This window comes from Callionymus lyra, chromosome 14 (genome assembly GCF_982586985.1).
Source record: "Callionymus lyra chromosome 14, fCalLyr1.hap1.1, whole genome shotgun sequence".
NCBI lineage: Eukaryota > Metazoa > Chordata > Actinopteri > Syngnathiformes > Callionymidae > Callionymus > Callionymus lyra.
The window spans coordinates 8,738,994-8,883,172 of record NC_141831.1 but is presented as its reverse complement, the minus strand read 5'-3'; the positions used below and the strand labels follow the sequence as shown (position 1 = coordinate 8,883,172).

Genomic DNA, 144,179 nt, shown 5'->3' with positions numbered 1-144,179 from the left:
TCGCGAGCAGCCACGGCGGCCAGAGCCCGGCCAGGCGCCACGGGAGGACGGTCATGGCTGGAGCGGCGGTGCCCGGCCGCACATGGTGGACTTTCTAAGTAGACAAGCTCTCGCCCCGGGTGGATGTTGGCGACGTTGTACTTTTTTTTTAAAGTTTTTTTTTCCACGACTAGAAAGGAAGTCCTAAAACGTCGCCATCAGAACCCGCACGTCCTAAAGAATCCATAGTCGGTCCAGAAAAAAAAAAAACGCAGATAATTCCCAACAAGCTGAACTTTAGCCCGCTCTCGTTCATGTGTGTGTGTGTGTGTGTGTGTGTGTGTGTGTGTGTGTGCAAGAAGACTTGTGTGTTTGGAATCTCTCCGGAGAATGTTGTTGTTCCTCGTTAGGAGCGTGTTTCTCTCGCAGCGGGACGATCGTCATCCATTCATAATATTATTATTATGTCAATGCACGTTTAAAAAAAAACGAGTGGCCCCCGGTTAAACAAAAAAAAAGAAAAAATCCCCCCCGGGGGGCGGACTCCACAAGGCACCCCTGACACGTTGGGTAACAACTTCTTTTTTTTTGTCACGACCAAAAGTGAAAAAAGTTGCGAAAAATAACCTTTTTTTTCACTTTTTAACTTTTTTTTTTTCCAATATCACGGTTTTAAAAATTCAGCGACAACTTCATCCAGTGGAAGCCGCTCGTCGGGAGCTGGAGTCCGGCCACCGTCCCTCCAGAGAGCACCGGTGGTGGTGGTGGGGGGGTAGAAATCGGTGACGACGTTTTACGAGCGGAGCACAAGCGCGTGGGGGATAGTGGTCCTAAACTCCATGTAAAAAATCCAGGGTGGGATTCGTCAAAAAGTCGTTGAAGAGAGTCCAGAAAACGACGTCCGTCCCCGGCGTGAGTCACTCAAACCTCCCGGACTGGAGTCGCTCCCCTGAGAGCTCATTGACACTCTACCTGCCGAGGCGGATGCCTTCACGGACACTTGGGAATCGCGGCGCTTTAAAAAAAAAATCCCTTTAACCTTTTGATTTTTTTTTTTTTTTTGTGCTACCAACACATACAACACAACGCAGACAATTTAATGAATGCAAAACTTTTATGAATGATGTAAAGTCGTTTACAAATCACAAAACAAAAAAAACCTCAAGGAACAGTGTAGGGAGATACAAATCCGAGTTACACTTGAAGGCACCACGAGACTGTATCAGGGCGGAGCAGAGCGGGGCTGGATCTTAAGAGAAGGGCTCCCCCTAGTGGCACCACAGTGAAAACCTCACCATATCTCGTAATACATTAAATCAGGCTTGAATTAACTTTTAACAAAGCAACGTCTGCCAACAAAATGTTTAACACACGCTTTTTTCTTCGCAGTAAAAGTCTGTAAAAAAAAAAGAGGAATAAACATGAATTTACTATAAGAGTTAATGACACGTAATAATAATATGTTATTCCATACCTCACATATGGCTTTATAGCTCAAAGCTTGTGACGCCCTGGAATAGATCTTGAACAATGTTCACCTAAGGCAAGAAGAAACATTTATTTTATTTTAAAAAACAAAAAAACAATAGGTTCACGAAAGATTATTCACCTCGCTCATGTCGAGGGCCATCAATGGCTCATGTTGAGGGGTCTGAGGTTCATACATGCCCAGAAAAGCCACTTCGCCGGGCGTGGCGTTGTTGAAAGTGTTGACCGGTATGAACGGCACCTGTGAGCCGTAAGAAAGATAAATACCCTTTAAAAATACAGATAAAGAAAATGTAATTTCTACGTCTGCTTGATAAACATTTACCTGGAGGTTCGCTGGAAAGGGAGGATGCTGGTAATACCCGGAGAAGGTTGACATGTACTGGCCCTGGTGTGATAAAAAGTCACATGTTGGCATCAAAACAGATAAATACAATTTTTTAGTGAGTCAACAGTTATCTCATGATAAACACCCTTACCTGGTAATAGCACGAGTGAGGTGGGTTCAGCTGAGGGAAGCTGTTCTGTGTGTTTGGATAGCTGTGACACACGCCTGTAAAAAAAACACTTTTATTAGCTCACACAAACATAAACTAACAGCAACTCTGGTAGACTAGTATTTCTATCCATACATCCATCCATCCATCCATCCATCCATCCATCCATCCATCCATCCATCCATCCATCCATCCATCCATCCATCCATCCATCCATCCATCCATCCATCCATCCATCCATCCATCCATCCATCCATCCATCCATCCATCCATCCATCCATCCATCCATCCATCCATCCATCCATCCATCCATCCTCAGACAATCTGATTTTTATTTCAGACTTAAATTTAAATCCTTCAAGTATTTGTTTTAGTAAGTAATGGTTATTTGTAAAGATCTTTCTAGACTAGGGTCACAAAACGCTTTAAAAATCAAAAACAATACACAGTTAAATTATATACTTTAAAAGATCAAGACACAAAGCCTGCACAAATAAAAAGGTCAATCAGAGGGAGAGGAAGATCGTCAGAATTTTAAAAATTGATCCTGAAAGAAACTGGCAGCCAACGCAGAGTTTTAAGGATCGGGGAAATGTGAGTTCTCCTACTAGAGCAGCTCAGAATTCTCGCTGCAGAGTTTAAGTATTTACTGCAGGCGAGACAGATCCTTCTTGTTTAACTCTGCGTCAAAGTCCGAGTCGTCCCGTTGACTTTTATTTCTCTTAAAATTATTTTTAAATGTTTATGTAAACTTTATCAGCCGGTCCCAGCTCTCCAGGGACACCCCCCGAAGATCTTTTTCACACAAATCTATCCAAAAAAATTAAACACGTACCGCCTTAATATACACAATGTAGCACCTAAAGATTCAATATTTAGCATCCAGATATAAAAAAAAAAAAGTAGAACCTAATAATTCTAAATTTAGTAACTTAAAATTCAAGATTCCCCACAAAAAAAAATCATTTACCACCTAAATATACAACGGTAGCTCCTCAAATTGTTAATCCTAGCACCATAAAAATACAAAATTATGCATTTTAATGTTTAAAAAAATCGCAGCTAAATAGTATAACTTTGCATCTTCATTTTAAAATGAAGCACCTAGACCAGGGGTGGGCAATTATAATTCTTCAAGGGCCACATTCAATTATGGGGATGTTGTTAGGGGCCGTCAAGCAAAAAGAAAGATGAGAAAATCCCTCAAGAAAGGACATTTGTCATTAGGCCGTGACATTTATTAAGCTAAATAAGCTGCAATTTTATTCTTGTATATATATATATATATATATATATATATATATATATATATATATATATATATATATGAGTATTTTCTTCAGCTAACTTATAAAAAATGTTTTGAGGGATTAATATATACTCGAAAAATTACACACAAGAAGGGAGGGAAAAAGTGAATAAGTTTGAAGATGTAAATTAATAATAAATACAAAATCCTTTTGTTACTGCATTAGAACCATTTATACATGATCATACTTTGACATTATGAGTATAAATACAGTCAAAGGGCCGCATGTGGCCCCCGGGCTGCACTAGCTTCGATCACCATTTGGAATATATATATACAAAATGAAGCACCTAAACAATAAAAAAAATAATACATTAATATCCAATTAATTAATATTTAGGATCGAAATATTATATACAAACATTATATACATGTATTTTCTTAATTTATTATACTTTTAGTGTGAATTGAGGGACATTCTGAACTGAAAAGTGTATTTTCTAGTTTAGCTAGTTGTTAGCCTAACTTATATAATAGTTGTAAGCCTAGCTTATATAAGACCCAGGAACAAAAAACAATGCAGTACTTTTTCTGACACAACTGTGATGTTTGCTTGTTATCTACCTTTGATTGTCTCTTGTTTAAAAGGTATATTATATTTGTTCCGGACGAAATGTACCTGCGGCACTGATGCATCATAAGGCGACAAGGACACCTAACTTGCCTAATTGTAGTAGAGTTTAAGAGAGTTTGTACAGAAGTCGATGAGTCATTACCCGGAGTTCACTCTTAGTAATCCGAGTATCTGAACTGAGAGGATAGACTTGACTGGCTACTAGAAGAAACCTGTGGAAGAAGATGTCTTCAATTCAAACAGCAGCACAAGGTAGGAACTGAATTACTTCCATTCCCTGATAAATGTTTAGATAAAGTCCGTTATTATCATCATAGTTTCTGAATCAAGAACATTGTCACAACACAATGCTAACACGCTAACACTATAGTAAGTAAGTAAGTCTTTTTTATGTGCAATAAAGGGAAATAAATAATATAAAGAATACATTTGAAACCCAAATTTCCACGAAAGCAGAAGAGAGAGGGTGAATTAAATATTTGAAAGAATTCTTATTTTAAATGTTTTAAATATAGTTCAAATCATTATTAATATATTTATTAATTTAGTACAGATTGGGATCCTGTACTAGTTGAATTCCATATACTTGTCTAGGGGCGTTGAAGGGATCAGAATAGGTCAAGGGTAAGAAGTTGTAAACTGAGTGGTCCCTGGTGTTCTGTGGACCGACTGGTGTGACTGAGCCTGAAGCTCTGTTGAGGTGATGGCTGCAGTGTTAAGAAGTTCCAAGGGCCTTGAGAAATGCCTAAACACTGTGGTCGTCTCCTACTGGGTTTATCATCTGTGGGGCTATAGCTCAAGCTTGTTTCTCTGGACCTATATCAGGTGATAAATGTGGAATGGTCTGTCGAACCAGCATTTTTTCAACGTTGGCTTGCTGTCGGCCACCCCCAAATTCAAACAGTTTGTCAATGTTTGATCTGATGTCTTCATACAATGAGATGGTGGAAACTGCCAGATCTGATTACATCAGGAAGCTGGTAGCAGCAAATAAGAAAAACCCCAAGGTGTTGTTTGACACGATAAATCCTCTTGAATTCTCTCGTGTCTCCTGCTCCTCAAATCACGCCTGTCTTCTGTAAAGCTGACAGCAATGCACTGTTGAGATTTTTTATTGACAAAATTAAATTGATCAAAAATAAAATCTCCCCCCCTTTGTTTGGAACCCCTACTGTCTCTGAGCCCCTCTCCTCCTCTTGGTCTTCCTTCAGTGCTGTATCTCCGGGTGAAATTTTGGCACTGGTGAGGAAGATGAAACCCTCCTCTTGCTCAGACGACGTCGTTCCATGTAAGCTCTTTATCAAAGTTATTGATGTAATTGGCCCCTGGGTTACCAATATGGTGAACCTCTCACTTTCCACAGGGGTTTTTCACAATGCTTTTAAGCATGCCATTGTGGAGCCTCTGCTCAAAAAGCCAGCCTTAGACCCAACTGACCTCAGTAATTTCAGGCCTATTTCTAAGCTTCCATTCTTGTCCAAGATCTTGGAGAAGGTGGTGTCTGAGCAGCTGTCTTTGTTCCTGGATCAGAGAGGCATCCATGAGAAGTTTCAGTCTGGCTTCCGCAAACATCACTCCACGGAGACGGCCTTACTGAAAGTGTCGAGTGACATCACGATGTCGGCTGATTCGGGTCAATACACTGTTCTGGTTGCTAGAAATCTAACAATGGCTGAGTGAAAATGCGTTGCAGCTAAATGTGGACAAAACTGAAACTCTGGTTATTGCTCCTGATGATAAGATTCCAGGGTTGAGTCAGTACTTGGGTGACTTAGGTCCGTCTGTCAAACTGAGCCTGAGAAACCTGAGTGTTGTATTTGATAAAGACATGTCTCTAGTTCAACACTGCAGAAAACTGACCAGAAACTGTTTCCTTCAGCATAGAAAAATATCTAAACTTAGGAAAATGTTGTCACAACTTGATCTGGAGCTTGTAATCCATGCGTTTGTTTCTTCTCGTCTGGACTATTGCAACAGTTTATTTTCATGTCTTAACAAGAAGGATTTGTCTGACCTGCAGTTGATTCAAAACTCTGCAGCGAGAATTCTGAGCCGCTCTAGTAGAAGAACTCACATTTCTCCGATCCTTAAAACCCTTCACTGGCTTCCAGTTTCTTTCAGGATCAACTTTAAAATTCTGGTTCTTACTTTCAGATCTATTCATGGTCAGACCTTCCATCAGTGATCTGCAGAAACTACTGATGGTTCCTCGCACACAGTTCAGGACCAGAGGAGAGAAATCCTTCCAGACTGTTGCTCCTAAGCTTGCGGCATCCATGAGAAGTTTCAGTCTGGCTTCCGCAAACATCACTCCACGGAGACGGCCTTACTGAAAGTGTCGAGTGACATCATGATGTCGGCTGATTTGGGTCAATACACTGTTCTGGTTGCTAGAAATCAAACAATGGCTTTGCGTTGCAGCTAAATGTGGACAAAACTGGAACTCTGGTTATTGCTCCTGATGATAAGATTCCAGGGTTGAGTCAGTACTTGGGTGACTTAGGTCAGTCTGTCAAACTGAGCCTGAGAAACCTGGGTGTTGTATTTGATAAAGACATGTCTCTAGTTCAACACTGCAGAAAACTGACCAGAAACTGTTTCCTTCAACATAGAAAAATCTCTAAACTTGGGAAAATGTTGTCACAACTTGATCTGGAGCTTGTAATCCATGCGTTTGTGTCTTCTCGCCTGGATTATTGCAACAGTTTATTTTCATGTCTTAACAAGAAGGATTTGTCTGACCTGCAGTTGATTCAAAACTCTGCAGCGAGAATTCTGAGCCGCTCTAGTAGAAGAACTCACATTTCTCCGATCCTTAAAACCCTTCACTGGCTTCCAGTTTCTTTCAGGATCAACTTTAAAATTCTGGTTCTTACTTTCAGAGCTATTCATGGTCAGGCCTTCCATCAGTGATCTGCAGAAACTACTGATGGTTCCTCGCACACAGTTCAGGACCAGAGGAGAGAAATCCTTCCAGACTGTTGCTCCTAAGCTTGCGGCATCCATGAGAAGTTTCAGTCTGGCTTCCGCAAACATCACTCCATGGAGACGGCCTTACTGAAAGTGTCGAGTGACATCATGATGTCGGCTGATTTGGGTCAATACACTGTTCTGGTTGCTAGAAATCAAACAATGGCTTTGCGTTGCAGCTAAATGTGGACAAAACTGGAACTCTGGTTATTGCTCCTGATGATAAGATTCCAGGGTTGAGTCAGTACTTGGGTGACTTAGGTCAGTCTGTCAAACTGAGCCTGAGAAACCTGGGTGTTGTATTTGATAAAGACATGTCTCTTGTTCAACACTGCAGAAAACTGACCAGAAACTGTTTCCTTCAGCATAGAAAAATATCTAAACTTAGGAAAATGTTGTCACAACTTGATCTGGAGCTTGTAATCCATGCGTTTGTTTCTTCTCGTCTGGACTATTGCAACAGTTTATTTTCATGTCTTAACAAGAAGGATTTGTCTGACCTGCAGTTGATTCAAAACTCTGCAGCGAGAATTCTGAGCCGCTCTAGTAGAAGAACTCACATTTCTCCGATCCTTAAAACCCTTCACTGGCTTCCAGTTTCTTTCAGGATCAACTTTAAAATTCTGGTTCTTACTTTCAGATCTATTCATGGTCAGACCTTCCATCAGTGATCTGCAGAAACTACTGATGGTTCCTCGCACACAGTTCAGGACCAGAGGAGAGAAATCCTTCCAGACTGTTGCCCCTAAGCTTGCGGCATCCATGAGAAGTTTCAGTCTGGCTTCCGCAAACATCACTCCACGGAGACGGCCTTACTGAAAGTGTCGAGTGACATCATGATGTCGGCTGATTTGGGTCAATACACTGTTCTGGTTGCTAGAAATCAAACAATGGCTTTGCGTTGCAGCTAAATGTGGACAAAACTGGAACTCTGGTTATTGCTCCTGATGATAAGATTCCAGGGTTGAGTCAGTACTTGGGTGACTTAGGTCAGTCTGTCAAACTGAGCCTGAGAAACCTGGGTGTTGTATTTGATAAAGACATGTCTCTAGTTCAACACTGCAGAAAACTGACCAGAAACTGTTTCCTTCAACATAGAAAAATCTCTAAACTTGGGAAAATGTTGTCACAACTTGATCTGGAGCTTGTAATCCATGCGTTTGTGTCTTCTCGTCTGGACTATTGCAACAGTTTATTTTCATGTCTTAACAAGAAGGATTTGTCTGACCTGCAGTTGATTCAAAACTCTGCAGCGAGAATTCTGACCCGCTCTAGTAGAAGAACTCACATTTCTCCGATCCTTAAAACCCTTCACTGACTGCCAGTTTCTTTCAGGATCAACTTTAAAATTCTGGTTCTTACTTTCAGATCTATTCATGGTCAGATCTTCCATCGGTGATCTGCATTACTACTGATGGTTCCTCGCACACAGTTCAGGACCAGAGGAGAGAAATCCTTCCAGGCTGTAGCTTTGAAACGATCTTCCTCTGTGTTTGATGATCTACTGATTCCTTCATCTGAAGACATTTTTATTCGTGCAGGCTTTTCTTTGATTCTCTGAGACTCCTGTGTCTCATGTGTCTTAATCTTCTAAAGTATATATTTTATTGGGTATTGTTTTGATTGTTTAAGCGATTTGTGACCCTGGTCTGGAATAGCTCTCTACAAATATAAATTACTTACTTACTTACTTACTTACCCTCAAATTCGTACGGTTTTTCACCCTTGTCTTGCTGTCGGCTGTCGCCCAATATATACTGTGTCTTTGGTCGGCCGCGTCTAATGGGTTCGTTCAAAGCTGATGTCCTGGTGAGCCTGGTTAGTTTCTTCAACATCTCTGGGTGGCCACGTCTGAAGTTGGGGTGGGAGAATTGGTGATGACTTCCCTCCTCACGCCGTACTCGGCTGGCTCTGCTGAAGCCATAGAGGTTGAGCTGCCTGATGAAGCTGTTGAATTGCTTGGCTCTGAAGGTATCTGTGTCCTTGGACGTGCGGCTCTCACTGGCCAGGAACTGACTCTCAAAGATCAGCTGATCTATGAGGATGATCTCGCCGGAGTTTGACCAGTGGACGGCGTCGGATTTAGTATTGTTCACCATGCGCCAGAGTTTGGCAGGGAATCTGAATGGATTGATTTCAGAAGGTAGGGAACTTCCTGTATCCTCCATGTCTGAAAAAGGAAAACAAGAATTTGGATAAGATTACTCATCATTTATAACCACATTTATCCAAGGGCAACCTAAAGCAACACTACATAATGTTTGAGTCTGGCTCCCTCCACTGTTAGAACATTGTAATTGCATTATCGTGAAAACATCTCCATACATGCTCTAAATGACATGGAGAGATAAACATAGTACTAAGAGTAAGTAAGTAAGTAAGTAATTTTTATTTATGTAGCGCTTTTCCAGACCAGGGTCACAAAGCGCTTAAACAATCAAAACAATACTCAAAACAGTATATACTTTAAAGATCAAGATAAAACTGATAACACAACAGGAGTTCCAGAAAATAAAGGAAAAGCCTGAACAAATAGAAACGTCTTAAGATGTTTCTTAAATGAGTCAGTAGACTCCATTAAGCTACTTCTTCTTCCATATTTTATTTTTAACTATTTATTGTTAACTTATATTGGACTAAAAATCAGGTTCCTTTTTTGTCTGTGTTCTTCTGTGCCTTATTTATCTGTGAATATATGTATCCTGCTGCAAAACAAATTGTCCCTCGAGACACATGACTTTTAAAGTTGAAGCTAAAGGATTTTTCTATTTATGGTAGCAGTGAAAATCATCTAATAAGCCACCCCAGAAATGAATGCAAATGCCGTCTCCTACTCACTCAAGAGACTCAAGTCTCCCTGGAATACAAACATCACTGTAGTTTTATCTTGACCTTTAAAGTATATACTTTATTGAATATTGTTTTGATTGTTTAAGCGCTTTGTGACCCTGGTCTGGAAAAGCGCTATACAAATAAAAATTATTTACTTACTTACTTATGATTCATGAGACATTACGTTGGAACCTCCATTGAGTGTCTATGTTTTTGACGCTTGTCTTTGTACTTTATGACCCAAATATACTGTATTTAACGCACCTCTGTAACTTAAAGTAAACTTAAAATAGCATGTTTTTGTCTCTGGAAATTTCCTGTGAGAACAGTGAAATTGCATTGTCGTGAAAACAGATGTGTCTCCAGCCCCGCGGCCAATGGGGAACTTTCGTTTGCAAATGATAAGAAACGATCTTGTTACTTTTATTTTTTACTACGTCTACGTCTGTGTGAGTATAGTCAATATGACTCTCTAGTATAGGTTTGAGGCCAGAGAAACGACGTGGATGTGAAAGAGGTTGAAGACCTCAAGGAGGTCTACGGTAGCTGATTAGGTCCAAACCAGAGTCTGAGATTTAAACAATAACACAACATACTGGCACTAAAGCAATAAGACAGAAACATGGTTAAAACTCATTTGTCATGAAAAACAACGCAAATCTGAGAATAACTTGAAAAGAATATGTGTTTGTGGTATCCCTTGTGTTATATCTGGGTCACCTTGAACCAGATATAACTCAAATGTTTATCTCACCTACCCGACGTCTCTTATTTCAGTTGTAATTTTGCTGTCGCTCAAAAAAGGTGATAAAAAGAAGGATCTGACCTAGATACTAGCTGCTCTCCACACACCGTCTGTCACAGTGTGTTCTGAGAACTATCTGTTCTCTTGCCGGGTCATTAGGAAAAACAATAGCATCCTTTAATGTCTGTCATCACAATGTACAGTCGTCTGTGAGATTAAAGTAAAGAACTTTTCTTTAGTCTTTGTCTTTTGGAACTCTTTGCCCGTCGCTTTCAATCATATACAGGTTTTTAATTCTCAACAGAAACAAATGTAATCAAACAACTTTCAACTGTAATCAAACTATTTTCAACTATAATCGAACAATTTTCAACTATAATCCAATTTTTTTTTTTTTTACTGTTTTCAAACCATTTTCAACTATAATCAAACCATTTCAACTGTAATCAAACAATTTTCAACTTAAATCAAACAATTTTCAACTATAATCAAACTATTTTCAACTGTAATCAAACTATTTTCAACTTAAATCAAACAATTTTCAACTATAATCAAACTATTTTCAACTGTAATTAAACAATTTTCAACTATAATCAAACCATTTTAATCAATAATCCAACAATTTTCAACAATAATCCAACAATTTTCTACTGTAATCAAACTATTTTCAATTAAAATCAAACAATTTACATCTATAATCAAACAATTTTCAATTATAATCAAACAATTTTCAACTAAAATCCAATCGTTTTTTTATTAAACTATAATCAAACAATTTTCAATTATAATCAAACTATTTTCAACTTTAATCAAATTACTTTCAACTGTAAACAAACTATTTTCAATTATAATCAAACTATTTTCAACTATAATCCAATAGTTTCAGCTGAAATTAAACAAATTTCAACTATAATCAAACAATTTCAACTATAATCTAGTAGAAGAACTCACATTTCTCCGATCCTTAAATCTCTTCACTGGCTGCCATTTTAAAATTCTGATTCTTACTTTCAGATGTATTCATGGTCAGACCTTCCATCATGTGATCTGATCCAGCCTTACACCCCAGCTCGGGCTCTGAGGTCTGTGGATCAGAATCTACTGATAGTTCCTGAACACACTTCAGGACCAGAGGAGAGAAATCTTTCCAGACTGTTGCTCCTAAGCTTTGGAACGATCTCTGTGTTTGATGATCTACTGAGTCCTTCAAGAAACATCTTAAGACATTTTTATTTGTTCAGGCTTTTGCTTAATTTTCTGAGACTCCTGTGTTGTTCTCGGTGTTATCTTGACCTTTAAAGTATATATTTTATTGCGTATTGTATTGATTGTTTAGGCGCTTTGTGACCCTGGTCTGGAAAAGCGCTTTATAAATACAAATGACTTACTTACTTACTAAACTATAATCAAACAATATTCAAGTATAATCAAACCATTTTTCAACTATAATAAAAAACATTTCAACTATAATCAAACCATTTTTAACTTTTGCAGTATTCTAACATGTTCTCATCACAAGGTTCTTAAATGTCACACAGATTTTTATGGAACAGAAAACACATTTAATGGAAAATGTTTTTGGCAAATTAAACTGATTTTCCGAACCACGGGTTGTAAAAGTTTGTCATGTTGTTTGTCCATGGCTGGTCATCAGGGTTCTTCACTAACGCCTTCTATCATCGTATATTTATTTAAATAAAAGATTTAAAGATTTTAAACACACTCTTGGTTGTTTAAATAAAAAGAACCGCATGTACACGACACAACGTCTGGTGCTTTGATGAAGTCTTTACAGCAAAATTCGAAAATTACTCTTGTGTGCTTTAAAGGTCACAGCGGTGGTGAAAATAATGAATTCAAATTTACCGTCATTCGGAAAGCAGAGTCGTCGATGCATCGCGGTTGATGGTTTTCGGCGTTTGAAAGAAGACGATTCATCGACGGATCAACTCTTCCTTGTCCTGTAAACCAGTGTCTTTAGTAGCAAAGGGATATTTGACATTACAGAGTTTGATTGTGATCTTTGAAGATTTGTTTTTTAAATTACACCAAAGATGATTTGCATTGCTTTATCTCATTGGTGGGCAATGCCCTTGCTGGGAGTTAAGTGAAGTAAGTAAGTAATTTGTATTCATAGAGCGCTTTTCCAGACCAGGGTCACAAAGAAGCTTAAAACAATCAAAACAATACTCAATAAAATAAAGGTCAAGATTACACTGAGAACAACGTAGGAGTCTCAGAGAATAAAGGAAACGTCTGCACAAATAAAAAATGTCTTAAGATGTTTCTTGAAAGAGTCAGTAGATCGTCAGAGAGGGAGAGGAAGATCCTCGCACGCAGTCGTAGAACCCGGGTTACGTAGAAACTGTGTTTCTAATGGATACTGTTAAAAAAGACGGTAACTCATTCATCTATTTAGGTTATTATTTAATATTTTGTGCCATGTGTATTGATGGTTTGCACCAAAAGTAGATTGTCTTTCATTTAATAGGTGTCTAATCATTTTCAAATGGCAAGTTTAAGAAGCGAAATAATATAATATCATGACATTTGAATGTAGACAATGTATAAATAAATGAAAATAATCACACAAATAATAATTAGAGTGCAGAAAAATTATATAAATTGATTTTTAAAAATGTATTCATTGAAATTCAAATAAAAAAACAATTAAATTGTCATATTTTAACCATATTTTGGTCATCAAGGATGAGTTGATGAGACTTAAGCTGGCATGGAGGTGAGGATATAGTATTATTCATGGTATAAATAAAGATAAAAGAGATTTAGATTAAAACAAGATTCATAAACTATTGTTTAAAAAAAAAAAAAAAAAAATAGATCGACATTTTATTCAGGCGGGTCCGGGGCCGCTACGCCGGTTGTGACGTAGAGTACATTCGATGAAGAACAACTCGGTCCCTAACCTTTTATAATATCGTTCTTTTCTCTATTTTTAGACATTCTAGACCTTTGTATGGCGCTGGAAACGGTCCCGAAAGACCTCCGTCATCTGCGGGCGTGTCTTCTCTGTTCTTTAGTGAAGGTATATTAAAGACGGACTGAAAAAACGCTTTAGCTGCTAACTGTTGTTAGCCTTTAGCTGCTAGCTGTTGTTAGCCTTTAGCTGCTAACTGTCGTTAGCAGAGTTCAGTAACTGTTCATCGTTTTATTCTTTAACGTGTTCATATTCATCATTTAATGGCTGTAACTGCTTCCTTCTCGTTGTCCCGCAGACCATCGACCAGTTCGAATACGACGGCTGCGACAACTGCGAGTCGTTCCTGCAGATGAAGGGCAACAGAGAGATGGTGTACGAGTGCACGAGCTCCTCGTTTGACGGGTAACTTTCTCCTCTTGACAACATTCGCTCCGGTTTGGTCCCCGTCGAGCTTGATCACGTGTCTGTCCACAGAGTGATCGCACAGATGAGTCCAGAAGACAGCTGGGTGGCGAAATGGCAACGAATAGGTAAAATATTGAATTAAAAGTAACTGAGTACACACACCTCTAACTGGAGACATGTTTAAAGAAATGACTAGCAGAGTAATACTGCATTGACTTATGGAGTAATACTGCAGTGACTAGCGGAGTAATACTGCAGTGACCGGCGGAGTAATACTGCAGTGACCAGCGGAGTAATACTACAGTGACCAGCGGAGTAATACTACAGTGACCAGCGGAGTAATACTACAGTGACCAGCGGCGTAATACGGCAGTGACTAGCGGAGTAATACTACAGTGACTAGTGGAGTAATACTGCAGTGACTAGTGGAGTAATACTACAGTGACTAGTGGAGTAATACTGCAGTGACTAGTGGAGTAAGGTAAGGTAAGGTAAGGTAAAACTTTATTTAATACTACAGTGACTAGTGGAGTAATAATACAGTGACTAGTGGAGTAATACTGCAGTGACTAGTGGAGTAATACTACAGTGACTAGCGGAGTTATACTGCAGTGACCAGCGGAGTAATACTGCAGTGACCAGCGGAGTAATACTACAGTGACCAGCGGAGTAATACTGCAGTGACCAGCGGAGTAATACTGCAGTGACCAGCGGAGTAATACTACAGTGACCAGCGGAGTAATACTGCAGTGACCAGCGGAGTAATACTACAGTGACCAGCGGAGTAATACTGCATTGACTTATGGAGTAATATTACAGTGACTAGCGGTGTAATACTGCAGTGACTAGTGGAGTAATACTGCAGTCACTAGTGGTGAAATACTGCAGTGACTAGCGGAGTAATACTGCAGTGACTAGCGGAGTAATACTACTCTGACTCTTGGAATAATACCACGGTGACTTGCAGAGTAATACTACAGTCACTCATGGAGTAATACTACAATGACTAGCAGTGTCACACCATGGTGACTCGCAGAGTAATACTACGGTGACTCGCGGAGTAATACTACATTGACTCAGAGTAATACTACTCTGACTTTTTAAGTAATACTACTATGATATATGGAATAATACTACAGAGTATAGAGAATACTTGCAGAGTAATACTACAGTCACTCATGGAGTAATACTACAGTGACTAGCGGCTTTACACCATGGAGACTCGCAGAGTAATACTCCGATGACTCGTGAAGTAATACTTCGGTGATGAGCAAAATAATAGAACAGTGACTCGCGGAGTAATACCACATTACTCGTTGAGTAACACTACAGGCACTTGTGGGGTAATGCAGGGACTTGCGTAGTAATGCTACAGTGACTACGATTAATACTGCAGAGACTTGCGTAGTAATACAGGGATTTGCGTAGTAATACTACAGTGTCTAGCAGATTCATACTACAGTGACTTGCGTAGGTAATACTACAGTGACTTGACTCAAAGAGTAATACTACTCTGACTCTTGGAATAAAACTACGGTGACGGTGACCCATAACATTGGTTTGAGGTCAGTAAGTACATTAAATACTTTAAGCTGGAAAACAAAGATCTAGTCTCAACTTAAGCTTTAACTTTTTCTTGGGCCTTGATTCGACGTGCGTTGTGTAGACCATGTGAGAGTGAAACTCACCTGATCAAGGTGTCCTTGCTCCTGGGTAACTGGGACATGATCCAGAACCCAGGTGAAGCTTTAGAAGAAGATGTTGATGAAAGCTGACATTTTTTAATTAAACCTAAAAACATTTCCTTACATTTAAGTCCCAAAATGAAAGGGTTCTGATCACTTACGGAAAATTATATATAAATAATAGTATTTAAAAAAAATATTTTGATGTTTTCAGGGAACTTCAAACCTGGTGTGTACGCCGTGTCAGTGACGGGTCGACTACCTTCAGGTGAACCACACGTTTTAAGTCGCTCGTCAAGATCGTGGTTCTTCTAGTAACAGTTTCTCCTTCATGGTCCAGGTGTGGTGCGGGAGCTGAAGAGCCGAGGAGTCATCTACAAGTCCAGAGACACGGCGGTGAAGTCCTGAACCGCCTTCGTTCTGGTTCACGCCTGGAGTCCACGGCTGCTGGACTATGTTTATAACAACCGACTTTTTTTTATAATAAAACATTTGTGTTTGAATAACTTGTCATTTTACTTCAAATCTATGTAAACATTTTATTATTTATATTATCCATTACTACTCTTTGTGTAAAAGACAAGTGATTAAAAAAAACATTGGTTGAAAAAGTGCTTTTATATCAGGTTAAAAATAAAAGTTGTATATTAATTTAAGTATTTATATATATAGGTTGATTTTATTACTTAATTTCTTTTTCGACTTTTCACTCCTTGAGTATTTTTGACGAGCCGAACAACAACTGTATAAAATGTTCGATTCATATAGATTTACCGATGACAGCCGGAAGGGGGAGACAAATCCTAGTCTATGTTGCAACTACGTTCTAATATTTAAACTGATAAAGATCATTTTCGAAGTTGTTCGAATGAAGACAAATAGATCGGTTTTACCAGCGAAATATACGTTGAAAATAGTGGGTTTTTTTCACGCATATGATCGTCTGACGAGCGCGTTTTCGACGACCTTTGATATTTAGTGTAGTTGAGAAAGTGTAGAACACGAATCAACAAGATAAACAACAACGTATATAATAATTATAAATGTATTATAACAGAGGTGGGAAAATATGTTCCTATCCTCAGGGGCCACATTGTATTCAGTGGTTGTCGTGAGGGGACGTCAAGCAAAAAATAAACGACCGAAAATCATAAATTAACACTTAATTCAACCTGAATATGGTAAAAGTATTAATTTACTTCTATTTCATAAAAATCTGATTCAAATGCACTTTTTTAGACAAAAATAAACACACATAAACACACACAAAAAAGATTAGTAATACTACAGTGACCTGCGTTGTAATACTACAGTGACCTGCGTTGTAATACCACAGTGACAAGCGAAGTAATACTACAGTGACAAGCGGAGTTATACTATAGTGACAAGCGGAGTAATACTACAGTGACCTGTGTAGTAATAATACAGTGACAATCACACTAATACTACAGTAACTTGCGTAGTAATACTACAGTGACTTGCGTAGTAATGCTACAGTAACTTGCGTAGTAATAATAGAGTAACTTGCGTTGTAATACTACAGCGACTTGCATAGTAATATTACAGTAACTTGTTTAGTGATACTATAGTGACAAACTTAATAATACAGTAACTTGCGTAGTAATACTACAGTGACATGCGTAGTAATACTACAGTGTCTAGCGGATTAATACTACAGTGACTTGCGTAGGTAATACTACAGTGACTTGCGTAGGTAATACTACAGTGACTTGACTCAAAGAGTAATACTACTCTGACTCTTGGAATAATACTACGTTGTCGGTGACCCATAACATTGGTTTGAGGTCAGTAAGTACATTAAATACTTTAAGCTGGAAAACAAAGATCTAGTCTCAACTTAAGCTTTAACTTTTTCTTGGGCCTTGATTCGACGTGCGTTGTGTAGACCATGTGAGAGTGAAACTCACCTGATCAAGGTGTCCCTGCTCCTGGGTAACTGGGACATGATCCAGAACCCAGGTGAAGCTTTAGAAGAAGACGATGAGTAAAGCTGACATTTTTTAATTAAACCTAAAAACATTTCCTTACATTTGAGTCCCAAAATGAAAGGGTTCTGATCACTTACGGAAAATTATATATAAATAATAGTATTTAAAAAACATATTTTGATGTTTTCAGGGAACTTCAAACCTGGTGTGTACGCCGTGTCAGTGACGGGTCGACTCCCTTCAGGTGAACCACACGTTTTAAGTCGCTCGTCAAGGTCGTGGTTCTTCTCGTAACAGTTTCTCCTTCATGGTCCAGGTGTGGTGCGGGAGCTGAAGAGCCGAGGAGTCATCTACAAGTCCAGAGACACGGCGGTGAAGTCCTGAACCACCTTCGTTCTGGTTCACGCCTGGACTCCACGGCTGCTGGACTATGTTTATAACAACCGACTTTTTTTTATAATAAAACATTTGTGTTTGAATAACTTGTCATTTTACTTCAAATCTATGTAAACATTTTATTATTTATATTATCCATTACTACTCTTTGTGTAAAAGACAAGTGATTAAAAAAAACATTGGTTGAAAAAGTGCTTTTATATCAGGTTAAAAATAAAAGTTGTATATTAATTTAAGTATTTATATATAGGTTGATTTTATTACTTAATTTCTTTTTCGACGTTTCACTCCTTGAGTATTTTTGACGAGCCGAACAACAACCGTATAAAATGTTCGATTCATATAGATTTACCGATGACAGCCGGAAGGGGGAGACAAATCCTAGTCTATGTTGCAACTACGTTCTAATATTTAAACTGATAAAGATCATTTTCGAAGTTGTTCGAATGAAGACAAATAGATCGGTTTTACCAGCGAAATATACGTTGAAAATAGTGGGTTTTTTTCACGCATATGATCGTCTGACGAGCGCGTTTTCGACGACCTTTGATATTGAGTCTAGTTGAGAAAGTGTAGAACACGAATCAACAAGATAAACAACAACGTATATAATAATTATAAATGTATTATAACAGAGGTGGGAAAATATGTTCCTATCCTCAGGGGCCACATTGTATTCAGTGGTTGTCGTGAGGGGACGTCAAGCAAAAAATAAACGACCGAAAATCATAAATTAACACTTAATTCAACCTGAATATGGTAAAAGTATTACTTTACTTCTATTTCATAAAAATCTGATTCAAATGCACTTTTTTAAACAAAAATAAACACACATAAACACACACAAAAAAGCTTAGTAATACTACAGTGACCTGCGTTGTAATACTACAGTTACCTGCGTTGTAATACCACAGTGACAAGCGAAGTAATACTACAGTGACAAGCGGAGTTATACTATAGTGACAAGCGGAGTAATACTACAGTGACCTGTGTAGTAATACTACAGTGACAATCACACTAATACTACAGTAACTTGCGTAGTAATACTACAGTGACTTGCGTAGTAATGCTACAGTAACTTGCGTAGTAATAATACAGTAACTTGCGTTGTAATACTACAGCGACTTGCATAGTAATATTACAGTAACTTGTTTAGTAATACTATAGTGACAAACTTAATAATACAGTAACTTGCGTAGTAATACTACAGTGACAAGCAGAGTAAAACTACAGTGACTTGCGTAGTAATACTACAGTGACCTGCGTAGTAATACTACATTGACAATCGGACTAATACTACAGTGACTTGCTTAGTAATACTACAGTGACTTGCATAGTAATACTACAGTAGCTTGTAGAGTAATACTACAGTGACTTTTAAAGTATATACTTTATTGAATATTGTTTTGATTGTTTAAGCGCTTTGTGACCCTGGTCTAGAAAAGCGCTATACAAATAAAAATGATTTACTTACTTACTTACAAGCGGAGTAATACTACAGTAACTTGTATAGTAATATGTATAGTAATATAATGTATAGTAATACATGAGTTGCGTAGTAATACTACAGTGACTAGTGGATTTATTCTACAGTGACTTGCGTAGGGTATACTACATTGACTTGACTCACACAGTAATACTACTGTAACTCGCAGAGGAATACTACGTATCCTCAGGGGCCACATTATATACAGTGGCTGTTGTGAGGGGGGGGGGGCGAGCAAACATAAACTAGCGAAAATCATAAAATTAACTAAATTAATTTAATAAAAAGTAATTCAAGCTTAATCTGCACATAGTATTATTTAATTCTATTTCATAAAACTCTTAAATGCACTTAAGAAATTCATATTTGTTTTTTATGCACTTAAATCTTTTTGAGGATCAATACATGCAAAAAAAAGAGGAAACCCCTAAAATTCAGCGATGAGTAATGAGTATAGTATCTTCGTGATGTTTGAGGGTCACGTGAATAAAGTCTAATAAATGTTGCGACATCAGCGCGATGTGAGATCGGTTCAAGGTCAAGAAGCTGCTGTTAACAATCATAATCTACGAACATTGCATGTTTGATTCTTCACCACATCCTTCTGGAACATTCACACGTCTCGTTTGACTCATTTCAAGAGCTTCACGACAGCAATATTTAAACACGAGCTTTGAAACCACATTTATCACAAGTGATCGCAAGACGTTCACTTTATAATGTACCGACGATTTCTTTGTCTTCTCTGTTGATTCTGGATCTTTTATTTGATTTTACTGAATTTAATGTTGATCCAATAAAACACACACAAAAAACATCTAAAATAAAAATTACAATTTCCCTTAAAATGTTTTACAAACTGTGAAAATCTTTTTCTATTTACTAAAATAAATCTACAATCTCTGAAACACATTTACAATCTGTTAAACAAATGTACTTTCTTTCAGGAAGTTTTAAATTTGTTTCAGAATTTAATTGTCTTTTTTTCAGTTTGTTAATGTGTTTCAGAGGTTTTCTTTTGACATTATTTCAGTTTGTAAATGTGTTTAAGAGTTTGTAAATGTTTCACAATTGTTCATTTTTTTTTCAGTTTGTTAATGTGTTTTAGGTTGTTTTTTTTTTACATTCTTTCAGTTTGTAAATGTGTTTCAGTTTGTCATTTTTATAAGTTTGTAAATCTGTTTCAGAGTTTGTCATTTGTATCAGTTTGTAAATGTGTTTCACAGTTTGTAATTTCTTTCAGTTTGTAAATGTGTTTCACAGTTTGTTCATTTTTTTTAGTTTGTAAATGTGTTTACAGTTTGTAATTTCTTTTAGTTTGTAAATATGTTTCACAGTTTATTTTTTACATTCTTTCAGTTTGTAAATGTGTTTCAGAGTTAGTATATTTTTTTTTACCAGTTTTTAAATGTGTTTCAGAGTTAGTACATTTTTAACAGTTTGTTAATGTGTTTCAGAGTTTTTAATTTGTATTAGTTTGTTAATGTGTTTCAGAGTTTTTAATTTGTGTCAGTTTGTAAATGTGTTTCACAATTTGTAAGTTTTTCAGTTTGTAAATTTGTTTCACAGTTTGTAAATTTGTTTCACAGTTTGTAATTTCTTTCAGTTTGAAGATGTGTTTCACAGTTTATTTTTACATTATTTCAGTTTTTAAATGTGTTTCAGAGTTAGTACATTTTTACCAGTTTGTAAATTTGTTTCAGAGTTTGTAATTTGTATTAGTTTGTTAATGTGTTTCAGAGTTTGTATTTTTTATCAGTTTGTAAATGTGTTTCACAGTTTGTAATTTCTTTCAGTTTGAAAATGTGTTTCACAGTTTATTTTTACATTATTTCAGTTTTTAAATGTGTTTGAGAGTTTTTTTCATTGGTTTGTTAAATGTGTTTCAGAGTTTGTAATTTTTTATCAGTTTGTAAATGTGTCATTTAGTTCCACTGATGCGCTACAATCAACATATATTCATCTTATATGTCCTTGTCTTTGAATCTCCATGAGTCACAGAGAGTTCACACGTTTGGTTGCAAAGAAAAAAAACAATGTAACAAATGTAAAAAAAAAAAGGAAGTGAAGACGTGTCTCTTGTTCTCACATTCTTGTAGAAACACTTCAAATTGTTGTAAACTATGCATTTCCCATGAGCCACGTCACCAACATGTCTTTAAAATAAAACCCAAATTGTTCAAATTAACACAATAAAATGAACAAATCTACACAAATAGCCAATAGTTGCAGGTGATAAATAGATATTATTTTTCAGTTTGTAAATGCGTTTCACAGTTTGTCATTTTTTTCAGTTTGTGGTAAATGTGTTTTTGCAGTTTTTAATGTAAAAACACAATAAAATGAACACATTTACAAAAATAGCCAATAGTTGCAGTTGATAAATAGATATTATTTTTCAGTTTGTAAATGCGTTTCACAGTTTGTAATTTTTTTTCAGTTTGTGGTAAATGTGTTTTTGCAGTTTGTAATGTAAAAACACAATAAAATGAACACATTTACAAAAATAGCCAATAGTTGCAGGTGATAAATAGATATGATTTTTCAGTTTGTAAATGAGTTTCACAGTTTGTCATTTTATTCAGTTTGTAAATGAGTTTCACAGTTTGTCATTTTTTTTCAGTTCGTGGTAAATGTGTTCCACAGTTTGTAATATAAAAACACAATAAACTGAACACATTTACAAAAACAGCCAATAGTTGCAGGTGATAAATAGATACGATTTTTCAGTTTGTAAATGAGTTTCAAAGTTTGTCATTTTTTTCAGTTTGTAAAGGAGTTTCACAGTTTGTCATTTTTTTCAGTTTGTGGTAAATGTGTTTTTACAGTTTGTAACGTAAAAGCACAATAAAATGAACACATTTACAAAAATAGCCAATAGTTGCAGGTGATAAATAGATATGATTTTTCAGTTTGTAAATGCGTTTCACAGTTTGTAATTTTTTTAAGTTTGTGGTAAATGTGTTTTTACAGTTTGTAATGTAAAAACACAATAAAATGAACACATTTACAAAAATAGCCAATAGTTGCAGGTGATAAATAGATATGATTTTTCAGTTTGTAAATGCTTTTCACAGTTTGTAATTTTTTTAAGTTTGTGGTAAATGTGTTTTTACAGTTTGTAATGTAAAACACAATAAATGAACACATTTACAAAAATAGCCAATAGTTGCAGGTGATAAATATGATTTTTCAGTTTGTAAATGCGTTTCACAGTTTGTAATTTTTTTCAGTTTGTGGTAAATGTGTTTTTACAGTTTTTAATGTAAAAACACAATAAAATGAACACATTTACAAAAATAGCCAATAGTTGCAGGTGATAAATAGATATGATTTTTCAGTTTGTAAATGAGTTTCACAGTTTGTCATTTTTTTCAGTTTGTAAATGAGTTTCACAGTTTGTAATTTTTTTTTCAGTTCGTGGTAAATGTGTTCCACAGTTTGTAATATAAAAACACAATAAAATGAACACATTTACAAAAATAGCCAATCGTTGCAGGTGATAAATAGATATGATTTTTCAGTTTGTAAATGAATTTCACGGTTTGTCATTTTTTTCAGTTTGTAAACCAGTTTCATAGTTTGTCATTTTTTTCAGTTTGTGGTAAATGTGTTTTTACAGTTTGTAATGTAAAAACACAATAAAATGAACACATTTACAATAATAGCCAATAGTAGCATGTGATAAATAGATATTATTTTTCAGTTTGTAAATGCGTTTCACAGTTTGTAATTTTTTTTAAGTTTGTGGTAAATGTGTTTTTACAGTTTGTAATGTAAAAACACAATAAAATGAACACATTTACAAAAATAGCCAATAGTTGCAGGTGATAAATAGATATGATTTTTCAGTTTGTAAATGCGTTTCACAGTTTGTAATTTTTTTCAGTTTGTGGTAAATTTGTTTTTACAGTTTGTAATATAAAAACACAATAAAATGAACCCATTTACAAAAATAGCCAATAGTTGCAGGTGATAAATAGATATGATTTTTCAGTTTGTAAATGAGTTTCACAGTTTGTCATTTTTTTCAGTTTGTAAATTAGTTTCACAGTTTGTCATTTTTTTTTCAGTTCGTGGTCAATGTGTTCCACAGTTTGTAATATAAAAACACAATAAAATGAACACATTTACAAAAATAGCCAATAGTTGCAGGTGATAAATAGATACGATTTTTCAGTTTGTAAATGAGTTTCACAGTTTGTCATTTTTTTCAGTTTGTAAAGGAGTTTCACAGTTTGTCATTTTTTTCAGTTTGTGGTAAATGTGTTTTTACAGTTTGTAATGTAAAAACACAATAAAATGAACACATTTACAAAAATAGCCAATAGTAGCAGGTAATAAATAGATATGATTTTTCAGTTTGTAAATGCGTTTCATAGTTTCAAATTTTTTTCAGTTTGTGGTAAATGTGTTTTTGCAGTTTTTAAAATGAACACATTTACAATAATAGCCAATAGCTGCAGGTGATAAATATATATAATTTTTCAGTTTGTAAATGCGTTTCACAGTTTGTAATTTTTTTTCAGTTTGTGGTAAATGTGTTTTTGCAGTTTTTAATGTAAAAACACAATAAAATGAACACATTTACAAAAATAGCCAATAGTAGCAAGTAATAAATAGATATGATTTTTCAGTTTGTAAATATGTTTCACAGTTTGTAATATAAAAACACAATAACATGAACACATTTACAAAAATAGCCAATAGTTGCAGGTGATAAATAGATATGATTTTTCAGTTTGTAAATGAGTTTCACAGTTTGTCATTTTTTTCAGTTTGTAAATGAGTTTCACAGTTTGTCATTTTTTTTTCAGTTCGTGGTAAACGTGTTCCACAGTTTGTAATATAAAAACACAATAAAATGAACACATTTACAAAAATAGCCAATAGTTGCAGGTGATAAATAGATACGATTTTTCAGTTTGTAAATGAGTTTCACGGTTTGTCATTTTTTTCAGTTTGTAAACCAGTTTCATAGTTTGTCATTTTTTTCAGTTTGTGGTAAATGTGTTTTTACAGTTTGTAATGTAAAAACACAATAAAATGAACACATTTACAATAATAGCCAATAGTAGCATGTGATAAATAGATATTATTTTTCAGTTTGTAAATGCGTTTCACAGTTTGTAATTTTTTTTAAGTTTGTGGTAAATGTGTTTTTACAGTTTGTAATGTAAAAACACAATAAAATGAACACATTTACAAAAATAGCCAATAGTTGCAGGTGATAAATAGATATGATTTTTCAGTTTGTAAATGCGTTTCACAGTTTGTAATTTTTTTCAGTTTGTGGTAAATTTGTTTTTACAGTTTGTAATATAAAAACACAATAAAATGAACCCATTTACAAAAATAGCCAATAGTTGCAGGTGATAAATAGATATGATTTTTCAGTTTGTAAATGAGTTTCACAGTTTGTCATTTTTTCAGGTTTGTAAATTAGTTTCACAGTTTGTCTTTTTTTTTTCAGTTCGTGGTCAATGTGTTCCACAGTTTGTAATATAAAAACACAATAAAATGAACACATTTACAAAAATAGCCAATAGTTGCAGGTGATAAATAGATACGATTTTTCAGTTTGTAAATGAGTTTCACAGTTTGTCATTTTTTTCAGTTTGTAAAGGAGTTTCACAGTTTGTCATTTTTTTCAGTTTGTGGTAAATGTGTTTTTACAGTTTGTAATGTAAAAACACAATAAAATGAACACATTTACAAAAATAGCCAATAGTAGCAGGTAATAAATAGATATGATTTTTCAGTTTGTAAATGCGTTTCATAGTTTCTAATTTTTTTCAGTTTGTGGTAAATGTGTTTTTGCAGTTTTTAAAATGAACACATTTACAATAATAGCCAATAGCTGCAGGTGATAAATATATATAATTTTTCAGTTTGTAAATGCGTTTCACAGTTTGTAATTTTTTTTCAGTTTGTGGTAAATGTGTTTTTGCAGTTTTTAATGTAAAAACACAATAAAATGAACACATTTACAAAAATAGCCAATAGTAGCAAGTAATAAATAGATATGATTTTTCAGTTTGTAAATATGTTTCACAGTTTGTAATATAAAAACACAATAACATGAACACATTTACAAAAATAGCCAATAGTTGCAGGTGATAAATAGATATGATTTTTCAGTTTGTAAATGAGTTTCACAGTTTGTCATTTTTTTCAGTTTGTAAATGAGTTTCACAGTTTGTCATTTTTTTTTCAGTTCGTGGTAAACGTGTTCCACAGTTTGTAATATAAAAACACAATAAAATGAACACATTTACAAAAATAGCCAATAGTTGCAGGTGATAAATAGATACGATTTTTCAGTTTGTAAATGAGTTTCACAGTTTGTCATTTTTTTTCAGTTTGTGGTAAATGTGTTTTTACAGTTTGTAACGTAAAAACACAATAAAATTAACACATTTACAATAATAGCCAATAGTAGCATGTGATAAATAGATATGATTTTTCAGTTTGTAAATGAGTTTCACAGTTTGTATTTTTTTTCAGTTTGTGGTAAATGTGTTTTTACAGTTTGTTATGTAAAAACACAATAAAATGAACACATTTACAAAAATAGCCAATAGCTGCAGGTGATAAATATATATAATTTTTCAGTTTGTAAATGCGTTTCACAGTCTGTAATTTTTTTTCAGTTTGTGGTAAATGTGTTTTTACAGTTTGTAATATAAAAACACAATAAAATGAACACATTTACAAAAATAGCCAATAGTTGCAGGTGATAAATAGATATGATTTTTCAGTTTGACATGCGTTTCATAGTTTGTAATATAAAAACACAAATACATTTTACAACATTTACAAAAATAGCCAATAGTTGCAGGTGATAAATAGATATGATTTTTCAGTTTGTAAATGCGTTTCATAGTTTGTAATATAAAAACACAAATACATTTTACAACATTTACAAAAATAGCCAATAGTTGCAGGTGATAAATAGATATGAAGTTCGATTAAAAGGTTGAAAGACAATGTATGTCACAGATCAAGTCATTAAAAAATAAAAAACTCTTATTCTTCAATTTATTAATCAAAATTATTTTTAATTAATGGTTTAAATCCAGATTATCTTCAGTGGTAGAGTTTTTATGACAAAGCTGCTCAAAATGTATCTTTAAAAAAATTGTCTTTTTTTTCTCCCTTTTTTAAAGCTACATTAAACCCTTTTATTCATTTATTATAAAAGTTAATTTCAAGTCGTTTATCGATCTTGATATAAAAACTAGTAAAGTTTCAAAGGTGCACAAATGAAACTGTCGTTCGCGCGCACGTTGTCAGACAGGAAGTGGCGACACGGCGCGTGTTTGTCCTTATTTAGAAATGTGTCGCAGCAGGTGCAGCAGAAAACTCTCTTCCGGTCCAACTGATGCCCTGAAACCACTGATAAAAGTCCGACTGTGCAGGAGAACCAGGAAGTTAAAACTGATCCCCAAGATGCACCTCGTCGTCATCATCATCATCTTCATCATCATCTTCATTCTCGTGGGATCTCTTCACCACATCCTCTGCACACAAACTGTCGAAACCTTCTCGCTCTTCTTTGTTCTACTTCACACTAAAACCAAACTGAAAAATAACAGTTTCATCTGAAATCCATTCGTTTAATGTACATTTTAAATTAAAAAAAATCATGATAATAACGTGATTATTACTGTTATTTAATTTTAAATAAATATATTCCAAGTAATTAAATAGATGCAACTGTATATACTGTGAACATTGGATCACTAAATATAATAAATATTATATATTAGTTTAAATATTTTTTGGTTACTTCTAACTTAACAATTTTTTTTAAATAAATCATCAAAATGTTGTTTATTTTATTTTATTTTTAAATAAAACCAACCAGCTCGTAAATAGTACAATTTTTATTATTATAAAAATGTATAATATTATTGTTATTTAAAGGATCTGAGGAAATTAAATAAAAAGTGAAAAAAATATTTTTTTAGATCATCAACATCAGAAAATGATTAATTATAGAATTTAAATTAAATGATGATTTTCATTTTAAAAACAGTTTAATTTGATTAATTTTTAAGGAGATTTCTTCTAAATTCTAATAATAATATATTAAACATTAATATTCTGATCATATAAGGTACCTTTTTTTTTATTTAATATAGTATGCTTAGTATGTGTAATAATAATCATTTTATTCATCAATTCAATTACATTCATTAGTAAAATAACACACACACACACACACACACACACACACACACACACATTTTAAAAACCTCTTTTGTAATAATCAACAGAATTGTATCTTTGATTCATCGTAACACTCATTTTCAATAAATGTCTGGATTCATTGTGACACATAAAAGCTTATTTACGTTTAATATTTCTGACAAATGTATTTTGTTTATTTCAAGCATAATAATCATTATTACTCATTTGAGTAAAAGAATACTTTATACACAAAACCTTTGCTATTTTCTTTTATAAATAGCATGAAAATTGAATTAATGTCAAATATAACAGAAATAGTTCATATTCATTAATACATGTTTATTTATAACTAAATAATAGAGGTAGGAAAAGTATATAGCTTGTAAAAAATAAATAATTAAATACTTTCTATGATTAATACAAAAAAAGAAATTTTAAACTTATAAAATAAACATTTTACAGTTTAATAACCTTCTTAAATATATATATTTTATACTTCTGTTATTATTGAAACAAACATTTATGTATTTAAGTACATCGTCATCAACAATAATGCGGATGTTTATACGTCAAAATATTAGTTTCTTTCAAAATAGCCAAAAACGTTGAGCACGAGTGGAAAAGTGAAAGTTGAAAACATTCGAACCAGGATCTGAAAATTCAGAGCAAAGGTTGTTTCTTCTTACACAGAAAAACAAAAGGGAATCAGATGTTTCGTAAAAGTCTTGTTTGTGAAATCAGACAGAACTAGTCGATGGACGTCAGTTGAGATAACGTGAAGGCGGAAGACGAGGGCGCGACGGTTCAACCTCTTCCTGTGGTCACGTGACCTGATGCTTCATAAGGAGTCGCTTCTTCTTCTTCTTCTGCGACTCCACGGCGGCGGCGGCTCGACCAGGAGCGACTGGCTGGCGAAGGTGAAGTACTGACTTTCAAAGTATTTGTCGTTTACCGAGCGATTCTCTCCACAGGAACCTTTTATCTGCGACTAATATTCTCACAGGTTTTATTCATTTTAATGCTTTTGAGTTGATTGTTATCGTCGGTCGTCTTAAAAGAACTCGGACGATGAAGAAGAAGAAGAATAAGAAGAATAGTGCAGTCATCCATAAAGTAGAAAGCACTACTAAACATCTGGCCACAGTGTAGTGTTTCCTACTTTATGGATGAGTGTACTTGTCGGCTTCAGGGAGACAAGATGGCGGCAGGAAGTGAAGAAAGAGGAAGTCGGTCGCCGCGGAGCCGCGCGCGACGCCCACAGTGTTCCCTCTAAACTGCACATGGGCGGCGGGCGGCCGCGACCCGGCCTCCGCGACTTTATTACCGCGAAAAAAATAAAGTGACAATGTTTTGTTTGTTTTGTTTGTTTTGTTTGTTTTCTGTGAAAATAAAACACTTTATTATGGTACAAAGTCTGTGACAATCCTTTTTTGTGTGTCGCTCCGTCGACAAACGCACACTTTCAACGACAACAACGTCGCGGAAACATTCAAGTGAATAGAAAAAAGTTTTGGTTCGATGAAAGCGGGTCGAGAAAGGAAACCGTGTTCGTACGAAAATATTTGTAGCACAGTCGTTCCTCCAACCACCCCCCCCCCACACACACACACACCCCACCCCGCGTTTACATGTCGCACACTCGCTCGCTCGCACAACACACAACACTGCATCGGTCTAAGAACGTCAAGAGTGAGAGAAATAAGGCCAGATCCAGGCGTAAACACCAGATTAAGACTAAACAAGGTCTTGTAAGGCTAAATGTATCGAGCTACGCTACGAGCAGGAAGTGTGTGTGTGTGTGTGTGTGTCTGTGTGTGTGTCTTTGTGTGTGTGTGTGTGTGTCGAGAGGCGAGAGCGATGACTCTCAGGAAACTCGACGACGACGACGGACTCAAGTTCCTTTCTTGGCTTTACTGCAAAAACTAGCAAAGAAAATGTAGTTTGTGGACGAACAGATGTTTCTTCTTCACCGTAAACAAGTCAGGTGTGTGTTCTTGTGTGTCTGAATGTGTGTGTTTTTTTTTTTGTGTGTGTGTGTCTATGGAAGTATATCAGTGTCATCAGAACATTGACTGGTTAAACATTTGTTTCATTGAAATGTTGTTTAATTCAATTATTTTTTTGATCAATTAAATTAAATAATTTCTGTATTTAATTTTTTTTAATGAATAATTGAATTGAAAAAGGAAAATGGAATATTTTCAAAATTAAAGAATTATTTTTTACAGAGTTTATCATTTATTCCAATAATTAAAAAAGAAAATGTATAAAATGAATATTTTGTAATTCGCAGCCTTTTTGAATTCAATATAAAAATGTTGTCATATTTTATATTGAATTTAAAAGGGTACGAATAACAAAATGTTATATTTAGAAAATTCATTTTTTAAGCATTAGAATATCTAACTCTATGTGTAAAAAAAATGTAGATATAAAAATTAAATTATTAAACAAAAACGATTCATTTCAACTTTTCAATAATCAAAACAGAAACTATTGAATTTAATTATACGTTTTAAACCAATAAAAATGTTTAATTTCGTCCAAACTTTTTTTTCATCAAAGTGCATTTAAGTTTAACAACGATTAGTTACTCAATAGATAACAAAGATATATTTTCAAAACTTGTACATTTAGAATTATAATTGTAAAATTTAAAAGTATTATACTTTACTTTAACTAAGAATTACGATTAAAGTGATGTAATAAAAACTATGCATAGCTGTATTTTTGTTGTTTTAAATAAAAGTATAATTCCTCATTATTATATATAATAAACATTAATTTTAAACAATTATTTAATTAAATATTAAAAAAAATTAAATGTTTATATTTGGCACTGATTTACTTCCATACATTTCACTCTGGAAGTTTTTGGACTTAAAATGCTATTTCGGTGGCTTTTGAATCTTTTAAACAGACACAACATCACACAAAAAACTACACACACACACCCGAGCATGCACGAGCGCTCCACCCGTGTGTGTTGAAGATTGTGTAGTTATCAAGTGACGACAACAAAGACCAACATCTACCTCCGAAAAGGCCGTAAGGGCCCATTTTCACCGTTTCTCGTCTCCACAACAAACACACAACGCACACACACACACACTTATTGCCAAGATAAACCTCCCGCTACACAACAAACACGACACGTAGGTGGAGGAGGGAGTGTCGCACTCTCTCGCTCGCCGTCACTCGTCATCAAGAGTTCCAGGGTTTTTCAAAAGAAGGCATCTGTTGTCGTGGAAACTGTCCTCGCGCTCCCCAACCAGCGATAAATAACACGAGCAAACTCTGGCGCAGGAATATTAATCCATCCCAGATGGATAGTGCAATTTCTTTTTTACAGCCACATGGAGTAATGACAGCTGCGTCCACCAGTCTGCGCTCACGTTAGCGCGGCAGGACTTGTTAGTGTCTCTGAATGCTAATGCTAACCATTCGCTTTCAACCCATTTCTTAACGTAAAGAAAGATTTCTTGCTAATGCTAACCATTCACTTTTAACCTGTTCCTTAACATAAAGAAAGATTTATTGCTAATGCTAATGCTAACATTAGCTTTCAACTGGTTTCTTAACGTAAAGAAAGATTTCTTGCTAATATTAATGCTAACCATTCGCGTTTAACACATTTCTTAACGTAAAGAAAGAATTTCTTCTTCCTAAAACTCATTAATACTTTTATATTTTAACATAATAATAATAATAACATAATAAAACCTGGATGTTTTTTGAATTATAAAACTAGTTTAGATTTTCCTGCGTTCTTTAACATTTGTTCGACTGTTGACGTCACATTAATAACAAGGGTGATGACTGAGGATGAGAGGATACAGTGACTCCAGCAGTTTTTAAAGCTGAGGTTTGGACATATTTTGGTTTGAAAACAAATGAAAGCAGTAATGACTTTGTCAAGAGTCATGTGGTCTGTAAATACTGCAACACCAGAGTCAAGTACTGGACAATACTACACATGTATACTTGTTACTACACTATCACGATATATCGTATTGTTGTCCTTGTATTGTGATACATATCGTATCATCAGATTCTAACACTACTATTCATAATGTGTCAAGTTTCAAAATATCTATAAAAAAAATGCCATAACCATTTAAATGTATCAAAAAATATTGATTATTTAGGTTCAAAGTTTTTGTTCTTCTTAAGGTGTTTTGCTGAACAAATAATAACTAAATAAAAAACAACTTGTTACTTAATGGACGTCACCAAATAAGTAAATAGTACAAATAAATAACATTTAGAAGTTTTAAGTGAAGTCATCGCAGGAACATTTGTACACAGTGTTTTAGGGAAGGTTTTGTTTCTGTTTTTTTGATTTTGTAATTCACGTTTTTTGTTTGTCGACGCAGATTCTTTCCTGTGACGCTCGCCGTCAGTTATTCTAGCGACACACAGAAGGCTGAACGTGGTTCAACAATAAATAAATAACAAAAAAATAAACACTCAAATGTCTTTTTGGAACCAAATAGACAAACTTTCAAGTCAATCAGAATATTAAATATTTTAAATTTTTTCTTAAGCCTTGAATTATTATTATTTTAACAATTAAATTATTTGTATGTTGAAAAGTTGAGTTCGTTTTTGTTTAATAATTGAATTAAAAAACATTACAAATTATACAATATTTTTCTAAACGAAAACACTTTTGTTTTACGTAAGGATTTCGAAACTTTGTTTTTGTTTGTTTCCACGTTTAAAATATGAATTAACGTAAAGAAATAATTTCTTGCTAATGCTAACCATTCGCTTTCAACCTGTTCCTTAACATAAAGAAATATTTCTTGCTAATGCTAATGCTAACCATTAGCTTTCAACCTGTTCCTTAACATAAATAAAGATTTCTTGCTAATGCTAATGCTAACCATTAGCTTTCAATCTGCTTGTTAACGTAAAGAAAGATTTCTTGCTAATGCTAACCATTCGCTTTCAACCTGTTTGTTAACATAAAGAAATATTTCTTGATAATGCTAATGCTAACCATTAGCTTTCAACCTGTTTGTTAACGTAAAGAAAGATTTCTTGCTAATGCATCCACGTTTAAAATATTAAATTCAAACATTCAGTTTCGTACTTCCATAAACTTGTATTATTAACAAAGGACAGAATCAAATTTAAATAACTTAATGTTTCAGGTCAAATAATTTAATTATTGCGATTATTAATATTTGTTTTTATCTATTATTCTACTTGTGGTTCAATGTTTCAATGAAATAAAAAAATCATGATTTCAATATGAAATAAGAATCATTGTGATTTTTTTTGCCACAAAAATCTAAGCCTCGTAGGAAAATTAGGAATCGAACCAGCAACCTTTCCCAGCAGAACTGACTTTTCAAAATAAAAGCGGTAACGTGAGCGCAGACGCGTGAAGCTAAAGTGGCAGCAGTGTTGAGAGAATAAATAGAATCGATCTGCTGTCGCTGCCAGTGAACGTATGGTCGGGTTTTGAACTAGCAGTAGGTTTTCGAACATGCGGCCCGACATGCTCAAGGGCAGCAGAAGCCAGAGATACTGGGTGCAGGAATCGCACGTGCAGAGAAAAGTGCTTCTTCTTCTTTTTTTTTTGTTCGTTGTCGCGGCTCAAGAGAAGCTCATTCTTTCTTGCTGCCGCCCAGTCGTCTCAGGAGCTTCTTGCCTTTGGAGAAGAAGCTCTTCTTCTTCTTGGCCGGCGTGGAACCGTCGGAGCGGGTCGGGCTCTCGGCCGGAGGAGGTTCTGGGGGAGGAGAGCCGGGGGAGGTGGAGGAGGAAGAGGGGGACGGACCCGGGGTCGGGTTCCGAGAGGTCGCTGGTTCGGTTTTATCAGGAGGTTCGGTTTTGACGTCATCGTCCGGGGAGGCCGACGGTCCCGGTGCTGGAGACGACGTCTTCGTTTCCTGCGGGAGAAGAAAAATAGTCTCAGAGACGTTGGGACGTGTTTCAGCGTCATCGAGTTTTTGAATTTAACAAATAAAATATTGAAAACGTTTCATTAAAAACGTTTTGTGAATATTGAGCATTTTTAGATTGAATTTGAAAGGCCGTGAAAAGATTTAAAGTTTAATATTTGGGATTACAATATGAATCTCTATGTGTAAAAAAGATATATAATGAAAATATTTAATTTAAAATGTCATTATTTAAAAAAAAAAGTGAACTCCACCTTTAAATATGAAAGTTTTATCCAAACTATGTTTTATAATATTGAATTTATTATGTAAATTTACCTTTGTTTTTTAAATAGATATATATATGTTTTAATAATGCACTTATTTTATCAATATAAGAATATTTAGTTGCATTTTTTTTTATTTAAAAGGCTTAAAAATATATACATCATTCATAAAATTCCTTATTTAGTTATTGAAATTGTAGTTTCAAACTGTGTGTAATAGAAACCAACACATTTCTTATTTAGAAAAAACTCAATGTTTTAATATTTGTGATTAAAATATCAAAAAACTATGTTTAAAAAAAATATATATTGAATTGAAAAAAATTAAAATTATTTAAAAAAAAAAAACTTTTAACATGGAATTATTATTAAAATGTTTTTCTTTATAATATTGTATTTATTATGAAAAGTTGCATCTGTTTTTCTTTTTAAATACTTTAATAAAAGAAAAAACATTTAAAAAAATGCACTTTTTAATCAATATAAAAATTAAATAAATAAATATAAATAAATAAAAGGCTTAAAAAAAGGAGAATTTATCATTTTATTCCAAATGTAATTAATGCAATCACATTATTAATAATTTAATTATTAAAGACTGTCTAATCTTATCTTATCTAATCCATCAAAATGGTGGGAAAAAATATTATAATTGAATAAACAAATGATTGAATTCACTTGTTAAATCAACTAAAATGATGCTTCAAAACCAGCAACATTTCAATAAAATAAGTTTCAACATCGTAAATGTTAAATTCAACAATATCCTGACAACACCAACAAACTTTATCGACACAAGATAAACAAACACGGACACGAGGAAACTAAACTGTGAGTTCTGGAGGAGGAGGAGGGGGGGGTGGAGGGTCAGGATCTAACGCTGGAGGGGGGAGGGACGGGGGAGGAAGTGGACGTCACACCAGTGGACTCTAGGGCCGGTTCCGCTCAAATCAACTTACGCTCAAGTCTCAAAGTGAACGCTTCGCTTCTGCTTCTGCGAAAAGTCATGCAGGAAGTGACGAGTTTTTTTTTCAAAAGACAGAACAGAGTCAGACACGGACGAACCGACACCTGCCGGTACCGAGCGGGTTCTGTACCTGAGATTCCTTCTTGGGCTCCGGAGCCGGAGCGTTTTCAGGGACGGCCTGCAGGAAGTTGGAGGGTACGAGGCCTCGCTGACCGTTCAGGTCCCCCTGGAGGACGGAAGACGCCATGACAGTTAGAATCACAGGAATAAATAACTTCTCAAACTAATGTTTAAACATAGTTTCAAAGACAAACTTCTTCAGCCAAAATCATTATAGTTTGTTATATCAATATCTTCTGTGGTTTATGGTCGAGGGGGCAGCAGCCGGAACAAAAAGGTCCATAAATTCTCATCTCAGAAACCTCTTATAGCTCAGAGGAGTTGCCAGACCAGACATGTAGTATTGTTTTATTCTAACGTGTACTTGAAATTCTTTAATTCTCTGAGGAATAAGTCTTATGTAGTAATTCTGGTTTCACCTCGAACCCATTGTATGTTGTAGACTGACTCAAACTCTGCCAAAATCTTGGTATTAATACAAAATAATCTGTAATATAACTTAAAGGGAGTCTGAGGTATTACCTGAGGTATTATTCTGCATGAGTCAATGGTATTACTCCATGAGAGTCTGTGGTATTACTCCGCAAGATACTGTAGTATTACTCCATCATGAATCAATGGTATTACTCTGCGAAAGCCTGTGGTATTACTCCGCACAAATCAATGGTATTACTCTGTGAGAGTCTTTGGTATTACTCTGCAAAATACTGTTTTACTCTATCACGAATCAATGGTATTACTCCGCGAAAGCTTGTAGTATTACTCCGCACGAATCATTGGTATTACTCTGTGAGAGTCTGTGGTATTACTCTGCACGAATCAATGGCATTACTCCGCAAAAGCCTGTAGTATTACTCCGTTCCAATCATTGGTATTATTCTGTGAGAGTCTGTGGTATTACTCCGCAAAATACAGTAGAATTACTCTACATGAATCAATGGTATTAATCCGCAAAAGCCTGTAGTATTACTCCGCAAAAGCCTGTAGTATTACTCAGCACGAATCAATGGTATTACTCCGCAAAAGCCTGTAGTATTACTTTGCACGAAATCAATGGTATTACTCCGCAAAAGCCTGTAGTATTACTTTGCACGAAATCAATGGTATTACTCCGCGAGATTCCATGGTATTGCGCTCAGGGAATCCATCGTAACACTTCTCAATGCTCCGAGTATTATTCTGCAAGACTCCATGGTAATACTTTGCTAAAGTCCGTGGTATAGGCTCGTGACTTCGGAGTATACCTCCAAGGACCATACTCTATGTGGTTTTATAATCCGATGCAGTTATGGTAAAAAAAAAACTGTAGTATCTCCAGCATCTGAGGAGCAACTGATATACTTCGAGACTCTCACGAGTCACTGCATAAACACTCGTACACACTGACGGATGAATCCTGTAGAAACTCACGTAAAAGAATCCGTCTTCATCCATGTCACCGAACACATGTATGACGTCTCCGGCGCTGAAGGTCAGCTCCGCCTGGACACACAGACGGACCAATCAGACCCTTTCGTAGCGACAACATCTCGAATCCTTGAAAAAAAAAGAAAGCCTGACCTCGATGTCCGTGTTGGGCGAACTCTCACGCGGGTCGTAGTCGAAGATGGCGACCATCCTGCGAGACTTGGGAGGCGGGTTTCCTGTGGACGCCGCCACGGGTTGGCTCGGATCTGTCGGTGCGAGACGGCGAGAGATTTTAAACGATAATAATCCGAGCAGCAGCAACAACAACAACAACAACAACAACAACAACAACTCCGGGTCTTGAGACACTGATGGGAAAAGTGGTTAAACTGGTCAAAACAAGAGGGACGGGTTAGTTATTGATGAAGATGATGATGAAGATGGAAGTTAAAGTATGACACTTTTACTAAAACTTTTGAAATACATGTTAAGGCAGTAAATACCTTATTTTTAGTTTCATGAACTTAATGCCTTTTAAGATCCAGCTGTTTGTGAAAACAATATTTCAAAAAAAGTTCTTAAAATAATGATGACGAACTAGAAAAGAAACTACTCATCGCCTGTTCCACCCTGCCTGCACTCTCTTCTTCGCTTTTATAGACCGTCTTGAATTTTCCGCCATTAATAGAATTGACTCGGGGTGTAAGAAAATATTGCTACTGAAATATTGCGATATTTTCTTTTTCACAATACTGTATCAACGGCACTGTATAGTTGTTTTTTTTGCTTAAAAATAGTGTTTCATTTGTCGTCATATTTTTTGTATGATTTATATTTCAATAAAGTGTGTATAAATACAAATAATTCGATTTGTTTCTTTAAATATACAGTATATATTACATTTCCGGCCACCAGATGGCAGCAGCCGTTACGTCTTCCGCAGCTAATGGAAAAATGCAAACCCAGCGAGATCCCAGCGGTGACTGAGGATGAGAGGATGCAGTCTATTTAAATGTTGGTTTCGAACCAAATGAGAGTTGTAACGACTTCGTCAAGAGTCATGTGGTCTGTAAATTCTGCAACACCAGAGTTAAGTACTCCACAATACTCAAAATATATCCTTATTAGTACAGCACTACGATATATTGTACCGTTGTACGTTTATCGTATCGCATCGTCAGATTCTTGACAATTAACACCCCTAGTCATAACACATCAGTCAGGTTTAAAATGTCTTTAAAAATACTATATACAGTATATATACAGTGCCTTGCGAAAGTATTCGGCCCCCTTGAACCTTTCAACATTTCGCCACATTTCAGGCTTCAAACATAAAGATATAAAATTTTAATTTTTTGTCATGAATCAACAACAAGTGGGATGTGCAAAACTGATAGAGACATACCCCAAGAGACTTGCAGCTGTAATTGCAGCAAAAGGTGGCGCTACAAAGTATTAGCGCAAGGGGGCCGAATAATATTGCACGCCCCACTTTTCAGTTTTTTATTTGTTAAAAAAGTTTAAATTATCCAATAAATTTCGTTCCACTTCACGATTGTGTCCCACTTGTTGTTGATTCATGACAAAAAATTAAAATTTTATATCTTTATGTTTGAAGCCTGAAATGTGGCGAAATGTTGAAAGGTTCAAGGGGGCCGAATACTTTCGCAAGGCACTGTATATATATATAAATACAACAAATGTATATCGCTGTATCGCAATATACATATCGTATCAATCCCCTGTATCGTTATGTGTATCGTATCGACAGATTCGACATCCCTAAGATTGACATATCATTTCATCCATCGATCAAGTTTGCTTAAAGTGTTCAGAGAAACAAACCGAAATATCAAAAACTCATGCAGACGGAGGAAGGTCGTCAGTCCATGCAGGTTAGAAACAGGTCAGAAAAACTACAAACCTGTGCTGGAGGAGTCGGCACTCTCCTCCCAGAGTGCAGCTGACTCCACTGCAAAACATGATTCGGGGGAAGGAAAAACAACGTGAGTACGACCATAAGGAAAGTATCACGTGTCATCAGCATATAGAGTTGTTTTGGGCCAGATTTGGATGGAGATTGTGTTGATCGTGTGACATATGAACGTATTTTTTTTACATCTGCGATGATAGCATGAGTGGAGAAGATGGTGCAGACGTTCATGCATGAGTCTGGATCGAGATGAGAAGCGACAGAAGAAGTCGGCGAGCAGCAAAGCGTGGTTAAGATGAAACACTCGTATGACATTTACGTGCGAAACTGCCTGGTTTCGTTTACTGCAAAAAAAACTCTCGACAAGCGTGAGAGAGAAGAAGAAGAAGTAGAGATGCTGGAGTGAGAGAGAGAGAGAGAGACGCAAACCACAGAAGGAGACAAGAGAGTGGAAGGTCTGCAGCGAGACACACCTTCTTTCTTGGATCGCCTCGGTTTCGGTGGCGGTACGGGGCGACGTGGAAGCTGTGCGTGAGTGCGAGCGCCTTTAATGGAGTTTTCAAAGAAAACAATATGAAACACAAACAGAAGAAGTGCAGTTTTTGGAGAGAAGCGAGACCAGACGAGACCATGAGGAGCCGGTGAAGAGCATTTGACAAAAAACAAAATGACAAACCCAGTGAGCAGCAGTGACAACAACATGTGCAGCAAGTGAAAAACAAAAACTTTGTTTTTTGATAAACTTCTGCTAGAAAACAAGCGACAGGAATCACCTGGTGCGACTTCTGCCGGTTTGTCTTGTAGCAGCTGCACTGACGTACGTCTTATGTGGATGTTTATGACTTCATAGCAACACATGACATCATCAGTGACCAGTTTCTACTGATATTTGTGTGAATTCTGTTCATTTTAAACGCAACAAAAAGCATTTTTGCTGAATACACAACAATGTTCCTGGGTCATGTAATGTTGAAAAAGAAAATTTGCATCGCGGACCCGTTTAAGGTCAACAATATAAAATAAAATTGATCGGCAAAGAAAAATATTAGGAGTAAATCTTAACATAATGCTGAGTCGGCAGGAATTCTGGACTGGTTTGTCTTAAACTCATTTTTTACTTTTAATTTGACAAGTTTATTCTTGAGTGAACGCGGCTTGATGCGTCACGTTCAGACTAATGTTTTTCAAAATAAAATACTTTTAGTTGGTGCGTAAGAAAATACCAGAACACTTAAATGTTCAGATTTTTTTCTTTTGGCTTTAAAATCATACTTAAATTTTTATCAGTTGTTTTATATTTTCATTAAGTTGTGAATAAACTCAACTAATTGTATTTTTATTTGCAATTAACATGCAAATATTCACAGTGTTTCTGAATTGATTTTGTGTCGCAATTAAACTTCTGGCCGCTAGATGGCAGCAGTCATTACATCCTGATGACTGGGGATGAGAGGATACAGTGGACTCTAGCAGCTTTCAAAGCTGATGTTTGGACATATTTAGGTTTGAAAACAAATAAAAGCAGTTACGACTCTATAAAGAGTCATGTGGTCTGTAAATTCTGCAACACCAGAGTCAAGTACTCGACAATACTACAATATATCCTTATTACTATATACCAGAATATAGTTACTAATATAGTAACCTAATGTGTACCAGGAACTCTCACCCTTCTTTAAGAGTCACAGTGCAGTGGAGACACCGACACAAACATGAATCAACAGTTTTACTAAAGGAGACTCATCTTGAACTTTCCTTCAACCGTCGAGTAACATGTTGTGTAGCAGTTAAATCAGCTACTTCCTGTTTCACGCTCTCACAGAGGGAAATGTGCAAAATGAGAACTACCCGTCAGTCAAAAAAAGCAGCTTCAACTGAGCCTCAAGTGGTCGCAGTGAGTCCTTGTGTACGTTCAGTAGTAGAATCTTAAGTGCAGTTAAACAACTTTGACAACATGAACAAACATGTAACCCGTGATGATGCTTGTATTAATTGTAAAAATGTTCTTTGTTGAACCACCTAGATATCAAAAGAATTCACCTTTTAAATGGACCCAGAAATGTAGTGACCCAGTTAAATACTTGAAGAATATCAGTTCTATCAGAATATTGAATAAACTAATTTAACTTTTCAAATGTTTTATTCTTATGGTTTCGTTAAAAACAGTTTTTTGGAAACATTTTATTAAAAAAATTCTCATTAAATCGTTTATTTTTGAATGGAGTCAAATTAGCGATTATTTTTAAAATGATTAAAAAAAACAAAACATTTTTACACATAAATTTATATATACTCTAATCCCGATAATTAAAAATAATAATAAAACTTTAAATTTAATTAATTTAATTATAAAATTCTTTTCTTTTCTTTTTAAAACAAATTATTGAATTACAACTTTCAATCAAAACTAATTAAAATGTTAGATCTATTATTATTAATTATTAAATTTCTCAATCAAAACCAAATTCAATCTTTCAATAAAAAAAATATTGAATACAATTATTTATTTAAATAATAAAGAAATGCAAAAAAAACATTTGAAATGTTGAATTTAACCGTTCAAACACAATATTCTGAAGGAACTGAGATACTTCCATAACCATCGTCTCTTGGATTGTTACGGTTCAAGAGGTCACAAGCTTTTACCAGCTGCATCTTGAACATGTGGAACAACATACATGACAGACAACGTTTAATTAAGAGTTTGTGTCGAAAGTAAAGACATTTCAAGAGTAACATGGATGAATCACGTACCGATCTTTCCCAGGGAGGAGGAGGTGGTGCTGAGGAATCCTTGCTGCAGAAGCTGCTGCCGAGTCTCCTCGTCCTCCACCTGGATCTCAGACACCATGTTGCACGGAACGAAGCCCGTCCGACCCCTGGACTCCCCCCGGTAGAACCCGTCTGCGTCTTTATCCCCATAGACCTGCACAGGAGAGGTTGTTGTATTAAAATGAAACATTCGATTAATTGATATTAATGACATTATTACTATTTGTCTTCTTCTTGTTATCATTAAAACATGGAGTGACTCAAAGCACCGTTTTTGTCAAGAGAACAAAACTGAATAAAACACCTTTTTAGAAAATGTCCAACTGTTGTTACTTTCTAAACAACCGACTTAGAAACTTAGAAAGTATTGACCATTCAATTACTTGTTTGGATTAACAACATTATTCGAACTTCTAAACGCCACAATGCATTCGAGGTTCGAGGTATCATCCCTCTCAACAACCCTCTCAGTAAAGGTGACCTGAAAAAGCTCCCATAATGCTTTGCCGCCCAGCCAAACAGTCACAGCACTTTGGCATGGCAAAACAGACTTCGAGTCTAAATAAAAAATTAAAGCGACCAATCAGACGCCACGAAATTCGTCATTGTGAAGGATCCGGCAACACCGATGCGTTGAGCTCAGACAGCGACACCCGTGTCGTGTATCGTTTTAAGATAGTCATGTGACCTATTCCAGGAATCTTTCAAATTGACGTTGATGCGTCAAACTGTGTTTATGATGAAGCGTATCCGTCAACAATGACAGTGACAGCCTGTCAACCGCCTGTAGTGATTCTTGAGCTCCAGCAGGAGTCAGTATTGAGTGGCACAGTATCGACATAGTATCAATACGGTGTTGCAGTGTGTTGAAACGCTTCATGACGCCTCATCACTAGTGCCTCCAATTAAGATCTACTGTTGTGTCCCTTGATGCTTTGCCGCCCAGCCGATTTATCACAACTGCCGATCTCTTATGGCATTGAAGTAGAACTTGTTTACATTAAAACATGCCTAAAAGCACTATTTTTCTCAGTTCAATGTCAAAGTTATTTATGTGTTTTTTATTAAGAAAACATGGAAAATATCAAGATATCAGCTCTTAAATTAAAGTCTTATGTTGTATGTTTCTACTCTTTTGTCAAAACAAATGAACCTTTAGTTTTGACAGAAAGAAATTAAAGAAGAAATTGAAGAAACAAAAGGCTGGATTCTACTTGGATGTATATTATTTAAATATAAGTATACTATGTATATGGTCTGATACTGTTCACTTGTAGCGACTCCATCTCTTACTTTGATGATCTGTCCTTCGGTAAACGGCAGCTCCTCCTCAGCAGCATCAGGGTTCGGAGACATGGTGGTGGGATTGTACGGGAAGAGAGCCACGAAGACGCGGACGGTCGAAGGATCTACGCCTGCCCAACACAAAAATAATCACATATTCATAGATTTTTCAGTTTATTTTAATTGTGGAGTCACTTTCTTCGTTTTTCCCAAGACGAACACAGACGGTTGACACTGGTGTTGATATTAAGAGAAATAGATTTGTGCAGGAAAGATGGAATTTAACTAAACTTCTGACCCTGAGCAGACAAACATACACTTTTTGTTTCCTGCATGTAATAAACTGTCGGAAGTCATGTAAGTAAATAAGTAATTTGTATTTATATAGCGCTTTTCCAGACCAGGGTCACAAAGCGCTTAAACAATCAAAACAATACTCAATAAAATATATACTTTAAAGGTCAAGATAAAAATGAGAACAACACAAGAGTCTCAGAAAATCAAGGAAAAGTAAAAAAAACAACGATGTGGTGAACTGGAGAACTTTGAACACCAATTTAATTGCTTTTCTTTTAAAATTCTTGATTTGAATCATTTTCATATTGAGAGGTTAGTTGAAAACTAATAATAATAATAATTTAATATTTTCTTTTTTATTGAAAGGTTGAATTTATTATTGATAAGTAATTAAATAAAATATTTTCTTTTATATTAAAAGGTTGTTTTGAAAAAAAATGTTATAAGTAAATAAATAAAATATTTTCTATATTGAAAAGGTGGAATTTTTTGTATTGATAAGTAATTACATTTAATCTTTTTTTTTTATATTAAAAGGTGGACATTTATATTGATAAGAAGTTAAATACAATATTTTTTATATTGAAAGAGTTTTTTATTGATAAGTAATTAAATTCAATATTTTATATTATATATTATATTTTTATTAAATTGTATTGAATATTTCTTTATTGAATGATTGAATTCAATAATGTTATAATGAAAGGCTTTTTTAAATAATTTGAATTAAAAATGTCATCTTTTCAAACTAATCATAGAGTTTTATATGCTCATTACAATAACCCGAAAATAAATGTTCTGCATTGAATATTTTTAAATTGGTATGCTCTTAAATTCAACTTAAACATATATAACATTATAATAGTAGCAACCAGACATTACCAAAAGAGCTCCGAGGTACTTGATCAAACTTTCAACAAATCGATCGCATGTCGACGTAGAAGAACACGATCAACAGTGAACGTAGAATATTTATTTTGAAATTAGGAAACTTTACATCATTCATTTCGAAAATAATCAATATTAAAAGAAACCAATTCAACCTTTCACTATACCAACCATAATGAATTTCATTTATTCAATCAAACAGACTTTAAATCCACACATGACCTCCAACACTGACTCAAGTGTGAGCACAGGAAAAAGGCGGAGATTGTGTTTGACAGAGTGAGGCAGATTTGAAAAGCTGTAGTGAAACCTAAGCTGTGCTGAACCGAGCCGCGCTCTATCTCATTAGGGGGAATCAGCCCATCTGTGGCAAGAGTCACAGGCCACTTGAATACTTTCACGTCTTCTCTGGCCAAAACCCTTCGCCTTTCTTCACTGCAAACCATCACTCCATCCCATAATACCAGTGAGTGTGAACAGGAAGTGTGTGTGTGTGTGTGGCGTGTGGAGGGTCATAACTTAAAACGCTTCGCTGGCTAATCAATGTTACTATTTTAATGTCTGTCACTTCCTCCTGTCATGACAAGCCACTTTGGGTTTAAGCCGGTTCTCAGCTTAGCAAGGCTCTCCTCTCCAATGAAGCCAAAGAACCCCCCTCCTCCACCACCACCACCACCAGCCACAGCCCGCCCTCCCCCACAAGTCGTTAATCTGACTAGAGTCGCGTGTTGGAAGGAGGAAGAGGCGACGAAGGCCACAGGTGTGCGACAGTTTCGATGCAAGTTCAAGAGTAGAAGCGTATTATAAATACTTTGGAAAAACCGACCTGAATACTTGGTGTGTGACGGGGTCGGGTTCGAGGGGACCTCGGCATGAGAGGTTGATGCTGGACCAGCTTCGGATGGCATAAAGCTCGAGTCCTGCACATGAAACGGCAACATTTTTTTAATTAGTTTGCGTTCATTCCTTCAATCTCAAAATACTTGAACACGGATTTGGACGAATAAAGGATGTTTATGCTACAGGTAGCTTTGAGTTAGTAAAAGAAAACCAGTTGTTTAAAAACACAGTTAAACAAATGATCTACTAATTATCAGGATAAAGTTGTGGATTTTCAGTCCAGCGAGGAAAACCAACACAAAGACCAGGATGTAGGAAGAGGAGCAGGAAAGATTCAAGGAAAGTAGCGACAGGAGCTCCAAGGGGTTGGAAAGTCCAGGTCAGGACTGAGCGAAGGGATTCAAGGACAAGAGAATAAGGTTGTTCTCTACATATAGGTGGCGCTCTAAGAGATAAAAAGGAAAGAGCCATACTGCTGCAGGGGAAGGGACGGGATGGGGAAGATTTTCTAGCAGTTTACCAATGGATCAGACTTTGGCCTTCGTCGAAGGGAGGATCTGGAGCTCTCCAGTTGTCCCGTCTCCACCCACCACTCGGAGCTGATCTCGTCCACCACCACCTCCCCCTGACTGCACTCCGCAGGTTCACCGTTGTCGTTGGGGCCGTACTCCACGTCGATCTCTAGCCCTCGACCGGTCGGGGACTTCACAGTTCGCACCGTTTTGCTGACAAGGTAGGGTTTTGGCAGGGCGGGGCCATGGCCAGAGCTGACTGCTGTGGCAACAGCCTTCTGGTTCCGGAGCATGGCCTCCCTCCTAAGGCGATCCCCTAGCCCTCTGAGCAGCACTCTGTCTTTGGTAGGGGTCTGTTGGGGGGCGGATCGTGCCGGAACGGGTCTTATAGCAAGGTTTTCGTACACATTCGAGTTTCCGTCTTCGGGGTAACTAACGGTGTCTAACGGGACTGCATAGTGAACCCTGTGCTGCATCTTAGGCTTGACCTGCGAGGGTCCATGCCTTGTTGAAGGCTCTTTGGTGTGAGATCTGGGATCTCTGTTGAAGTGGGGAGGTGGGATATTCAGGTGGTGATCCGAATGAGGGACATGGTGCTGGGGCTCCTCCTTGATTCTGGGTCGTGTGGCGCTGCTTCTCAAACCTTGTTGTCTGAGATGTTGGAGACGCTCCTCCAGACTGACCTCCCCCTCCCCCATCCCTCCAGGAATACCAAACAGCTGTTGGCTGTGAGAAACCTGAGGGGGAATTTTTACGATTCTCTCAATCACCTCTTCCTCAACGTCTTCAGGATTTAATTTGAAAGACTATCAATGCCATGACGGCGAGTAAAGGTAAGGGTGTTAAGAGAAAGGAAATAGAGCAGAGAGAAAGATAATTACAAATGCAGAATATCATCTGGTGCTTCTTGGAATATATGACGGTTGTTACCTGGTTTGCTCTGACAAAGTAGGTCCTGGTCTGGGCGACGCCATGGGGATCAGAGTAAAGATCCTCCTCCGATTCTTCCAGGATGTCAGAGAGGTCCGAACGGCTGTTGTCTGCCAGGAATTCACTCGGAGGCTCTGCAAGCCGGTTGCTGTAATTCTATGTACAATAACACAAATACATTACATTCTGAAAACAAAACTTGATACACAATCAAGCGCCAGCTGAGTGGTTGGGGCCACCAAGAAAGTTGCAGGTTTGCTAACCGCTTGGGGCAACCTATGTGTTCCTTGTGCCTCGGATGTTTGGGAATACTCCCACAGTGCAAAAACGCAGAGGTAAATAATGAACTGCAAATTATCCTTAGGTATGATTGTTTGTGTAAATGGTTTCTCTCTTGGTGTCGCTAAGGCAGGGGTCTCCAAAGTGTTCAACAATGGGCCGCAGTGGGTGCAGGTTTTTTGTTCCAACCCATTAAGAGGACACCTTTTAACCCAATAAGGATTTTAGGATTCTAATCAGTTGATTGTAAGTCTAGTGTTGGTTAAACTGTAGATGCTTGATCGGTAGAACTAAAAACCAGCACCACCCCGACACTTGGTTTGGAGACCCCTGCTCTAAGGTATCCCTTCTTTATGCAGTTTCCAGCGGGGGAATTCTGACTGAACACAATTTCGATCACAATCTAAGCAACTGCACCCGTTAACTATCAAAAATTACTAGATGAAAAAAGAATCAGGTTTCCATTTACTTGGATGTACACAAGACAATTTGACATTTGTTGCTTCAACTGACCTGCTGGGTACTGCGGCATTCTGGATTCCGGTCCTGTTTCAAGAACTCGTCAATAGACACCAAACGAGTGTTCTCCGGTATCTCCCCAAACTCTGACTGCTGTGGTGAAGTGCTGGGCGGTCGGACGAATAGATGCTCCTGGGGGCTGTGTAGGTCAGTCAATGGGGTTTTGGGTGGTGTGGGTATTCTCTCTGGAGTTGAAAGTTTGGCACAGGGGTCCTCGATGAACTCGGTAAAGGACGGGTAGGGACGTAAGGTACAGGGGCTTTCTGCGTCTCTGGGCTGGTCTATATGTGCTGCTGGTGCCACGGCTGGTGCTGCCACAGAAGATTGTTGAGGGGCTGAAGTGAAGACCGGGCTCAGTCTTGCCGTTGGAGGGACGGCAGTAGTGTCGGGTAATATTGCATCGCACATGTTGAAGGCAGCAGCAGATGAGGGGTTGGCCCATGCTCTTATGTAAGCGGCAGGTGGAAAAGGAGGTTCAGCATGGAGAGGATTGGCGGAAGCCTCCACAGACCGGGCTGGGATGCTAGAATTCGATGGCAGCGTGGAGACTTTGGCAGCAGATTTCCCATACGATAGCGACGGAGGGATGAGACCAGAACTTGTGGGGGAGCAGGGCTGCGGTGGCACAGTAGGGACTACGGGACCAGCTATGATAGCAGCCAGCTTTGAGGGCACGTTGACCGGCATGGAGTCACAGGACTCCCCATGAGCAGAGGTGGTGCGGACGGTAAGCTCCTGGGCGGACTGCAGAGATTGGATCTGAGAGGGACCGAGCAGAGCACTTCCGGCTGTTGGCGAAGACACCTCCAGTACCTTTGAATAAGAACATTTTCGATTATGACACCACATGATGTTACCCAAGATCTTCATAGCTCACCTTTTTCTTGTCAGCATAAATCGTGTATCCCGTCACGCGGACTCCGTTAGATGTACCGGTGGCGTCGATGGTGACCGGTAGCCAGCTGATGAGGGCGATACCTGGGGAGGGGCCATGCTCTAGCTGTACATCCAGAGGAGCATCGGGGGGCCCTACAGGAAGAAATCCTTAATCAACACTTTACTGTTCACGGGTTGACGACAACATCGACCTCTATATACCGCTAGGAGTTAAACCATACAGTGGTCCCTCTCCATATCGAGGTTTACCTTCCACCGTCTTGCTGGTGTACTGATTCTTTTTTTGGACATGGTACTGCATGATTAAATATATTGTATCAAGCTGCAGTAAGGAATGGCACATGGGTGATTTATTTTAACAGTAGATAAAGCTAAATTTCAACTAATGTGTTGATATGTAAATGTGTCTTCAATAGATCTTGGACCTTTATTGTATATCAGTTTGTGTCTATTCGTACAAGCCATTATTACGTCATAATGGACTCCACTCTCATAACCTCTCGTTCGCCGAGATTTTATAATAGGGGAGAACTTTATAAAGCAATAACTTCAAATCAAAGTATCATTAGAGCATCGTGGAGATGAAGACTTCAACATTTGAAACATGTACGTCACTCAGGAAGGTTGGTGTTTGACATTATTTGCCAACCACAGAACTAAGTAGGGGGCACTACTTACTCTACATACCTTACTTATGGTGCTAACAAAATAGTGAAGTCCCATGATGCTTTTCTGCACACAGCTCTAGTGACGGCTGATTGGTCGCTACAATACTATATTTAAAATTACGCTCTGTCAAAAGTCATCGACAGATGTGATCGGTTGGCTTGGCGGCAAAGCATCGTGGAAGCTGTTCAGGTCCGAGAGGGTTGAAGCCTCATATTCAGTGTTGCGTTTGCAATAAACGTGAAATAAATGTCGTCAAATTAAACAAGCGAAAGATTAAATGGTCACTACTTTGCAGATTTCGTTCTATAAAGGATTTTTTTTCAGAACGTAACAGCAATAAACGAAGGACCACTGTACATTAATGCTATGATCTAATAATCTAGAAGGTCAAGAGAAGGCCTAGAGACCATATACCTGTGCTCCCAGAGCGAGGGCATGGAACTTAATGACATTCAAATAAGAATGTTAAAAAGGAAACTGATCACATTTGTAATAAAGTCAGACATGCAGCTGTTTAAGGGTCCAGTACTGTTTTTGATTATCTGTACTATACTTAAATCAAACATTTTGTTACATAAAGTTCAGTAAATTCTAGCGTTTAATAATGTGATACTTCACTACTACGATCATATACTTTTAATCTTAAAATCATACCTTCAATGCGCACATTTCCTTCCAACAGGTTAGAGATTGAAACAAAGTTCTTTACTTAACTCATCAGTTTCAGGGTGAAGGTTTATACTTATACTTTCGTTAAATTCACTCAAGTGATGAAGCTCAAGAGTAACATTAACTTCCAGGGCAACATTTTACAATGTACTTTCACCGGCTCTGACAAACCCAGCAACAAGGATTTAATAAAAATCAGCAAAATAACTTTAAGATCTACCAGGAAAGAGAAAATACCACTTTTTAATGCTGTTATGCGACTGATTATTTAATCAACTATGTATTAAGATAGCCCCATTACACTACCAAAATGCCTTTTTTCCTTCATAAAATTGATAATAATCTGTGGTACAACTTAGGTTACATTAGTTTGGATTAATATAAACGATAAAAAGAAAAATATCTGGTAATACTTTCATTTAAGAGCTGAATCTTTTTTTTTAACATTTTCTTAATAATCACCAGTTCTTATATCAATAGCTACGACTTTCTATTGACAAAAACCTTGCTTTAAAGCATTCAATGTTTTCTTGATCTAAAGACATTGCAGGGACCTAAAGACATTGCCGGGACCTAAAGACATTGCAGAGGCTTAAAGACATTGCAGGGACTTAAAGACATTGCCGGGACATAAAGACATTGCCGGGACCTAAAGACATTGCAGGGACCTAAAGACATTGCAGGGACCTAAAGACATTGCCGGGACCTAAAGACATTGCAGGGACCTAAAGACATTGCCGGGACCTAAAGACATTGCAGGGACCTAAAGACATTGCCGGGACCTAAAGACATTGCAGGGACCTAAAGACATTGCCGGGACCTAAAGACATTGCAGGGACCTAAAGACATTGCAGGGACTTAAAGACATTGCAGGGACCTAAAGACATTGCAGGGACTTAAAGACATTGCAGGGACCTAAAGACATTGCAGGGACCTAAAGACATTGCAGGGACCTAAAGACATTGCAGAGACTTAAAGACATTGCAGGGACTTAAAGACATTGCAGGGACCTAAAGACATTGCAGGGACTTAAAGACATTGCAGGGACCTACAGACGGTTGTAAATGGCGTGATTTTAAATCAGGACAAACGAATGAAGGTGATCCTGACCTGCCATCAGTGTGCTGAAAGTGATGGTGCTGCTCCTGTGTTCGCGCCGCTCCACAGGTAACTCCCACGGCGTGCGATGTGGTCGCGCCTCCACCTTGACGACGTACTGCTGGCTGGGCGAGAGGTTGCTGAGGCAGAGCGAGTAGCAGCCGGCCTTCACCAACTCGCACTCCTCCTCGTTCAAGGACACGATGTGCACATAGTTGCTGTTGCTGGGAAGCCAGGTCAGGTTGGCGGAGGTGGCGGAGATCCGCTCCACGCGAAGCTGCGTCGGGGCCACGCAAACGTCCCGGCCGACGAGCAGGCTGCAGCGCATCTGCTCCGAGACGCCCTTCTCCGTCAGGCTCTGCACGGACACGCGGTAGGCCTTGAGGTGTATGTCGAGCCGCTCCAGCACCGCTTTGGTCTGGGCACCGAATGGCACATTGAGCCGCAGCTCCTGATCCACGTACACGTTGTAGCTCCACACGTTGCCCCAGCCCGCCGGCACCAGCGGCGGGTCCCAGCCGATGATGATGCTCTTGGCAAGCTGTTTGATGAGGGTGAGCTTACGTGGGTAAGGCACGGTGTCCACTCCCACCTCCTCCAAATCCAAGTCCAGGCCATTGGTGAGGGGGGCTGGGACAGCCAAGGCTGATGCTGATGGCGAGGGGGCGGGAGCAGAGGCAGCTGGGGCCGTGGCCCCCGTGTGGAGGTGATGCTGGTGACTGGCACTGTGCAGGCTGCTGTCGAGCACGGAGTTGTGGGACATGTCCCCGGTGTCTGGGTGATGGGTACTCATCATGTCGTCGTCGGACACGCGCTCTACAAAGTTGGAGGGAACCAGCCCTCTGCGCCCGTCCATCAACTCCCCTGCAAGACAAAGAGTCACTCAATTCCAGGAATTTGAAAGAAACATACAAGAGGTGTGTATTTGTAAGAATCTGGGGATGCGTATTACGATACAGTGGCAAAGAAACGATATATTGCGATACATCATGATACTGTAGTAACACAAATATATTTGTATAGTATTGTCGAGTACTTGACTCTGGTGTTGCAGAATTTACAGACCACATGATTCTTGACTAGGTCGTAACTGTTTTAATTTGTTTTAAAACCAAAATATGTCCAAACATCAACTTTAAAAGGTGCTGGAGTCGCTGTATCCTCACGTCCTCAGTCATTGCTAGAATATTTTAATTTCTAGCATTTAAAGTTTCTTAATCTGGATCCAAAAGCATTTTTCTGGACCTACATTTATTTTGCCAAGAGAGTTTCTGTCTTATGAAGGTGTCGCAAAATATGGATATGTAGTATCTAGAATCTGGATCAGAATTTACAGACCACATGACTCTTGACGAAATTGTAACTGCTTTCATTTGTTTTCAAACCAAAATATGTCCAAACATCAGCTTTAAAAGTTTCTGGAGTCATTGTATCCTCTCATCCCCAGTCATTGCCTGAATCTCGCGGGATGTTCTTGTTCTTGAGGCAGATTTTAGAGGTTATTGATTTATTATTTTGAGAGAATTCAAGGAATTTAAGGGTGCCTGTAAGTCTGAAATGTATACGGTAAATATACAAATAATAATAATAAGAAAAAAAAAGAAAGGCTAAAGTGCTGTTCAATATCGAAAATGTATCCTGAAAAATAAAGTCGCGATAATTAAGTGTATGAATATTTCCTACACTTCCACGTACCCTCATAGAAGCCGTCATCGTCCATGTCTCCGTACACGTAGATGTATTCTCCGGCCGTGAGGGGCAGCTCCACCTCTGGGTTATCGTTGGGACCGTCATATGGATTATAGCTGCGTTTTTTTTTTTAAAACACACTATTACTTTTCTCTTCGTGAACCAACGATAAGTTCCATTCGTTCTCACCTGTATCTGGCGATAAATACTTGTAGTTTGGCAGCTCCTCGTACAGTGGAGAAGGGTGCGGGGGCCACGTCGATGTCTAGCTCGTCTACTTCACTAGCGGTGTCCACCTGGAAATTATACAAAGTTAGTTCTGATGAAAACCTGGAAAAATAAAAGAAAATGAAATACAGGCTGAACAAACCATTGCAATAGAAATAACTACTAGCATTGATCGATCAGACGGACTCTATTATTATCAATTTCCTTCCCTCTCTTTAGCACGATAGCTCTTTACAGGTTGACCTATCAAAGTTATCTACCATATTTTCCGCACTATTAGGCGCACCGGCTTATAAGGCGCATAGAATAAAAGATAGTCAAAAGTTTGACTGTGGTTGCGTTATGCATCCACTAGACAAAGCTTTGCTAAAGGGAATGTCAACAAAACAGTCAGCTAAAGTAAAACTTTATAAAGCATCTGAAAACTTTGTTCACTCCCATGGCAACGATGTTCAAATGATGTTTAAAAGGCTTCAAGCAACAGCGCGCGAGACTGGTGTTGTGAACTGTTGAGTGAGCAGCAGTGAAGTTGAGCGCGTGTATGACAACTAGAGCGCACGTGTATGACATGTTGAACGCACGTGTATGACTGGTTGAGCGCGCAGCAGAGTGATTTTGACAACAACCAAGACACATTCGCTCAAACCGGTGGCAGTAATATCACTCCATAGATTATTAGTATTAGAATTGAGAACAATTTTTTTTATACTTTACGGAAGTATATCAGTGCCATAGATTATTGAATGATTTTTATTATTATAAAACTTTTAATGTTTTTATTTAAAATAGATATTGTTTTAAGGAATTTCATTATTATTTTTTGAATGATCGAATTCAGAAATATCTATAATTGAATTTGTTTTTTTTATCTAAACAAATAATAAAATAATAATTAAAGTCAATATATTTTCAGCCAAACATGGTGGCACAACATTTTTAACATTGAATTTAAAATGCTACCAATAAAAAAACCTGGAATTATTGGATAATAATATCAAACTCCATGTATAAAAAATAAACCAGTCATTTTTAAAATACATACAAATATTTAAAACTGATGCCACTGATGTACGTAGTCGATCCGATATCGCGATGACGCTGATGTTCGTCTTCCTTCAAACATGTGACGCTACAACAAGTTCAAAAGCCAGTGTCACAAATCAAGAGAAAGCCACAACTAGAATAAGTCTAGTCGTGTATTTATAGCTTGAGGAAAATCTTTTTATAGCAATTACTAGTACCTCCATAATCCACAGTGGATTATCCCACTCAACGGAACCACACACTTGACGACGGACACGCGTCCATTATTCTTCGCTATCCAAACAAATGCACCAGGAAAATACATTTGCTTTCATCTCAACACAAGCTTGAGCAAATTCAAGCTGCAGCCTGGACTCGCGTGTGATGACTTTTAATCCATTAAATCCACACAATCGTTGTGTTTGTGTGCGTCCAAGTAATCTTGATGAGCCCGTCTATTTAGAAACAAGCATGACAGAGCCGCGACCTAATCCTACTCACAACGCCAGGCTTTTACAAACATTGTCATTTGCAAGAGAGGACAAAAAAAACTACTGGTTATGGTTAAATGGATTTATCTAGAGCAAGAGGTCAATTCTTTTTATGTGAGCTTTGACTTTTTAATGTTATATTCACCAGAAACTATTCAGATTTTAAACACGTATGTTAGAAATTTCGATACATTTTGAGTTAGATTTGTTTCTTATAATCAATGAAAGAATGTTGCTTTAATAAAAAATAAAAAACCTTTAAAACTTGTAGCACTTTAATCAAAAGAAAAACTTCTAGGATTTTATAATTTAAACACAAATTTCCTACCCAAAAAAGGGGTCAAACATCTTCGAACCAACTTTTGTATTAATTTGATGCAAATTTTTTGTACTGAAAATGTATTACATTTTTGATTGAAGCAACTTTTATGTTATTTTTAAGCAAGTTTTTTTTATTTTTTTATTTCTTATTATTAAAGCAACTTTTATTTTAATTTGAAGCAACGTTTTTTGATTAAAAATATTTTTCTTTTAATGGAAGCAACTTTTATGTTTATTTACAGCAAATTTTTATTTTTTAATGGAAAATGTTTGTTTTTTTTAATTGATGCAAATTTTTTATAAGTGACGTTTTAAATTAAAGCAACTTGTATATTCATTTGAAGCAATATTTAATTAAAATTTATTTTGGATTGAGGCAACTTTTATATTAAATAAAAAAAATTACAATTTTTGATTGAAGTAACTTTTACATTAATTTAAAGCAACCTTTTTTTAAACGGAAAACGTTTCTTTTGGATTGACACATATTTATATTATTTTTAAGCAACATTTTGAATAGAAATTGTTCTTTTTTATAAAAGCAACTTATATATTAATTTAAAGCAACATTTAATTAATTAAAATTTCCATTTGAATAAAAGCAACCTTTAAATTAATTTTAACCTTTTTCTGATTGAAAATAGATTTAAAAAAAAAGTTTTTATTTCAATGAAGCAACTTTTTGTTTAGATTAAACAATAAATAAACACTTCTACATATTAACAGTGTATTAATCTGCACATTAACCTTCATAAATGATGTTATAACATAATTATTTCTTGGAAAAAAACTAAGAAAATACGTTTTCAGGGGTTTAAGTCAAAATATATTTAGAACCTGAGACAAGATTTTAAAGAAATACATTAACATTTCATTGTAACTTGTTAATGATTCCCCTTTAAAATAAAATCCATTGGTTCCTATTTAAAAAAGTCGATGCTAAACCGCCGCTAGCGCTACCTCGTGGATGGGACTGGGCGACTTGCGAGGACTGAGGTGGGCGTCGGACTTGGGCGAGAGGTGGGTGGTCTCCGACTTGCCGGACGAGCCCGACTTGCTGATGCTGATGGTGGGCAGCTCCCGGTGCTTGGCCACCGGAGAACGTTCCACCCTGGACAGAACCGCGGCGTTGGGGGCGGAGCCTAAGCGTAGAGCCGCCGCCACATCTGTCGGGGCGAGAGAGAGAGAGAGAGGAAAACGTCAACCCCCGGGCGAGAGCAAGGTGGGCCGAGGTCACCGGGCTGACATGGCACTCAAGGTTGAACCTGGATGATTAATCCTGCCTCCATCTGTCTGAGGTCAGAGGTCGCGGCACCTAGTACCAGGATGTGTGGACGAGCTAAGGGGCTTAACTGGTTCACAATCACCGGACATTTCTCACCTCGACCCGCACATGACATCGTTTCACCGCAGATCGCGACACTATCAGTGGATCCGAACATATTTAAATATGGATTTAAATGTTGACACTTTTATTGAATTTTTTTATTTTATTCTATTTTCAAAATTAATAAAAAATATTTTACACATAGCGATTGATATTATAATTCCTCTCGTTCAAAAACAAACTTTCTAAATTCAGTTTTTTTTAATTCGTAGCCTTTTAAATTCAATATAAAAACGTCACCAGACATTACTAGAAGATTACCGAGCTATAGATCATGTGTTTCTACGTGGAGTTTTCGATCCATAGCTCTGTAATCGTTCAGTCATGTCTGGTGGAAGTTGTATGCCAACATTTTTAGATTGAATTTAAAAGGCTACGAATTAAAAAAGATTTAATTTATAAGTTTTATTTTTGAGTTATTGGAATTATAATAACTTAATCTATGTATAAAAAATATAATAATTTTTTTTTATAAATTCTTAAAAAAACTTCTGAATTATTGGGATTCAAAAATAAAAAATATGTGTAAAATTAAATAAAACAATTAATTTTGACAACATTTGAATTTCGTTACACAATTATTGAAAAAAAAACACACAAATTCAATCATTGAACACATAAATGATTGAAGAAAAGTCATCCAATGAAAAACCCACCAACAATTTCAATACATTTTTTTTTTAAAAGGTCAACATTTTAAATGTTAAATAAACTCAAAACAAATATTCCGATGTCAATCATTTCGTGAAACATTCACACACGTGACGACGTGATGAAAACATGCCATGCTCGATGGACATTCGCCAACAAAAGTCATGAAAGAGTTTTCGGGATCGGGTTTTACCCTCGGGGCCGGAGAGGGCGTCGCCCCCCTCTAGACTCCAGAAGGCTATTTCCCCCAGAGACGCCATGTCCCATGATGCATCAGTGCAGTCTAGGGCGCAGGGAAAGAAAGAACGTGGAGCAGATTTGACGTGGACCTTTGTTTTTAGAAAAGGCGGCCATTTTGAAAATTCCCGGCAGTGAAAATGTAGGAGCTCGTGAAAAAAGTCTCACCTCTGTCCGTGGTCAGACCCACGCCGTTGGTCAGAACCGAGAGGCCGGGATTGTTGAGGAGGCCGGTACCAGCCAGGTCCACCTTCGACGCCTGCAGTCGGAACTTCTCCAACTCCTGCGACAACAAGCCGAACTGTTCGCTCTGGCTTCGGCATTTGTCCTCCAGGTCCCGAACCTTCGACTGACACAAGCAACAACGTGGACAATTATTCAAAGTGTTTTACAACAAAACAGATTTTACTGAGCGACGATATTGAAAAGTATATCAGTGTCGACGGAATATTGAACGGTTGAATTCACTTTGAATTATTCCTGATTGAAATGGTTGTTTTTTTTAATAATAATTTAATTTTATATTTTCGACATTAATTGGTGAATTTAATTTGAGAGAATTACTGAATTCAATAATGTCTGTTTTGAAAGGTTGATTGAATGAAGAAATTGAATTAAAAATAAATAAATAAAATACATTTTAATTTCCAATTCCAAAATATGTATTTTTTCCACTTTTAAATTCAATATAAAAATGTATCGATATCGAATCTAAAAGGCTATAAAAATATACTTATTTAAGAACATTTATATTTTGAATTATTGTATTTAGAATATCAAACTCTACGTATGAAAAATAATTCACTTTGAATTTTTTTTAAATTACAATTATGTATATATAAAAATATCATGTAACCTTTCAATAGGAAACTTATTTAAATAAAATATTCAACAAAAAAACGTAAACATTTTTAAAACAAATAGTCAATAAAAACGAATTCAATCTTTCAATATTTTAATTATTTAAATTAAATATTCAAGGAAATTATTTAATTAGAATATTACAAAAAATCTTAATCTTTCGATATGCAAATTATTTGAATAAATAACAAAAAACCATTCAATATGCAAATTAATTAAATACAATATTCCCCCCAAAAAAACAAATATCTTTAAATATGCAAATTATTCAAATCAAATATTCCAAAAATGAATTAAATCTTTCAATATTAAAATTATTCATATTAAATATTCAATAATACCAAATTAAATCTTTCAATATGCAAAATATTTAATTCAATTATATATATATAAAAAAAGTTGTAAAAAACAGAATTAAATAATAAAAACAGAATTAAATAATAATAATAAAAAATAAAAATAAACATTTTTAACGTTTGTAAAGTTGCTTCAACGGTCAATATTCCGACGTCACTAAATACGTTCGACGCTCATCTGAGTAGAAAAAGCTCGTCTACGTGAATTCATCAACACTTACGTTGCACAAACGAGTTCGGTCCATTATAAACACAACGACATGTTAGATTTTTACATCCGATGTACGACACGACAAACATTCATGAACTTGGGTCGGTTTTGAAAATCAAAACATTTATTAATAAAGAGATTTTAATGAAAGCGTGTGATTATTAAACGTTCATAACTAGAAGATTTTAACTATATCACAAGTTATCTTCGTTCAACTCGACCCAACTCCATGTTCTTTTAACACATCGTCGCAGGAGAACAAGGTAAGACTCAGATGGAGGATGAGGTGAGAAGAACAACTTCGCTCGAAGTAGGTTAAACTACATGTGGTCTCGAGGGAGTTTCCAACCGACTTCCTGCTGACAGCGACGTACGAGACCTCGTGTTTCTTATCTGACGACACGAGCGAAACACGTCCGTCAAACTGCAGCAGCAGCAGCAGAAGACGACGACGACGACGACGACGACGACGACCTACTTCACCTTCACTTTAGCGTCTAAACGGAGGAAATTATACCAGATATTGCTTCATGGAAGTAAATCAGTGTCTTAATATTAACTGGTTGAAAATGTAGAAATCTTCATTGGAATACATTTTTTGAATTTTATTTTCCAATCCAAATAGTCCAGAAATATATATATATTTAAATGCAATATGTAAATTCATAGCCTTTTAAATTCAAAATAAAAATGTAACAACAAAAGGTATAAGAGTGCAACATTAGAAAATCTTTATACAAGAAAATAATTAGTTAATAAATAATTTTATTTTTTATTTTTTTTAAACATTTATGTAAATATATATATATAAAAGATTCCAGACCGTAACAAATGAGAAGCGAGCTACTTCATCTAACTTTCAAACAGGTTTTTTTTTTAATAATTTATTTCAAAGATTCTACATTAAGAGGGATTTGTTTCAGTGAATTATTAAATAAGGTTTTCTATTTTATTTTATAGAATCGAATTAAAATAAATAAATAAAATAAAAAGGGAATTTTATTTTCCAATCCAAATAGTCCAGCAATGTATACTTATTTTTTAAATTCAATACATAAATTCATAGCCTTTTAAATTCAAAATAAAAAAGTATAATAGTGCAACATTGAATTTAAAAAATACTATAAACTAAAATACATTTATTTTTTAGTTGTGGTATTTAGAATATCTAACTCTTTATACAAGAAAATAATTAGTTTACAAATATTCCAATTTTTTAATACAGATATATATATATATAGAGAGAGACTGGAGCCTATCCCAGAATCATAGGGTGAGAGGCAGGGGACACCCTGGACAGGACGCCAGTCTGTCACATATATATAAAAGATTCCAGACCGAACCAAACGAGCACCGAGCTACTTGATCAACAAATCATGGCGGCAAGTTTCAACCTTTCAAATGTTCAAATCAACCTCCCAATATTCCGAAGGCACTGATTCACTTCCATGTTGCTTCTACTGAATCTCTGGGGGAAGTTTATAGGGAAGGAAGGTCACTAATCCAGCAGCAAAGGTCAGGCCGGTCTACTGTACAAGTACCTGCATGCAGTCCAGTGTAGTCTGGTCCGAGCCAAACAAGGGAGACATTTAAAAATATACATTATCAATAAGAAACACTCCCTCAAACAGCTTTCGTTTACATCGTAAAATAATCATATTCGGCCAAAAAAAACACTTAAAAAAGGAGAGTTCCAGCAGAAAACAGAAAGAAAAAGAAGGTTTTATAATGTTAATAAAGTATTTTTACCAGTTCCCTCCACAAAACAAGCAGAATCAAATCCTAAAATAAAATACATTATTAATGGAGGACACAAAGAACATGATGTTGCAGCAAACAAAATGGAGCAGCCGGCCGGTCTCTCCCAGAAAACTGTTCAAACTTTACCACAAAAATACTTTTAACTTCATGTTTCCTCTACTCTGGAAGAATTGAGTCTTCATAGTGATGAATTGATGAATAAGACGAACAAGTCTATGATTAATTCCATGTTGATTGAGATGTACAAAGGAAAAGTGCTTTTATTTGTGTAGTATTTTTAATCAGGTACAAAGAATTTCGTGGATTCAGATCCAGAAAATGGTGCACGTACAAAATGTTTGAAAATGTACCATTTTCTGGATTTGAGCGTACGACCGTTTCTAGTAGAAAATCCACAAACGTCTTTGTACATGATGAAAAAAATACTTTAATATTTATTTAATTAAAAACATAATAATACATTATATAATATTAATATAATAATACATTTAATATTTAGCACTTTAATATTTATTTTGTTTCGAGTTCAACGTCATAGTGTGAAATATACATAATATATGTATGTGAAATATATTTACTAGCAAATTATTTTAAGTTTGACAGAAAAGAACTTACAATAAAAAATTATGAAATAAAAAAAAAGGCTTGATTTAATTAATTTAAAAAACAAGCGTATTTGATTAAAGTAGCAAAAACGGGTTTTGCAAAAAATGTATAATACAATAAACAGAATTAAAATGAGAGAATTTATCTTCTAGTGATTTTAAATAATGTAAAAAAAAGCTGTTTTTTAGTGTTTGTTGTCACTAACAAGGTCGTTCTCTCAGCATCGAAGGCCAACTCACCTCCAGCATCTGAACCACGCCCTCATGCTCCCTCTTGGCAAATAACTGAGCCTGACGAGTAAAAAAAACACACAAATTAGACACAAAAACAACACACAGTTGTGACCACATTCGTGCTCAAAGGTTGCCTCCTGCTGGCCTGAAGTCTTTCTCGGAGACAGGAAATAATGTGAGGTTCTCACCCGCTGTAGACGTTTGATTTCATCCTGCTTGAACTTGAGAATAGCCAACGCCTGCTCATGTTCCAATTCCAGCTGCTGCCTTCGCTCGGCGACCTCTCGCATGTGCTGAGGGATCATCCCGAGAAGATCCAGTCACTTCCAGACATTTAAACACTTGAGGAACCTTTACTTTTACTCTTGAATTTCAACCAAAATGAACTTTTGTATTGAGATTTTTCGAGTCTTACTAATATTGTTAAAATAAATGATGTAAATTAAATATTGTTAGTGTATTTTAATGGACTGGAATAAAGGGCAATGTAAATGTAATTAAAAAGAAAATAGATTAATACACTTAAATTAACAGGGGCCTCATGCACTAAAAGGTCGTATGCATAAAAAAACGCTGGGACATACTTTTCCACGTCAAAAGCTCAGAATATAAGACGACCATCATCATCATCATCACTACTCTTTTAGTTCCACATTCACAGTTTTATTCTCGTTAAACTCCATTTTAAGACGAAAAAATAAGTCCCTGATCGTCTCTGTAAATAAAGTATTTGCGTTAAAAACTGTGTGTATGTAAAATATAAAAATTTACACTGGAGCTCATCTGCACTCATTTAAAATTGAAGAATGTGATCCATGTCAGAAATGTTTTAAATAAATAAATATAAACTGTTAATCCAGTTTAAATTCATGTTTTTATTCATTTTTTGCTGATCACGAGAGAAAAATCATGGACTCATCATGGTTCATTTAAATATGATTTATATACGTAAATGAGGGCGTGGAAAGGGACGAGCAAGTCTGCGATTAATTCCACGTTGATCGAGATGTACAAAGGAAAAGTGCTTGTATTTGTGTGTACGTACAGATTCAAACATCTGAATATTTTTGTTCGTGCAGCATTTTCTGGATTTGAATGTCCAACTGTTTCTAGTAGAAAATCCTTCTTTGTCAATAGATCTGGAGACTCGTGTACAAACCACTTTTAAACCAGCTTTTAAATCAAATAACATGCAAAAAAAAATGGTAGAAAAATCTTCCTTAATGTCCTTTTTAAAAACTAACATGACCTTGAATGTGTTGTTGACGGGTCTCACCTTTAGGACCTGCTCTAGGTTCTCCAGTTTGGCTCGGAGTCTCTGGTTCTCCTCGAGAACTGACTTGTGTTGAGCAGTCACTTCAGAGAGATCCTCCCTCAGCTCCTCATTCTCAGCCCGAGTCTGTAACAGTCACACAACATCATCAGCGATGGTAACACAACGTTTACAAATGTCTGCAAATGTTCAACATTTTCTAAAGTCTAACAAATCTGAGGAACAATTAAAAAGATACATTTTGAAAAATTAACAAAATGTTAAATGTTTCATTGTTATGAAAATTAGATTTCTAAAAATACAACGAAAAAAATGTAAGGTAAGGTAGAACTTTATTGATCCTCAGGAGGTCTCCATCGGGAAATTGTTTATTTAGGAAAATGTGTGAAGAAATGTCCAAAATGTGTTTTTCTAAAATCTAAGAAACCTGTGGAAAATTTCTAAAAAATGTTATAATCTGGATCTGAAAATATCAAGAAAAAAAATGTATTAAACATTATCTGAAATATAAATTAAATGTTCTCCTTGATAAAATCTTAAAAACTCATAGAAAATAGAAAATAACATTTAAAAAATAGTATTAAAATGACACAAAACCCAAAGGTACAACACGAAAAAATATGCGGGAATGTGGGATATTTAATTTTCTGAAATCCGTAAAAAAAATAAAATGTGGAAAAAAATGTGATTAAAAAAAGAAATCTAAAAATACAAGAAATGTAAAAAAATTAAATTAAATTTCTGAAATGGATAAAAATGCCATAAAAATCCGTGAAAACACAAAAGAAATGTGTGAAAATGTTGAATATTACATTTCCTGAAATATCGCAACATTTTTGAATGAATTTAAAAAAAGAATGAAAAACCTCAAACTTGCAGTTTTCTAAAAATGGAGTGAACACAAAGGAATGTGTGGAGGTGTTGTCTCAAAAATCTGGAGAGAAAACTTAAATTCTCAAAAAGAAATTCTTAAAAATGTAAAAAAGATTAAATTGGAAAAATTGGAAAATATGCCACACAACCTAATGGACCAACTGAACACAAAGTAACGTCTGAAATCTCTCAATTTTGGAAAAGACATCTGAATAAAAATCTAATTTTTTTTTTAAATGGATACAAATGACACAGAACCCGGAGCCCCATGTGAACACCAAGAGTTGAACTTTTCTGAAACCTTGCAAATCAATGAAAACAAACGTAAAAAAAATGGGAATAACGCCACAAAACCCAGGGAAAGTGTGATTTTCTTAAACTGTTAAGAGAAGTTTAGGGAAAACCTTCAGATCTACACGAGGTTCCAGACGAGACACAGGGAAACACTGACCTGGTCGAGCAGCAGTGCCTTCCTCCTGAGGAGATCCGCCTCCTCTTTTATTTGCTCATGTTTTCCGCGCTCATCCTCAAGCTGGCTCTCCTGCGACGACACATCAGATTCAAACCTGAACGCACACCGGAGCTCGTCCATAAAACACTCACCAAATCCAGACATCGTTTCTGTCGCTTCGTTACTTCATGCTCAAGGTTCTCACATTCTTTTCGCTTCCGGCTCAGCTCACTTTCCTACACACGAGAGAGGACGCACAAATGTCTACACACTTATTGATACTTTTAACGCACAACTATTGTGATGCCGCGTCACCGGAGAAAATCCACCGCTGACCTCGGAGTCCAGCGTGGACGCGGTATTACATAGCTTAGTGTACATTAATTATTCTAAATGGAGATTACATAGAGGAACTGCATGGGAGAAATCAGCTTATTTCAGCGAGGATTCACTCAAGTATTATGTTCCGTGGGAGGCCGCGCAAGCTAGCTCTAGCATTTGACGTTTGTGAGGCTCACATCAATGGAAAAATGTCTATAGGTTAGGATTTTATTTCATGTGACATTGTTTTTAGCCTGACTGATCAAACGTACATGAACAAATAAAAGGTTCTGGTCTATATAAGTAAGTAAGTAAGTAAGTAATATTTATTTATATATCGCTTTTCCAGACCAAGGTCACAAAGCGCTTAAACAATCAAAACAATACTCGTTAATAGCCATTTAAAAAAAAGGTGTTTGTCTTTCAAATCATGTATTATTTTATTTTTTACTCACTGTATTGAAAAATAAACCATAAAATAACTAACATGCAAATATTCACACTGTTTTTTTCATTTTTGTGTTGCGATTTAACTTCAAGACTCTAGATGGCAGCAGTCATAACATCCTCCGCATCTAAAGTAACAACAAAAAACCAGTGATGACTCAGGACAAGAGGATACAGTGACTCCAGCAGCTTTTAAAGCTGATGTTTGGACATATTTTGGTTTGAAAACAAATGAAAGCAGTTACGACTTCGTCAAGAGTCATGTGGTCTGTAAATACTGCAACACCAGAGTCATTTTTTTTTCTTAAATACTGATACAGTGCTATTGAACATCAATATAGTATCGGGGATACAAATATTGTGATATATCTTTATATTGATATTTTCTCACAGCCTAAAACTGATGATTACCAATAACAATGGTGTTACTTAAGGATTTGTTAAAAATTAAAAAGGCAAATTAAATGTCGTCCACTGAGAAACTCGATCTGCAACACCAGAAAATGCATTTTATTTTTATCATGACTAAATCTTAAAACCATAAGAGGAAATCTTATCCTTCATCTTTTCCTGCAAAATTCCTGTGTGTTGATAGTTCATCTCTTAATATTTCACATTCGTATCAAAGAATCTTTAACAGAGTTCGACCAATTAAAGTGCAGCAAAAAGGCGACTAACACATTAAGCTACATTTCACAGTTAAACAGTTTTCTTTAATACTGTAATAACAAGGTATCTGAATTGGTAGTAAACATTCTTAATGATGACAAGATCATTAAGAATTTTAATCTTCATTTTAACAGGGTAAATTAGTGGTTACAATCGGACACAAGTAGATCGTCGGCGTATAATGAGATCTTTTGTTCATCAAAGAGACTCAAAGACGTCAAATACTGTAGACGTATTTCACTTATTCATCATCAATTCAAATCATATATTATTTTTTATAGTTTATATTTCAATACAGTGAGTATAAAATAAAATAATTAAATATGTTTATTTTTACATTTAACATGCACATATTTAGGGCGTTAGTTCATTTTTGTGTTGCAATTAAACTTCCAGCCTCTAGATGGCAACAGTCATAACATCAACCGCAGCTAAAGGAACAAAACGGCGGTGACTGAGGACGAGAGGATACAGGCGACTCCAACAGCTTTTAAAGCAGATGTTTGGACATATTTTGTTTCAAAACAAATGAAAGCAGTTACGACTTCGTCAAGAGTCATGTGGTCTGTAAATTCTGCAACACAAGAAATAAGTACTCGACAATACTCTAAATATATACTTGTTACTAAAGTAACGCAAAACATACGTCATTGACCCTGTATCGTAGGGGTGTTAGAAATTATTGATACGGCGAATATCTTTTCACAATACTGTGTCAATATTTGACAGCACTTTATCAACTAAAAATAAATCACTTTAAAATGTTACATTACATTTTTTACGAAAAGTTATTATATGGTGACTGAGGACGAGAGGATGCAGTGACTCCAGCAGCTTTTAAAGCTAATGTTTGGACATATTTTGCTTTGAAAACAAATGAAAGCAGTGACGACTTTGTCAAGAGTCATGTGGTCTGTAAATTCAGTGGTCAAGCAGCATGTGCCCCTGGTTAGCTGGGAAATATCACATCATTCTCTCTACTAAACTGTTCATCAATATAAAAAAAGAAAAATCCAGATCCTCGTACCAGAAATTGAAGTTGCTGCTCCTGCGATCGTCCCTCCTGGTGGGAGGGGGTTGTCGGGCTCCGGCCCGTAGGGGGCGTCACTCGCAACCCCGACTCCGCCTCCTCCTCTCCGGGAGTCTTCTCGCACCTGGATGGAGCTTCATCTAATGTCACACTCGGGGTTTCTACGGCAACCTGGACCAAAAGGAGGACGGCAAGAAGAAGGTCAATCACCATGACGACCTTCGAGGAGTCGAAAACAATATTTTTGTAGCGATGAAGCTTCATGAAGCAGTGTCATTACTTTCAGAGTCCACTAGATGGCGTCTCTGGACCATTTCTCAACTGTTCTAATGAAAAATCACATTATTTTTAAAGTGATGGCGCCACCTGCTGACCTCTAAACAACATGACACTGTTTCATGAAGCTTCACTACTTTTTTGAGCCCATGTCGGTTTAATATTCACCGACCTTAAGATAAAAAGGTTAAAAATAAGAGTCACAGAGAAAAAATACCGTGTGTTTTCGCACCTGTCAGACGTTACTAATCGATCAAATGTGCTGATCTTTAACGACCGATTGAAGGTTGGGCGAGGGAAGCCATGTTTGATTGTGTCGACTTTGAGCGAGAGATTATCACAAGAGCTTTGTTGGTCCAAAGACAATCGCTGAATAATCCAAAGGGATTCCCTCGAACATGACTCCTTTTATTAGCACACAGTCAGTCCAAGTGAGTCCATTAAAGTTTGGTTTTATTACATTTATTTTCTGGTTCTGGTTCATTTTAAATCCTCCGATGGACGTCAGTGGAATCCAGGTGAGTCGGGGGGAAGGAGAGGGATGGTGGGGGGGGATCACTTGACATTGGTGGAGGGTTAAGAGTTGGGAATCAGGCTCTAAAATTAGAGCAAACCTACTTATGTCCGAGAGCAGAACTGTGCTAGTGCAGCCAAGGCTGTGACCCAATAACAGGATCAACAGCGCTCGGGCCACGTGTTGCAACCGAGACTTCAGCCTCGCACTCCTTTTTCTTTTTTTTCTTTTTTTCTTCGTGAGATAAAAGACGGTGACAACCAATGATTGGTTAATAATCCACACCTGAAGTGAGGGAGTGGATTTAACTCTGTTAAAATCATAGCGATAATAAAGATGATATATTAAATACTTTAAAATACTGATTTTGGTACATTAAGCTTGATTTTGTAACTTACTTTTTGCTCCTTTTATGAATGGTGGCCCCTAAAAACAGCCAATGACTAAAATGTGGCCCCTGAGGGAATATAATTGACCACGAGTGGTTATATATATATATATATATATATATGAAATGTAGTTACAAATGCATACACAATGTAGAGCATTCTTTTAAAATGTAATTAATCTTCTATACATTCTTGTGGGAATCTTATTTTATAATCTGTGTGTGAAAAAGTGAAGATAAAAAATGTAAAGTAAAAAGAGACGTTTAAACCGTCAAAGCAAATTTTACTTGAACTGACAAATAAACGACAAACCAATCGACCTCTGAACCTGACTTTGCATTGTTTTCCATTTAGTTAGCATGTTAGCATGTTGCTATGTTAGACTGTCATCCTCCACAGTAAGCAATGATCTGTGACACGTTTCTAAACAAACATCTTCAACATCTGAACTTCATGTGATAATTGATCAAAATTCATTATTACGGTTATTATTAATGTTGTTTGCACGAAGACCCCAAATACAAACAAATGCTTAGTTACCTATTTATATACATTTATAATTCTGGATCTATACGCATCTATCCATCTTTATGTATCCATCTATCCATACATCCATCCATCCATCCATTTATCCATCTATACGTATCCAACTATCTATGTATCTATCAATCCATCTATACATATCCATTTATCCAACTATCTATCCATCCATCTATATGTATCCAACTATCTATCAATCGGTCCATTCATCTATACGTATCCATCTATCTATCTATCTATCTATCTATCTATCTATCTATCTATCTATCTATCTATCAATCTATCCATCATCTATAAGTATCCATCTATCCAACTATCCATCCATCCATCTATACGTATCCATCTATCTATCCATCCATCTATACGTATCTATCTATCTATCCATCTATACGTATCCATCTATCCAACTATCTATCCATCCATCTATCTATACGTATCCAACTATCTATCTATCAATCTATCTATACGTATCCAACTATCTATCTATCAATCTATCTATACGTATCCAACTATCTATCTATCAATCTATCCATCCATCTATACGTATCCATCTATCTATCTATCTATCCATCTATCTATTTATCAATCTATCCATCCATCTATAAGTATCCATATATCCAACTATCCATCCATCCATCTATACGTATCCATCTATCTATCAATCTATACGTATCCATCTATACAACTATCTATCCATCCATCTATACGCATTTAACTATCCATCCATCTATCCAACTATCTAACCACCCTTCTATATGCATCTATCCATCTATCTATCCATCTATACAACTATCTACCCATCCATCTATACACATCTATCCAACTATCTACCCACCCTTCTATACAGAAGCAGAATGAGTGCACGAATGCTCCTACCCAGGTGCAAAACAAATAGACTCAGGGACTCATTCATCCCTCGGGCTATTAAATTGTACAATTCTGAGTTCGGGGGCAGGAGTGGAGTGAAAGTATCTGGATGTTCTGTTCCATGTTAGTCTCTGTATCTTTGTCTTTGTTGTTTTTCTTTCCTTGACCTATGTCCTTTGTCTTTGTCTTTAGACTTAGATTGTGTCATCTTGTTCTTCCTCTTTATGTTCTTCTTATTTTATTTTTTATGTATTATTTTTTATTGTTTATGAAAAATTGCTGGCTATTGGTAAAAAACAATTTCCCAAAGGAGACCTCCTGAGGGATCAATAAAGTTTTACCTTACCTTACCTTACCTTATACGCATCTATCCAACTATCCATCCATCTATATGTCCATCCAGCTATACGTATGCATCTATCCAACCATCTATCCAACCAACCAACCAACCATCTATCAATCTACCTATTTATCCATCCATCCAACCATCTATCCAACCATCTATCCATCTACCTATTTATCCATCTTCCTATTTATCCATCCATCCAACCATCTATCCATCTACCTATTTATCCATCTTCCTATTTATCCATCTATCCAACCATCTATCTATCCATCCATCCATCCATCCATCCAACCATCTATCCATCTATCCATCTACCTATTTATCCATCCATCCATCTATTCAACCATCTATCCATCTATCCAACCATCTATTCATCTACCTATTTATCCATCCATCCATCTATTCAACCATCTATCCATCTATCCAACCATCTATCCATCTACCTATTTATCCATCCATCCATCTATTCAACCATCTATCCATCTATCCAACCATCTATTCATCTACCTATTTATCCATCTATCCATCAACCTAATTATCCATCCATCCATCCATCCATCTACCTATTTATCCATCCAACCATCTATCCATCCATCCATCCATCCATTCATCCATCCATCTATCCATCCTACCAACTATCTATCTATCCATCCATCAGTATATGAAAAAAAGATATGAACACGATTATATATTCCCTTAATTGTGCTCAGAAGACAAGGGGGAAAAATAATCTGTTTCCTACTTTTATCTGTTGTGGCTGCGAATTGGCATCAAGAGAGGAATATTACATAACACGCCATTTATGAGTTATGAGCGATGACAGTGCTGGTCATGGAGCGCATTAGATCCAAGCTTAGCATGAAATAAACCACTTCAAATGCCCTTTTGCCATTTCAAAAAAGCAACAACATCAAAGTAAGGACTTCTAATTAATCTAATATTTGGATTATTCTCGGTTGTATGTTTTAAAGGTATATTCTTCATACGTTCAGAGTTAAGGTAAGGTAGAGTTCTCACAGTATTCCCAGTTCAGATCGCGTATGTTTAGGAAGATTATGATTTTAATGCTGCAAAACTAAACAAAAACAAGTGAAAATAGACACCGAATATTTACAATAATTAACTTGCACATTTAGTTTGACCCCTGACCCGGACTGTTAAAGGACGTCGGCCCCCTTCTGCGATTGAGTTGGACGCCCCCCCCCCTGCTATAAAGCATTGACAGAACTTTGTTAATCCCTCGGTGAAATCCCTTTGGGAAATACGGGATTATTGACCCTTCATTTTCCAGCGTGAAACGAGGGACGTTCGTACCTTTTAAACACCTTCGACACGGAGGCGACGCCGGGCCGACACCTTTCGGTAAAGGATCAAGTGCATCCTGGGCCCATGTGTACTAAGGCGGGGGGGCCGATCCCGTTCAGCAGGCCGCGAGTGCCATAAGCACATTGGTGTAATCCCTGCAGACTACTGAAACGGGTAACTGGATCACTTCTTTTAAAAGCACCTTAATGGATTGGCCCGGGGTGTCGATTTTTTTTTTTCTATTTAGATGCAGTGAATATCAAGCGCCTCGGCTCGGATCGAAAGCAGAACTTTCTGCAACATCTGCACCCCCCTCCTCACCCCCCACCCTCACTTTAACATCTGGAAGCTTCCGAATATTACAAAACCAGGGTTCCATGACACGCTGCCCTTGAGCAAGGCCTTCGGCTGGACACGAGTGCAGGTGGTGTCGATAGGATCCAGAAGCCAAGAGTAGACATTTGCTGCAAAACGGACGGTCCGTAGTTTGAAAAAGACACTTGGCTTAATAATAAATCTGTAGATCATGAGCGAACCTTTTTCGTGACGCTACAGGTTTTTCAACTTTGACCCCCGCGTCAATCTCACCCGCTGTCATCTGGATGAGATGATACCCACCATGACACCCACCCTGCGACCTCCCCACACACACCCCCGACCCCACCCCCCCAAAGATGACCTACCCCTTCTGTGTGATGGGCGGCAAAGTCTCCCCTCTCTCGGGTCGGTATCCAGAGCAGGGCTAGAAAGACGAGTCGTCCGCGGCCGCCGGAGTCTTACCTACCACCCCGAACCCTCTCGCCCGCTGCCACAGCAACAGAGAGCGGATTACTGGACCGTACCATTCCGTTGTTAGAGGGGATTAGAGTTCAACACAACATGGCCCCTTTCTGGGTTGTGTGTTTGTGTGTGTGTGTGCGAGCGTCCCACAAACCGGAGATTACCACAATCGTCATTCTCTTTTGGGATCCACTGCGTGGAATTAACGTTTATAGTGCGACCACGTATGAAAAAAAACAAAAAAACACACATGGTTGTGTCGCAAACTACCAGATTATACTGAAATCAAAAACACAGGGATGACTCGCACAGTTTTCCACGCTATATTTTTTAAAATTAATTTAATTGGTTGACGCTAAACCTCGTGGAAGACGAAGAGAGGAGTTCGGGTATTAGAGGCCGGGAGGATGAAAATGATGGACTTTGCCGTCTTTGATCGGGTCTAAGTTCAAGACAGGGAATCATCTCATTGTGGCTCGGGCCAGATTAGTATTGGATCCAATGACACGACGTTATGTAACCAAACATCGGCGACATGAGCATCGGCTCGTGCTCGGATCCTCCGTCGACACTTTGTCTCGTGAACACTTTCTGTCACGATGATGATGACACGAGGGTTAAATGTTTTCTGTTCTTCACATTTTTTTTACCTTTTCGTCGGTTTTCTCCGCGACTCCGTTACACTGTTGTGGGTCAGTGTTGTGTTGTTGTTGTTGTTGTTGTTGTGTCGTCGATGAGACTGAAAGCTGTCTTTGGAGCCGAAGCACTTCCTTCTGAGATTCCCTGAGAAGCTTCTCGAACTCTGAAGGTACGACAGGAGAGCCCTGAAGGAATAAAGAACAATAAAAATATATATAAATATATATATTGTACATAATACTAGGGTTTTTACACATTAATATAAAAACATATATGTTTTTTTCTCACTGTATATAATATTCAACAGCAACTGTATCGACTTTTTATTTCTTTATTTTGGGCTTTTAGAACCTATTTTAATGCAATCAAATTTCTTGTTTGGTTTATATTTCAATAAAGTTTATAAAAAGATTCTTTTCTATTTACATTTAACATGTAAATATTAACAGCATTTGTTCATATTTGTGTTGTAATTGAAGTTCCGGGCCGCGATATCGCAGACATCTAAACAGCTAAAGGATCGATTAAATCACCAAAAGATGACTGAGGACGAGAGGATACAGTGGACTCCAGCATATTTTAAAGCTGATTTAAACAACCTTTAAATCACATCTTATTTTATTTTAGTTCTTTTATGGTTTGTATATATTAATATATAAAATAAAATTTAAAAAGTTAAAAAAAGTTATTTCTATTTACAGTTTACATGGAAATATTCATAGCATTTGTTCATTTTCGTGTTGCATTCAATACGTCCTCCGTAGGCAAAGGAACAATGAAATCTTGACGATGACTAAGGACGAGAGGATACAGTCGACTCCAGCAGCTTTTAAAGCTGATGTTTGGACATATTTTGGTTTAAAAACAAATGATAGCTGTTATGACTTCGTCAAGAGTCATGTGGTCTGTAAATTCTGCAACACCAGAGTCAAGTATTCGACAATACTACAAATATATCATTGTTACTACAGTATTAAAATATATCGTATTGTTGACCCTATATTGTGATGCGTATCGTATCGCCTGATTCTTGCCAATACACACCCCTATATAAAAGTATAATCTTAATAAAACAATAACAATCCATTTTGTTTCATAACAGTAATATAATAATAATAATAATAATAATAATAATGTCTATTTATATAGCGCCTTTCTAGCCCAGGGTCACAAAGCCGTTTGACATCCATTCACATAAAATATGTATAAACATTTTGTGATGACAACAGACACACAACAATCCACGTGTAGCTGCATCTATTAGCTTCATCCTAGGACAACAGATGTTCACACTAAGCTCGAGCTGCATTTAAAGTCACCGGACCAGTAATTAAAACAGGCAATTTGTCAGGGCAGCTTTTCCTGCGCCGTCATCGAGACACACAGGCTGCCCTTTGTGTCGAGTACCACTGTCGTCCAGCAGAGGGCGACATCGAGGCTTCAGAGAACTGACAAACGGAAGTATATCAGCGTCATCAGGATATTGAGAGGTTGAATCTAACATTTTAAATGTTGCAAAATTTGAATTATTTTACTGAAATGTTGTTTTGTTTGAAAGCCTTGTCTATGTGTTTGTGAAAAAAAATGTCTATATTGAAAAATCAAACATTCTTTTGTAAATAATTGAAATAACAATCAAATAATACACTAATTTACAGATAGTTTAATATTTTATACCCATTATAGTTAATTTAAATGCAACATGTTTTAATTTGTCGCACTTCAAATTCAATATGAAAACGTTGAAAACACAAGTGCCACCAGACAATACAAAACTGTACTTGATCATTAATGGACGCACGAGTGCTTCTTCTGGTCATGTGATCGTCTGTGTGTCGCATGATTGGCTGAAAGTGGCTCAGCACTTGTCTATTGGCTCTATTTGACCAACATTGTTATACTAAATTTAAAAGGCTACGACTTGAAAAACATTGAATTTAGATCATTTATTTTTGAGCTATTTGAACAAGAATATCAAATTATACATGTGAAAGTAACTAATATTGAAAATATTCAAACTCTTTTATCCAACACCATATAAAGTTATACAATACTCTAATATAATTCACTTGATTTGTGGGTTCGATACCTTGGAGGTGCCGAGCCTGGTCTGCAGATCCCTGCACTCCTGCTGCAGGACCGCAACCTCCTTGTCTCTGGACAGCAGCACGTCTGCATGTGAGGCCAGATCACGTGCACGCTGACGTGCAAACGCCCTCTTGTACTGTTCTACAGTCGGAGGCCTGATCAGAGACGGAGAGTTGACCTGTGGAGGAACACATGCGTCGGGTTTATTCAAAGTCATGGAGGCCATGAACGCTAGCATCAACAGTAGCAGGAACACATACACACTTTTATACATATACACTTTAACACATGCACAAACACACTGTAACACACACGCACGTTGACACACATGCGCATAAACACTTTAACACATACACATTTTAATACATACACACTTTAACACACACGGACGTTAAAAATTTAACACACACATGCGTTAACACTTTAACACACACACACGCACATACACACCTTAACACACACGCACGTAAACACTTAACACACACACACTGTAACACACAGGACATACACAATTTAACACACACGCACATACCCAACTTTAACACACATGCAGACACACTATAACACACACGCATATACACACTTTGACACACATGCACATACTTACTTTAACACACACACGCAGACACACTTTAACACACACGCATATACACACTTTGACACACATGCACATACTCACTTTAACACACACACGCAGACACACTTTAACACACTCATGTACCCAGCTTTACACACAGACGCAGACACACTTTAACACACACGCGCGTTAACACTTTAACACACGCACATACACACCTTAACACACACACACTGTAACACACAGGACATACACAATTTAACACACACGCACATACCCAACTTTAACACACATGCAGACACACTATAACACACACGCATATACACACTTTGACACACATGCACATACTCACTTTAACACACACACACAGACACACTTTAACACACTCATGTACCCAGCTTTACACACAGACACAGACACATTTTAACACACATGCACATACACACTTTAACACACACACGCAGAAACACTTTCAACACGCACACATGTACACACGCAATTATCATCTTTATCTATTTAATATGTGTACTTTCTGCTGAAATAACTCAAATGTCTCTGATGTATTAGGAAAAAGATCTATCAATCAATCAATCAATATAGACAATATTCAATTAAATATTTAAATAATTATTCAATAAATCAAATAAGAACTTTAAACTAAATTAATTTTTTAAAAAAATGAAGGTCATGCTTAATAAAATGTTTCAACATTAAATTAAAATATTCAATATAATCTGCTGAGACTGATCAACTTCCATAGTTACACATCACTCTTAGATTATGTGTTCAATTACCACGCTTGGATTATGTGTTCAGTTACCACTCTTAGATTATGTGTTCAGTTACCACTCTTAGATTATGTGTTCAGTTACCACTCTTAGATTATGTGTTCAGTTACCACTCTTCGATTATATGTTTAGTTACCACTCTTAGATTATGTGTTCAGTTACCACTCTTAGATTATGTGTTCAGTTACCACTCTTAGATTATGTGTTTAGTTACCACTCGTAGATTATGTGTTCAGTTACCACTCTTAGATTATGTGTTCAGTTACCACGCTTAGATTATGTATTCAGTTACCACTCTTCGATTATATGTTTAGTTACCACTCGTAGATTATGTGTTCAGTTACCACTCTTAGATTATGTGTTCAGTTACCACGCTTAGATTATGTATTCAGTTACCACTCTTCGATTATATGATTAAATAATTATTCAATAAATCAAATAAGAACTTTAAACTAAATTAATTTTTTTAAAAAATGAAGGTCATGCTTAATAAAATGTTTCAACATTAAATTAAAATATTCAATATAATCTGCTGAGACTGATCAACTTCCATAGTTACACATCACTCTTAGATTATGTGTTCAATTACCACGCTTGGATTATGTATTCAGTTACCACTCTTAGATTATGTATTCAGTTACCACTCTTAGATTATATGTTTAGTTACCACTCGTAGATTATGTGTTCAGTTACCACTCTTAGATTATGTGTTCAGTTACCACGCTTAGATTATGTATTCAGTTACCACTCTTCGATTATATGTTTAGTTACCACTCTTAGATTATGTGTTCAGTTACCACTCTTAGATTATGTGTTCAGTTACCACTCTTAGATTATGTGTTTAGTTACCACTCGTAGATTATGTGTTCAGTTACCACTCTTAGATTATGTGTTCAGTTACCACGCTTAGATTATGTATTCAGTTACCACTCTTCGATTATATGTTTAGTTACCACTCGTAGATTATGTGTTCAGTTACCACTCTTAGATTATGTGTTCAGTTACCACGCTTAGATTATGTATTCAGTTACCACTCTTCGATTATATGTTTAGTTACCACTCTTAGATTATGTGTTCAGTTACCACTCTTAGATTATGTGTTCAGTTACCACTCTTAGATTATGTGTTTAGTTACCACTCGTAGATTATGTGTTCAGTTACCACTCTTAGATTATGTGTTCAGTTACCACGCTTAGATTATGTATTCAGTTACCACTCTTCGATTATATGTTTAGTTACCACTCTTAGATTATGTGTTCAGTTACCACTCTTAGATTATGTGTTCAGTTACCACTCTTAGATTATGTGTTTAGTTACCACTCTTAGATTATGTGTTTAGTTACCACTCTTAGATTATGTGTTCAGTTACCACTCTTAGATTATGTGTTCAGTTACCACTCTTCGATTATATGTTTAGTTACCACTCTTAGATTATGTGTTCAGTTACCACTCTTAGATTATATGTTTAGTTACAACTCTTAGATTATGTGTTCAGTTACCACTCTTAGATTATGTGTTCAGTTACCACTCTTAGATTATGTCTTCAGTTACCACTCTTAGATGATGTGTTCAGTTACCACTCTTAGATTATGTGTTCAGTTACCACTCTGAGATTATGTATTCAGTTACCACTCTTAGATTATGTGTTCAGTTACCACTCTTAGATTATGTGTTCAGTTACCACTCTTAGATTATGTGTTCAATTACCACTCTGAGATTATGTGTTCAGTTACCACTCTTAGATTATGTGTTCAGTTACCACTCTGAGATTATGTGTTCAGTTACCACTCTTAGATTATGTGTTCAGTTACCACTCTTAGATTATGTGTTCAGTTACCACTCTTAGATGATGTGTTCAGTTACCACTCTTAGATTATGTGTTCAGTTACCACTCTTAGATTATGTGTTCAGTTACCACTCTTAGATTATGTGTTCAGTTACCACTCTTAGATTATGTGTTCAGTTACCACTCTTAGATTATGTCTTCAGTTACCACTCTTAGATGATGTGTTCAGTTACCACTCTTAGATTATGTGTTCAGTTACCACTCTGAGATTATGTGTTCAGTTACCACTCTTAGATTATGTGTTCAGTTACCACTCTGAGATTATGTATTCAGTTACCACTCTTAGATTATGTGTTCAGTTACCACTCTTAGATTATGTGTTCAGTTACCACTCTTAGATTATGCGTTCAGTTACCACTGTTAGATTATGCATTCAGTTACCACTCTTAGATTATGTGTTCAGTTACCACTCTTAGATTATGTGTTCAGTTACCACTCTTAGATTATGCGTTCAGTTACCACTGTTAGATTATGCATTCAGTTACCACTCTGAGATTATGTGTTCAGTTACCACTCTTAGATTATGTGTTCAGTTACCACTCTGAGATTATGTGTTCAGTTACCACTCTGAGATTATGTATTCAGTTACCACTCTTAGATTATGTGTTCAGTTACCACTCTTAGATTATGTGTTCAGTTACCACTCTTAGATTATGTGTTCAGTTACCACTCTGAGATTATGTGTTCAGTTACCACTCTTAGATTATGTGTTCAGTTACCACTCTGAGATTATGTGTTCAGTTACCACTCTGAGATTATGTGTTCAGTTACCACTCTTAGATTATGTGTTCAGTTACCACTCTTAGATTATGTGTTCAGTTACCACTCTGAGATTATGCGTTCAGTTACCACTCTTAGATTATGTGTTCAGTTACCACTGTTAGATTATGTATTCAGTTACCACTCTGAGATTATGTGTTCAGTTACCACTCTTAGATTATGTGTTCAGTTACCACTCTTAGATTATGTGTTCAGTTACCACTCTTAGATTATGTGTTCAGTTACCACTCTGAGATTATGCGTTCAGTTACCACTCTTAGATTATGTGTTCAGTTACCACTGTTAGATTATGCATTCAGTTACCACTCTGAGATTATGTGTTCAGTTACCACTCTTAGATTATGTGTTCAGTTACCACTCTTAGATTATGTGTTCAGTTACCACTCTTAGATTATGTGTTCAGTTACCACTCTTAGATTATGTGTTCAGTTACCACTCTTAGATTATGTGTTCAGTTACCACTCTTAGATTATGTGTTCAGTTACCACTCTCAGATTATGTGTTCAGTTACCACTCTTAGATTATGTGTTCAGTTACCACTCTTAGATTATGTGTTCAATTACCACTCTTAGATTATGTGTTCAGTTACCACTCTGAGGTTATGTGTTCAGTTACCACTCTTAGATTATGTGTTCAGTTACCACTCTTCGATTATGTGTTCAGTTACCACTCTTAGATTATGTGTTCAGTTACCACTCTTAGATTATGTGTTCAGTTACCACTCTCAGGTTGGCCTCCTGCAGTTTTCTAGCTCTGTCCTCCAGCTTCTTGGCCAGAACCGTGAGCTCAGTGTTCTTCCTGCGCAGACGCCGGACCTTCTCCTCGGTCTCCGGGGCGCTGCTCTTCCTCTGGAGAGAAACAACATGATCACGTCTGGATGCTTTTTTTGTTGCACGAGAGGATACAGGGACGATTGATGTTGATGCCCTACATCGGCGGAATCTCTCCTAAAATTAGACCCACCAGCAGCACGTTCTCCTCCATCAGGGCGCTGCAGGTCTTCTCCAGCTCGTCCAGAGCTCGCAGCAGCTCGGCGTTCTGTCGCGCCAGGAAACCATCGTCGGCGCCGTTCTGGATCGAAAACATGTTTAATGATGACTTTCATACTCTTGCGTTGATTCAAGTTTGCAAGAAAAGAAAACACATTATATTGAACAGCCAAGTATTTTTAATTTGCTTTAGAAATCATTTTATTTATTTCATAGTTCTTTTATGCTTAGTACTTCAATAAATTATGTATAAAATACGATAATTTGCATTTTTTTTATGTAAAAAGAACAAATATTCAAAGAGTTTGTTCATTTTTGTGTCGCGATTAAACTTCCGGCCGCTAGATGGCAGCAGCTAAATTGAATAATACAATCCTGCAAGATCTTACTGATGACTGAGGATGAGAGGATACAGTGGATCGAGGTTGTTTTTTTTATATCTAGGTTAACATGGAAATATTCATAGCAGTTGTTCATTTTGGTGTTGTAATACTTCTGGACGCTAGGTGGCAGCATTCAATACCTCCTATGCAGGTACACACTTTAACACAAACACCCCCACATACACACTTTAACACACGCACGTACACACTTTAACACACACACGCGCACACTCAAGTACACACTTTAACACACACGTATATACACACACTTTAACACATACGTGCACTTACACGCTTTAACACACGCTTGCGAACACACTTTAGCATACACACACATACACACTTTAAAACACATGCATGTACACACTTTAACATGATGTTTTTTTTAGCATTCAATATGTCCTCCTTATCGAAATGAACTATGAAATCCCAAAAAAGACTGAGGATGAGAGGATACAGTCAAAATGTACTAACTACCATGCACTTCCGGCCTCTAGATGGCAGTGGTCATTACATCTTCCGCGGGTAAAGGAAGAACTGGTATTTTTTCCAAACAAATGATAGCATTTACGACTTCGTCAAGAGTCGAGTACTCAACAATACTACAAAATATATCCTGTATCTGTAAAATAATGAGTTTTATTTTTCACTTCTTTAACATTACATGTGAGGCGTCATCCCTCGCAACAACCCTCTCAGTAACGGTGACCTGAACAGCTCCCACGATGCTTTGCCGCCCAGCCAACCAATCACAGCACGTTTAACTTTTGACATTGTAGTGAAGACGTAGAATTTAAATAAAGTATTGAAGCGAAAGATGTCATTTAATAGAGCGGTGTGTAGAAAGGCATCATGGGAATTCACATGTTTTGCCGACACCATAAATTCAAATATATAAACTCCTTGTAACAGTGAACAGATGTTTTTTTGTCAGCTTTATAAATACACAGATTTTATTACATTATTATAACAGTTGTGCGTTTGCAAGCAGTTAAACAAACACTAAATAAAAGTCGAGCGACCTCTCAGAGAAAAGCTAATTGGGAGACGATCGATGGGGTCGAAGGTTATAGTGGCAGGAAGTCAATGTGGCGACGGACGTCATGTTTATCGTCCACGTGACGCTTGTCTTAGTGTTAAATAATAAAGAAGCTCGACGTCATGTGATTAGCGCGGCCTCGCTTTCTTTAAAGAACAATAGTGTGTATCATGTGACTCGTGGACGGACAAGAGAACATTTACTAAAAGCTATTGATTTAAAAACTAAATGTATTATTATCGATTAGGAATAAATAAAACTCTATTTTTCTTCTTTACATCCTCCAAACAAATGTACATTTTCGTTGACGCACACTTTAAAAAAGAGCTGAAATCATCCATTTTAACGTGACTCACAGCTCAGGACCATATTAAGGCGTCTTGTCAGCGTGGTTGCCATGGTGACCGATAGCCTATGACATGCTTTGTTGTTGTTGTTGTTTTTTTCAGTCAATGCTAATGACTTGTTAGTTACTGGCTGCAGCTGCGCCTTTGTGTGAGCGACGTCTATTATCCTAGTGATGAATAAAATCATTTCTGCTGTAACTTAAGAGATAAACAATGTTCTAAAAAAAAAAAATACACAACAAATATGGTCGACTTGTTACAAACATTATAATGAGATGGTTTTGTATAAACAATACAATTAAACCAGAACAATAAAATCAACAATTAATATCTCCTCACCACTGTTCTTGACGGATGTTTGACTTCAATATATAGGATAATATATTTTATTGAAGTAGCTCCATCAAATACATTTTAGATAAAGCAAGTGGTTGTTTAAAAAGAAAACAAAAAAATTGAATATAAAACCACATTTTTTTTACGATACTGTGTCGATATTAAACAGCAACATAGATATTAAAAAAAAAGACAACCCTTATATCACATTTTATTTGAGTTATTTTATGGTATGTATATTAATATGATTTGTATAAAATACAATTTGTTTTAATTTACAGTAAAACATGGAAATATTCAAAGCATTTGTTCATTTTTATGTTGCAGTTATACTTCCGGATGCTAGATGGCAGCATTCAATATGTCCTCCGTAGCCCAAGGAATAATGAAATCCCGACGATGACTAAGGACGAGAGGATACAGTCGACTCTAGATGATATATGGAGATATTTTGGTTTGCACTGTATCGCTTTTTAAAGTAAGTTAAATAATATTTTATCTTAAAGTTCGTTTACTGTTTATATTTAAATAAAGTGTATTAAATAAAATGATATATATATATATTTTTTACAATTAAAATGCAAATATTCACACTGTTTGTTCATTTTTGTGTTGCAATTCCAGGATTAAATCACCAAAAGATCCCGTTGATGACTGAGGACAAGAGGATACAGTGGACTCCAGCAGCTTTTAAATCTGATATATGGACATATTTTGTTTTGCACTGTATCGATTTATTTCATTTTTATTTTGGGCTTTAAAATCATTTTATTTTAATCAAAGTTCGTTTACTGTTTATATTCCAATAAAGTGTGTAAAATGAATTTAATTTTCATTTTATTTTTACAACTAACATGCAAATATTCACAGTGTTTGTTCATTTTTTGTGTTGAAATTCCAGCCGCTAGATGGCAGCAGTCATTACATCCCTCGCCGGAGCTAAATGATCGATTAAATCACCGAAAGATCCTGGCGATGACTGAGGACGAGAGGATACAGCCGGTATGTTTGGACATATTTTGGTTTGAAAACAAATGAAAGCAGTTACGACTTCGCCAAAAGTCATGTGGTCTGTAAATTCTGCAACACCAGAGGCAAGTACTCGACAATACTTGTATGAACAAGGATATATTTGTAGTATCACAAAATATCATAATGTTGCCCCTGTATCCTTTTTACGTATCACAGGATTATTGTCAACTCACACCCATATGAAGTATTAAACAGTGAATAAAACACTAGTAATCCTCAGATAAATATGAATCCATTCCAAGGAGAGAAGAAAATTACACATAATTTGTACAAAATCAAAGAAAACAACAAAGAAAAAGTGGAAAATCAGTTCAGTTCTCGTCTCAAGATGATGATGAGAATCTAAACGTCCAATCAATCCCATCAGAGGAGAGAAGGTGGGGGGGCTCAGGCCCGCCTGAGAGATTCTATTATGATTCTAATGATCTCATCTTGGAGTCCGTCCATGTCTTCCTAATTGCACCCTGGGAGTGGAACTGAAAACATTCCTCTGGGACTTCTTGAGGAATGAGTGGACGCCGCCGACATACTAAAACCAGGCTGCAGGTGGCGAGGTCGGCCTCGGCGTCCGACCCTGGGAAGGTTTGGCTGAACAAGCGAGGGAGGATGAAACGTTAGTGTGAGTAAAGCCAGGGGTCTCAGCATCACCATCTGGAGGAGCATGGATCGGCTGGGGGGGGGGGGCGCGCAACCGGGGACCAGAGGATACATCTTCATTAACCCTCCAAATAAAGCTAAAAACCCTCAATCATAAAAATTAATGATCCGAGATGATAGAACTCGAAATTTAATTGGTGTATTTTCTGGAAATACTTGTTTGCCAAGAGGACGTTTCACACTCGTGTCCTCGTAAAGCAGGAGCTCCGAAGGACGAACCTCGTTATCTCCGTCGGATGTTGGCAACGCTCCGAGCTCCTGCGGTCGTTTTTGGATAAAAAGCCAGACTGACTCCAATTCAAGGGGGAAGCCTGAACCAAAGGCTTAGAAAGACCCGAATATTTTGATGTGAAAACAACCGAGCGTCGACCATGTTTCCATACATTTAGAAGAACACATTCAAATTAGTTCTTTGTCCAACTGCCTGATTATCTATTATATGGCAGAAGATCAAAAAGAAAAATAAACACGTCAGCAGTTTTTCATTTACAGCAAAACCCCCGCCTTCCCTAAGAAACCTTTGAGGATAGAAGAGGACAAAGAACAAAAGCTTGTTAAGGATCCGTTTTTTAATTACTGTAGAAATATAAGATATTAATAAAGCCATCTTGATTTTAGGAGAGTTTTTTGTAAAAATGTCTTCAGTTTATTAAGATTCATCGAGGCTTGAAACCCTCTTCTGAATAACAGAAAGCAGAACATTTGTACAGTTTTTGGATAATAAAAATCCCCTGTTATGAACTATTAATTTTCCAACGTACTTTACTATAGTTTTTATAGTCAACAGTTCAATAAAGTGTGTTTAAAATAAAAATAATTTGATTTTTACTTTTAGAATTTACATGCAAATATTCATTTTTGTGTTGAAATTAAACCTCCAGCTGCTAGATAGCAGTATTCATTGCATCTTCCGCAGCTTAAGGAACAATTTAATCCCACGAGATCCTGGCGATGACTGAGGACGAGAGGATACAGTCGACCTCCAGCAGCTTTTAAAGCTGATATTTGGACATATTTTGGTTTGAAAACAAATGAGTGCAGTTATGACTTCGTCAAGAGTCATGTGGTGTGTAAATTCTGCGACACCAGAGTACTCGACAATACTACACATATATACTTGTTACTACAGTATCACAAAATATCGTATCATTGATCCTGTATCGTAGGGGTGTTAAAAATGATTGATATGACGATGTATCGCCATATTTTTTCACGCTACTGTATCCATATTTGACAGCACTTTAGTGACTAAAATAAATAAATTTAAAATGTGGCTTTCAAATTATATTATATTCTTTACCATAGTTATTATATGGTGACTGAGGACGAGAGGATACAGTCGACTCCAGCAGCTTTTAAAGCTGATATTTGGACATATTTTGGTTTGAAAACAAACAAAAGCAGTTACGACTTCGTCAAGAGTCATGTGGTCTGTAAATTCTTCACCACCAGAGTCAAATACTCGACAATACTACAAATATATACTTGCTCCTACTGTATAGCAATACACTGCATCTTTGTCCCTGTACCGTGATACGTATTGTACCACCAGACTCTTGCCAGTACACACCTCTTATTAGCTTCTACTGTCTAAAATGTGATTCATTTTAAAAAACAAAACCCCATTGTTTTTCAGGAAAAAAATTAGCAGGTGACTTTTGACAGTTTAACTGAAATAATACACTTGTAAACTAACAAAAAATTAGTAAAACACAAACTCAACCCCTTCTTGTTGCAGTGAAACAAGCATGGAACTCCTGCTGATTCAGCAATATTGTGAGATGTATTTTACACCCAACACTCGTATTTAAAGACAGCCATGCACTTTAATTTTCCTTTTTTTATCCTCCATATATTAAACACTAGCCCATAAAAAAATGTTAATTTAAACCAGTTCCTTAAGGTAAAAAGGTCTGGGTACCCCGTTATAAACTATTAAAGGGAAATTCTGATGCATTAAAAAAACTGTGCATGATAGTCTTGACTATGGATGAACCAGTGTTTATGTACCAGAAACACTCTCATCCGTATGGTTTGTAAATAAATGCAAGGGGGAAAAAAACAATGAAAAAATGGGGGATGTGGTTGTTTAATGAACAGCAGCTCTCCCCAAACACTCATCTATAAGTCATGAAGGGTCCTTTTCAATCCCCCCCTGTGTTCATCATGACTCGTCTCCAGAGAGAGAGGGGGGGGGGTGGTAATAACAAAGAGAGAACCAAGAGCCAACTGTACAAACCTTCGATATCTACACATTGTTCTCCTGTAGATTTCATTTTCTTTTACCGATTTATCCCTTAAAACAATTGAGGATCCCGACCCGAGGCTTCGATATCCATCCAAACCTCGCAGACACCAGCCTTATCGAAGCCGTCCGACACTCATTAAACTCAATCTGGCCGCGTCGACGTTTCCGTCTCTACAAATAAAGATCGTCTTCTTGTCCTCGAAAGGCACTGAAAGGCTTATTGGAATTTTTAGGAGGTGAGGGAAAAACCCACTAGCCTCGTCGAGCGTCCGCAGGATTCTAAATTACATTCGCTGCAGAGTCAGCAGAACAGCTTCGACCAAAGTGGAACGTCATCTGGATGATTTGTTTGTGCCGTCCACGCTGGTAGAAAACCCAAAACAAAAAGGATTTAATCCAGCCCGACGTTTTATACGCACAAACACACCAGAAACAACCACATTTCAGAAACACAACGGAGCCATTTAGGAATTGCTTTTAATCCGTTTTGACTCCAGGAACATTGATTCGCTGCCGTCAATCAAATACTGATGCAAATGATGCTGACGCACGGAATCCGTTCCTTCATCAATCGTAACCCATTTTTGACGCAAAGTAAATCAGAAAAATGGAGTAATTTCGGTGATTTATAAGAGAGGAAGATTTAAGGTTAGGCTGACCTCTGTGAGCTGAGCCAGAATTAAAGTGCATCCTCGCTGTGAAAGCCTTGACGCTGGGCCAGGTATTTGTCAAGAAAAATAAAAACACAGCGGGAATTATTTTAAACAGGAAACGACCCAAATAATAACTAGACGATAGGAAAGCAGGAAGTACCGTGTGTCAATATTATGTGATTAGTGAAAAATTGATTTGAAATCAGCCAATCCCGTAGCAGCTATTAGTGCTATACGATACACTAATATCACAATATAATTCGATACGATATATTCACCTCAAGAAACAATTCGATACGATATATTCAGCTCAAGATACGATTCGATACAATATATTCAACTCAAGACACGATTCGATACGATATATTCAGCTCAAGATATGATTCGATACGATTTATTCAACTCAAGATACAATTCGATAAGATATATTCAACTCAAGATACGATATATTCAACTCAAGATACAATTCGATACGATATATTCAGCTCAAGATACAATTCGATACGATATATTCAACTCAAGATACAATTCGATACGATATATTCAACTCAAGATACAATTCGATACGATATATTCAACTCAAGATACAATTCGATACGATATATTCAACTCAAGATACGATATATTCAACTCAAGATACAATTCGATACGATATATTCAGCTCAAGATACAATTCGATACGATATATTCAACTCAAGATACAATTCGATACGATATATTCAACTCAAGATACAATTCGATACGATATATTCAACTCAAGATACAATTCGATACGATATATTCAACTCAAGATACAATTCGATACGATATATTCAGCTCAAGATACAATTCGATACGATATATTCAGCTCAAGATACAATTCGATATATTCAACTCAAGATACAATTCGATACGATATATTCAACTCAAGATACAATTCGATACGATATATTCAACTCAAGATATGATTCGATACGATATATTCAACTCAAGATACAATTCGATACGATATATTCAACTCAAGATATGATTCGATACGATATATTCAGCTCAAGATACAATTCGATACGATATATTCAACTCAAGATATGATTCGATACGATATATTCAGCTCAAGATATGATTCGATACGATATATTCAGCTCAAGATATGATTTGATACATTCAGCTCAAGAAACGATTCAATTAACTTGGTTGAATTAATATAACAAAAGACAAATATGTCCAAAGATCAGCTTTAAAAAGCTGCTGGAGTCGACTGCATCCTCTCGTCCTCAGTCATCTGTGAGATTTCCTGGGTTTTCAATGTTCCTTTATCTGCGGAGGACTGCTGCCATTTAGTGGCCGGAAGTTTTTGTTTTTGTAAAATAAAAAACAATACAGTAACGTGAAAAAAACACACAGATATATATGCACTAAAGAAAGAGTGAATATTTAGAATATATCAAAAAATATAAAAGGAAATAAAATGAAGGTTTATCGCTAAAGAGAAAAAAGTTATGATTTAGTTTTACATGTGGTTTTACAAAAGCAACACATTCAAAGAAACACCAGAGCAGCCGAGGGTTCAGATGTCGAATACAATGACTCGTCTATTTTAACTGAAGTGTTTCTTTATGACATTTAAAGTCGCAGCCAGTAAATATAACTCAAGCATGTGAGCAATAAAAGACCCAGCTGACCTCTTCCCCCCCGACATCCAATCTCTGACCGCCTGAAGCCTAAAGGCGTTTCATTGTTATTATGGTCTGTGTTGCTAGAGCGATGGAGTTAATAACACTTGGACACATTTTGAGACGTCAGCGGAGAAAATAGAGGAAAAAAAAATAACGGTTCACACAAGGCTCAGGGATCAAATACTTTTTATGTGGCCCACGAGAGGTTTAAAATGAATGGTTGGGTAAAGAAATAAAGATTCAGTGTTTTTTAGTGTCATGACAAAAGGGTAAAACAATGTTTTTATAGCCAGACTATTAGAAATAATCTTTAAAAATCTGATGACATAAGCATATGAAATTAATTGTTGTAAACCACATACAGTAGATGCTGAAACAAGATGTGAGAAATGTACGTAGATAATTGATTGACAGTTAGTAGGCGACAAATATACGGTATGTTTTTGTTGGGATATATATTTAGTCTCAGATTGCTTGTGTTTGAATTTGAACTCGGGTTTTATCAAGTTGTGTATTTTTATTTTGTACCATTTATTTTGTATCTTTTCTTTCTCCAAAATTCCGCAATTTCTTTTACTTTCAATTATCTTTTTTTTATATATATATATATATATAATTCTTTTATGCTTGAATTGAAAAAAAAAAGTGTGTAAAATAAAATCAATAATATTTTTCTATTTACAATTATCATTAAAATAAATATATATAATAAATAATATAATAATATATATTATTATATATTGTTTTATTTATGTTAATAACAACAACAACAATATATATATATATATATATATATAAAATAAATAATAATAATAGAATAAATACAAAGGTTTTATGCTTGAATTAAAAAAAGGAAAATGTAAAATAGAATCCATACAAATATCATAAAATAAATATAAAAGTGGTGGTGTGAGAAAATACACCAATATATCGCATATAGTATAATTTTTTCATAATACTGTAGCCTTTTTTATGGTTGATTTTTCAATATAATGTTTATGACTAAAAAATGTAATATTGTTTATTACAATTAATATATAGATATTCACTGAGTTTTGTCTATTTTGTGTCTACAGCTAAAGGAACAATGAAATCACACACAGTCCTGGGGATGACTGAGGACGAGAGGATACAGTTGCTTCCAGCAGCTTTTAAAAGATGTTTGGACATATATAAAAGTCATTATCTAAACGCGCCAAAGGATTGTACAACATTTTGTCGGAGAAAATGATTCAAACCCGTGTGTCTTTGTTTCTACTCGTCACAGCCAGACAGCCAGACACTCCGAGGAGATCCTCATCAATAATTCAACTCAGGAGGCGGGAAAATATAACAAAGACTCAAACTACACAAAAACATTGAGTTAAATGCTGAATTTGTCATCGTTATCCTTCATAATATGGAAACATATCAAAAGTATTTTAGAAGAAACATTCTGAAAATACTTGAAACTAGAAAAAAATTGTATTCAGGGTTTTTTTTTAGATTTTGTTTTAAAACAAAATAAATTTCTGCGAAATTACAATGTAGGTATTTTAAACTGACGCTAATATACTATAGAAAAGGTAAAAATGTATGTTGAATTTTAAAATAAGTACATTAGAAATCAAAATAAAGTCTAGTTCCACCAATAACTTTTTTAATCAGTTCAACTGTCGTTCCAGTACAAATCCAGTTTTAATGCATTAACAAATGTATTTTGTATTTATTATTAATTTACATTTTCACATAACACTTCCCTCCTTTTTGTGTGTAAGATTTTGTTTGAAAACAAAATACATTTCTGCGAAATTAAAATGTAGGTATTTTAAACTGACGCTAATATACTATAGAAAAGGTAAAAATGTATGTTGAATTTTAAAATAAGTACATTAGAAATCAAAATAAAGTCTAGTTCCACCAATAACTTTTTAAATCAGTTCAACTGTCGTTCCAGTACAAATCCAGTTTTAATGCATTAACAAATGTATTTTGTATTTATTATTAATTTACATTTTCACATAACACTTCCCTCCTTTTTGTGTGTAATTTTTTGTGTATATATTAATCCCTTAAACATTTTTTTTAAGTAAATTGAATAAATGCAGCTTATTTTAGCTTAATAAATGTCACGGCCTAATGACGCATGTCCTTCTTTTTAAAGGATATTTTCGTCTTTCTTTTTGCTTGACGGCCCCTAACAACATTCACAGAATTTAATGTGGCCCTTGAAGAATTTTAATTGTCCACCCCTGGTCTACATAATGAGCGACCTTGAGACAAACAAAGCCGTTCGTTGTACAATTGGTTCTAAAAAAGCGTTACGAAATAAAGTACCAACGCGTAACGAACCAAAACTCCCAGACGATAATGTGACTGAACATATGATGGACACAAAAGACAAGTATGGATCCAGTACTAGTGGCTACAAGTTGTAAAAGTGATGACATCATTCTAGTTAAAGGGCAACTAAAGTGAAAACCCAACCCTCCTGACTCACTCGTGCAGTAAAACCCTCATCATGACCATGTTTTGAACTTATCACTTAATAAAGTTAATCTGAAATCTGGGCGAACGAGAGGTTACGAGAGCGGAGTCCATTATGACGTAATAATGGCTTCACTCCTCCTCCAGCCAGCTGTAATCACGCCCGCTTTGTTTATACAAGGAGTCCCTCAAAGGTGGAAACTCCCGGGATTGATGCCGCGCAATGACAAACCTTGATGTTTGACGAATCGCAACAGAGTGGGCGTGGTTATGGTAAACAAGATTTCATCTCCAGAAGTGTTTTCAGTGGGCGGGGCTTAAGATCATTTTCTAATGTCAATATTTAAATTTAAAAAAGGGAGTTTTGTACAAAACAAACACAACATTGTGTCAATGTTTCAAACCTTTTAAAATGTGAGTGAAAGTGCTTCAACTAAAAACAAATATTTACAAATATTTAAAGTGTCACATATTTACCTAATATGGGAAGAATACAGGTTAATATTACCTACATATTTATTACATATATTTAAAGATGGATATATTCGTTTAAGCACAATCAGCATCAATCCAGGTTAGCTTCCATTTCTCTACTTTCACCACCTAAAAGTTAAATGAAACTGAGCTTAAAAAACGATCCTTTCATTGATCATCGACCACATTTATCTAAATTTTGTTAAAATTTCTTACAGTATATTTACAAAACAACGCTTTCTAAATGCAGTAACAGTACATGTTAAGACACTTTTTTTCCTCGTACCTGTTTGACGGCGTCGGTTTCAAAGCCGTTGAGGTTTGCGTGGAGAGAACGCTGTCTCTTCCCCAACAGCGACGTCGAGCTCATGATGTTGTCGTGAAGCGTGTCGTCCAGGAGTGTCTGCGACTCATCCTCGGACGTCTTCGCCTCCGATCCCGTTGGTTTGAACGCCTCCGGATAATCCTCCGTCATTTCCCGCGACGCAGGTCGAGTGCACAGGTCAAGCATAGCTTCCTGCCGGAGGAGACGTGATCAGTCCAGGAGAAAAAAGATGCTAACAAGTCCAAATGTTACGTTGCTGATGGTTTTTATCAAACGCTGTGTCGTACTGATAGAGATTGAGAATTTATGTGAAAGAAAATATTGATCCACTAACCCTTGTGTTATCTCAGGGTCAAAATGACCCAGACTTGACCCAGATGCAACACAAGGGATACCACAAACGCATTTGTTTTCTTGCAAAAACAATGTCGTTTTTCAAGATACCCTTTTTTAAAACTTTTAAATATTATTTTTGATATTCAAAAAGAGTGTGAAAAATGAAATCATTTGACTGTTTATATGCAATCAAGATAAAATAATCATTAACATAGAGGTGTGAGAAAATCTCAATACACACTTATATGATGATTATTTTTTCACAATACTGTAGTCTTTTTATGGTTTAGATTTCAATAAGGTGTCTGTAGTATGAAGTATTACATTTATAATTTACATTAATATGCATTGGCAGCAGTTGTTACGTTCTCTGCAGCGAAAGGAACAAGGAAATCCCGCATAATCCCGGGGATGACTGAGCACGAGAGGATACAATGACTAGGTTTTAAAGCTGATGTTTGGACATATTTTGGCTTCAAAACAAATGAAAGCAGTTATGACTTCATCAAGAGTCATGTGGTCTGTAAATACTGCAACACCAGAGTCAAGTACTCGACAATACTACAAATATATACTTGTAACTACAGTATCGCAATGTATTTTTTAGTTTCCCCAGTATCGTGATACATATTTTATCTTCCCAATACACACCCCTAATGAATAGTCTCATTGAAGTCTTAATCCAGAAATATGGACAACTTAAAACCACAGTATTAGTTCAAATAAACTGTCTAGAAAAGAAATACTATATTTCTTTAAATGAAAATTAACCCACAAATGTTTATTTATTTATATATTTTGCTGGCAATTAAACTTCTGGCTACTAAGCAGATTTAATTACGTCCTGAAGTAACAATTAAATCCCACGAGATCCTGGCGATGACTGATATGATACGTCCTCCACAGCTAAAGGAACAATAGCAATGACTGAGGACGAGAGGATACAGTGGCTCCAGCAGCTTTTAAAGCTGATGTATGAACATATCTTGGTTTGAAAACAAATCAAAGCAGTTACGACTTCGTCAAGAGTCATGTGGTCTGTAAATTCTGCAACACCAAAGTCAAGTACTCAACAATACTACAGATATATACTTGTTACTACTAGTATCGCAATGTATTGTTTCGTTTCCCCAGTACCGTGATACATATTTTATCTTCCCAATACACACCCCTAATGAATAGTCTCATTGAAGTCTTAATCCAGAAATAGGGACAACTTAAAACCACAGTATTAGTTCAAATAAACTGTCTAGAAAAAAAAATACTATATTTCTTTAAATGAAAATTAACCCACAAATGTTTATTTATTTATATATTTTGCTGGCAATTAAACTTCTGGCTACTAAGCAGATTTAATTACGTCCTGAAGTAACAATTAAATCCCACGAGATCCTGGCGATGACTGATATGATACGTCCTCCACAGCTAAAGGAACAATAGCAATGGCTGAGGACGAGAGGATACAGTGGCTCCAGCAGCTTTTAAAGCTGATGTATGAACATATCTTGGTTTGAAAACAAATGAAAGCAGTTACGACTTCGTCAAGAGTCATGTGGTCTGTAAATTCTGCAACACCAGAGTCAAGTACTCGACAATACTACACATATATCCTCGTTACTACAGTATCACTATATATCGTATGGTTTCACCAGATTATTGCCAATACACATCCCTAATAAACAGTATTAATCCACCAACATCAAAACACTAGTACAGGACTATGGTCAAAGAATGTCTACATTAACGAACACCTCAACCTCAATAATCCGAATTTTGACGCAGATAGTTGCGAGTTCAACTCCAGGAGAGACGGTTACCATTGCAGGCTGCGTCTCTACGTGTCATCCTCTGTCATCAGAGAGTCGGGAAGATACGCAGAAGTCGTCCACACGCTCCTGTCGTCCTCCATCAAAACACAGTCGGCCCCACAACGAAGAAAAAAAAAAGATCTTCGTCCTCCACCTCCTGTGTCTCAACACGGCTGGTGCAGCATTTTCAACCCTGTGTGACGGTTCTATTCCCACGTTCACGCAACAAGACTCCACACGTCGCCTAATCCGATCCGAGGATCATGGCCACGAAGGTAAGAGGAAAAAAAAAAGGAGAACGGGGGCTGAAATGTGTAAAGACGGTGAGAGGAGGAGGGGGGAGGGAGCGCCGCCTCCAGTCGTCCTATCACAAAAAAGCCAGGCTCTGGGATGGGGGTCCAATCATCAGCGGGACCAGAGCTGGTTTCCATGGAGATGACGCTGGAATGATGTCGGGCTCCCTATTGATCGTTTTCGAGAGGCCGTTCACAGTCCAGCACACGCCGGGGCAAGCGTGTCGTTACAATGTTTTACTGCGATTGATCGTCCGACACGGTCGTTTGGTAAAACACCGTTAAATTAGCCCGAGTCACTCAAGATCGTCCCCATTATTTCACCAGCACACAGTAACTCGAGTTAATTTAGAGCAGGGGGTCTTCAACTTCCACTGGCCGGGGGGTCAGAGGTCGATTTAAGTGGAGACTGGGCTGCTGGGGGGGGTCTATAAGCAGTTTTTTTTTTTAACTACGTTGACACAGATTTACCTTGTATGTTGTTGTTTTATGAATTTGGTGTTGTTTCACGGTCAATTTCGGCCGTTTTTGTTTAATTTTAAGTGAGAATCTGGTGATACAATACGTATCATGATACAGGGGCAACGACACAATATATTGCAATATATCATGGTACTGTAGTAACAAGTATATATGTGTAGTATTGTCCAGTACTTGACTCTGGTGTTGCAGTATTTACAGACCACACGACTCTTGACGAAGTCGTAACTTCTTTCATTTGTTTTCAAAACAAAATATGTCCAAACATCAGCTTTAAAAGCTGCTGGAGTCACTGTATCCTCTCGTCCTCAGTCGTTGCCAGAATCTCGCAGGATTTAATTGTTCCTTTAGGGCGTAATAAAACCTGCCTAGTGGCCAGAAGTTTAATTGGAAGCAACATAAATTATTAAATAAATAAACATTTGTGGTTTAATTGTCATTTTTAAAAATCTAGTAATTTTATTGTAAACGGTTCATTGAAAACAAAACGGTGGTTTTACATTTTCAATACATTTGTGGATTAAGACTTCGATGAGACTATTTATTAGGGGTGTGTATTGGGAAGATAAGATACCTATATAGTGTAGTAACGAGGATATATCTGTAGTATTGTCGAGTACTTGACTCTGGTGTTGTAGTATTTTCAGACCACATGACGAAGTCGTAACTTCTTTCATTTGTTTTCAAAACAAAATATGTCCAAACATCCGCTTTAAAAACTGCTGGAGTCACTGTATCCTCTCATCCTCAGTCATCACCAGGATTTCATTTTTTTTCCAGCTAAGGACATAATGACTGCTGCCATCTATGAGTTTAATTGCTACACAGAAATGAACAAAGGTTGTGGTAATTGTAAATAATAAAGGTAATACTTTATACGACAAACATTTGATTGAAATTTAAACCAGAAAAATAATTGCAGTAAAAAGCGACATCGAAATACATCAGTGTACTGATCATTTTATTTTAATTGTAATTGAAAAATAGAACTATAATACATTACACTTTATTGAAATATATTCCATTAAATAACTTCAGTATACAGTATCATAAATATTTCTCAAGTATACGTTTTTTCAACAATTTAATTCGGTTAATCTTAACTTTATAATCAAAGCATTTCAAGCATTAAAAAACAGTAACATTTTCACCATTTCACCGATAAATAAAACGTGCAGCTGAGAAACAGATATTTAAGAGATATTTAAACACTAGGTCCTAAAAATTATCAAAAATGATCTTAATTATTGGTTATTTTTGCTTTTTTACTGTAGCAGATACAGACAAATGTATAAAGTTTTATGTTATACGGAAAAGGGGAGAAATTAATGAGAATTAAGCCTAAAAAAAATGGACAATATCGCAATCAGACTCACTTCCCGCCAGAAACAGTTGGGATATTATACATATTTTTCAATGGAAAACTTTAAAACGATTGTAAAAGTGACGTCTCTCACCTCCATATTCCCGTCCATGCGTCCCGGCGTGGACGGGTCATGAGAACATGACGACTCCTCCTCATGAGGAGCGTCGTCACGACCGAAGATGTTGGAAGATCCGCTCCGACAGGTGTCCAGTGTAGCCGGGGCGCAGGGGTCAGCGGCACCCGAGACGGGAGATTCTCTCACATCGTGTTCGCTCCTCGGCGAGTCGTGGCGAGTCCTTCGAGAGCCCGGGCGTCCGAGGACTCTCAGCAGGTGGCCCTGGATGAGGGCCTTTTCCAGATCTAACCCCGGTCGTAATGTATCGGCCCCGTTTATCTTCTCGGACAGAGTCAGCAGGAGTTTCTCCAGAGCGTCGAACGCTTCCAGGTCAGAACGAACCTCATCCTTCAGCTCCTTCTCGTGAGAGCGCCTCTGTTTCCGGCGTCCATGTCTGGCCTTCACCTCCGTCACCGTCTTCTGCTGGTTCTTCTCGGCTTCTTCTCGCAGCAGACGCAGCTCCAGGCAGAGTTCCTTCAACTGGGCGGGAATCCTCTCGGGGTTCCGCCGACACGCCTCCTCCCGGTGAGCCTGGTGCATATTTTTGGACGACAATTTCAAAGGGTTATCTCCGAGGGAAGTCATGACTGCAAGAATGGAAGCAGGCGTCAGAATGTGGTGAAGAGACACAGCAGGTGGAGGATGACGGTCGAGCATGCAAGAGTAACATCAGGCGCTGAAAAAGATAAGAAGGTGAAGGAGGCGAGAGAAACAGATGGTTAAAAAAAAGATGATGATGGTGCGGAAACTGTTTGGAGGGGAAACTATTCTTTTCGTATTGAAATAGACATGATGAGGCTACTATATGAATTTTGAAAAAAAGCTTACGATGACTCAACAGTAGGTTGTGGTGAAAACTGAAAATTGCCTAATGTTCATCAAGATTTTGCATAAAGTTAAGGAATCTAACGTAATTTTACCTTAAGAAAGAATAGAAATCAGATTTGGCTCAAAGTCAGAAGTTTTACTTGTATACAAGCGAGAGGATGAACAGAGTTTACATGTCTGTCGGAATCCTTTCTGAAGCACAGAGCTGTTAGTTCGCCGTTACATCTTGGACGTAGTTTCACAAGGCGCCAATTATCTTACTCCAAAGGTTTCCGACAAATACTATTATCGCTCAAAATCTTATTGAAATCATATATAATATCAATATTGTTAAACATAAATAAATAAAATAATACAATATCGCAATATTGGTAAAAAATAAATAAATACATTTTCCAACAAAATGAAAATTGCATACTGTTTATCAAGATTTTTCAGTAAGTTAAGGAATCTAGCGTAAAGCTTTTACCTTAACAACAACAATAGAAATCAGATCTGGTTTAAACACGGTTTACTTGTATACAAGTGAGAGGCAGAACAGAGTTTACATGTCAGTTCGGAATCCTTTCTGAAGCACAGAGTTGTTAGTTCGCCGTTATATCTTCGTCTTAGTTTCACAAGCAGCTAATTATCGTACTCCAAAGGTTTTCGACAAATACAAACTTGAAGGCGGTATTGTCGCTCAAAATCACAATATTGTTAAACATAAATAAATTAAATAATACAATGTCGCAATATTGGTAAAAAATAAATTAATACATTTTCAAACAAAATGAAAATTGCACACTGTTTATCAAGATTTTCCAGAAAGTTAAGGAATCTAACGTAACACTTTTAACTTAACAGAGAATAGAAATCAGATCTAGTTTAAAGTCAAACGTTTTACTTGTATACAAGTGAGAGAAGAACAGAGTTTACATGTCTGTCGGAATCCTTTCTGAAGCACAGAGCTGTTAGTTCGCCGTTATATCTTCGTCGTAGCTTCACAAGCCGCTAATTAACTTACTCCAAAGGTTTTCGACAAATACAAACTTGAATGCGGTATTCGCTCAAAACTTTACGCATTTACTCCTTCAGAGACATAAACAAGCACTTACAAAAGTACAATACAATAATAATAGATGATTCAACCTAATAATTAGGGGTGGTCCATCTTTTGTGCAAAAATATAATCCAGGAAAGGTCGTCAAAGTGGTTAGCCTCTGTGTTTGTTATTCTTTGTTTTTTTCTGTTTACTATACAATAACTTGTATAGTATGACAAAACAAATTGCACACTGGATTTCCATTGTAATATTGGTTATAAAACAAAAAAATGAATAAAAATTGCACACTGAATTGCAATATGATTAGAAATAAATAAATGAAGAAAATGTCATTAATCAAAATCACAATATTGTTAAACATATATTAATGAAATAATAAAATATCGCATTTTTAGTTAAAATAAATAAATACATTTTCAAATAAAATGAAAATTGCATAATGTATCGCAAAATTGGTTAGAGAAAGAAAACAACAACAAACAAAAATACATTTTGGGAATCAATTTTTTCTCCAAAATCTCCAGTCCTAGTCAATACTGAATCACTGTTAACAAGTATGGCGACTGTTACACGCAGGTTAAAAGTGTTGTCTTTTTTAAAGCAAGTACAGATAACAAATGTCTAAAATAAAATAGGGAAACTTCCACAAAATTTTAGAGAATTAAATTTAATTCTGATATGAACCAAGTTCTTGGCTGAATTATCAGAATATTTATGGAAAAACTAGCCTGAAAAAATGTAAAATAAATAAATAAAGACTTATATTGGATATTTGAGCCTCTTCAAGTGAAGTAGATTGTGTTGAGCTAAGATTGTGTTCGTATTTGTGATCAAGTCTTACATTACATGGTTTATAGTATATATATATATATATTTGAAAAAAAAAAGATATATCTGGAGTTTTACTTTATAATTCTTAACATGCTTTTAACTATTTCAATGAGTCAGTGAGCACTTAATAGAATTATATAGTTCCATGTTTCAATAAGAAAACAACATCTTGTGACCATCGTGGTGTGAATGAATAATAAAGTCACGTGACCTCGACCGAGACGACCTCATTTATTTATCAATTAAATTACAAAAGAAGGTCAAACGCCACCTTTTTTAATAAATAAAAACTACACGTCATTTAGTCACTAATTAATGTTTAATAAATTATTAGTAAAAGTCAAATAACCGGACATTTAAACCATCAATTCTGAGACGCAACAAGTGGACGGACACGTGACTCTGGACCACCACAGTGGTAACTTTAGCCTATTTTAGCCTATTTTAACCTCGTCTGTTAACCCGGGTTAGCGACATGTGTTCGGGGGGCTCGACTTACAAAGCGGCGGGGGGGCTTCGACCGGAAGCTAATTCAATAGCACTTTAAGACACTGTTGCTATAATTAGCCTAGCAACGCGCCGTTGTTAGGGTAAACATGCAGGCGCTAGTTGTTGTTTGCTAGCGTTAGCTTGACAGAAAACTAGTTTAGCTTCACTTACATGCACGCGCACGGAGGTCCTCGAAGCATCAAGTGAAAAACACGCACGATCCTCCGTCAGATGTCCGAGGAGATGACAACAATCACAGGGTGGTATGGGGTTCCGTTGGTGCCAAAACTAGGTTGTGTTTGGCGTTCTATTGGTGCCCAAAAATGGCGTCCGTCTACTTGTCTAGCAGCTGACTGTGAGGAAAAAGTTTTTCCTTGTCGTCATGAGCAAGATCAAGATGTTTGTCTGTTTTCACTGTAGTCATCACGATGGGTCATTTGTAATCAATTTGTTATGCCTCATAATCACATAACAACACACACACACACAAACACTTTTGTACTTTTGTATGTGTGCCTAAACTGTTCATTGTCTTTGATATATTCATGATTATTTTATTTATCCTTTTTTTTTTTTAAACCTTTTTTTTAATCATTTTTTATTTATTATATGTTTTGCTATTTGCGATTCTTTTTTTGTGAACTAATGTGACAACCTTAAATTCCCAGAAGTGGGAAGAATAAAGGAATATCAATGTTTTTGGTGGCCGAAATAAAAATTCAACATGTGCTAATTCTATACGGCTTTTGTTTAATTAATTAGTTAAGGTAAGGTAAGGTAAGGTAGAACTTTATTGATCCCTCAGGAGGTCCCCTTTGGGAAATTGTTTTTTTTTCAAATAGCCACAGCAAATACAGCGATCTTTCATAAAAAATAAATCAAAATAAAATAGAAAGAGAAATTAAGAGAAAGAACAAGATGATACATCTAATTGCAACATATATATAAAATAAAATATAAATATAAATATATATAAAAACATGTTTTAAAAATATTCAGGAGTTAGTTAAAAATTCAACTGGGGCCTCATGTATAAAGAAGTACATTGAACTTCTACTAAATACGGTCGGACACTGAAAACCAGAAAATGGTGCAAACAAAGTACAAACATATTCTGATGTTTGAATCTGCATATTTTAATCATATTTAAATGAACCAGAGCCCGTGATTTTTCTCTCAGTGATCATAAAAAAAGTACGAAAAGATGAATTTCAACTGGATTAACAGTTTATATTTGTTCATTTAAAACATTTCTCACATGGATCACATACTTAAATTTAAATGAGTGCAGAAGAGCTCCGGTGTGAATGTATATTTTATATACACAGTTATTAATGCGTTTCTTTGAAACGTCTTAAAATAAAGTTTAACAAGAATAAAACTATAAATCAGTAACTAAAAGCTTCACATGAATGTGTGACATAAGCAAATTACATTTTTAAGATAAAAGCATTTTGTTTACAAATTACAAATGAACAAATCATGTGACGGTGTATTTATATAAGTGTTTTTCAAGGAGATCACTGTGATCACATGAGCTGCTTTCATTCTGCAGCTTCACTTTAAATAAACGTGATGTTGTTCCACAAGAACGTCTGTGACTCTCTTGAAGACTTGAAGCATCATCTGATCATTTTGTTCGTTATATTATAAAAACAAGCTCATAATTCCTTTATATTGTTTCTGAATAACGTGAAATCACGGTACATCAGTATAAAACGATCGATGTTGTCTTAATTAATTAAATAAGTTTGTGAATAATTTAACATCCACTTGTGAAACTACAAACACTTGCGTGTGAGTTAATATTGATGTTAATGTAACTGATGTGATCTCAACGTGACTAGTGAGGCTGACGTGCATCTGAGCAGTAAATAAGGTCCTACGAACGTGTCGTAACATCCGACCTTTTTAACGCTCTTTTCCTTATTGATACATATGGACTTTGACGTAGAAAAGCACGTTTTTATGTACGACACCTTTAGAACACAAGGCCCCTTGGTCTTGATGACCTTGACTGGTATTCCCAGTTTCCTGGGATTTTACTTGAAATACATTTACATCACATATTGTCAGTGTAATCCAAAGAAATATATTTTTTAAATATATAAAAAAGATCAATAAGGTTAATTAAATTCACTTGATTCTGGATAATACAAAATAATGTATACATTTCAAATGATATTACCATTGTTATTACCTGTATGACACCTTGAGTTTCTTTATCGTAAGTTTACAAATAGTGCTCAAGTGTAGTATCACAATGCAGTATGCGTCTAGCTCCCCCTGCTGGCCGAGACGTATAAAGCATAAATATTGTAACAGAATTTAAACAAATTGAATCAGAAGTAACGTTTAATTATATGTAATATAATACATGTATTATCCTAACCAAGATCATTTTTTTTATAACAAATTGTGGGTATAAATACTTTTATAGTCAATAAGTTCAACTAAAGCTATTTTACACAACCTCTGTCTGTAGAACAAAGTGTTGTATATATGATTTGCCTTTTTAATGTGATTTATTTTGACATTTGAAACGTGCATTTGTAAGCGTCCGTCCACCTTAAATAAACCTAAATTAAATCCACCTTTGATTAAAAAAACGACAGATGTCACTCAAAAATGCAGACAGATTTGGTGCCTTTTTATTTGGACATGAACATAAAAAGCAGACAGTGCTAACCGGACTTATTTAGTTTCCCCATAAACAACCAGCGGGACATTAAATAAACCAGTAGAAAATGTGTGTTTGTGTGGATCGGGCTGGACCACGTCATCTTCAGTCGTCTTCATCAAAGTCCTTCTTGCCCTGCTGTGGGGGTTTGGGTCCTCCTGCTGGTTTAGCCATGATGATCTGGAGGTGTGCAGGAACACAAGTGAGTGAAGGATCGAAAAAGAGGCTTTTTTAGTGAGTAGAGAGTTGACATTAACACTCAATACATGTTAATAAGCGACTTAGAACACACGTGTCAAACTAATCATGTTAAGTGGCTCCATATGTTGTCGTCTCAACGGAGGATTAATGTTCATGCTCATGTTATTTTCTTTAGATCCCGGACTGTTAAATATATTTTGCCTAATTCTGTGATCGACTCCATGTCTTCGCGGGAAAAAAATGACCATTTATGTCAGTTTATCTTTGCCATTTACACGCTCTGTCAGTAGGGGGCGCTGGATCCTTCCATGTAGTTTTGCTTAAATGTTGAACATGCAATTTTTATCCATCTTTTAAACAATTAAAATGATGCCAAAACCTGCACTTAACCTCACTGTAGCCTCTACTCCATATATTAATATATAAATATTTGAACATTATATTTATTCAAGTTTACGCCACTGCTGCTGATCCAGGATCTCCACCACGTCATGGGATCCAGAGTTCTCTCCAGCACCTCCATGGACTCTTCTATACTCTCTTTTCTCTCACTGTATCCTCCCTCACTCTTCTCTCCATCCATCCCCCCCACCCACCCACCATCCTTCCTCCCAGCCGGTCCCAGCAGGAGGTCGTCAACAATGAACCTGGTTCTGCTCAAGGTTTCTGCTTTCTAAAAGGAGGTTCTTCCTCGTCGGCGCCACACTTTACTCATTGTCTAGTTGCTGGATCCGTTTTTCCTTTTCTCCACTATAGTCCTACTTCAACTGTAAAGCGTCTCGAGACAACTTTGTTATGAAAAGGCCCCTAAAATAAAATTGAGAAGAAGTCGGCGACCTGTGCATCTGAATGTACGAAATATTTCTGTATACAACGGTAAAGAAACGTGTAAAACTCCAGCTGTCGACGAGGTTGTGTTGTTAGAAGTAAAAAAACACTGCAAGAGAAAAGTTGTAGCATGCGTCGTGCAGTCACAGCAAACGTAAGTGATCGTCCATAAATCCCAGGTCAGTGTTAGTAGTGACTTCATCATCATCATCATCATCAGTGACCGTGAGTGACGACACCAGTGCAGCTTCACACCATTCCAGCACCTACTGATGGGGAGGGAGTCGTCTATGAACCCCCTTAATGATGAGTGTCAAATTTATCGGGCGCCTCATCCCAGTCGTCCTTGTCCCAGTGGCCCTGCTGCTTGGGAACCTTGGGGCCCCCTGCGGCCTTTGCCATGATGATCTGGATATCGTGCATATAAAAACGTGTCTGGTCACTTTTTTCAACGTGTCTGGTCACTTTGTTCAGAGGCGGATGTTTGAAGGAGAGTTAAAAAAAAAATATAGTTTAGTAAAAATGAATGTTTTCCTTGTGGTTGAGGATCCAGGTACAACCGTGTCTCCTGGAGCAGGACACTTGCTGATGGTGGGTTGTGGCGTGCTGCGTTGCAGCCTACTGCCACCATTGTGATTGGTGTGAATTAAATAAAAATGTAAAAGTCGCTAAAAGCATAAATGTACACGATGTTCGTCACTAGATGAAACCTTTTTGACAAGTACAAGCTAAAATATTCACAATAATAGAAGGAAGTTTGTTTAAAAGTTCTGGTGCTTTTTTTGCAAAGAAGAATTATACTTGATAAAAACATTTGTAAACACTTTGTTATTCAGTCTGACAAGTCATTAACAACTGCTACTGATTGGACTGGTATCAACTGCTACCGTCCAATCAGATCGAAGCATCCGAGCACTCACCTGGTCCACTCTGAGAACTGTAATGGCCGCATCACTGGCCAGTTTGATGCCCCAGTACTTGACCAAGTACGGGTCCATGATGCCGGTCTCTGTCATGTCCTTGATCGACGCAGTTTCAGCCTGAAAGTCGAAGAAAAACATCATAGATTCACTTTGTGATTCTTGTAAAAAAAAAACTATAAGTGAATTAGAACAAAATATCAAATACAAGAAAAGGTCAATATTGCGATATTTTTATTCAAGATAAAAAAAAAAAAAAAACCTTTAAAATAAAATTTTAATTTAATTCAAAGTGAGTAAATGCTTTACTTGTCAATAGTGTGTGTATAAAAGACAATGATTCGATGTTAAATTTAAAACTAAACAATAAATATTCAGTGTTTATTCACCAGATACAAACTTAAGCAGCTTTTAAAGCTAAAGTTTGAACTCATTTTGACTTTAAATCATTGTTAATATAAGTTTCCATTTTTGGGCAATATTTTCAAAAGCACTTTCCTACAAGTTACATAAAATGCCTTAATTTAACGCTTGAACTGTAAAAATAAAACACAGAAAACACACGTGGAATTAATAAATGATATTAACATTTTTTATAACGTACAATAATCAAATTTTAAACTTCCTAAACCAATGGAATATGTAAACATATTTTTGCACTTTATAAACAAAATATCTCTTTTTAATATAGTTTCTGCCGCCACCTGCTGTTGAGACAGCAGAAGTTATTTATTTTTAATGCAAAAAAAAAAAAAAAAAGGTTTCAGCTCTACTAAACAATATGCCTTTTAAACAATGAATATAAAAAGTATTGTTCTAAATAAATACCTCGATGTCACAGCCCATGTTTTTGTTCCCCTCGTGGTGAGCGGAGTACATCTTGGAAATCAACTCGCTGGCTTTTATGCCAGAGTTCTCCGCCAGCGCCCGTGGAAGAGCCTCGAAGGCTTCTGCGAACTGCTTGATGGCGTACTGCTCCAGTCCGGGGCAGGTCTGCAACACAGGACCAGGTTTAGAGCCACGTAACAGAAGTCGCCGAGGATGACGAGAGTCTGCGTACCTCGCCGTAGGAAGCGATCCGTTTGGCGAGCTCGATCTCTGTGGCTCCTGCTCCTGGAACGAGGCGGCTGTCCTGTGGACGTCATGAAACAAGATGTTTAAATCAGTCGCACGTTTGAACGAAACCAGGAAATGAGCCCTCAAGAAAGAAACTGGAGACTTTTCGAAAACATACCCTGGCAAGAACCTTGAAGGTGTTGACGCCATCATCCACTGCTCGCTCAATGTCATCCATCAGGTTATCTGTCGAGCCTCGGATCACCACCGTGGCGATGGCGCCGTCCTCATTCTCTGTGGCAGTGGATTAAAAAATATATATATTAACTCACCATCTAATAAGGGTTTGTGTTGGCAAAGAATCTGGTGATTCAGTAGGTGGCGCAATTAGTTTAAAAATGATGCGATGTTTAATAAGAACAGCTGTTCAAAACTATAGGAAAATAGTGCAGAGACGCCATCTAGTGGACTCTGAAAATAACAACACTGCTTCATGAAGCTTCATCAACACATCACTACAATATACAGTAGTATTTTGATATTGTAGTAATACACCTTTTTTTTTACATGCTTCAGTTAAAGCTTAGTCATTTCAAACAAAGGAATCCATATCTGCGTTTTAAAAGAGAAGTACAAGCGAAATGAAGAGAACATTTTAATTTGTTTTAAATCAATACATTGTCGAATATTGTTTCGCTAAAGTGAAACAATATGGATAATTTAAAGCCCACTTTCTCACTCCTGCTACAATGTTACACGGCGAGGCGAGCGGGGAAACATACCGTGCTTGAAGATGACCACCTGGGTGTCTCCGACCTCCGACAGGTAGACGCTGTCGCAGTGTCCCATCTCCTCAGGGGTCGGTGCAGTCTGACAAAAAAAACAAATCAGCTTAAACTTGATTTCACTTAAATCTTGCTCTCACAAATCTAAAGCGGGACAAAAATACAAACAAAAAAACCCTTAATGTAGAAACTAACAATATTATTTTGTATTTCTTCATGGTCTTTGACCTCATGAGGGCCACGTAAATATAGTCAAAGGGCCACATGTTGACCAGGACTGCTATACATTTTTAGGAGCACACGTGCCAAAACACTTAATTTGTCCGGAGAACAAACAAAAATATTCAAGGTAAATTGATCTTTTAACAATGAAAAATATTAAAACATCCTGTCGGGTGAATGTAAAGTACGTGGCCCTCGACTCGACTCACCAGCCTGGGAAGAGCAACAGCTCCCACGGTCTTGCATAACCGCCTCAGGTCCCACTTGGAGTTCATTCTGCAGACGATCAGAAACAAAAAAAACGGACTTGTAGCTTAAAATATAAAACACACATTTAAAGCACAACCTTCATTGAAATCTACCAAGTGATCCGTTTTTATTGTGTACTTTCAATCTGTAACTGATAGTCGTCTCTTATGAGAAGATAATCCTTCACGACGTCTTGTCTCGTGTTAGGATGAAACCTAGAAACATCTACTGCCGTTGTATTCAAGCGGACGATGCTCACCTCACCACCATGAGGTTGTATTTGTTGGCATAGTGAATTGCCATGTCAGCAACTTTTCCTCCTGTAACCACCACGTTGGCCCCGGACTCCTTGATGGCCTTCACCTGGTTCTCCATCATGTCCTCCTCGCCTTTGCTGAACTCCGTCAGCTCCTGTGCGTTGTGGATGAGGACTGTGCCCTGTGGAGGAGATCGTGATGTCAAACATGGTTTCGAGAGTTGGACTACGATTCGATAAAGTTGCGTCGAGGACCGATCGTACCTTCGTCTCGGTGACCATGCAGTCGAACGGACAGGAGAAGACGGCGATCTTGGCGTCTTTAACGGATGAAACGTCTCCCGCTGCTTCTTTTTTGAAGACCATGCCGTGAAGCATCGAGGAAGCCGTCACGCCACAGCCCTGGAAATCACAAAAATAAATTAGAAGTGGTCGTTTAAGACGTTAAAACACATTTACAAATATCTTCTGTCATTTCCGTCAGAAATGGGGATTAAGTTTAAAACATGATGTCACTGTGGTTCATTCTTTTCGCTATAAAAAAACCCTAGAACATGTCAATTATTATTTTTATTACTTCTTTAAATATAAGTGAATAATAAATACGTGGCTGAGTTAGATTGAAATACTGCATTCAGTATGTCGAGATTGCTATGTTCACTACTGTAGGATATTTAACGAAACACAAAACCCTACAACTGAACAGTAATCAATGAACACATTAACACACAAAACTCACCCAATTAATTGTGTATTTGAAAAGTATGTGAAGAAAAACATGGCATTATTCAAGTGAAATCCTTAAATTGTCTGCACTTATTGTCGTTTAAGTTATTCATTTTATTTAACGTTGAGTTTTGTGTAGTTCGTCATCGATTTTACTTTAAAGGGTTTTTAATTATCATTATTATTTGGTTGTATTTAATGGGTTTGTGTGATCAAGGTAAAAAGTTACAAGTGTGTTTAAGTTGCCAGGAAATTAATCAGCATCAGCCCCACAGATGACATTTGATGCATCACTAGTCTTAAAAGATTTCAATTCCAATCACATACATTTGGAAATTTTAAACCTCAAGTTCTACATTTTTCCAAATCGTTTGTTTTACACGTCAACAGTAAGATAATATACAAAAGTTTTACTCACCAAAATCTTACAAACTCTGACGTTATCAACATTGAAGTTTCCAGACTCGGGAAAGATGGACACTGCAGGAAAACATGGGTAAATTAAGAAGCTCATCTTTAAAAAGTGGATCCGATCATCCCACTTGAAAAAGCGAGTGGACTCACCACAGCACTCGGCAATAAGCTTCGCCAGGAAGTCTTCGTTGCCGTACTGCTTGCTCATGACTGCGGTGCGGATCAATGACGTGACTTCTTTCACGTCGTTGAGGTTCTTTGCCGAGGAGCAAACGCATTCTGGGAGAATCTCCAAAGCCTTCCTGCATGCCTTCTTGTAACCTTCGATGACCTTCACGGGGAGACAAAAATCAAGCCAATTAAATCTGCGTGAAACAAACAAATATGACGATTTATAATAGCAGGTGAAAAAGTACCTCCGGCACAGCCAATCCCATGCGCAGCAGATCCTCCGCCCGCTCGAGCAGAGCTCCGGCAAACACCAGGACGAAGTTGGTCCCGTCTCCCACCTCCTGCTCTTGCATGTGAGATGCCATCACGATCATTTTGGCAGCAGGGTGCTGAACCTACAGAGGTTTTTGAAATAAGAGAACAGCGTTTCATCTACTGAAGTCGAAACTGAAGTCTCCATTTTTTTTTGCATTAGCTTTCAAACCTCAAGTTCTCTGAGGATAGTTGCTGCGTCGTTGGTGACAAACAGCTTCTCCAAGTGGTTAATGACCATTTTGTTCATTCCTAAATAAAAAGACGGATTAAAAAATGGGTCAATTGTCTCACTGATACACGTCAAACTTCATGTAATGGTCATCTTGAACAATACTAACCATTGGGCCCGTATGCTGTGCGTGTGGTCTGAGAAAGTTCCTTGCATGCTTTGATGTTACGAAAGACGGCTTCCTCAAGACCCTTGTAGTGCTGCGGAAGGAATTTAAACACATTTGTTAAAATATAGCACAATAGATGACATAGAACACATAGTTTATCAAGAGCATCTGTATTTTCAGATTGACATGCCACAAATCGGACATTTTCCCTCGACAAAACTCCCTCAAAAAACATCTAAGGCGAGTCAAATGTTAATTGGAATCCGCATTATATTACAAGTTATGCATTTATATGCAAGTCTGACAAATATATTTTAAATTGATCCAGTCACACCTCGTTTCTTGGACCCACCTATTGCCTCTTGGAGTCTGACAAGCCATGTTTACCGACATTTTCCTTCACTTCCAACATTATTTCAGGAATTTAATCAAAATAAAACCGAAACTGCGCTCTACGTTTCCCTTAGTGTATTATATGATGTAGTAATGAACATCAACGTTCAATTTGGGATATTAATTCGCAACGATACCAAGGGAATATTAAGAAAGTTATGATTTTTTAACAAAAAGGTCACACCCAAAATACTGAACTCTATTGATCAGAATTTTTCTCATTTCCACCGGTTTTTAATAAAGGGTTAACTTCTTAATATTGTTCACAGGAAAAGTATACATATTTTACTGGAATCGTCTTTACAAGAACCGTCTGATAATACTGGTTTCAAGAAAATCAATTAATAAAAAAAAAAAAAATGTAATACAGACCTATAACTTTTAAAAACAAATAAAACAGGCTTCAATAAAATGAGTTAAAATACATTTAAGTGTACAAAAGAATACATGAAAACACGTCCATCCACGTACAACAGTCATGTTAACGTGATGTTGCTGCGCCGGGATGACAAAGCATCATAGCGTCATAGCATCTTCGTTTATCCCAAATACAATTCGACGTCAGTCTTAAAACATGTTAACATAAGGAAGTCAGAAGTTATAATATCCATTAATATACAATAACACTGTTCATTCTGGCGGTGAAAAGCTCAGGGTTCCACCTTTTGAAAGCGGCCTGACTTCCTTCCAGAACTCTCTGCCGCTATGACAGCATGCTAGCCGGGATGCTAAAGCTAGTTAGCACGACGTTAATACCGAACAAATAGCGACACCGGGAAGAATGGAAGACGGATTCAATCGTACCCTGGCGCCATCTTTTAACATTTGGGCGAAGCCCGGTGCTTTGGGGACGTGCATCGCCATGTCTGCTGCGTTGTTTCGGCCCCGGCGTGGTAGAGAAGACAAGCCGCAGCGTGGAGTGTACAAAGCCGAAAGAGGCAGAGGAGGAGCCGCGGGGCGAGGCGAGGAGCTTAAGGACGGGAGCCGAGGAGGGACATGTGACGCGTTCTGCTTTGTTCGCAACGTAAGATGGCGCTGTTTACTTATTATTGTGTTCGCACACTTAATAGTTATTTTTATTTCGTTATTTAATGGTCAGTTTTGAAAACACAACAGGAATTTTTTGAGACTGCTAAAAGAAATATAACTTCGAGCTACGCACTATTTAAAACATTATTTATTTATTCTATTCATACTATATTGCACTATTTTAAACGTATTAATATTTATACTTTTATATACATTCATTCTATGCCTTATTTAAAACATTAATTATTTATTTAGTTTATACTTTATTGCACTATTTTAAACTTATTAATATTTTTACTTTTATATACATTCATTCTATGCCATATTTAAAACATTATTTATTTATTCTGTTTGTATTATATTGTACTATTTTTAACTTATTTATATTTATACTTTTATATACATTCATTCTATACCATATTTAAAACATTATTTATTTATTCTGTTTATACTATATTGCACTATTATAAACGTATTCATTTTTATACATTCATTCTATGCCATATTTAAACATTATTTATTTATTCTATTTATACTATATTGCTTTATTTTAAACATATTAATATTTATACTTTTATATACATTCATTCTATGCCATATTTAAAGCATTATTTATTTATTCTGTTTATACTATATTGAACTATTTTAAACTTATTAATATTTATACTTTTATATACATTCATTCTATGCCATATTTAAAGCATTATTTATTTATTCTGTTTATACTATATTGAACTATTTTAAACTTATTAATATTTATACTTTTATATACTTTCATTCTATGCAATATTTAAAACATTATTTATTCATTCTGTTTGGATTATATTGCACTATTTTAAACTTATTAATATTTATACTTTTATATACATTCATTCTATGCCATATTTAAAACATAATTCATTGATTCTGTTTGGATTATATTGCACTATTTTTGACTTATTAATATTAATATTTATACTTTTTCTTTATATACATTCAGTCTATTCTGTGTTTTTAAACGGTTGCCAAGCAACACAATTTTGTTGCCAGTTTCACTGCGGTTTGAAATGCCAATAAAAGAAAGTCTAAAGTCTAAAGAATAAAACAGTTAAACATATAAATGAAATAAAAAAGAGATAAATGAAACTACAAGAAAGAATGTCACAGTCTCTGAAGAAAAGACAATTTTAAAATCCATTCTAGGTTTGATTATAATTATAGAGTGTATTCTTCTGTTTGAATTATTATTTTTAATATGTGTACTATATGTTTTAATACCATATGAATGCATGTTGTCTTTTTTACTACTGTGACTACCAAAATGTCCCCAATGTGGGACCAATATACAGACTGCTAAATGCAATATAACACGAGCTATGCAATATTTTTTAAACATTATTTATTAATTCTATTTATACTATATTGCACTATTTTTAACTTATTCAAATTGATTGAACAGTTATTTTTCAATAGTTTCCCTTGTTGTAAGCAGTGTCTATTAGTTTGTTGGCATAACACAATCAAAGTTCACCATCATTTTTGAATTAAAAATGATTTCAGTATCCCAACAATCGACTAAATATTCTACACATAAAATAAATAAAGTTAAAAAGTAACACAAACAGTTACACAAAATAAAATAAGATCTGGATCATGCATGTTTTTAATAAATGTATATTGATCACATTTTATACATTTTGATTCAGATAAAAAAGGCAGAAACAACTTTCCACTTGATCACAGTATAAGAGTATAAAGAAAGTACAAAATGGTCTAAAAAAAACAATTCACAAACTGGTCTAAATAATCCGCCTTTTGTATAAAAAAAAACAACATAGCATAGTTTGGTAACAACGACAAACAAATACAAGAAATCTTATTGCATACTTAAGGAGGCAAAACTTCTCCCCTCGTCAGTGACTTTTAGTGTGTTTTAGTTCTCCTAATTTTGGTCGTGTGCGTCTTTAAAGTGGATCCATCAGTCATCAAAAGTGAACATTATTGTAGTATTATTAGTGAACGTATCTAATACAGTTTGAGTGAATAAAAAAAATCCCTTAAGTACTTCCTATGAGCTAAAACTCTACTAGCTAACCTGAGACACAGAGTATAACACAGTATTTATCACCATAAAGATCCATGTAACATTCTCCCAGTAACAGTTTAACTAAAGGTAACATGTTTTGACATTAAGGCTATTTTTTTTAAATTAAAAAAGGTCCTTTTTTCCCCTCCACATATAAACATAGTTTATTTGGGTTTGCGGACGGTGTTCACAGCTGTGTTGGCCCAGTCTCCAAGAGAGTGCGACAGGTTTGAAGCTCGACGGCTGAGGTTTGAACAGCTGAGTTTACCGCTGGGATCCAGTTTCCTCATCACCGCTCCTCCTCGGCTGCTGCTGCAGAGAAAACAACGACGTTAGAGAAACTCGTGCTCTTAGAAAGAAACAGACGACCGTTAGTAATTGTGAGTTAAAGCCATTATTTTAACAGGATTTTTGGCATTAAAACATTATCTTATCGTTCATTACCCGAGATAAATGTAAGTCCATAAAATCAAACATAAATACAATTTTAATCAGACATTAATGTCAGTGTGTCTGATATCAAATTAAAAATAAGGAAATAAAGTCTAAAAAAAATAAAAAGAAGCAAGAATTAAAACAGTTAATGAACAATCGTATTCCAATAAAAAATGCAATTATCAATACATAGTGTAATTTTCCCCCCATTATTCAGTTTATAAAGTAAAGTTCAATCTTTTTATTTTACAATTCATCTAGAATATTGTTTAGTTGGCAATAAAATTAAAATAAATGCAATGTACAAAGGAAATCTATATGAAATAGAAATTTAATTTGGGTTTCAGGAAAGAATAAAAATAAATAAATAAATCATAATATTAAAAAAAAGAAATCTCATTTATTGACATAGTTTACACTAAAAGTACACACCAAAGTAAAGTCTGTTTATTTTATGTTAAGTTTGTCTCGGGATATAGTTTTATTGACAGACAAAATAAAAAGTGTGCGATGAGATGATGACTGATATTTATTCTAGTGATGGTCTCACGAAGCAGTGTCATTATTTCCACAGTCCACTAGATGGCGGTCTCTGCACTAGTTTCCTTTGTTTTGAACATCTTTTCTCATGAAACATCGCATCATTTTTAAACTGATGGCGCCACCTACTGACCTCTAAACAACATGACACTGTTTCATGAAGCTTCATCAACACATCACTAATTTATACTAAATAAAACAGCATCTAAATATTAAACAGAATCTCAAAAATAACAAATGTTGGAGCCAAGAATAAAATCCGTAAAGAAACAAACTTCTTTGAATACAAATTAAATTATATATATATATATATATGTATATATATATATATATATAGGCTTATTTATTTACAAATCTATTTACTATAGTAAAATCAATTCCTATTGTAGTTTGTCTCATTGACAAACCTAGAATCATAAAAATATATATGAATTAAATGTTCTTGTTTGTCTAGATAACCAAATAAAAAAAGTTAGTTACAGATACAGCCTCTACAAATGCATCCAGGGATGTGGTTCGTTCATGCAGCAACATGCACATATTAATCCAGGACTGTCATACATGTTGAGCATTGACAACATTGAATAATCCATTTAAATAGTACCTGCTGTTCTATTCCATAATTTGGCAGTAGCTGAACTTTTTCCTGTTCATGAAGGAAAGTGATCAAATTCAATAAGACAAATAAAAAAGAATCCAGACCAGGGTCACGTCTCAACAGTTTGGAGGGGCCACCAAGACAGGAAGTGATGCAAACACATTCCTTCAGCCACTCAAGCACATATTTGGACCGTCATCCAACGCTCATACGACCCCTCCCTCCCTGTGTCTCCCCCTTATCCCCCTGTTTCTGCAGACATCAGGCTTCATTTTGAACGGAGGCGGGAAGAATGTGTGTGGGGGAGGGGGAGGAAATCTGTGCTTCAAACTGAGATTAGATGGGGAGGAGGGCTGGGTCATGAGAGTGGACGTCAAGAGTATTTGAAAAAGAAAAAATCTAACGGTTTTCCAATGTGACACACAGGCTTCATTCATACACCATCTTTTTTTTTTTGAATACATGAAGAAAAGAGGATCTATTCACCTGTTGTCTCTGCAAATAAACTCCTCGAATGTCTTGGACAGATGTTTGAGCCTCCTGAGTCCACTGGACACGCTCTCCAGATCCTGGTCAAACTTTCTACCGACACAAAAATAAAAAACACCAATGAAACGTCGGTATCTTCAAGAGTGGAGTGCAGCACCTACAGTCTCTGGTTCTGGGTGTTGGGCGACGCGAACGGGCTCCGCAGCGCAGCCATGCGGACCAGCTGCCTCCGACCTCCTCCGGTTCGGACCCCTCGGACGGCGGACTCCGGGGTCTTTGCGGCCGGGGTTCGTCGCGGTGTGCCACCGGCTCTCGGGGTGCGTCTCGGGGTTGCGCCGCGAGCGGGTGTCCGTCTTGGGGTGGTGCCGCGAGCGGGTGTCCGTCTTGGGGTGGCGCCGCGAGCGGGTGTCCGTCTCGGGGTGCGAGAAGTGCAGGCGCCGTTGACTACTTCGTCGCAGCTCTTACCGGGAGTCTGTACCAGACAGTCGTCCCGTGAAACCTCTCTGTTCCTCTGGAGCTTCTGCAAGAAATTAAATCAGGAATGTGATACATTTTCTTAACATTTCGCATCTGTTACTTTAGTCAAACAGATTTTTTGGTTTTGTACATCATCAATGTACATAGAAGTCAACTGACTAAACCGAATTCAAACATTTTCCTGTATTCTAACAATTTTCAGTTATAATCAAACCATTTTTAATATAATCAAACAATTTAACTATAATCAAGCAATTTTCGACTGCAATTCTAACTATTTTCTACTAAAATCAAACCATTTTGTACTAAAATCAAACCATTTTCAACTATAATGAAACAATTTTCAACTAAAATCTAACAATTTTCAACTATAATCAAACAATTTCCAACTGCAATCAAACAATTTTCTACTAAAATCAAACAATTTTTAATATAATCAAACAATTTTCAACTATAATCCAACAATTTTTTAACTTATATAAAACATTTTTCAACCATAATTAAACCATTTTTTAAATAATCAAACAATTTTCAACTGCAATCAAACTATTTTCTACTAAAATCCAACAATTTTTAATATAATCAAACAATTTACGAACTATAATCAAACAATTTTCAACTATGATCAAACAATTTTCTACTAAAATCAAACAATTTTTAATATAATCAAACAATTTTCAACTATAATCAAACTATTTTCTACTAAAATCAAACAATTTTCAACTGTCATCAAACACCTTCACTGTAAAATGTATATAAATGTTATTTTTTACCTGGTAAACTTCAGTGATGGAGTTGCGAGCGCTGCGACTAAGTTTACGGACGGCGCCTCCTTTAGGTTTCTTCTGTTGTGCTTCTTCCCACGTCGGGTTCTCGGGGAGCGAGTTGGTCTGAACGCTGCGCAGCGGAAGACGCTTCCTCAGAGTCATCCTCATGGAGTTGAGCGAGGAAGAGGAGCGCATCTTGCGGAAACGATCCGGAGCCTCGGGGGAACATTCGGCGTCGTCCGACTCGTCCAGCGTCGTGTGAGCTCGCCACACTCCCACCACCGCTTTCCCGACCCCGTCCATCATGATTGAACCGACCTGGAGTGAGCAGAGAGTGACTTAGGATTCTGTTTTGAAGTGGAGGAAGGAGCTGATATGTTGATGAAAATTAAAATTCTGTGAACAGTAACTCCCTCCATTTATCTCTCACTAGATTGTTTTCTACAGAAAATGAAAAAAAAACATGCATATAATAAAATAAAAATCCTTTCTTTAATAAATACAATTGCCTTTTAGAAAACTGAAAACATTATTTTACTACACTTGTGTTGTGTTACAATATGCATAATGACTTTATTATTATTACAATTATGTTTAAGGCTTGACCCAATTCACGTATTGTATCACCAGATTTGTGTAAATACACACACCTACTTATACTTCTAGAGGAAAAAAAATTGTTAAAAAAAGGAATTCAAAAAAGTATACAAGACAGAAATATTGGGGAGTTCTATGGTTGTGTAGTGGATTATTATAATACTTATTGTGTAACGGATTAGTATACATTTTTAACAATATCCACTAGAGACTTAGGTGGCAAAAATATGTAGAATTATTAAGAGATAAGTAAGAAAAAGTAAAGGTTACTATAGGTTTTAAATTCTTCTTTTTGTTTAGTAGTTTATGTTGTCGTTTATCTTTCAATTTTACATGGATTATTAGGTACAATTAAATATAATCACTTATATGGTACTATTTGGATTCACAAAAGACATGAAATGTCGTGATAACCAGCAGAAGGGATCATAAATAGTGTCTTTTGAGTTTCAAAAAGACGAGGATCCCTGAAAGAGATGGAACTATAGGCAGAAAACAAGGGAACAGCTTGAGATCCCAGTCAAAGTCTGGGGAGCCATTGTTTTCATTGTGCTATCGAACCCAGCCCTGTTTCTCACACACACACACACACACAATAGACAGTCAACACGAGAGCGCGTTCAACACTTTTAGTTTCGCTTAAAGTGACATTAAAGATCATTTAACTTAAACTTTATCGTTTATAAATAACAACACGACAGCGTCATCGCGATTTAAATTGCTAACAGGTGACAACAACACACATGCTAACACGCTAGCATTTAATAAAAAAGATAACTTTAGGACAACAAGCGTTGTTTATTGAGGGTTTATTGTTGTTAACTTACTTATTTGTAGTTGTTATATAACGCGTGTTTTCTCGCTGCTGCTGCCTTTTCTCTTCTTCTCGTCTTCTCTTCTGTCGTTTGAATTTGGCGGCGAAGGAAGAACAACCACGCCCTGAGCGCGGAGTTGATGACGTCATCAACATGTTCCCTCCCCGCGCTCGTACTTTCGTTATGATGTATGATTTTATTTATATTTTTTAGTAAGTACAGACATACAGAACACATACAAAAACATTAATAATAAATACAAACAAACTACGACGTGTATTAGGGCCAGTCAAATCATTTTATTTTCTTACATTAAGGTCGCATGAAAATCATTTATTACGAGATTAAAGTCGTTTAAAATACATTTTAGGTTAAAGTCATACAAAACCATTTATTACGAGATTCAAATCGCATGAAAATAATTTATAACGAGATTAAAATGTAAAATGTATTGATGATAAGAAATACTATATGTACAACAATAAAACACAAATTAAGATATATTTTAATAAATTGTCTGACTGATGTTGGCAGAAACGAGGGGAAGAATCTCTCCCTCCTGCAGCTATGAATGAATAAATAAACAATTATTGTTTTGACGTCCTGTTATTTACCCAGTGAAGCTTTAAAAAAAAAAAAATCAGCTCAAAAAAGATTAAAAGTTCTTGCTCCTTTTTCATTTTATTAAAAAAAATCGTTTCATTTAGGCTCTGTTTCTTTGATTAAAAAAAAAAAGTATTTTCACTTTGTCTTGTATTATCTTGACCTTTAAAGTATGTATTTTATTGAATATTGTTTTGATTGTTTAAGTGCTTTGTGACCCTGGTCTGGAAAAGCACTATATAAATACAAATTACTTACTTACTTACTATTGAATTTTGTATAATATACATTAGGACATATATCAAGATGACCAAGCTGTTTTGGTTTATCCCTGCAGTGGTCAGTAGCTGAGTTACAACCATACTTAGGTTCATGCAGTGGTGGGCGATTAAATTACCCCATTACCAAATTACCCCATTTGTACAGGGACTGTTGTGATTTAATAAGAAAATATAAATACATTTTTAATAGGGATCAAGTGGAATACATGGATGAAAGTTTGAATAATTCAGTTAATTTCAAGGTACAAACTGTTCTTTATATTACGTGATTTTGATGATGAAGTTCTGAAAATCAAATTTTCTTGTGTTTTAAATTTTTGTCAAATATAAATGTTTTTAAATAGAAGTTGGTCTCTTCCTTGGTAATGTATAACTGCAGATTTACACACCACAGGCGTTCTTATAAAACACAATGTCCTTTTTAGTTTTATATGAACCCGTTAAGTATTGTTTTATTACGAAAAACATTAAAACGCAGACCTTGAACCCATCATTTTAAGTAAATGTGTAACACAATTTTAACAAGCTTCAACAGAAATGTAGAGTCAGGAGTTCGTAAGAGGATAAGAACAACCAATGAACGAAGAATTATTTTAAAAGTCCTTTATTTAACGCATAAAACATCTTTACAAAAAGTAAGAATACAGTTTTTTCCTCCATCACAGTCAGAACACTAGCATTGGAAGATGATTACAAGGTGAATGACACAGTAAATGAAGATATTTTGATCAAAATGAACAAGAAAAAATATGTTTCTAACCATAAATAACTTACTTTATAATATTAAATATAAATTGTGAATATCTAGCGAACTATATAACAAGACTGAGTGAAATATACGTTGTTTTTCCAAAGAAAAAGCCAGTTTTTGACTGCTTTAAACATTAATACACAGATGCAATTTAACCAAATAAAACCGTATTTCAATTGCTGGAAATCAATACTTAGAAGATAGAATTATGACGACTCTTGCTGTTCCTATTAGGCAAACTATATAATTGAATATTGTCAATATGAATAGTTTGATGTCTCGTTCCTCTCAACAAGCAGAGAGTATTCCATAAATGTCTGAAATTGTATTAGAAAACAAGGCAATGACGATACTTATGTTTTATACTATTAAGTTAAGTGAACGTTTTAATTCGTTCGAGGAATCGTCCCAAACGATTAATTTTGTGGAAGGATCAGGTGACTGGGTTACAGTCGTCGATGCTTCTCATTTGCAGCACTGTTGAAACAAGAGGAACAAACAGAAAGTTAAATCAAAGATGGAAGTAAATGCCGTGTGATGCTGAATCTGTAAACTGAAATACTTGAAACTATTAGTATTCAAAGTAAAAATGAGTGGAAACAGTTGATATGATAATATAAAGACAAAAAGACTGATGTGAAAACATTGAAATAAAGTGAAAAAGTAAGTAAGTAAGTAATTGTTTATTTGTATAGCGCTTTTCCAGACCAGGGTCACAAAGCGTTTAAACAATTAAAACAATATTCAATAAAGTATATACTTTAAAGATCAAGATAAAACTGATAACACAACAGGAGTTCCAGAAAATCAAGGAAAAGCCTGAACAAATAAAAACGTCTTAAGATGTTTCTTAAAGGAGTCAGTTGAGGAAAAGGAAAAAAGAAGAAAGAGAATAAGAAGAAAAAGAAGTAAAATTTGTAGTAGAAGTAGTAGTAGAATTAGTAGTAAAAGTATAAGTATAAGTAGTAGTAGAATTAGAAGTAAAAGAATAAGTAGTAGTAGAATTAGTAGTAAAAGTATAAGTATAAGTAGTAGTAGAATTAGAAGTAAAATAATAAGTAGTAGTAGAATTAGTACTAAAAGTATAAGTAGTAGTAGAATTAGTAGTAAAAGTAGTAATATAATTCGCAGTACAAGTATAATTAGGAGTGTAAGTATAATTAGTAAATGCAGAACTAAAATTAGTAGTAGAAGAAGTAGTAGAATTAATAGTAAAGGTATAAGTACAGAGTAGTAGAGTTATTAGTAGAAGTATAATAAGTAGTAGAAGTAGTACTAGAAGTAGAAGAAGTAGTAAAGCAGTAGTATTAGTAGTAGTAAGTAGACAAAAGTGTTTTTAAAGTAGAATGAAGTTTCTAGGTGTGAGTACATAAAATTACCTGAAGGTCAAAGTGGTAGGAGTTGAAACATAAGTTGAAGAGTTTTTCTATTCAAGTAAATGAGGGGAAAAAGGTAGACAAAGAGGAATGAAAGAAAGATTTGAAGAGATAAAAGAAAGATAGAACACAGCCGCCATTTCGGGAACGAGCAGAATTGTTAAAAGTTTGAACGGTTCAAATCAGATAACATTTTTAGGAGGAGACACGAAACAAAGTTTAAGTCAGTAGAGAAAAAAGTGGATCTCAATAGTGTGATGTCTTCAGCATTCACACAATGATGCCTTCAGCATTCACACAATGAGGCCTTCCGCATTCACGCAACGATGCCTTCAGCATTCACTCAATGATGCCTTCAGCATTCACAAAATGATGCCTTCAGCATTCACTCAATGATGCCTTCAGCATTCACGCAACGATGCCTTCAGCATTCACACAACGATGCCTTCAGCATTCACGCAATGATGCCTTCAGCACTCACACAATGATGCCTTCACACAATGATGCCTTCAGCATTCACTCAACGATGCCTTCAGCATTCACACAACGATGCCTTCAGCATTCACACAACGATGCCTTCAGCATTCACGCAATGATGCCTTCAGCATTCACTCAATGATGCCTTCAGCAGTCACGCAACGATGCCTTCAGCATTCACACAATAATACCTTCAGCATTCACTCAACGATGCCTTCAGCATTCACGCAATGATGCCTTCAGCATTCACTCAATGATGCCTTCAGCATTCACAAAATGATGCCTTCAGCATTCACACAACGATGCCTTCAGCATTCACACAACGATACCTTCAGCATTCACGCAATGATGCCTTCAGCATTCATGCAATGATGCCTTCAGCATTCACGCAATGATGCCTTCAGCATTCATGCAATGATGCCTTCAGCATTCACGCAAGTATGCCTTCAGCATTCACGCAATGATGCCTTCAGCATTCACGCAACGATGCCTTCAGCATTCACACAATGATGCCTTCAGCATTCACTCAATGATACCTTCAGCATTCACTCAATGATGCCTTCAGCATTCACAAAATGATGCCTTCAGCATTCACAAAATGATGCCTTCAGCATTCACAAAATGATGCCTTCAGCATTCACACAACGATGCCTTCAGCATTCACACAACGATGCCTTCAGCATTCACGCAACGATGCCTTCAGCATTCACGCAATGATGCCTTCAGCATTCACACAACAATGCCTTCAGCATTCACACAATAAATCACATTTTGCCGTATGGTCCTCACCTGTGCGATCGAACGCCAGCGAGTCAAAGCGGCGAGAATGGCGGTGAGACAGACGACCACGACCCCTGCTATGATGGCCATCAGTGGGAACGTGTTCCGATCTGTGGGAGGAAAAACTATCAACTACTGGAAAGGACTTGAATCGAAGGGTTTGGTGGACCGACCTGCGACCGTGACCTTGAACGACCTCCTGGACGTGCCGTACATGGGCGACGTCACCGTGCACTGGTAGGCGCCGGCGTGCAGACCCCTCTGGGCGACGCCCGTGGACAGGACGCTCGTGACGCCGTCGTTGGTCACGGAGAAGCCGGACGCCTCCAGGTCCACGACGCTCCCGTTCAGGGTCCAGGTCACGGAGGAGACCGGAGGGTTGGCTTGGATGCTGCAGCTCAAGGTCAGACCCCCGTCCTCCTCCACCGTGAGCTCCTGGGACGAGGACAGAGACGGAGCATCTAGAGCAGACGTAGATGTAGAGTCAAATATAGACTGGATGATTCTGGAGCATTAATGGAGGAGAAAGTTTAAATCATTGATTTGAACGTTTCAGAAAATAAAACCTTTTTTAAATAAAACTTTATGAAAATGTCTTTTAAGCATTTAATTATTTTTTAATGATTTAATTAAAATAGGTCTAGATTGAAAGGTTTGCATTAAAAATAATTAAAAATAAAAGTAATTAAATAGTTTCTATATTGAATTGAATAATTTCTTCATTTTTAACCGTTTAAACGTGTCTTCTCTGGGTCAAGGTGACCCGAAAACAAATGTCTTTGTGGTATCCCTAGTGTTGTCTATGGGTCAAGGTGACCTGAAAACAAATGTCTTTGTGGTATCCCTATTGTTGTCTCTTGGTCAAGGTGACCCGAAAACAAATGTCTTTGTGGTATCCCTTGTGTTGTCTCTGGGTCAAGGTGACCCGAAAACAAATCTCTTTGTTGTATCCCTAGTGTTGTCTATGGGTCAAGGTGACCTGAAAACAAATGTCTTTGTGGTATCCCTACTGTTGTCTCTTGGTCAAGGTGACCCGAAAACAAATGTCTTTGTGGTATCCCTTGTGTTGTCTCTGGGTCAAGGTGACCCGAAAACAAATGTCTTTGTGGTAGGTCAAGGTGACCCGAAAACAAACGTGTTCGTGGTATCCCTTGTGTTATCTCAGGGTCAAGGTGACCCGGAGGACCGAGAAAAACACAAAAAGATAACCAAATTCTGTTCTGTCTTATGGCACTATTATACCAATATATAGGAACCTCCTTATACCAATATATATATATATATATTTTATTTTGCAACAAATACAACGCTGAAAAAAGCCTAAAAAACCACAGCATTTTAATAAAAGATTCAACATTTTTAATTCTAAATACAATCATTCAATATTCAGAGACTGATACACCTCCATAAAAAAGATCTTTAGACTAAAACTACACAAAAACATAGTTATTCCTACAGTGTCTCCGACTCACATGTGACGTTGAGCGTGACGGCGTCCTCCGTGGTCGTGTCTCCTCTCACGTGGCAGGAGAAAACGACACCGTCGTCGCTAGTGGTTACGGGCGAAACGCAGACGCTGCTGTTCCCGAGCTTGTTGCCCTCCTGCAGCCTGACCACGAGTCCGTCCCTGAGCCAGACCAGCTCGGCCCCGGGGGCCCCCAGGCCGCTGCACAGCAGGGAGACGGTGGAGTTCACCTCCGTCTGGATGAAGCCGAGGCCGTCGTTTCCAGGAACCGACGTGATCTCCACTGTGTCGGGAGAGGAATCAGGATTAGAAACGTCTACTGGGAAATGAATCACCTTCTTTTGAAACTCACAGGATGAGACGGAGCTGGAGATCAGCAGCAGGTGGAAGATGACAGTGACCAGCTCCATTTTTTTAAATCTGCACATGAGAAATCATATGAAAAAACTGTTAAAAAGTCCTTATTTAGTCAAGTTTATTTAAATAAAGTATGCAGCTTCTACAAACTCTGAAAAATTGTGGCCCTTTGACCGTATTTATGTGGCTCTTATGAGGTCAAAGATCATGTTGAAACTAACTATTTTATTTTTTATTTACTTTAATAACTTGTTTCTAAATGTGACTATAGGGTTTTTGTTCTCTTTATTTAAGTCCACTTTTGTTCTTTTTGAGCGAGTGAATATTAAAAAAAATGACCATTATATCAGATTAAAAGAAAATATATACAATTGGGAAAAAAAAGCATATTTATAATGATTTTAATACTTTATATTATACTTTCCGCTCTTTTATTTTTGCTTGAGGAAATGACTCCATTGAGTTTCTATTAAAAAAAGACTGAACAAAACAAATTACATAATATTTTGTTCACTAAAAATTAGTTTTATAAAATGCACTTGATAATGTTGTTTTGCTCTAAAGTCGTCATAAAATTGGGTTTTAAACAACATGTCCCGATACGTGGTTTAGTTATTCTCTTTTTAATGCGCTCTCTGTCGTTATAGATGTGACGACCTTTAACCCCAGCACTTTCCAAGATGTTGAAAAAATTAAAAAAATGAATCTTACAATTCTAATAAAATTATAAACGACAGATTACGACACGTTAATTAAGAAACGCCGAGAGAAATTTGGGTGATTACCTTTTTTTTTATATAGTTTCTCTTGTGTGAATACAATACTTTGTACGTTTTATCTTAATTTTAGTTGGTTTTCCACACTTTGAAAGTTTTAACATTAGAATTAAACTCTTTTACAACTTAAATGTCACATATAAAATCAGAAAATGGTAAAACGTTAACCAAAATTCAATATAAATAGTTATAACTATAACATTTTTAAGTACAAATATTCCAAAATCACAAAAATATAGATATTAAAACAATGGTTTGCCGTTGTAGTTACATATTATAAACACAAAATCAATCAAAAATATTAAATAATTCAAAAACAATTAACTTCTTAAATTGATGGTTAACAAAACAAACACAAGTTATATATTCATGAGATAACGTCTTCAGCACTTACATTGAATAATCCTGCAGGTGGTTGTGAAGTTCCTGCGTCAGCTCGCTCTGTCTTTTATACTCATAGTCATTTTTTATAACTTCCTCCACTGTTTCTGTGGCGGGTGAGTAAGACGTTCCAACACCCTTTGATTCATCCCCTCCCTGCTTCTTTTATTGATTTGTGACACGCCATCGTGCCGACAGTAAATGTCAAGGATGAACATTTATGTCAATCACAAAAGAAATACCTCAAGGACAAAAGGTGTTTGGGTTTGAGAAAACTTCCTCTGTTCATCGCTAGAGGGAGACATTCATCAACCAATCGTTTAAATACTTACTGTTTTTAACTCGATTTGAGACTTCAATTTATATCAAACCACAAAGAAAAAAGACTATATAACAATAAAACTGAAGTCACTCAGTTTCTTTGGAAAATCTTGACAAAAATCTTTATTTTTATCAAAACATCACAAGATGCTAATAATAACAATAAAGGAAGATACATAGTACTCACATGTGTTCACTTCAGTTCACTTGAAGGAGACAAATAACTCTAGTAAAAAGTAAGTAGTGGAGAAAGTTACTGGACGGTTGGGTCAGGGATCATTTAGTAACACATAAACTGGAGGTTAACTAGCTTCCACAGGGTTCCCGCCTACTATACAACTCAAACTAGTCTCAAATGCTTTTCTGAGCTTAGCTTAGTCTATCTTAGCTTAGCTGAGTTTAGTTTAGTTTAGTTTAGTTTAGTTTAGTTTAGTTTAGTTTAGTTTAGTTTAGTTTAGTTTAGTTTGGTTTAGCTTAGTCTATCTTAGCTTAGCTGAGTTTAGTTTAGTTTAGTTTAGTTTAGTTTAGTTTAGTTTAGTTTAGTTTAGTTTAGTTTAGTTTAGTTTAGCTTAGTCTATCTTAGCTTAGCTGAGCTTAGTTTAGTTTATTTTAGCTTAGCTTAGTTTAGAGTAGTCTATTTTAGCTAAGATGAGCTTAGTTTGGTTTATTTTTACCTTAGCTTAGTTTAGCTTAGTCTATTTTAGCTGAGCTTAGCTTAGTCTATCTTAGTTTAGCTTAGCTTAGCTTAGCTTAGCTTAGTTTAGCTTATCTTATCTTATTTTACACTATCGATTGAATGAATGAATGAATAAGTCGTTTATTTCGTTTATTCATGAGATAACGTCTTCAGCACTTATTGAATCATCCTGCAGGTGGTTCTGAAGTTCCTGCGTCAGCTCGCTCTGTCTTATACTCTGTCATTTTTTTTATAACTTCCTCCACTGTTTCTGTCGCGGGTGAGTAAGATTAAACAAAGTACGTTTGTTTTAATCTAATGTCTTTTAGATTAGCTAAATTTAGTTAAGTTTATTTTTTATTTTAGCTTAGTTTAGCTTAGTCTATCTTAGCTTAGCTGATCTTAGTTTATTTTATTTTTTATCTTAGCTTAGTCTAACTTGGCTTAGCTAAGCTTAGTTAGATTTATATTAGCTTAGTTTAGCATAGTCTATTTTAGATTAGCTGAGCTTGGTTAAGTTTATTTTTTATTTTAGCTTAGTTTAGCTTAGTCTATCTTAGCTTAACTGAGCTTATTTTATTTTATTTTTATTTTAGCTAAGTCTAACTTGGCTTAGCTAAGCTTAGTTAGATTTATATTAGCTTAGTATAGCTTAGTCTATTTTAGATTAGCTGAGCTTGGTTAAATTCATTTTTTATTTTAGCTTAGTTTAGCTTAGTTTAGTTTAGTTGTATGTGAAGTTTGGTTCACATACACACATTTCGATATGTTATCTAAGAGACAAAGTCCACTTCAATAATTTGGTATGTTGAGATGTTCCGGAGATAAAGGTCTAACAGAATTTGTGGTATTTATTACAGATCATATTTTGGCTTACTTTTCCCGGAATGTGATTAAAGGTTTTCCAGTTTCGGCAAAGATTGAATGATGAGAATCACGAAGGAAACTGACGGCAGGATTTCGTAAGTTCCAGGCACAGGTCACTACAAAACAAAAGTATGTCTTTGCTGATAGAGGTTTGTGGGTCAGATTATGTGTCCGGAGATGTAGAAGGAAGGTCACCAACTGTGAGGTCAGTGTTGGACGTAACTGACTTCTTTTAGAATCTTGTAAACGGGTCAAAGCGAGTCATCAACGTCTGCCAGGACCTCAAGGGAACCTTGATAATGAACACATCAGGTCAGGCAGTTTAAAACAGAATTTTTAAACCACATCCACCATTTTAAAGTCATTTAAAGTAATTATTTGATTTAAACCATATTAATTCAAGTTTCAAATACATTATTTAAAAAAAGAAACAGCTACATTTTAAGATGCAATTTGATTAAAAACGCAATTTTTAAACCATAATAAGTTTTTATTATTTGCAATTGTTATTATTAACTTTATTAACAATTGCAAATGTATTATTTTATATTATAAAAGTAACCGTTATATTTGTTTAAACACTGCATTTTTGTGTAAAACATGTTAATAATGTCAAATGTATTATTTTATATTATTATTATTATGACGACATTTGATTCGTGACCGCATTTGGACATGATTTTTGTTATTATTATTATTATTATTATTATTATTATTATTATTATTATTATTATTATTATATTAAGTATTATATTAATGAAAGAAACTGAAAACCAACCTGGATTTTCATCATTGTGTCGAACTGACCATTTCGTAACCTGAGTTATGGCACATTTCTACGACAAAGAAAAGGTTGTGATTGATTAAACTCGCAGAACTGACCTTTTTCTCAGGATTCGTAACCGCTAATCAATGAAGGGTTTCAACATGTAATGTAATTATCCATATTCTCCTATTCTAGCAGCAAAGAAGGCTGTTCAAACCAGCCAGTGTTTGAGTTGATGTTCACATGGCTGTTATGAAATCCTCTGTGGGGGTGATTTCATAATAACGTAAGGGTTTTATAAAAAAAGGCAAAAAAAAAACACGTGGAATAAGAAAACTAACTTCATTACGGTTAGCCTGCTGAAGAACATTAAATGATGTATCTTGAGATAAGGAATTGTCGGCATATTTCACATGTTAATATAAAATAATTTTTGTTACTCCTGCTATTTATCGGTGGTCTCTGAACGCAGCACGGTTCTGCTACCATTTATTTATGTTTCTGCTGAATAAACTTGAGATCCAAGTGGTTCGAGAGCGAGTCAACTGGACTGTGTAGAGTTCTTGGAAGACATCTAACTTCTCATCTAAGATATAGCTAAGATATCTTAAAAATGCGTTGGGGCGAAGTCGCCAGTTATGCTGACGATGCACCGATCTCACGGGGTAAAACGAGTGTTAAGCTAAAGGCAAAAGCTCTAGATATACCGTTTGATCTGCGTTTCTACCCTCAGCTATAAGTAGGGAAGTAAGTTAGTAACAGTTACTTGTAAGTGCCTTTTTAGACCAGGGTTACAAGGTGCTTGAACAATCAAAAGCAATACACAAACTATAAAAGGCCAAGACATAAGACAGACACAGGAGTCCCAGAAAATCAGGGAAAAGCCTGAACAAATAAAATTGTCTTAAGATGTTTCTTAAAGGAGTCAGTAGATCATCAAACACAGAGATGGTTCCAAAGCTTAGGAGCAACAGTCTGGAAGGATTTCTCTCCTCTGGTCCTGAAGTGTGTTCAGGAACCATCAGTAGATTCTGATCCACAGACCTCAGAGCCCGAGCTGGGGTGTAAGTCTGGATCAGATCAGTGATGGAAGGTCTGACCATGAATAGATCTGAAAGTAAGAACCAGAATTTTAAAATTGATCCTGAAAGAAACTGGCAGCCAGTGAAGAGTTTTAAGGATCGGGGAAATGTGAGTTCTTCTACTAGAGCGGATCAGAATTCTCGCTGCAGAGTTTTGTACGAACTGCAAGCGAGACAGACCTTCTTGTTTAGACACCAAAATAAACTGTTACAATAGTCTAAAAGAGACTGGAACAAACGCATGGATTATAAACTCCAGATCGTGTTGTGACACCATTTACTTATGGTAACGATTAGTTGGTAGTTACTGAAAGAACAGGACCGCGGGTAGAACCGATGTACCACCAGAAAGGGGGGAGACCCAGGACACGCCAGAGAGACTAAAGTCTACTACCCGGCTTGGGAATACCTGTGACTCCCCCTGGAAGGGCTAGAAGATTTAGCTAAGGTGAAGGGAATCTGAGCCTTCCTGCTGTAAGTGCTGCCAGGAAGTAGAAGAAGAAGCAACAGCGATAAAAATATGTAACATTTATAGCTCTTTAAACATTTATGGTGCGCACATGGAAGTGTGAGCCTTTACGACAGAGTCATATACTGACAGGCCTTCAACAGATCGTAAATTGGTTCAACACGTGTGAGTGTTTTCTAAACCAAAAGAGAGAGCAAAGTACAGATGAAAGTACAGAAACAATCAAAAGACATTCTTCAGTGGATAAAACTTCAACAGGCATGAAGTCCTTTTAACTTCATATTCAGATTGTAGCTGAAACGAACTCAATTCTCTTTCCTGTCTAATGAGTTCTGCGCATTCGTTTGATCCAAGGAATTAAAACAGTCAGTTTATTAAAAGTAAAGAATGATTACAAAAGTAGGCCGTACAAGACCTTAAATACAACAGTTGCAAATTACTCAGAAATACCAGAAGTTCGAGCGCTCGGTCCAGTCTCTGTCCTGGTTCACCCACCAGATCCTTCCAGAGAGTGGCACGAAAACCTTTGAGCATGATCTGTCTTTTAAAGACCTCGAAACCCTCCCCGAACACATGAAGTAAGTTGAGTAAACATGTACAACCTCAGGGTACAGAATGATTTTGCAAAATGTGACTCCATTATGAACAAGATGTTGTTATCATGCCATTGCCTAAACATTGACCTTAACAATGAATCTTCAGATTTCCTTCACACATGTTATCTCGAGCCAGGTCTGTAGGCCATCAATTCTGGGTCATGGATGTCCACATGACTGTATCCTCCTTACAACACAATATATCTTTCACAGTTTGGAACTTATTGTAACAAAGAGGCCTCTGTCAAATGGTATCGAAAACATATACAAAGGTTCACACAAAGTTGAGGCCCAGATGCTTAGAGCCTTCAACATTCGAAATACAAGAATATGTTTTAACTCTGAATAGAAGAAAACATTATCAATGTTAACAATTGAGTACATAAAATGAGGATATATAATTTAAACCTTCAATGAATACATATATGTGGATCAATCTGAGGATGTATCTTCATAGCAAAAAAAAAAACAACAACTATCAAGACGATACAGAACTTATGCCGATGCTAATTTCCGCTTTAACGCAAAGCCTTTTGGCTCAGCTCTTACTATACTGACAATAAATTGGACGGTGACATGTCAATCAACTGTCGTCAGTTCTTCTCTGTGGTAGAGTTTTTAGGAAAAATCTTAGAGTTTGGTATAAGGAACTCAAAATGCAGTTTGATATTGTTAAGGCGATATATTTTTGTATCTAATTCAGGAAAGATACAATAAAAGAAAGTACTTATTATGTGTGTATTTATAATTAAACATTTCTATATTTATTTCATTGATCTAAAGTGATTGAAAATAATTGCCTTCATTTATTTAGGTTAAATGAAAGTCTTATCTAAGGCAAATTCCAATTATTCATTCCAAAGTAAGGTTATTCAATTAAAAGAACTGGAGTCAAATTGATCAAGAGTGATTTAAGACGGTCTGGATTCGTAATCGCATTTGTCAACAGAGTGAAACTCTCTTCCTATCGTTTTCCAATGAGGTTTAATCATATTATTATATCAAATAATTACTTTGATAGTCCAGCGGACTCTCCTTTAAAAATCCCTCCCTCAGGACCTCCCTCCCTATACTGACCCTTGGCTTCTCTCCCTTTACCCCCCCTCCTGCTCCCTCCTCTGTTCTTTTCTGAGTTGGAATGGAGAAAGTAGCTCTTGCTACACCTGCAGACCCCTCGGTGGACGACAGTGGCGTCCCTGCTGCCGCGTCATCTGAAGATGAAGAAATATCAGCGGCCAGTTCCAAACTCTTCCGTCTGGCCTGCGTGAGGCGCTGGGTTCCGCTGGTCTACAGAGAGGAAGTGTACCATGTCCTGAAGCTGGCAGGCCCGATGGTGAGTAGGCCAAAGTTGAATATTAAGTCCTGCAGGACAAACTAGCTCTGTTTTCTTTTCTGATCAGCTGCTCTCTCGGATTTTGAACTTCTTCGTGCCGTTTGTCGTCACCGCCTTCTGTGGTCGCATTGGGAACGTAGAGCTGGCCGGATATGCACTCGCATCCTCGGTAATGTCAACATGCTCTTATTATGTATTTAATAAGCTGGAAGTAAGTAAGTCATATTTGTAGAGCGCTTTTATAGACCAGGGTCACAAAACAATAAAAACAATACCCAATAAAAGATATAATAAAAAGGTCAAGACAACACCGAGATGAACACAGGAGTCTCAGAGAATCAAGGAAAAGCCTAAACGAATAAAAGTGTCTTAAGATGTTTCTTGAAGGAGTCAGTAGATCATCAAACAGAGAGGGAGAGGAAGATCGTTCCAAAGCTTAGGAGCAACAGCCTGGAAGGATTTCTCTCCTCTGGTCCTGGAGTTCAGGAACCATCAGTAGATTCTGATCCACAGACCTCAGAGCCCGAGCTGGGGTGTAAGTCTGGATCAGAATCTACTGATGGAAGGTCTGACCATGAATAGATCTGTAAGTCAGAACCAGAATTTTAAAATTGATCCTGAAAGAAAGTGGCAGCCAGCGAAGAGATTTAAGATTCGGAGAAATGTGAGTTCTTCTACTAGAGCGAGTAGAGAAAGTAGGAATCTGACTGCGATATTGTCTTCAATTCCTGGAGGCTCAATGATGGATAGATTTGCTCCTTGGGATAATTCCTTTGGGATATTTAAAGTCTCTGTTCATGTGTTTATTTAATATGATTTATTATTCTTATCTTATCCGGAAACCCTGGCATCTTTTTAGGTCACGATGTTAACACGAACATTTATCTACTTTGATTTCCTGTCAAACATGTGAGGACAATGTAGACAGGGCTTCATCTGAGATGACCGCCTGGAACAATTTATTACTTAATATTTACTCACTCGTAACGAGTTATTAAGTATGTATGATAAGTAAGGGATGACTGTTTTGTCTAAAAATGGAAGACCTTGAGCTTCTAGACCTCTTTATCCCTATTTGCACCGGATAAGTATTACCTGTGGACCTTTGGATATTCTTAATAATTGCAGAGAATGTCGGAGATTTAATCCCGTGCGAATGTCCCATGTCTGTGATTTGTGACGTAATAATTACGCCGCAAATTACCGACTGTATTTCGCCAAACACAGATAATAATACTAGTCCAGTGCGAATCTGCGTCCTGGTGTTTATTATTGTAATTCTTATTTGAAATAGTGATGATTTTTTTTTTATATTTTAAAATGAAAAACATTGCGATTGTAATTCTAAACTCAATATAATGTGTCGGTGACGGTGAACCGGAACAACTCCTGTAATGCTTTGCCGCCCAGCCAACCAATCACAGCTCTCGATCACCTATGACATAGCATTAGATGTAGGATTCAGCCAGAGCTAAATAGAGCGGCGTGTAGAAAGGCATCATGGGAGTTAACGGTGTTGTTGTTGGCACCATTTATAAGCGATACAAAAGGAAAAAGAGTTTTGACGGTTTCTGACCGAAACGTGATACGATATCTTTAAATATGCAGTACTGTTTACGGAAAATAAAAAGCCATAAAAGAGCGATACCACCAAACGTCAACCACGATATGTCCACTGTATAGTGCAAAAATAAAAGTGCATACCTCTGAAATATATCTAGATAAAGTTTCATTGAGTAATGAAATCTTTAAAAAATCTTATCGCCTATCTTTCTTACATAGATCATAATTTAATATATTACTAAAGGGAGTCTCACAAGCAATAGAACTGATATTAAATCAGAGTATTTGCTTCATAATTCCAATTATACTGACAATAAAATTGGAAGGACAATAAGGTTTAACTATTAAATGTATTCAATATAAATGTTTCTTTACATATTCACAGAATTGTCACAAATATAAGAGCCTATAATCCTTCACAGGTCATAGGCGTGACCACCGTTGCGACTGGCTCGGGTCTGGCCATGGCTTGTGATACTCTGATTTCTCAGGTGGGTCACGCTCGCGACCGATTGGGGGCTTCGCCACTTTTCGTTTGACAGTCTCATCTTCTTGCCTCGAAGACGTACGGCAGCAAGAACTTGAAGCGAGTGGGGGTTCTTCTTCAGAGGAGCATCCTGGTCTTGATGCTCTTCTGTCTACCATGGTGGGGTCTTCTCATCAACTGTCGCAAGCTGCTGATCCTCATGCACCAGGAGGAGGAGGTGGCCCGGTGAGTCCTTTTGACATCACCCTTTTTATTACCCTCATAAGACCAAGACCAAGACCAAGACCAAGGCAAACAACGAGACCGAGACCCGAGACCCGAAACCCGAGACCCGAGACCCGAGACCCGAGACCCGAGACCCGAGACCTGATACCCGAGACCAAGGCAAAGACCAAGAACAAGTCCAAGGCAAAAACCAAGACCAACACCAAGACCAAGACCAACACCAACACCAACACCAAGGCCAAGACCAAGACCAAGACCAAGGCCAAGACCAAAACCAAGAACAAGTCCAAGACCAAGACCAAGACCAAGACCAAGACCAAGACCAAGACCAAGAACAAGGCAAGGACCAAGACCAAGACCAAGGCCAAGAACAAGAACAAGAACAAGAACAAGAACAAGGCAAGGACCAAGACCAAGACCAAGACCAAGACCAAGACCAAGACCAAGACCAAGACCAAGACCAAGACCAAGACCAATTACTACAAATTACAAATTAGCAACCGACTGGAGTTCTGATCTCTGAAAGGAGGCTCATTGTTAAAAGACCAATACCAAAATAATCCTGGCCAATTATACCTCAAGACTACTTGGATGACTAAAAGTTGTCCTAAGACTGATCTTGAACTACAAGAATACTCATTGGTGGAAGGATGCACTAGTATGGAAGGGTGGTGGCTGATATTGGGCTTCCTGTTTGAGGGATAAGTTCGTCTCAAAGATTCAGACGTCACTCCAGATGTTTACTTCTTCAAAATATTAACGACTACAAAGTTAACATTTAAACCGTACACATCTGCATTCATGAAAGAAAATGTCTCTTTGACACAACATGGATTGAATAGTTCAGGAAACAAGACACATTGACTTCAACCTTTCAATGGAGGTTGAAAAAAAGCTGTTCTTCCAAGTTGGAACTCAGCTCTGGTGTTAATCCCACGAATGCTGGGAGAATTTCAAGTAGACAAGTTTGGAACCCAATTTACTTTTAAGCCGGACCAGAGAATCACACATGGGAGGGTTTTTGGTTTGAGTTTTGATTTAAAAAATAAGGATTTGAAGAAGACACTAGAGACGGAGTAATTTAGTTGCAAGTTTATTTGAGTATTTTTACATTAAGAATTTTTTTTTGTTGCCATTTTTAAGTTATCACCAAAACCCATATTTTTAAATACTTTTCACTCTATTTACAATTCACTCAATGTATTAATGTCATTTAATCCATGGTATGATTCCCGTGGGAATTAATTTAATTAGGTCATAAAAATTAGAACAATTTTTTTACAAGTTTTATTTCCTCGAAAAACTCTTGATTCTTTGTGTTTATCCAGCATCGCCGAACTGTACGTGATGATATTTCTACCAGCTGTCCCAGTAAGTGTACTCTTATTTTGTTAAGGGAAAGGTCACCGGATGATGAGTTATTCTTAGATAAGATGATTATTATGTTGAGTAAGATTGAATAATACAGGGAACTGCACACGTAACATAACTGAGTGAGTGATGTGAATGTCAGATGATTCCACAGAAAGTCGTTTAACACAAATCAACGACTTAATTTTTTGGAAAATTCCATTCGTATCCGTTCTATTAATGGAGGTATTTTCGTGCTTCACTTTAAAAGGTTTACACTGATCTGTTTAAGGGTAAATGTTTGTACAATGAATACTATTGAGTTATTTACCGGTGGATTTACAGCAGATGACAAATATAAATATAAATGTAATTAAACTCCTTAAGACTCAATCAAACGTGTGCTAGGCAGAAAAAAATACCCTTCTGACCTATGAACTTAAGAAAAATCAAACTTAAAACATTTATCAAACAACTCTGAATAATTACTCCCAGAATCCACTTCACGTGGCAGTTGAACAAGAATGTGGTAGTTTCTCATGATTTGATAAGATCTTAAATTGACAGAATTTGGCTATTGAATCAATCAAATGGAAATGATTTAACATACAAATGCCTCTGTTGAAAGACAATAGCAAACCTGCAACTTCCAATACTCATTGTATTTAATTTTTTTTAAAGTTTTTTTTAATTAATTTAATTTTAATATAACATATCCAGTTTAGGGGCTAAAAAAAACCTAAGAAAAATTCTGTGTTCGAGTAAAGTACTTTTATAAGCAATTTCACATTTTCTGGGATAAAAAAAATATTGATTCCGGCAAACGGAGTGGAAACGTTTCTCTAAAGTTTCTAATGCGTACGCAAAAGATAGGAGATCTCCTTCGGAAAATTGGGTAAAAGTGTCTGGTGCTCTTGTCTTTTGGTGTGTACATGAAGGTTGCTGGTGTGCATGTGAAAGTTTTCTGGTGCCTACATAAAACGAACAATTATGTGTAATTGTGCACGTATGGCTGCAGTTATTAAATTAAGAACACATCAAAGGAAAGGAAAATGGAGGAAACAAATTCAAATAATTCTTCAAATACTATGTTTTACTCATTAAAAAGTCTTTTTTTTTTCGTTTTTTTTATTGTAAATGTGGTTAAAAAAGTATAATATAAATATAATATAAACTATGTTCCGCAGGCCATGTTCTTGTATCAGCTGCAGGTCGCCTATCTACAGAACCAGGTGAGTTCCTGATATTTTCATTCATTCATTTTCTACCGCTTTATTACTTTATGGGGGTCGCGGGGAGACTGGAGTCTATCCCAGTTTCATTGGGCGAAAGGCAGGGGACACCCTGGACAGGACGCCAGTCTGTCGCAGGGCACACAAAGACAGGCAACCATTCACACACACACTCATACCTATGGACGATTTCCCCCAAGTTCTCAATCAACCTCTGTATGTTTTTGGAATGTGGGAGGAAACCGGAGTGCCCGGAGTAAACCCAGGCAACACGGATCATTTATAAGTCAAATTTCCTAAAGTAGATTGTTGTTCCAATGCAGGGAATCCTTCTACCTCAGATGTACACTGCAGCCGTAGCCAACATCATCAACCTCGGAGTCAACTACGTGCTCATCATCAGCCTCGACTATGGAGTCGTGTAAGTTCTTCACGCTGCTTTCTTACAAAAACAAGGCTGTGGGTCAAATACCTCACAGTAAAATGTACCAAAAAAAAAGGTTTCGGGTGTAAAACAATTCTCTCTGACAGCTGGAAAAACATTTGATTTATGTGCGCTGGTTTATTGCGTTTCTGTCCACATTTGTCGTATACAATAAAATGTTATTGATGGTTGTATTTATTTGATTTCATATATATTTCCGGCAGTACTTTGTGGCGCACCGGGTCATATTTCACAACTAGAAAGTAAACAGTTTCAGTAGAGTAAAGGATTTCATTCATAACTTTGGAATTAAAAACGTCATTATTTCTGAATCAATTCATAAATATGTGTTGTTTTTCAGCGGATCTGCGATCGCGAGCAGTTTGTCTCAAATCACGATCTGCCTCCTCCTGTTCGGCTACATCTGGTGGAGGAGAGTCCACAAGGCCTCGTGGGGAGGTACAGAATACTTTTTGTGAGGAAATTAAACTCCTGGCAGCTGGACAGCAGCGGCCATTACGTCCTCCGCAGCTAAAGTGACGACATATGACTGAGGACGAGAGGATACAGTCGACTCCGGCAGCTTTTAAAGCTGATATTTTGGACATATTTTGGTTTGAAAACAAATGAAAGCAGTTACGACTTCATCAAGAGTCATGTGGTCTGTAAATACTGCAACACCAGAGTCAAATACTCGACAATACTACACATATATACTTACTTACTGTTACTACAGTATCAACATATATTGTATCGCCAGATTCTTGCTAATACACAGCCCTAATGTTCACATCCGATCAGTCAGATCTCAGGGAAGTCTCTTCACGGGTGAAATGAAGTTTGAATGATTTGTTTTTGTGTGACAGGCTGGAGCAGCGAGTGTCTGCAGGACTGGGATCAGTATATGAAGCTGGTCGTTCCAAGTACATTCATGATCTGCTCCGAATGGTGGATTTGGGAGATCGGAGGATTTCTGGCTGGTGAGTGTTGACGAAGATGAACTTTTAATTTGAAAACTAGTAAAAATAAAAATCTCTACCTATGGGTCAAGGTGACCCAAAGCACCCCCCCCCCCCCAAAAAAAAAAGTATTTTTTGGTATCCCTTGTATTGTCTCTGTGTCAAGGTGAACAACCTCCCTGGCTTCCAGAAAAACATATGCGGTAAAGGTCATTTACCTTGACCCAGGGACAATACAATGGATTTAAATATATAGGTATTTTTTAAAAATATATATTAGTTACAATACGTTTTTGTCCATATTTATTTTTTCTGGTATACAAAGAGTTTTCAATAGGTCACTTAAGGACGTATCTGTAGATTAATAATATGTAATTGTCTGCATATGGCTGCAGTTAATAGATGACGAACACATCAAAAGAGAAGACATTCTATAAGTAAGTAAGTAAGTAAGTCATTTATATTTATAGATGGCTTTTTCTGGACCAGGGTCATAAAGCGCTTAAACAATCAAAACTCAATAAAATATATACTTAGAAGATCAAGATAACACCGAGAACAACACAGGAGTCCCAGAAAATCAAGGAAAGGCCTGCACGAATAAAACATCCTTGTTTGTTTGTAATTGGTTACACACGGCACAGCGGTAACAGCATCAAGCACCATGCGTGCGTTTACCTCATTTTTTAAAAAACGAGTAAGCCGTGACTAAGTGAGTTTACCTTCATTTCCCCTTATTGATTTATCTTGAGTGGTTGTGAGTGGACTGAAGACGATTCCCACCACCTGGGCGACGCTGCAGTAGATACAAATATATTAACTAATACTGAGCTTTTGTCTCTACAGGAATTCTGGGGGAAGTGGATCTGGCAGCGCAGCACATTGTGGCGGAAATGGTCGGCATCACCTACATGGTACTGCGAAAAATGGATGTTTTCTCAAGTCAATTGATATAAATTATGGGATCCATAAAGATATTTCAGTGTTTAATTTAAGAATATTATACAGACAGTTTTACAGAGGCTTCCACCAACAGTGTAGATGATGTTTTAAAGTTTTAAACTTGTGTTTGTCGCAGTTTCCTCTGAGCATCCAAGGAGCGGGCTGCGTACGTGTCGGGAATGCTCTGGGAGCCGGAGAAACCTCTCGGGCCCTGGTCACGTGTAAAGTGTCCCTGGTTTTGGCAGGTATGTAGTACATTTTGAAAACATAATGTAGCTACTAGTGGCATGGCTGAGTGAAGTATAACGGAGTGGCTGCAAAGGGTCAAATAAAGGATGAATGTAGGCAATTAATTGATCAACAAATCTAGCAATACTTGAGTAAACCACGGACTGAAAACTGGATGATTCTATCAAGTTTATCAAACTCTTTCATACAAAAGGTCGATTTTTTTTGTTACTCTTGGTCTTGTTCGGAACAAATTGAATATTAACCAAACTGTACTTATTTTAATATTTCCCAAAACAGCCCCTTTCTTCGACCCAGTTTGAATTTTGTTGCAAGTCTCTGAAGGCTTTGTTGACTTTTATGGTTTACAGTTGAAAAAAGTGTGTTCGAGATGAGATATTTTGATTTTTAATTACTATTAACATGCACACTTATATATACATATATATATATATATGTAGATTTTTTTCATTGTATTATTTTGCAATTAAAAAAAGAAGAATGAAATCGTGCGAGATCTCGGCGATGACTGAGGACGAGAGGATACAATGACTCCAGCAGCTTTTAAAGCTGATGTTTGGACATATTTTGGTTTAAAAACAAATGAAAATAGTCACGACTTCGTCAAAAGCCATGTGTTCTGTAAATTCTGCAACACCAGAGTGAAGTACTCGACAATACTACAAATGATATCCTTGTATTACAGTATCACCATATATCGCAATATACTGTATCGTTGACCCAGTTTTGTGATCTGTATCGTATCTCCAGATTCTTGACTATGCAAATCCATACCTGGCAGGCCATGACCTGCCAGTCAAAATTTGGCCCCCAGGCCTCGACTTTGAATTCATGTTTAACATATTTATACTCAAGGAAAGTACTAATTCTCTTTTGCAGAGTTTTGTTAATATAATGTATAGGCCTAAAATCCTTCATATGAATTAATCTAATAGTAAATAATACAATTTAAAAAACATTATAACAACTAAATTAGGCCCATGCAATAATAAAGAAAAATCTGAATACAAAATAAAAAAGAATACTCCCCTTCAGAAAGTATTACGTGAAAAGTAAATAATACTATTTTCACAAACAAACAACATCAGGCATTTGCTGTAGTTTCTTCATCGGAAATTTCTTTGCCCATCTGAAAACAAAACCGTGAATGAATGAAGAATACATGTTTACAAATGGCTGAAATATTTGCCTTAAGAGTCTAACTTGACCAAATATTGGACCTCCAACTTGACTATGTTCTCTTCTGTCCTTGAAGGAATCCTCGCCATCTTCCAGGGCGTCTGCCTTTTGAGCTCTAAATCCGTCATCGCCTACATCTTCACCACGGACCAGTACGTTGTTCCACAACAAGGCGTCGGTCTTCTTCACTGACCGTTCTCTCTTCTCACAGTGACATAGCTGCGCTCGTCTCCGAGACCCTCCTGGTCTACACCTTCCTCCAGCTCTTCGACTCCATCCTGGTAAGATGCGAGAACGACCGAGAAACTAAACGGTTAAAGATCGACCTTTTTTTCCTTCTCAGTGTATCTGCACGGGAATCATCGTCGGGGTTGGGATGCAAAAAATCTCTGCCGTGACCAACCTGTTGGCCAACTATTGCATCGCTCTGCCGGTGGGAATAGCATTGATGTTCGCCGCCAACCTCAGGATATTAGGTACTCAAAAACATAGTGTTGTGTATTGGCAAGTATCTGATAAGTATCACAATAGAGTGGCGACGAAATCAAATATTTTGATAATCTAGGAACAAGTATGTATTCGTAGTACTGTCGAGTACGTGACTCTGTTGTAATCACAGTTGTTTCACAATTTCAATCTCAAAGTATTATTTACCTTTAGATGTATACATGAGTAGATTTTTAGGCAAATACATTAACTTAACCTTAGCAAAAGAGAAATAGTACTTTCCTTGAGTAGATATATGTCAAACATGAGTCAAAGTATAAGCCAAATATTGACTGGCGGGTAGTCAAGAATGCATAGTCAAGAATGTGGAGATCAATACAGATCCCAATACTGGGTCAACGATATTATGTATTGCAATATATGGTGATACTGTAGTAACAAGTATATATGTGTAGTATTGTCCAGTACTTGACTCTGGTGTTGCAGAATTTACAGACCACATGACTCCTGACGAAGTCGTAACTACTTTCGTTTTGAAATCAAACTATGTCCAAACATCTGCTTTAAGTCCACTGTATCCTCTTGTCCTCAGCCAGGATCTCGCAGGATTTCATTGTTCGTTCAGCTGTGTAGGACGTAATGACAACTGCCATCTAGAGGTCGGAAGTTTATTAGCAACATAAAAATGCAACAACACCAACAAACACCATGTGTACCGCTGTATCCTCTTGTCCTCAGTCATCGTCAGGATCTAACAGGATTTAAGTTTACTTGCAGCAAAGAATGAACGAACACCATGAATATTTGTATGTAAATTGTAAGCAAAACAAATTCTATTACTTTTGTATACAGGTAATTAAAATATTAAGCATTAAATAACTATTGAAGAAAAACGTGATACATACAGTGCTGTAGACTATCGATACAGTATTTTGAAGAAAAAAAAACTGCAATATTTTCCTCCCACTCCTTTAACAACAACAACTTTAGATGCTAGACAAGTAGTTAAAGCTACTTCAAGTAGTTCAGTGGGTTGTTCAAGAGGTCTTGACAGAAGAAGACAAATGGGATAATGGCTAAATACCACATCCGAAAGAAGATACATTGAATAAAACCCATGTTGATGTGAACCTTGAAATTGGTTAATGGAATTTGCGACATGAAGGGTACGCTTTACAAGAAGAATCTTCTCCACAATAGCGTTCTTTATATCTGGTAATCATAATATCTCTATTTGATTTAAACCAACTTGTGTACATTTTTTTCTCCGCCAGGCTTGTGGCTGGGTCTCCTTGCATCTGTCGGCGTCCAGGCATGTATATTCCTGGCTCTCATCTCCAGACTCAACTGGCAGAAACTCACTCAAAAGGTAAGTTGAGTTTTCTTTGGTATTTATTTTAAAATGAGGCCAGAAGGTTAGGTGCATGTGGTCAAATACTTTTTCGTTTGTTTGCTATTGATTTGTATCAACATAGCTACACTAGTGCAAAGTACATGGGATTTTAGAAGTTCAGAGAAAGGAGTCAATAATTAAAAGTAGTCACAGGTTTTAATTCAGCTTATTAAGGCATTTTAATGAAACAACAATCGTATTAAATGTATCTAATTCAAAATGTAAAAGTTAATTCATGTTTTATTTTAAATTGAAAAAAATTACAAATAGAGTCAAATCAACGGCATATATTTATGAAAACATATAATGAAGTATTGGTTAAAATAAATTAAGTACTGGAGGAATTGTCCATATTCTAGTTGTGATAAATGTAAAATGTACTTTATTAAATTAAATCATTGGGTAAATAATAGAACATTAAAAAAAAAAGTTGGCATATTTTTACTGTGTTAACAGCTCGAGAAAATGGACACAAATCGAAAGGCTTCATTTAAACAAAGTCACCCACAATGCATTAGGGTGTCCTGTGTTGTGTCATGGCGCTCTCCTGCCACTAGGTGCCAGCGTTTTCGTACAAAGCTGTAACAAATTTCCTCCGAATATGTCAGGCTTTTTTAAAGACTATTTTTTAAGGATACATAAGAAACTTTTATTCCTAGTTGTTGTAAACAGAACAAAATATGTTTTCTGGTAACAATAACTAATAACATAATACAGGCAACTGGTTCTGTTTTTCTATTGCTTATTATTTTGTTAATAGATAATATTTAAAAAAATTATTCATTAAAAATATATTTATATTATATTATATATTTGTATCAGGTTGACATTTAACTTGATTATTTTCCGCCTTAAAAAATATATATTCGTATGAAGTTTTTCTATTGCTTATTATTTTGTTAATATAAAATATTTAAAATATTTATTAATTAAAAATATATTTATATTATATTATATGTTTGTATCAGGTTGACATTTAACTTGATTATTTTCCGCCTTAAAAAATATATATTCGTATGAAGTTTTTCTATTGCTTATTATTTTGTTAATAGATAATATTTAAAATATTTATTCATTAAAAATATATTTATATTATATTATATATTTGTATCAGGTTGACATTTAACTTGATTATTTTCCGCCTTAAAAAATATATATTCGTATGAAGTTTTTCTATTGCTTATTATTTTGTTAATAGATAATATTTAAAATATTTATTCATTAAAAATATATTTATATTATATTATATATTTGTATCAGGTTGACATTTAACTTGATTATTTTCCGCCTTAAAAAATATATATTCGTATGAAGTTTTTCTATTGCTTATTGTTTTGTTAATATATAATATTTAAAATATTTATTAATTAAATATATATTTATATTATATTATATATTTGTATCAGGTTGACATTTAACTTGATTATTTTCCGCCTTAAAAAATATATATTCGTATGAAGTTTTTCTATTGCTTATTATTTTGTTAATATATAATATTTAAAATATTTATTAATTAAAAATATATTTTTTTTATATTATATATTTGTATCAGGTTGACATTTAACTTGATTATTTTCCGCCTTAAAAATATATATTCGTATGAAGTTTTTCTATTGCTTGTTATTTTGTTATCTTATCTAAAAATCCTATGTTGGTTCTACAACACTTTCTGATGCTGAATGAAATAAAATAAGATTATTCAAATACAATTAGTTAAAATAAGAGATATTACCATACGATGGCATTGCAATAATTCATAATTTTAAATAAAATGCATTATATCTTAGATTTATATAAAAATTGAATTGACATTTGAGTATAAAACTACCACTTCCTTTAAGAAAAATTCCAATCCCCTTAAAACACACTGCTTTTCTTTAGTTTAATATGTTATTTCTAGTAAGAAATATATAAATATATATAAGTTTTGGCTCCAATTCTGACCGAGTTTTAAACTGTGTCATAAAATATTCGACTTTAGCTTCAAACTTACATTCCATGGATGTCCTCAGGCACAAAAGCGAGCCGGCAAGGATGAGTCTTCGGCACAAAAACGTCTTCCCAGTTCGTCGGGGGAAGACGCCGCCGCCGCGACGAATGGCTGCCCTGGCGACGTAAGGGAGGGAAAACATTACTTTACGTTCACGTGTTCACTCATTCATCTGTTATCGGCAGTCGGAGAAACACCTCCATGAGCAGTCCGAGAGAAAACACTTGCACAAAAGTGAGAGTGTGAAGGGGAGGAAATCGGAGTGGCTCTCCGTCACGCAGCTCGTCCTGCGCCGAGGCCTGGTTCTGTTGGCGATGCTGCTCCTGCTGGTTCTGGGCGTCCTCCTCTACTTTGTTACTCCCGAGCCCTCATCCCACCACGCCAGGAACTCCACGCTCACCTCGTCCAACGCGTCCGCCGCCGCCGCCGCGACAACGCTACCTCTGATGTCGACTGACCTCTGACCCCAGAATGTAGGATCCCACAGGACTATATGCGGTATCAGGTCCGAGACAAGGCAAAAGCAATCGCTTTGAGGGCGTACATTTTGTCGATAAAGCTTTCATTTAAACGCTTTTTTACGCTGAAGCTAAATTTATTTCTAACCCTTGTGTTATCTCAGGGTTCAACTTGACCCAGAAGAAACACAAGGGATACCAAAAAACACATTTGTTTTCAAGCCTTCGATAACACAAGGGTTAAAAAAAAACTTTATTTAAAAAAAAGGAAAGCCTCAAAGTAATCACCAACGTCTCCATTATAACTCTTTTTTTTCCGTCTGTGGCTTCATATGAATATATTTTTTTAAGGCAGAAAATATCAAGTTAAATGTCAACCTGATACATATATATAATATAATATAAATGCAACACCTAACATCTGTATTTCATTGACATTTATTTTTGTGTAATTGTGTGAATTAAACAAATCCACACACTTCACTGGAACATCTAAAAGGTAATAGTTTGGTAAAAGCATATTTTAAGAGACAAAATCTATATTTTTAATGAATAAATATTTTAAATATTATCTATTAAAAGACGTGGTAGAAGTCGGAATGTGTTGTGGATGGAAAAAAAAGAAGTTATTCGCTGTTAGATTAACCCTTAAAATTGAGAGGTTGACGACTGGTGACTCGATTGCTTTTGCCTTTTGCACGTGTGGACGAGATACTGAACCGACACTCGCTTCAGGCCAAATGTCAGAGCCGAGAACAGAAGAGCTGAGAACACAGAGAGAGAGAGTGTCGAGAAAATCTCTCAAGTTTTTAACCGGCCGACTCTCCGGGGCATTCAGAGCTTATTGTTAAATCTCACAGAAGTTCCCACTGAGTCGACTTTACTTCACCGGAAAAGATTAGACTTTGAAACCGTGCGTTGAATAAATGACCTTAAACCACTCGCCAGCTTTTTACAGACATCGACTTCAATTCTACGAGAAAAAAAACATATTTGGCTACATTTGATATTGTTCTACTGTACTATGTTTTGTTTATATGGATGATTATTGAAAATAAAATGTTTTAAACATGTACTACCTTTTGGACCTGGTTGAATGATAACTCATGAACTACATTTATATATATTTTTCAAGTATATTTAAACATATTTAAACTTGTTAGGAAAAAATAAATGTATTATATGTTATGTATTTATTTTTATAATAATATCAGTAAAGAAGATTCAATTTTTCTCGTATCATTGTTATATTGATAACATATACTTTGAAAACTTTGTACTTTTTTTTTTTTAACCACATTGGAGTTAAGCTAATGCTAACTATTAGCATTAGAAATGCAGCAAAACAATAAATGTATTATATGTTATGTATTTATTTTTATAATAATATCAGTAAAGAAGGTTCAATTATTCTCGTATCATTGTTATATTGATAACATATACTTTGAAAACTTTTTATTTATTTTTTTTACCACATTGGAGTTAAGCTAATGCTAACTATTAGTATTAGAAACGCCGCTAAACAATAAATGTATTATATGTTATGTATTTATTTTTATAATAATATCAGTAAAGAAGATTCAATTTTTCTCGTATCATTGTTATATTGATAACATATACTTTGAAAACGTTGTACTTTTTTTTTTTAACCACATTGGAGTTAAGCTAATGCTAGCTATTAGCATTAGAAACGCAGCAAAAACAATAAATGTATTGTACAACAATTGAAATAACCATATAATCCTTTTTACAATAACATCAGTAAAGAAGGCTTAATTCTTCTTGCATCATTGTTATATTGATATTATTACTTAATGTAGAATCCTATTTTAAATCGGCTAATGCTAACTATTAGCATAAGAAACACATTAAAACAAAATATTTATTTAAAATATATAATTAAAAAAACATCATTTTTTCATAATAACATCAGTACAGAAGGCTAAATTATTATTGCATTGTTGTCATATTGATATTACTACTTTGAAAGAACCTAGAATCACTTTTTTCACAAGCTAATGCTAACTATTAGCTTGGGAAACACAGCAAAACAATATATATCTATTGTACCACAAACAAAATAACCACCTTGAAATGTAATAATAACATGAATATTACACTAACATGTCATTTCATACTTACTTTTAATTCATTTGAACAAGCTGTGAGCAGGCAGAGACTAGCTAACTAGCTAGCCAGTTAGTTAGTTAGCGTAACTTGGCTCTAAAAGTTATACAGTACATAGATCAGCCAATCAGAGGACTGGAAATATCTGAACTTAAAATAAATAAATGACTCTTTTAGAAAAAACTAAAATATATTTGAAGCTAATGGAAACATATCAGACCAATCAAAATAGTTAATGGATGATTTTTACAATTCAAAAGTTTTCTTTTTTTTTAATTGTAATTTTATTGTAGCATTGAACATTTATTTTTAAATACATAAACTCCATAAGTTGTATGTTGAAAATTGAATTGGTTTTTTTAAAAATAATTTTATTAAAACAATTAAAGAAAATAAAAATCTAAATTAACGTTTCTTTTTAATTGCATTATCTTTTCATCTAATAATTCAAAATACACTTTCCAAATTATTATTATTATTATTATTATTTTTAAATTTGTAGCCTTTTAAATTAAATTAAATTAAATTAAATTAAATTAAATCTATATTTAAAAGACATATATGAAGTTGGCAAATTTTGCTAAAAAATATTGAATCAAATTATTATTTTTTTTAAGTATACAATGCTTATAAAAAAAAATTAAATATATTTTTTAAACATTTAAAAAAATGTCCATGTTTCAAATGTTAAAGTGAACCATTTAATATTCTAATGACACTGATATACTTCCATACCGAAAACACACTAAAAATGAAAATAAACAAAAGTATTTTAAGGTTTCAATTCCATGGGGTTTTGGGTCAAAAACTGAACTGAAAATGCATAGATGTGAAATTTCTGCTGAAATAAATACACAACAAATACAAAACTTCAACATAAACTACACTAAATAGCAAAATACTACATCATTCACAGTAATATTCTATGGAAACTTCTTGCCAGAAAAGGTCAAAAGAGGAGAACGTGCGTCATCGTGTGGACAAAGGTCTTCATGAAAAAGTCACTTCCTGTTACGTCTGCAAACATCTCACCTCATGACTCTTCAGACAAACGATCATTTATTCAACGAATCAACGCATTTCATGAGCAAACAAAACATTATTGTATATCGACTCTGCTTAATGGCGGCTCAGCGTGTCTCTGATTGCACTTCAGTGGAGGAACAAAGATCTCCACGAGGAGCCCGAGGCTGATGTTCCTCAGACACTTTGAATCGACCCTGATTGACACGTGGAGCCACTGATGTTGAAGAACTGCCTTCAGTGCTTCAGTGTCTCGTCAGCCATGGGCTGAAGTACTGGGAAGTACATTATAATATATTTACTTCTGCTCGCCCGGAGTAACTTTTACGTGGAAGATGGTTCTCGCCGGATGAAAGGAAATAAATGAAATTAAATGAATGAATTGGGTTGGAAATAAAAGTTGGTTTGGTAAAATAAAATAGTTGCTCTTTTTACTTTTACCACTAATTCTACCACTGCTTTTACTAATTATACTTATACTACTTCTGCTTCTACAACTTCTACTTATACTACTACTTTTACTACTTATGCTATTTATACTTTTACTACTTTTTCTACCACTGCTTCTACTAATAATACTTATACTACTAATTCTACAACTGCTTTTACTATTTATACTTATACTACTACTAATTGTACTACTTCTAC

The 144,179-nt window shown here is 36.2% G+C and overlaps 9 protein-coding genes across 13 annotated transcripts in view; 2 read left to right on the top strand and 7 right to left on the bottom strand.

The window, feature by feature from the left end:
- Positions 1–1,033, bottom strand: part of rnf43 (ring finger protein 43) — a 114,910-nt gene extending 113,877 nt beyond the window's left edge. Inside the window, exon 1 of the mRNA XM_087808265.1 lies at positions 1–1,033. This exon is cut by the window's left edge and continues 188 nt beyond it. Within this exon, the coding sequence (XP_087664391.1) occupies positions 1–55 (55 nt within the window). The 5' untranslated portion in view covers positions 56–1,033.
- Positions 1,034–1,074: 41 nt separating this feature from the next.
- On the bottom strand, positions 1,075–12,622 carry hsf5 (heat shock transcription factor family member 5). Of its 2 annotated transcripts, none has more exons than XM_087807841.1 (7): positions 12,261–12,622; positions 8,517–8,987; positions 1,947–2,020; positions 1,793–1,855; positions 1,589–1,708; positions 1,454–1,517; positions 1,075–1,375 (listed from the first exon to the last, which is right to left on the bottom strand). In XM_087807841.1, the coding sequence occupies exons 1-6, from the start codon at positions 12,289–12,291 to the stop codon at positions 1,467–1,469; spliced, it is 810 nt and encodes a 269-aa protein (XP_087663967.1). In that variant the 5' UTR covers positions 12,292–12,622; the 3' UTR covers positions 1,075–1,375; positions 1,454–1,466. The 2 variants fall into 2 exon arrangements, with proteins under 2 accessions (XP_087663967.1, XP_087663968.1); XM_087807842.1 differs by lacking the exon at positions 12,261–12,622 and adding an exon at positions 10,404–10,503.
- Positions 12,623–13,267: 645 nt separating this feature from the next.
- supt4h1 (SPT4 homolog, DSIF elongation factor subunit) lies at positions 13,268–17,822 on the top strand. 2 transcript variants are annotated; one of them, XM_087807844.1, is made up of 5 exons: positions 13,268–13,440; positions 13,631–13,737; positions 13,810–13,865; positions 17,565–17,618; positions 17,691–17,822. In XM_087807844.1, the coding sequence occupies exons 1-5, from the start codon at positions 13,372–13,374 to the stop codon at positions 17,756–17,758; spliced, it is 354 nt and encodes a 117-aa protein (XP_087663970.1). In that variant the 5' UTR covers positions 13,268–13,371; the 3' UTR covers positions 17,759–17,822. The 2 variants fall into 2 exon arrangements, with proteins under 2 accessions (XP_087663970.1, XP_087663969.1); XM_087807843.1 differs by lacking the exons at positions 17,565–17,618; positions 17,691–17,822 and adding exons at positions 15,640–15,693; positions 15,766–15,931 and having other exon boundaries at positions 13,270–13,440.
- Positions 17,823–30,206: 12,384 nt separating this feature from the next.
- Positions 30,207–97,011, bottom strand: tspoap1 (TSPO associated protein 1). The gene is made up of 31 exons (XM_087808264.1): positions 96,932–97,011; positions 93,544–94,243; positions 89,131–89,361; positions 77,529–77,636; positions 77,285–77,413; positions 72,576–72,752; positions 70,498–70,671; positions 64,828–65,001; positions 62,516–62,599; positions 62,364–62,453; positions 61,043–61,165; positions 59,955–60,059; positions 59,773–59,823; positions 58,708–58,728; positions 55,907–56,087; positions 54,424–54,629; positions 51,590–51,696; positions 51,407–51,516; positions 49,724–50,575; positions 47,256–47,407; positions 46,373–47,191; positions 45,581–45,736; positions 44,125–44,218; positions 42,123–42,244; positions 40,812–40,983; positions 38,529–38,602; positions 38,049–38,091; positions 36,278–36,390; positions 36,128–36,199; positions 34,728–34,823; positions 30,207–33,352 (listed from the first exon to the last, which is right to left on the bottom strand). Exons 2-31 carry the CDS (start codon positions 94,222–94,224, stop codon positions 33,071–33,073), a joined length of 5,799 nt encoding a protein of 1,932 aa, XP_087664390.1. The 5' UTR covers positions 94,225–94,243; positions 96,932–97,011; the 3' UTR covers positions 30,207–33,070.
- LOC148065931 (uncharacterized) lies at positions 44,647–45,348 on the bottom strand. Its single transcript, XM_087808044.1, has one exon. The coding sequence runs from the start codon at positions 45,346–45,348 to the stop codon at positions 44,647–44,649; it is 702 nt and encodes a 233-aa protein (XP_087664170.1).
- Positions 97,012–99,389: 2,378 nt separating the features above from the next.
- Positions 99,390–107,258, bottom strand: cct8 (chaperonin containing TCP1, subunit 8 (theta)). Of its 2 annotated transcripts, none has more exons than XM_087807403.1 (15): positions 107,119–107,258; positions 105,922–106,012; positions 105,753–105,832; positions 105,514–105,663; positions 105,248–105,428; positions 105,102–105,163; positions 104,222–104,359; positions 103,961–104,139; positions 103,662–103,728; positions 103,228–103,315; positions 102,624–102,739; positions 102,450–102,521; positions 102,218–102,382; positions 101,390–101,509; positions 99,390–99,620 (listed from the first exon to the last, which is right to left on the bottom strand). In XM_087807403.1, exons 1-15 carry the CDS (start codon positions 107,176–107,178, stop codon positions 99,546–99,548), a joined length of 1,644 nt encoding a protein of 547 aa, XP_087663529.1. In that variant the 5' UTR covers positions 107,179–107,258; the 3' UTR covers positions 99,390–99,545. The 2 variants fall into 2 exon arrangements, with proteins under 2 accessions (XP_087663529.1, XP_087663528.1); XM_087807402.1 differs by lacking the exon at positions 99,390–99,620 and adding an exon at positions 100,727–100,877.
- A 1,585-nt stretch (positions 107,259–108,843) lies between these two features.
- pimreg (PICALM interacting mitotic regulator) lies at positions 108,844–114,251 on the bottom strand. 2 transcript variants are annotated; one of them, XM_087807438.1, is made up of 5 exons: positions 114,139–114,251; positions 112,721–113,032; positions 111,632–111,990; positions 111,468–111,563; positions 108,844–109,720 (listed from the first exon to the last, which is right to left on the bottom strand). In XM_087807438.1, exons 2-5 carry the CDS (start codon positions 113,018–113,020, stop codon positions 109,573–109,575), a joined length of 903 nt encoding a protein of 300 aa, XP_087663564.1. In that variant the 5' UTR covers positions 113,021–113,032; positions 114,139–114,251; the 3' UTR covers positions 108,844–109,572. The 2 variants fall into 2 exon arrangements, with proteins under 2 accessions (XP_087663564.1, XP_087663565.1); XM_087807439.1 differs by having other exon boundaries at positions 108,844–109,717.
- A 1,629-nt stretch (positions 114,252–115,880) lies between these two features.
- Positions 115,881–121,662, bottom strand: tmigd1 (transmembrane and immunoglobulin domain containing 1). Its single transcript, XM_087808112.1, has 6 exons — positions 121,616–121,662; positions 120,212–120,279; positions 119,867–120,142; positions 118,568–118,855; positions 118,404–118,504; positions 115,881–116,238 (listed from the first exon to the last, which is right to left on the bottom strand). The coding sequence occupies exons 1-6, from the start codon at positions 121,660–121,662 to the stop codon at positions 116,227–116,229; spliced, it is 792 nt and encodes a 263-aa protein (XP_087664238.1). The 3' UTR covers positions 115,881–116,226.
- A 5,626-nt stretch (positions 121,663–127,288) lies between these two features.
- Positions 127,289–141,454, top strand: slc47a1 (solute carrier family 47 member 1). Its single transcript, XM_087808111.1, has 17 exons — positions 127,289–127,483; positions 127,551–127,652; positions 129,469–129,537; positions 129,610–129,758; positions 131,087–131,129; positions 132,296–132,340; positions 132,664–132,761; positions 133,126–133,223; positions 133,631–133,744; positions 134,570–134,637; positions 134,802–134,910; positions 136,170–136,245; positions 136,305–136,374; positions 136,437–136,569; positions 137,815–137,909; positions 139,946–140,047; positions 140,109–141,454. Exons 1-17 carry the CDS (start codon positions 127,289–127,291, stop codon positions 140,385–140,387), a joined length of 1,845 nt encoding a protein of 614 aa, XP_087664237.1. The 3' UTR covers positions 140,388–141,454.
- Positions 141,455–144,179: the final 2,725 nt, after the last annotated feature.

Bases quoted from the DNA above. Each gene is read 5' to 3' on its own strand.
- hsf5 (XM_087807841.1), bottom strand. From the start codon at position 12,291: ATGCATCGACGACTCTGCTTTCCGAATGACG. The intron at 1,709-1,792 runs GTAAATGTTTAT...TACGGCTCACAG, and splicing joins CCTTTCCAGCGAACCTCCAG to GTGCCGTTCATACCGGTCAA. The intron at 1,518-1,588 runs GTGAATAATCTT...TTCTTGCCTTAG, and splicing joins TGGCCCTCGACATGAGCGAG to GTGAACATTGTTCAAGATCT.
- supt4h1 (XM_087807844.1), top strand. From the start codon at position 13,372: ATGGCGCTGGAAACGGTCCCGAAAGACCTCCGTCATCTGCGGGCGTGT. The intron at 13,738-13,809 runs GTAACTTTCTCC...GTCTGTCCACAG, and splicing joins ACGAGCTCCTCGTTTGACGG to AGTGATCGCACAGATGAGTC. The intron at 17,619-17,690 runs GTGAACCACACG...TTCATGGTCCAG, and splicing joins GACGGGTCGACTCCCTTCAG to GTGTGGTGCGGGAGCTGAAG.
- LOC148065931 (XM_087808044.1), bottom strand. From the start codon at position 45,348: ATGGGGGAGGGGGAGGTCAGTCTGGAGGAGCGTCTCCAACATCTCAGA.
- tspoap1 (XM_087808264.1), bottom strand. From the start codon at position 94,224: ATGCTCGACCGTCATCCTCCACCTGCTGTGTCTCTTCACCACATTCTG. The intron at 72,753-77,284 runs GTAACTGAACAC...GTTCCTCCACAG, and splicing joins AGGAGGCCAACCTGAGAGTG to GTCAACTCTCCGTCTCTGAT. The intron at 38,092-38,528 runs GTGTCTCGCTGC...TTTGCAGTGGAG, and splicing joins GGCGATCCAAGAAAGAAGGT to TCAGCTGCACTCTGGGAGGA.
- cct8 (XM_087807402.1), bottom strand. From the start codon at position 107,178: ATGGCGATGCACGTCCCCAAAGCACCGGGCTTCGCCCAAATGTTAAAA. The intron at 105,664-105,752 runs GTTTGAAAGCTA...AAACCTCTGTAG, and splicing joins CTATCCTCAGAGAACTTGAG to GTTCAGCACCCTGCTGCCAA. The intron at 105,164-105,247 runs GTGAGTCCACTC...GTTTTCCTGCAG, and splicing joins GCTTATTGCCGAGTGCTGTG to TGTCCATCTTTCCCGAGTCT.
- pimreg (XM_087807438.1), bottom strand. From the start codon at position 113,020: ATGATGGACGGGGTCGGGAAAGCGGTGGTGGGAGTGTGGCGAGCTCAC. The intron at 111,991-112,720 runs GTAAAAAATAAC...AATTTCTTGCAG, and splicing joins CCATCACTGAAGTTTACCAG to AAGCTCCAGAGGAACAGAGA. The intron at 109,721-111,467 runs GTGAATAGATCC...TTTTCTCTGCAG, and splicing joins TTTATTTGCAGAGACAACAG to CAGCAGCCGAGGAGGAGCGG.
- tmigd1 (XM_087808112.1), bottom strand. From the start codon at position 121,662: ATGAACAGAGGAAGTTTTCTCAAACCCAAACACCTTTTGTCCTTGAG. The intron at 118,856-119,866 runs GTGAGTCGGAGA...CGTCTGCTCTAG, and splicing joins CGTCACGCTCAACGTCACAT to ATGCTCCGTCTCTGTCCTCG. The intron at 118,505-118,567 runs GTCGGTCCACCA...TTCCTCCCACAG, and splicing joins GTTCAAGGTCACGGTCGCAG to ATCGGAACACGTTCCCACTG.
- slc47a1 (XM_087808111.1), top strand. From the start codon at position 127,289: ATGGAGAAAGTAGCTCTTGCTACACCTGCAGACCCCTCGGTGGACGAC. The intron at 127,484-127,550 runs GTGAGTAGGCCA...TTTTCTGATCAG, and splicing joins TGAAGCTGGCAGGCCCGATG to CTGCTCTCTCGGATTTTGAA. The intron at 127,653-129,468 runs GTAATGTCAACA...AATCCTTCACAG, and splicing joins GATATGCACTCGCATCCTCG to GTCATAGGCGTGACCACCGT.